Below are 144,179 nucleotides of genomic sequence, written 5' to 3' on the forward strand. Positions count from 1 at the left end.
GCCAGATTGTATAGGAAGGGCGAGAGCACGCTACCCTGGGGGACACCGGAAGTCACTGGCTGAGCCGAGCTAGTGCAGCCCAAGAGTCGCACTCGTACTTGTCGTCCTCTCAGGAAGGCCTCCAGGTAGGCGCGCATAATGCCACTGATGTTATAGCGCCTAATTGCAGCATGAATAGCCTCGTGGGGAGGCAGTCGAAGGCCTTCCTGATGTCGAGGAGGACGACGTAGGCCACTGCCTTGTTTCCCTTCGCCTCCTCCAGAAATGCGCGCGAACCATTCTAGGCGCGCGAGCGCCATGGACTCGAGAGTTTTGGATGCAGCGCTCGTGAGGGAAATGGGGCGGTAGGAGGAGAAGGAGCTTGAGGGTTTGTTTTTCTTTAACACAGGAGAGACAAGTTGTAGGCCAAATTGTGGGGAGAGGGTGCCAGAGGACCAGCACTGGTTATAGAAATCAAGGAGTCGCGAGCGCTGCTCTTCGTTTAGATTTCTTATGGCCTGATAGGTAATGCCGTCCGCTCCAGGTGCGCTCTTTCGCTTGGTGTTTTGAATGGCGCGATCCAGCTCGGCCGCCGTGAATGGGGCCTCGAAGGCCGCGCGTATGTCGGCAGCGTGCTCCGCGGGGAAGGGGAACGCAGGTGCTTCTCTTTCGGGAGTGCGCGTGACGTCAGTCGCGTGTTTCCGTTTGGCGCGTCGTGTGCTGCCGCCTGCTGTGAGGGAGGAATGAGAGGGCGCCGGTGCGCTTGCTACGTCATCGGGTCCGCTTGCGCTTGCTGACGCTTGCGGGTTGACGGGCGGCGCGAGGAAGGAGGCGAAATCTTCTGCCAGCTCTTCGGCGCTTCGCTTTCTGGCGATGGAGAGGGCGAGGAGGGGGGTCTTGTTTACGGGCGTCTGGGAGAGCGCGCGTAGCAGGCGCCATGCCTTGGCCTGCCCCGCCGATCCCTTCAGCGCGCTGCAAACACCCTCCCAGCTGCTCCATCTGAGTTGCTTGAGTAGCGGCGAAGTACCGTGTCGAGACGGTTGTAGACGGTCCAATCGGCGACGGAGTCGCTGCGCGTGGCGCGGCGTTGCGCTTGTTGACGTGCGGCGCGCAGATTCAGCAACTATGTGTCTGGGACCGGCTGGCCTTCGTTGACTAGTTGTTTAGTTGTTGATGCCGCGATGGCGTCAGTGATGTTGGCCAGGATGTTGCCCTCGCTGTTGTCGAGTGTTTCGCGGAAGGCCGACCAGCGAACGATGCTGTAGATCTTATTTTTGGGCTTGCCTCGGGATCGGGCAGTGAGTTTCACTGGTAGGTGATCCGATCCCAAGGTGCTCGGCTCAGTTTCCCAGTCGTATAGGCACCGTTCGCTGGCCAGCGAGACGTCTATGCAGGTTTTAATTCCCCCCTTTCTTATAAAAGTGTGATCGCCCGTGTTGAGGGGCGCGAGGCCAGTGGGTCCGAATTGTTCTACTAGCAGTCGCCCTCGGGTGGTGGATTTGAGGCTGCCCCAGCTCGTATGGTGAGCATTGAAGTCTCCGCAGATGGTGTCTCGGCCGCAAAGTTTGCGCAGCTCCCGGAGCTCCGCGGCGTCCCACTTGCATTCAGGGGGGATATAAACGGACACCACAGAGGTATCAGTGGTGCCGAAACGAATGTTTATCCCCGCGCACTGTAGGTGTTTGCTTTGGAAGGGTGAGAGGTCTAATTGAGAGTGCGCGCAGTCGCTCCGCACGTATACTGCTACACGGGGCGGGCGACTGGACCTGTGCGAGGGGTCTCAGCAGTTGGGTGTGGTGCATGTTACATCCTCGCAGGTCTTCTCGCCGTGGTACGCCACGAAGCCCGGGAGCCTGCATTCACTGGGCAAGCAGTGGGTTTCCTGCAGGCAGAGAATGTCGAACTGCCGGTTTGCCTGTAGGAAACGATGGAATTCGGCATGGCGTTGCTTGAGGGACCGGCAGTTCCATTGGAGGATGTTGGGGCGGGGCAGCCTCCCGGGGGTCGAAGTGGGGGGGAATTAGAGGCCATTGTGGAGGAGAGCTACGGCCTCTTGTAGGGTCTGGGCTGCCTGCTGTAGTACAGTAGTGACGGCTAGGATGTGGGGAGGGGGGGCGGTAGCAGAAGGGGCTTGAATTCGGGGCTCGGGGGGTGATCTCCGGGGCGCAGGGATGGGTCGCTGGGCCTCAGGTCCGCGCAGCACGTCGCTGTAGAGGCGTCGCTCTGGCTGAACTTGGCGGCGGGGCTGGCTGAAATACTGCTGGCGCGCGACTCGCAGAGGTACCTCATGTGAAGCGGCCTGGGCGGCTATCTGCTTTTCGCGGCGCCACAGCCGGCAGCGCGGCGAGTAGTAGTAGTGGTGTGAGCCTCCGCAGTTTACGTAGCGCTGAGTGTGCTCAGTGCAGGAGGTCGTCACATGCTCCCCGCCGCAGTTTTTGCATCTAGGGGCGTTGCGGCACGCGGAGGTGTAACAGTTGAATCGCCCGCAGTGCTCGCACTGGAGGGGGCACGTGGGTAGGGTTTGGACCCTACATCGCACACCCGCGATGTGTAGCGCAGCTGGCGCTTCCGGGCCGTCGAAAACGAGGAAAACGGATGTGCCCTTGCGGGTGGCGTGTGCGATGGGTACCGGGGACTCTGTCATGTTTGAGACGATATCTCTGATGTCGTTTGGCAGGTCTATGTCCCGCAGTACCCCCCTGGCGTTTCGCTTGCCCCTTGCCGGCTGTGCGCTGACTCTGACTCCGCAGAGTGTGTTCACTTTGAGCAGAGCGTCGCGAGATCGCTCGCTGTATGTATCTACCACCACAGTGCTGAGGCGGTGATTAACTCGGCATGCGGTGAACCCAGGGATATGCGCCAGCTCTGTCTGTGTCTGAATGCACGTCACCGTAGCTAAGTTTCCCTTGCGCCCAAAGAGGCGAAACAACACTGTTAGAACGGCTGCTCCGGGCGCGTTCGTGCTGCGTGGCGAGGTCGGCGGCAGTGCGGTGTTTTGGTTTCGCTTTTGGTTGTTGTTTCCCTGCCCTCTTCCTCTCCGCTGCTCGCGGAAGCCGTCGTCTTCGTCGGCGGACGGGGTGCGCTCTTGCGGTGGAGGGGGGGGGCGTTCCTCGCGGGGGCATCGCGTTCCTCTCTCGGCAGGGCTGGCTCCTCGGCGGCGGCTCGGCGGGGCGAGGGAAGTGCGCACGTGGGGGCGAGGGGGAGGGCTGTCGTCGTCGGGGCGCGGGGTGTCTGCCTGCCGCAGCAGAGGAGCGGCAGCAATGAGGTCTTGGGAGGGCGCGCTTTCGCATGGAGGAAGAAAAAGTTAGGAGACGGTGCTACCGGAGAAACGTGAAGCCTATAGATAAAAAGTAAAATCGAAGTCGGGTCAGCCGTCACTGCACCACGTGACTACATGGCGCCGCCGCCGCGAGCTCTTCAATTTCGTGTGCTCGAAACTACTCTGCTGCCCGTTGTCGCGAAGCCTGATTTTTTCCCCAGGCTTTTGTCTCTCACACATACGCGGCACTCCTGCCCGCACGCGGGCATGAGATCACCGAGCAGACAAATGCAGGAAGGACGGGGAAAAGCTACCGCCAACCAAACACGAGAGAAGCGCCGGAGTCAGAGACCACCGCCGCCGGCCCACCCGACCATAGAGGTCACGTGCTGGGCCGACTTCGGCGGCTTGAGAAAGAGAAACGGCGGAGGGAGCGGCTTCAACGGAGCTGGGCTTGCGAAGGCTAGATGCGTGACGTCATGCCGTCTCCTAACCTTTTTCTTCCTCCATGCGCTTTCGTCTCCAGCGCGTCGCGTTCTCTGCCGCTGATCTCCTGCAGCCGCCAGGTCTGCGGCGGTCGCTGCCTCACTCTCGTCGGCGGGGTTCTCAGAACGGAGGGACGCGAGCAGGGTATCGCTTGTAGTGTCCTGGGGCGCGCTCTCTGGAGGGTCGCTGGTTTGCGTCTCCTGCGTGCGCACATTTGCAGATGGTGCGCTCGCCCCAGGGCTTTCTGGTTGGGCGGGGGGAGGAGCAGGGTCTTGGGAGCGGGCCTTCGCGGGCGCCATTTTGCAGCCCTGCTTTTTCGCTGTTCTCCCCTTTGCCGTTGGGCTTGGCGTGTTGTTGTTCCTGGATCTCGGCTTTAATTTGGGCGCTGGCTTTTTCCGCCCGCGCAGTGTTTGCGGGGGGCGGCTGCCTGCGCGGATGCCTCGTCGCAGCCTGGCGAGTGGTGTTGCCAGGGGGGAGGTAGCGGTGGGTGCGACGCTTGCAGGTGCGCGTGCTGCTCGTGCCTCCTTTTCCTTTTCAGCTTGGTAGGCCCGCCAGGCTGCGCGGCCGAAGTGGATCTTCCTGATTACGCTTTCAAGGCTGTGTCCACGCCTTCGTGCCTTGTCAGGGTCGTACGAGGTGCGGCCTGGCCTCTGTGCGCGCGTGGGGGGGAAGGGGGGGGGGTAGTGGACTCACCCGAGCTGCTTGATGTTTCAGAGCTGCTGGATGAATCACTCGACGCATCCGAGGGGGCCTCCCTACCTGCATCGTCGCTGTCGCTGGCCTGCTCTCCATCCTCTGGCTGGATGAGGGGCAGGTGCTGAAAGCCGTGCGACAGCGCGACGAGGATGGCTGGTGATGCCATGCGCAGCGGGCTTGCACCCACATGAGGGAAGAGAGGCATGGCGCCGAGAGATGTTAGGAGGGAGAGATTAAAGAGAAATTAAAGCCCTAAAAAGGGCTTGCCGCAAGCGGCAGCGAAAAGAAAGGGGTAACGGGCTTAGGGCCCAGGAAAACTGTAGAACCACGGAGCTAGCTAACGACACGTCCGTCCCGCACGGTGTCCAAGGCGAACCCGTTCCCCGGTGTTGGGGCATCACTTGGCTGCGCCTGGTGTTCTCTCTCTGGCGTGTGCAGGCTGCTGGCAGGCTCGTTTGCCTCTTGGGTGCCCGCGGGTTAGGGGAGGAGTGGGGCTGTCCGAGCGGTCTTCCTACTATCGGGGGGGGGCACAGCGGTGCGGCAGCTCGCTGGTGAGCTGGGCTTCTGCTTCTTCTTTTTGGGCGTCGCTGCTTTCTTGCGCCCCCGCGGCGCCGGAGAGGCGCGGCCCGCTCAGATGTTCCTCCGCAGCCTGGCAATCAGGGGCGTTGACCGAGGGGAAGGAGCGGGGGGTGCAACGTGTGCAGGTGCGCGTGTTGCACGCGCCCGTTGCACTTGCTTCTCTTGATATGCCTGCCAGGCCTTGAAGTTGAAAGGAATCCACCTGATCATGCTCTCCAGGCTGTGGCCTCGCTTCGCATTCCGCAGAGGGTCATTGTCATGCGAAGAATTCGCAAGGACAAAAACAAACGCCGGTTAAAGACGACGAAAAGAAACTATGAAGCAGATGGCACGCGCAAGATGCTCCGCTAAGTTTATTGACACCAGATACGGCGCCGAGTGCTCGCGACCATGGCACGAGCTCGCGCCGGCCACCAGCCAATCGGGAGCGGCCAGCGACAGCGACCGGCGGGCAGAGGCGATCCCGAGAGGGAGACGAGGGAGAAGAGAGACTGAAGTGTGGAGCGTGACCGGGCTGCGCGGCGGTCGGGCGACCGGACCCGTGCCGTGCCCCAGGAGGTCCTCCACCAGGGCAACCTTCAAGACATCTTCTCCACAAGCAAGTCGTCGCGCCGGGCATCGGTGACGAGAGCGGCGCTTCCAGAGAGCGGCGTTCCCCACGACGGTGAAGGGATCTCGGAGCGCGCTGTACTACCGCGGCCACGACACACTACCTGGACATTCCAAGGTTACTTCGACCGGTGTCGGTAATCACTACGTGCCGTGTCCCATTCCTTAGACCCCGGACTGTGACTCTTACGCTATTTGGACTTACTGCCGTTTTCTATACCGCATACTCGCAGCCCCGCATTGCATTTTCGTTTGTACCTGTTCATTGTGTGCATTTTGTTGTGATTTAGGGGTATACAAATATAGTCTCGTCTAAAGAGTTTCTTCTAATTTATTGTTGTCACTCGAACCTGACAATAATTGGCGTCCACGGCAGGACGAGGCTAATTCGTTTGGCATACCCCTAAAAAACAAACTCATAATGGACACGGCAGAGTTATATGAACTAGGGAAGAGGTTAGGCTTGAGCGGCGACGAGCTTAAACAGTGGGTGCTCGAGGAGCAAAATAGCTGGCTCGAGGAAACAGTTCTAGAGCTCGAGGCGGCCAAACAGCTAGCCGAAATAAGAAAAGAGATTGCCGCAAAACATAAAGAAACTTTTAAGCTGCGGCTACGGCTCGCGGAGCTTGAGGCGACGCGAAAGGCGACCTGTAAATCTAAGGGTGGCGAGAAAAACTTTGAGCAAGTACGACATTTCTCACCACCGATTTCTAATGCAGAGGAGATTCTGCTGCCTTTAAATGGAGCATTAGAGGTCAACCAGGCATGCGAACCTGAAGTAATTACAAAATGTGAGACGGTGCCTCATGCTAAGCCAGACATCACAACCTCTGTAAAAGTGCGGGAAGCGACATCAAATTTTCCGGTTAGCGCGTCTACTGGGCTCGAAGTTGATGATGTCGTTAGAGCTAGTATGGAGGACATTCTGCCTCCGAAGCACCGCTCTGTAGTAAAAAAGACACCGACTAAAGACACAGATGTCAAAGGCCCCCCTACTTTAGTCCGACCAGACCGCGTAGTGTCCCAAATGAAGCCACAGCCACGTGAGCTAAGGAGGTGCTACTCCAGTCGGACTAAGGAGTGGAAATCGAAATCCAAGAGAAGCTACAGGGCCGCACAGAGGGCTACATGTAAAGGCACCGGTAGCTTGCCAAGGTCTAAAACCACTAAAGGAAATGTTGCTCGGCATGTGCCATGCTCACAGCCTGGCCGAGAGTTAGTGTGTGCGTGCGTAGTTTGTGATGTAACGGGAAAACCTTATGACTATGCTGCACGACGTGTATACGTTAGAGGCAGAGAGTGGCATCGGAGCCACTGTCGGAAAAGGAAAGAAATATCTGCCCGATTGCCTGTTTGGACGATTCTGGACTGGCTGTTCCACTTGGACCTGGCGTATATAGTATATATGAACTTGGTGTGTCGGTTTCTGATATACTTTGATCGGTTTTTTGTGCAGTTGTGCTTTTTCGCGGGGAGGTTTCAGGTGCAGTGCTGAGGACTAAATAGTGCGTGACAATTCATCTCAAGCACTATGTGTTCTGTGGCAAGGTAGGACTGCCAAAAGACATTTTTCGTGGAAAAATGCTTGAGTGGGGGGACATGTCATGTGAAGAATTCGCAAGGACAAAAACAAACGCCGGTTAAAGACGACGAAAAGAAACTATGAAGCAGATGGCACGCGCAAGATGCTCCGCTAAGTTTATTGACACCAGATATGGCGCCGAGTGCTCGCGACCATGGCACGAGCTCGCGCCGGCCACCAGCCAATCGGGAGCGGCCAGCGACAGCGACCGGCGGGCAGAGGCGATCCCGAGAGGGAGACGAGGGAGAAGAGAGACTGAAGTGTGGAGCGTGACCGGGGTGCGCGGCGGTCGGGCGACCGGACCCGTGCCGTGCCCCAGGAGGTCCTCCACCAGGGCAACCTTCAAGACATCTTCTCCACAAGCAAGTCGTCGCGCCGGGCATCGGTGACGAGAGCGGCGCTTCCAGAGAGCGGCGTTCCCCACGACGGTGAAGGGATCTCGGAGCGCGCTGTACTACCGCGGCCACGACACACTACCTGGACATTCCAAGGTTACTTCGACCGGTGTCGGTAATCACTACGTGCCGTGTCCCATTCCTTAGACCCCGGACTGTGACTCTTACGCTATTTGGACTTACTGCCGTTTTCTATACCGCATACTCGCAGCCCCGCATTGCATTTTCGTTTGTACCTGTTCATTGTGTGCATTTTGTTGTGATTTAGGGGTATACAAATATAGTCTCGTCTAAAGAGTTTCTTCTAATTTATTGTTGTCACTCGAACCTGACAGTCATACATGGTGCGGCCTGGCCTCTGTGCCAGCCCTCACCATGTAAAGTTTCACATGAACATTCATATCTTAAACTCCAGATCTGATATGAATGTTCCTATTAATGACAAAGCATTGACTTATTCAATCTAAACAACCTCCCAAGAATGTGCATGCCTCGGCACAAAGTAGTCGCAAGCCCCCCTGTTAATAGCAAATCGTCCAGAAACCAGCGTCTTAAACTCCAACTCTAACAAAGCGTTACCCACGTTTCTTTCCCACTAAAGATTGGAGTGTAATCGCTAAGCAACCCACTTAAGCATTTACGAATTTGATAGAGTTAACAGTCCATTTTTAAGCCACTAGCAAATCCACTTGACAACCCTCTGCATGGCTAGGTAATGCAACGTACAGCACCCACAATTTCGCCTTCGGTTTCCCAATGGGGCAGAAAGAAGTACGAGTTAACCGCTCTTACAGCACCCCCAAGAAGTGCACAAGATGAAAAACAGTGCAGAGCTGGTCCTCCACAGTGGCACAGCTGTGCTGCATTATTGTGAACTGGTTCAGGGAGCATAGACCAAGCTGAACAGATGATGATGATGATCGTTGGATGTTTATGGCGCAAGGCCAACTGGGGCAAAGAGCGCCAAAACAATAGTCGATGATAGGGGTGAAACCTTAAACACTAAGTAAAATCAGCAAAAACAAAAGTAAAATCACAACACGACAATGAGCATGGCTGGTGTATAGGGCCAGATTTCATGATGCGTGATAGGAAATGAGGTTTAAAAACTTGACGTTGGACAAATACTCAAACAAACGTTTCACGGAAACAATGGCATCATCACCTAGGAAAAACGATGGATGTAGGGGAATATGTTGTCTGTAGAGTTCTCTGAAGTGTTTGTGTCGTGTTGTGTGAAGTGCCTTGCATGTGATTAGTATGTGCACTACGGATAGGGCCTCTCCACACCTGCTGCACTGGGGTCTAGAAGATCCCGTCAGCAGATACGAGTGCGTTGCATGGGTGTGCCCTATCCGCAGCCTACCCAAGGCGACTTCTGTGTGTCTGTTGCGTGTCAGTGGTGTATGGTCCCAAGTGTGGTTTTATAGCGTGTAACTTGTTGTCTGTCTGTTCACTCCAGTGTGTTTGCCATGTTCTACGCAAGTGTTGTCTTATGTGTGGCTTGAGGTCTGTATATGGTACGGTTGTTATGTCTACAGTGTTCCTGAGTGCAGCAGCAGCTGCCCTCTCGTCTGCCAACTCGTTTCCAGCGATCCCAGCGTGTCCTGGGACCCAGCAGAGGAGCAGCTGATGCTTCTGCGCATACACAGACATGATAGTGTTAAATACAAGATTAACTATGTGGTTTTTGGGGGGTGTATGCGATGATAGTGCGCAAACAACACTCAAGGAATCTGTGTAGATGATAGACTTTGGAATATGATTTTCAAGTATGTGTCATACAATCAGTAAAATTCCATATGCTTCTGCCGAAAAAATTGTTGTGTGGACGCTCATGGTTCTGGCTGCACTGAAATCGGGACCATGAGCAGCGCAGGAGACCATGGTGGAGGTTTTAGACGCGTGACTGTAAAATTCTGCAAGTGGGTATTTAAACTGCAGAGAAAGAAAGTGCTGCAGTATTGCAGCTCGCGGTACCCGATTTTTGTCAAGTTTCATAAAACAAAGGTCGCACGACACAGGACGAACTTGCCAAGGCGGTAAACTGTTTGAAAAGGATGACCTGTACACATCTAAAAACGAAGCACTGAGATCCGAGGCTCGCTTTTTCACTATAAGTGAAAAGGGCAGAGGAACGGATGGGCGATTTACAAAGAGCAGAGATGTGGATGTGTCGTTAAAGACAGGATAAAAAGGATGATTATTCAGCGATGAAATTTTAAAAGCATAAAAAAAAGTCTATGTATGTTCGTTGATTCTCAAGGCTCCACTTATTACACTCAACATAAAGACTCTCAGCAGGGCTAGTGCGGAAAGCACCCGACGAAAGACGAAGGCCCAGGTGTAGAACTGGGTCAAGAATTCGCAAGGCTGTCTTAGTCGCCGACCCATACACCACACTGCCATAGTCCAAACGAGACCCAACCAAAGCAGTATACAAGCGAAGCAAGAGTTCTTTGTCGGAACCATAGGATTGGTGGGAAAGAACTTTAAGTATATTCATTGTTTTGAGACATTTATTTTTCAGTTCCTTGATGTGGGGAATGAATGTGAGTTTGTGATCAAACACCACACCTAAGAACTTGTGCTCCTTATTCACAGGAAGCGACACGCCATTAAGAGTAATGTCTGGGTCCGGATGGACCCCGCGCTTCCTGGAGAACACAACGCAGGAGCTTTTTGCAGGATTCAATTTACACCCATTCTTGTCTGCCCAGCCGGCAAGCTTCTTGACACCAAGCTGGACTTGACGTTCGCATATTGACATATTACATGATTTGAAAGATATTTGCACGTCGTCTACATACATAGAATAAGAGATTGTTGGTGGCAGTGCCTTTCGAAGAGAGTTCGACTTTACTATGAAGAGAGTGCAACTCAACACGCCACCTTGCGGCACGCCATTTTCTTGGACGTGAACCTTTGAAAGTGCACAACCAACTCTTACTCTGAACGTTCTCTCTGACAAATAACTAACAAGGGTTTTCAACATATTACCCGAAACTCCGAATGACCTGAAGTCACTAAGGATCCCATAACGCCAAGCGGTGTCGTAGGCCTTCTCGAGGTCGAAAAAGACAGTTAAACAGTACTGCTTATGTACGAAGGCATCCTTGATGTATGAGTCAAGTGCAACCAGTTGATCGTTCGCGGATCGCCCCACCCTGAAGCCTGCCTGGCAGCTCTCGAGAAGACCGTTGTACTCGAGGACGTACACGATCCTGCGATTTATCATCTTCTCGAAGAGCTTGCACAGGCAGCTCGTTAGGGCTATTGGACGGTAACTTGAGGGGGACGACGGGTCCTTTCCCTCCTTCAAGAAAGCCACTACAATGGCCTCCCTCCAAGAGTGTGGAATGTGCCTCGAAAGCCATATTTTATTGTATAAATGTAGAAGTGCTTCAAGTGTGTCTGCGTGTAGATGTTGTATCATTGTATATGTGATGTTGTCTGGGCCTGGAGCTGAGGGTTTACACGTGCTCAGAGCAGCCCTCAGCTCATGTAGTGAAAACAGGGAGTTGTAAGAAGTCTGTGATTTGTTGTTGTCGTGTAGGGACTTCTTTTCACAAGAGGCTTTATGTTTCAGGAAAGTGTTCGTGTAGTGCGCTGAACTGGACACGTGTTGGAAGTGTTGTGCGAGTGTGTCAGCCTGGTCTTCCAGTGTGTCCCCTGTTGTAGTGACCAGGGGCAGGCTGTGTGTCCGTTGTCCTTTGAGTTTGCGTATACGTGTCCATACCTTGCGTGTGTCTGTGAACGAGTTTATAGATGTTATGAATGAGCGCCAGCTATCTCTTTTTGCCTCATGGCACACGCGTTTTCGGATTGACTTGGCCCGTTTGAACAAGAGGAGGTTTCCCGACGTGGGGTACCGACGGAGGATACCCCACGCCTTGTTCTGGGCCTCTCGCGCCCGCCTAAAGTCCTCATTCCACCACGGCCTCCGCTGGTTGTGCGGGGCACCAGAGGCGTGGGGAATAGACCTTTCGGCGGCGTCGAGGATGTGCGCCGTGAGGAGTTGTGCGGCTTCATCTACGTGTAGGTGTCTTATAGTTGTGTAGTGTAGATTCGATGTCTCTGTAACTGTGTTCCAGTTAGCTCGTGCTTCATTGAACCTATTATGGGACGATGAACTGCTTGGGCCTTTACCTATGTATGTAAGTGAGGTGGGGAAGTGGTCACTGCCATATGGGTCAGTTCCCACACCCCACTCCAGAAGAGGAAAGAGAACTGCGGAGCCAATAGCCAAGTCAAGACATGAGTATGTGTTGTGACCTATGTTATGATATGTAGGCTGTTTATTGTTGAAAAGGCATGCTCCAGAGGATGTAAGAAACCTCTCTATCAGGCGACCCCGGGCATCCGTACGAGAAGAGCCCCACAGAGAATTGTGAGCATTAAGGTCGCCTGTTAGAATGTAGGGTTCGGGCAGCTGGTCAACCAGCGCCTCGAAGTCAGAGCTCGAAAGTGTAACATCAGGAGGAATGTATATGGAGCATACCGTTATCAACCTATTAAATATTATCAAGCGTATTGCTACAGCCTCAAGGATAGTGTTTAAAGTGACAGGGTGGCATGCTAAGGATTTCCGGACGATTATGGCCACACCGCCAGAAGAGTGTGTGCAGCCATCCCTGTCTTTCCTGTATACCAGGTAACTATTCAAGAAATTTGTGTGTTTAGAATTCAAATGTATTTCCTGAACACACATTACACTTGGCTGATTGGTATGCAGAATCTCATACACGTTGTCAAGGTTATTCATAAGGCCTCTGCAGTTCCATTGAACAATATTTTCTCTTCCCATTATTTAGTGTGAGAGCTACTGGAGTGTCGTCTTTATGTGTCGTCTTTTGGGGCTGTGACTCTTGGATTGGGCTTTTTGGGCGGCCTATCTGTAGGCTTGGACGACGAAGGCCCCTCCTTGCGCTGCGTTGCAGGCAAGAACGGCATGACGTCCATCTCGTCGTCCGATGTCTTGGGTGTGCCCGTGGAACCGGGCCCCCCGGACTTGGCCCCCCTTCGGGGGCCCTTCATTTGAGCCGCCACCGCCGCTGGTGTCGGGGGCACCAGAAGTGGCACGGGCGGTGCGGTGGCGGTGGGAGCCCGTCCGGGGCCCGTGGTGTCCATGGCACCCTCTAACGCACTGGACGATGGGGAGGCAGGGACGGGAGCGGCACCGGTCCCGACGGAAGAGGTTGCCACCACAACTGCTGCTGGCTCAGCGAGCGGTGCGGAGGCGGGATGGGCTGCCAGAGGCAACCCTGAGGGGGGCGGGGGCGGGACCAAGTCCGACTCGCGGTACTGGGTCCCCGCCGAAACCAGACGCCGCTCCGCCCCCTGGCGAGCCGAGTCGGCGTACTTCCCCAGGGGGAAAGAGGCGAACCTCTTCCGCGCCTCTGGGAAGGTGATGTTCTCTGTTACTTTGACACTGATTATTTTCTTTTCTTGTTGGAATTTCTCGCAAGTGCGGGACCACGCTGCGTGGGGCCCCTGGCAGTTGGCACAGGTGAAACTCTGGGTGTTACAGTTTTCGGATGGGTGGTCATGTTGGCCGCATTTTGCACAGGTAAGGCGGCCGCGGCAGGAGTTTGTGCCATGCCCGAACCGTTGGCACTTGAAGCAGCGCCGTGGCTTCGGGATGTATGGGCGGACAGAACAATGTATGTAGCCGGCATTTATGAATTCTGGGAGGGTGGATCGATCGAAGGTCAAGATAATTTGTCTAGTTGCTACCTGTTTGTCATCGCGGCGTATTGATATGCGCTTTACAACCGTGACGCCCTGATCCCTTAAGCCTTCCAAAAGGTCGGCCTCGGTCTCGGACATGAGATCTGCCTCAGAGATCACACCTTGACAACTGTTGAGGCTGCGGTGGGGTGTGACCTTATCTCCAGATCTGCCATGCGGGTTTGTTTCAGGAGGATTGTGGATTGCTGCTGGGTTTAAACTTCAACTAGCACTTCACCAGTTCTGAGCTTTTTGGCGTCATATGTTTTGCCGATGATACCTTCAAGGTATTTAGAAACAAGAAATACAGATTGAGAGGAAACCGGCTTCGATTTGTCCACAGATTCAATGATCAAAAAACGAGGGTAGTTATCTGGCTTTGGGAGCGAGATAGAAGGCAAAGAAGGAAAGGATACTTCGGTGCAGCCCCTTTTAGGGGGCCGATCATGTCTGGGGGGGGGTTTTGATTTATCCATATGGCATAGGAAAAAGCAGGGAGACGGGGGTACTTTCTTCTTTGACCTTACCCTGGTAGTCAAAGAGGTCCCGGAGCTCCCTGCCTGGTGAACAGACAGGGAGCCCATCCGCCGGAGCTTGACCAGGGCTCCGACGGCCACCGTTCGTGGTTTCTAACCCTCCACCTATAAACACATCGCCATGGTTGGATCCAGCTTATGTTTGGGGGCTCGGGGTCCGCGGTATCGCCAGTACCGTCACCAAGATTGCTCAAGGTGCCCCGTGCGGGGCAAGCTGAACAGACCTCACACTGCTTGTTTTCGGTGAAAATCAGTACACAGAGCACGTACAAAATCAGTCGGGTAGCTCACTAGCACCTTAATAAAATGTATGCCATATTCTTGGGATACGCAGTGTTTAAATGCAGATCACAGTGCTAACTGCAGTCTTCTCGGTGACAATGCACACCTGCCGTTCGTGTATCAGGAAGTTTTTGATTTTGATTTGATTGTAGGGTTTAACGTGCTGACGCAACGCAGGCGATGAGGCGCGCCGTAGTGGAGGGCTCCGGATTAATTTTGACCACCTGGGGATCTTTAACGTGCGCCGAAATCTCGAACACACGGGCGTTTTTGCTTTTCGCCTCCATCAGAAAAGCGGCCGCCGCGGCCGGGAATTGAACCCGCGACCTCGTGCTCAGCAGCGCAACGCCTTAGCCACTGAGCCACCGCGGCGGGTGTGTATCAGGAAGTGATCACATCAAGAGCAAACATGTGGTGGCACGCGCTATACTCTAAGGTTATTTTATAGCCCACCGCTGGTGTGAAGAGTGTCTGGCACTTTCTCGACACGTCGCCCTCTCCCTCACACTCTCCTGCTCTTTCTCTTTTCAGGGACCTCTTTGTTCGTTCAGTTACAACAAAGCTGACAGAGCCATGAAACCACACGAGCGGGCGCTTACGAGGCTTTAAAAAAACTTCTCTTCAGAGGCTCTTTTCATATTTTGGCATGCCAAAAAAGATTATTAGGCGCAGAAACCTATGAAACAGGAACCTCCGAAGGCTATTATGTGCAAAGTAAGAATTATGCATCCCGCATATGCGCCAAACAAAAGCTCATCTGCATGTGCAACCTAGTGGTCACAGGTTTCCGAACGTTATGCTGTTGTCGAGTGACAAATGTCAACAAACTTATACCTGCTATAAAAACCAAGTCACCATGTGTTACCTAACAGAACAAAAATGCTCATTAAGCAAGTAAACCAGAGCTTAAACCCTCAAATTTTGCTAGCTGCGAAAGAATAAATTAGGGAGAAAAAAGTTGCGAATTTAGAAAAGCACTGACAAATAAAATGGTTTTCAAAACTCCGAAATACCTTTCCATCATTTTTCGAGCTGCCAATGACGACGCTGGGCTGTTGAACCTGGGAGGCCGGAGCTTCCAGTCCCATGTCTTCAGCAGCCCACTCGTCATCCATGCTCTCCCCTGGAAGGCAATGTTGAAATATCCATGCAAAAGCATTCGTTTACTTTTCAAGTCGAAAATGTGACACTTTTGTCACACAAATGGCGCACAAAATGGCCAACAAATAATATAAACTTCATAATTGACTTAGACGATCACAGCTCGACAAACCTAGCTGACAAAAAGTGGACCTAAAAATGTTAATTGTGACCTTCAAACCAAGTTCGAGATGTGTACCAAGACCTGCCTGCATGAGTAATTTGACCATTCTGACTTCAGAAGTAGCAATTAGGCAAGCAGCAAAGTATGTTCCAACAAAATGTTTTTTTTCTTGGCGGTGGCAACGTGGGAAAGTGCAGCCCGAGTAACCAGGACGAAAACAGCCCACAATGTAAGAAAATCATTCGCAGTAATGAGGAGAGGACACATTCGGCAGTGGGCTGCCCAGAGGTGCTTAGGTGTCCTCGTAATTTCCTCTAACCATGAGAAGTCTCACTAGCATGGATCATCCATTGGTAGATGCAGCCTATGCACAGTTCAACACCTGACACTGTTAGGGTCCTTCCTTTTAGTTTTTTGCACATCCAATACACTACAGAGTGCAAATTTACTTTGCAGTGAACAGGATGAGTCTAAAAGTTGTTAAACTTTGTTAATTAATCAGACACTGCTGTGTTGAGTGCAAATTTACTCAAGACAGCAATGTCTGATTAATGGGCAAGTACTAATGCCTAAGTATTGTGCTTCTGGGAAATAGGGGCTTTCTTCTGTGCCCAATCTTATTCTAATAGTTACGGCTACCCTATATTCAGAGGTTGTAAATTTGCATTACAAGAAGCTATCAATACACCTTTTCTTTTCCTCCAGCCGAAACTTAACTGTCCAAACTACATGCGAGGTGTACATACACTCCCACAAGTTTTAATACACATTGCCCACACATAAAGCTAAGCTGCTAAGCCTGCTGCCAAGTGCAATAGCAATACCTCTAGAGAATAGTTTGTCACATGAAAAAATTGCTCACAGTACAGGTCTGCTTCTATTGGCACTGCTGCTGTGTAGTCCCGGAAATGATGGCCGCATTGCTGCAGGAAGGCACAGCTGTGTCTCCTGTGAAGTCAAACAATCACAAATGGCTTACAACCCTCTTTTATCAGTGTTTTTTTTAAACAAACAGTTAAAATAACATAGCACAACACTTTCTATCAGACACGCTTCAACTGGCAATAGACACTCCTCAAGGTAGCCTTCACAGGCGGCGACATCAATAGCCTCTATGCAAAGCAAAATGTTACCTTGAAATAAATATACCGAAGGAGTGTCCACTAACTGCTTTCAAGCCAGATAGGTAAAGATTCGAGAGGTCTTGAAGCCTTTTGCCGATTTGCACTGAAGTCCCAAAACAGTTAGGTGATATATTTTATTGCAAAAGTAACATTGGCTTAGTCTAGCAAGTTTCATAGTGTGTACAAATTTTAGTTTAAGCGATACCCCATGACTCACTGCACCTGCGGCGCGGAGACTAGCGGCACCTGTCGGCAAGTTGGAGGTGTAGGAGGAGCGACTGACATGCCACGTGACGAATGTTTGACGCATGACGTTGCGCTCACAGAGGGTTGATCATGCAATTTTCTACCATTATTGATAAATCCAGTTGTCTGCTGCTGCACCGACAGCCGCCTGCTTCGCGGGATAATCCTGCAGATGCCGCTTGGCTTGCTAATGAGCAAAAGTGGAAACATGAAAACGAGCACACCAAGTGGCCGGCTGAAACTACAGTGAAGAACGGGAACTTTGTCGAGCTCAAAATTGGGGAGTACCATGCAGAAAATCAATGCTGACGAGCTTTAGAGGTGGCAATGAACACCTCGCCTTCTACTACGATGGCCGCCTCAGAAACTGATGAAACGAAAGTAGTCACAGAGTGCTCACAGTACAAAACATTCAACTAGCCATATTGTTCAGTTGGGAAACTGTGCTTTGGCTGCTTTTGTTTGCATAACCGGGCCTAACTGAGCTAAACCCCAGCCATTTTTTTCATCTCCAGGGGAAAAGCAGCAGCTACAACTCAACTATGTAGCCCACGATGTCATGCTTGAAATTCCTGTCATTGAGCCTCAGTGCACAAATGTGGTAGCCATGGCCAAGGCCTATAAAGGGGCAAATTTGTGATCTGACTTACTGAATCCGTCCTGACAACGGGACTTCAGAGCACTGCTTACAGATAGCCCTCAGACCAAACTAACATTTTTAGGCACAATATAATGCCTGCACAAACTAAATTCGTACAAACTAAAAAAAATTTGGCTTGAGCCTTGTTGCACTGTTGGGATGGAAGATGGTGCAGGTGCAGCTCCTGCACAATTAAACTTTCACGTTGAGCAATCTCAAATTAATGGTGTAAACAACATGCTGCAAGAAAATTCAGCTGCATGCACCACACTAAAAGAAATCTAACCATTCTGACCAGGGTTCTCGTGCACTGCCGAGTTCTGTGACAGCGCACGTGCAGTTCCTGCACAAAGAGGCACAAAGTGGTTTCCCTCAAAACCGATGCCGACGCGGTCACTACAGGGGGAGTTGACCGACGATGCTACAGTCACAGATTTTACAGAACTGAACAATGCAAGCGACGACGAAGGCGCCGTGGTGTTCCATGCACACATGTTCGATGTGCCAACGTTGCGCAGGCACTTGATGCGGTTGACCTTTTAAGTTGTTTCTTCGGCGGCACCCATGGTGACGACAAAAACGGCAATTAACGCGGTGGCCACCGCTGAAAAAGAAGTCTTTTGCTTGCAATGTCCGAAACAAAGGAGCATCACGGACTTTTTTCCAGCAATGTCTAGTGGACAAAAAATAGACGTTGCCCGCTTTGAACAAGCAAAATATTTGTCTTCTATTCAATTTCTGGCGCATGCACGGTCGGGTAGCTGTACAGTGGGCCATGAAGCAGTTTCCTTCTTGGCATGCTTGTGGTTTTGCACCCAAGAGAGCATACATTGCCGTAAACTGTTATAATTGATGTAATGAAATAATATATAACAAAAAAATTATGGCTCCCCTTCAACTTCGTTATAATGAGGTTAGAGTGCACACCGCAAGCACACTTGACTGACAAAGAAAGCTACTGTAGTACATAAGCCTAGACTTTCTGCCTCTTAAAGCCCCTCTAATAAAGCCAACTGAAGCTAACCCCACGTCTACTGGTCAACAAGCAAGAAATCCCCGTGGCTCATTTTTTGTAAGCGTTCAGCATCACGTGGACATAGCAGAGAAAAAAGAAACTCCACCAGCACAGAAGCATGCTCATGATGTACCTCACACATCATGGCAATAAAAAGGGAACTCATACATTTTTTTCTAAAAGCAGGTGCTATTAACTGTGGGCCACCAGCACGCAAAAGTTTTCTTACCAGTGTTAGTGGCGAGTTGCACTGGAGCTGCTGCGTGGCCAGAAGGCATGGCTGAAGCGCCTGCAAGATTAGAGCAACCTTCATTTTGTACAGATCTTGTTTAGGCCTAACATTTATGTCTTTGAAGAGTGAATGTTATAAGAAAAAAGCTCCAATTACCAAACTTTGCTGGCCGCAGGACAGATGTGGAAGGCACAACCCTGGTAACTAAAAATTTTAGAAGTCATTTACACTTTTATAACTTTTTGTATGAGTGGCTCAGGCCCACTGATCCTGAATGAGAGCAGGCAATCGAACTACCGTATAAAGCGGAATATAGGTCAAGATTTTTTACCAAAAAATTTGCCAAAAAGTGACCGTTCAACCTATATGGCGGTCACTGCCATTATTATAGTAGTCATCTGGCAATTGGGCAACCCATCGAGCTCATCCAAACCCCAAAGGCACCGTCGCCACCACCCTCAATCGGACACGACGCCATCTTTGTTTTGTTGCTTCTCTCGCTGTCAGCGAATGTGAGCGTGCTATTTTCTTCTTGCTCAAAATGAGTTTAGGCACCTTGTGCCACTTCACAGCAGGATTTAAAATAAAAGTTGGGGATTTTCCAAGGCCAATGACGTGTCCGCCTTGGGCTGGTTCTTTATCACCAAAAGAATGCGCACTAATGCCGTTAGCTGAAGGGGCAGCTCTCGGTATGCAACGCTCGGAAGATCTCGTCTTGTGGGCACTGCTCTGTGCACCTGCGCACCTGTGCTGCTGTACAAAGTGAACTTTTGTCTGCAAGCATCGTGCGATGTCTCTACGGCCAGCAAACCCCAAGGTGTTTGCTGGCTGCCTGCAAAGACTAGCACTCGCTACGGTCTCCACACGAGTGCCCCATGATTTGCGCTCGCTCCACGATGACCTGATCGTGTGAGTAAAGTGCTGCATAAGCAATGCCGTGGACTGCACTGAGTACGGTTTGCTGTGTGGGCGAAAGCCAGCGAAGCACAGTCGTCCGACGACATTTCAGACAACCGTAACGAGTAGTCTGAGACGAAACAAGTTATAGTCCCAATAAAAAGAAGTTACATGTGTACCGAATTATTATTTTTTCTGCATTTTTCAGCTACAAGGTAAGGGGGTCGACTGTTATTCCGTCTCTACCTATATTCCGCATTATATGGTATTTGTTTACCCGCCTCTTGGTGGCTAGCAATTTTTCGACCACTATTGACAAACATCAAGCTAGTATCAAGCTACAGAGCAAGCATCACCTTAGTATGCAAGCACAAACCATAATTTCAGTCCATCTAAGTACTCTTGGGTTAAAGAGATGTTGGGGCATGTAAGCAAACTGAACTATGTGTTGCAGCTTTTTTCAAGCCTTAAAGTATAAACTACAGCACAGAAACTAATTTTTGCCTGCATTTTGCTGAGAATAGTGCTGGTCATATACCAATAAGGAGATGACTCTGAACAGGAGCTCATACAAAGAAAACAACAAACCAAAACTTGCCTTTTTCCCTTTGTACTGTCGGATCTGCAGCCGCGTTTACGCTCACATCGAGGGAAGTTGCGTAAATCACCCGGCTTTCTAAAAAGTACAAAAGCTTTTTCAGGACAGAACCAATCCAGTATGAGCAGCAAACCATAATGAAGTAAATTCAAATTTGCTGGAAAATGCTTGGCAAGAGCTTAAATAATGAGAACCTTATGCACCTAACCATTTTTTTTTCCTGTATTGACTTCACCACCAAAAATAATGTAGCAAAAAAGCAAGACCCACACACTTTTGTGAATCTGAAGAACCCTGTTAACCAAAACACCATCTCTAAAAAAAAGGGAAACGGCCAAAAGGGCTTGCTCATTAGAAAAAGTGGAAAAGATTGAAGAAAATTTCATGACATGCCAAGATGAATCCTTTAGGACAAGCACACTGCAACACTGGCATTGATTTCTAAGCGACCTTGACTTTGACTACGTGCTAATTTTTTTTTGTTTCTCCAGCCTTTAGATTTACTTGAACTGGAAACTTTTCAAGAATTTGAACTAGTAGCATTCCTTGAGGTACCTAGTATGTTACACAGAATGCCACAACCGTAAATTCTGTAAAACAAACCACCAATTTTTAAAACATGCAAATGCATAGGGCACTTACCAGTTGCAAACGCCTTGCAGAGCAGACTTCTCTGGAGGTCCTTGTTGAGCCGGCGCAGCTCTTTAACTTCTGCCCGAAGGGCAACATAGTCCTCCTCCTTGCAGCAACAGCTGCTTGTGGGCAGCACATTTTGGACAGACTGCCCTTGCAAATGTCCTTTGACGGCTTCAAGTTCGTCTTGTGCAGCCTTCAACTTTCTCTTTACGGCCTCATGCATGTGCTTTGGAATGAGGTCCCCCTCTTCAAGGACCTATTGCAAGAGTTCCTCCTCTTGTGCTCTGCGCACGTCTAATCTCAACTTTTTTGTTGATGTCCCCTGCATTTTGGAACCAAATTATTCTTTTAAAATGTAATTATATAACCACATGCTTAATTACCAATGCCCATGCAGCTGCATTAGGGAGCTCCTCTGTAATGATTTGATTGATTATGGGGTTTAACGCGCCGACGCAATGCAAGCGATGAGGCGCACCGTAGTGGAGGGCTCCGGATTAATTTCGACCACCTGGAGATCTTTAACGTGTGCCGAAATCTCGTACACACGGGCGTCTTTGCTTTTCGCCTCCATCCGAAAAGCGGCCGCCGCGGCCGATATTAGAACCCGCGACCTCGGGCTCAGCAGCGCAACGCCTTAGCCACTGAGCCACCGCGGCGGGTTCCTCTATAATATCGGCCACAGCTAGGTTGCAGGCCACAAATATATTAATTGGGCAACAGGATCAAAAGGGCTACTTGTGCAATAAATTGAGCAATAAACTTGTGCAAGAAAATTTAGCAGAAAGCTTGATGTCGACAGGGCCACTACAAGGACTACACCTGATCCATTCGTTAATTTCACGTACTATTACTCTGTGCCATATCAATCATGCAAAAAAACCTGCATTACCTTTTTTGGGGCTTTTCTTTTTGTTTGCGAAGGAATGACAGGAACTCTTGTTCTCTTCTCTGCAAACACATCCATCTGCTCCTTTGTTTCTGCAGACCAAAGTAACAAAAATCGCATGACAATTACTCTACTCCCTACTGTGAAATTTGTGCGTGGGCCTTGAAATGGAAACATCAGTGTGAAGGAGGGTTCTGAGAGAGAGCGGCAGCACGTGCCAGGAAAGGGTAAAGAAAATTATAAGCTGCACAAAAGAATGGTAGGCCGCTGCTGCACGCGTAATGTACAAGCTACTTTGAACAGTGAAGGTACAAACAAAAGCAATGGCAAGCAGGCAGACCATGCTTCAGAGGGCGTTGTACAGAGGGCTGGCGGACACAGACAAACAAAGTTCAACAGGCGATCAACAGATTGCCGAACTAGGTTATAGCTAGGGTTGTTCGTTTTCGGGTTTTATATTTTTTCAGTATTGGGGCAGAGGAGGGGGGGGTGTAAAAATCGGGTACTATTTTCCTAACTTATAATCAAATATTAATCGGGTGTTTTTGTAAAACCAGTCCAAAATTTAGGTTTTTATGAGTTAAATCTAGTGATGTACTAAGTAATACACTGTTTATTTTATCAGAAGGCATAACGAGCCTAACTTCAAGACGCTAAAATTGTTTGTTTCAAGTTTGTCATCGGGGGACATCAAGGTTTTCTAGCAAATACTCTCCAAAAGTTGGAGTTCGTTCGGAAATGAATCAGTCATGATGACAGTAAAGAGCATAGATAACCTACAAAAAATTAAACATTTTGTTCACGAAAAGGTGGCCATCGATCTTTTACGCATCATTGTTTTTGTACATTGTCATCGTCATGTGCAACATTCATTGATTGTGGGGTTTGACGCGCCGACGCAATGCAGGCGATCAGGCACGCTGTAGTGGGCTCTGGAATAATTTTGACCACCTAGGAATCTTTAACGTGCGTCGAAATCTCTTCATGTGCAACATGCCGGTATCCATTCGACACCTGTCCGGTCGTTGAATGTATCTCACCCAGGCAAAAGTTCTCTCGACATCACAGCTTCTATTAGCTAGGGGCAGCAATGTCAGTGCTGCGTTTGCCAGCCTGCAGTAGTGGGCGGCAGAGTCATGCCAATACTCAATGAGTTCAAAAGCTGTGTTTGTGGGGCTTGCTTCCAGCAAGTACTAGTGGTTGAGAACAGCAGAACGTCAGCGCCCAATTATGCAGATCGCTACTTTGAAAAGGTCTATTCGTGGAGAACTCGAATTTAACCGAATTATCCTGAAACGTGTCCGGGGTGCAAAAATTGGGTAAAATCGAGTTTTACCCAGAAACGAGCAACCCTAGTTGTAGCTTTCACACAATTAGAAAGTTTTAATCATCCCCCTTAACATTTCAGTTCTTCCGTTTTTTCAGTAAAAAAACTTTGTTTTCTGGCTGCAAATTAAGGCCGGAAAGTTGAGCTAGTTGGTTAGATGATACTGGATACATTTTACTAGCACAAAAGGCAGACCACAAGAGAAAAGAAAATCACAGGACGAATGCTATACATCAACTGAATTTATCAGCACCCCTTCTGTGGCATCGTCCACTAAAGAAGTGAGGTTCCTGGAGAAAAGATGAGCCCGCACAAGTGTTGAATAAGTGTCCCTGTTCTCTTTCCCCTTTTTTGTGCGTGTGCTGTTGGCATGGTGTGTTTTTTGTAATAAATGCAGTTGATGTATAGCGTTCGTCCTGTGATTTTCTTTCTCTTGTGGTCTGTCTTTTGCGCTAGTAAAGATGAGTGTTACCAAACCTAGCTTTTTTTTTTATGCTGAAGGAAGTTGCATTTCATCTTCAAGACCCATTTATGTAAGCACAATGTACTATACATCACAACATCAATCAATTTGCACATGCAGCTGGTCTTCTGCACATATTCAGTCTGCCTATTTCGCTGACTTTCATGCTCATGAATGTCATATTGTCAAAAGAATTAGCTCTTGCAGGCTCCCAAACACTTTTTGATGCCATTTGTGTACGTGGCTTTTTTTGCATAGCCGACGTCTTGCGTTTTGCATAGCCGACGTTAGGAGATGCGCTACGAGGAAAAAAATAATAAACACAGGTGCCATACAGGAAAGCCACATTTCTGCATTAACTCGATCAGCTCAGCCTTTAAAATATGAAAGCAATCGGACACGACACCGAATTCGCCATGGAACTAGCGATGAATTGCAGCGCCCAATGAGTGAACTGGACACTGCGGGGTTAACTCAATTCTATTAACAGGAGGCTCAGAGAACGAAAGTCAGATACTATGGTGGTGACAGCTAGTCGTAACAGCGACTAACTCGCCGCTGTTTATTCAGGACAAGACGGGCCAATACCCAAAAACGGCATCTCGATAGAGGCCAAAATTCAGGCGTTTTCCCTGTGATTTCTGCAGGCAATATGCGTCGCGCCTCAGCTGAGCGTGCATACGTGTTTAGAAATCCTACTCCCTCGTCCCTCCCTCCCACCTACACACACACACAAAATTTCGAGCCCTCACTGTTTGAGCACATGGCTCAACTTTGCTGTAGCACTTACCGGTAAGGCGCAGGATGTTCGCGGAGTAGTAGCCGCCCTCTGTTGTGTTGTCGCCTTTCCAGTAAACGTTGTATGGTTTTGTCGGGTCAAAATCCGCAACATTTGCCGGCTCAAAATTTTGTATTAAGACGTCCTAGACTACCGCAGTTTTCGAGTCAAATTTGTAGCGAATAAGCGCATACATCACGAAGCTAACTGCAGGGTGAGCACCACAGAGGACCAAGGGAGGAGCAGAGGAGAGTCGGATGGCGCCAAAAGAAACTCATTAGTGACGGGGCGCCGGCACATCGGCACGCTAATGAGCTTGGCGGCGCTGTTAGGTTTCTAAATAAGTGAAAACAAACTCCAGACGTCGCAATTCCACACATTTATTACCTTTTCCAAGGATGAAAAGGTTTTGCAAGGTGTAAATGCATGTAATTATTGGTTTCAAAACATTACAACTTGGTTTGCTTGTCAACAAACCGAAACTGGCCTTTCTTTATTTCAATTGAAATAAAGAAAGGGAAGTTAATGCAAGTATTCTTGCTAAGTCAGCTAAATGAGACCAGTTGTGTTTTTATTCTGCTACAGACTTGTAATAATTCATTTTAAGAAGCCTTAGTGGTAGGAACCCAGCATGCGCATGCAGTGAGAGGAGAGTCAGGAGAGTGGTTTATTCTCACTTACCCCGCGCTTTCTTCAGCTTTGTGTCTTCAGGCCTAGATCTGTTATCATCGCTGCTGTTTGTGTTTTATTTGTCGATATATAAGACGGCCACATTCTTTCTTTTTTCCCTCCTATATTGTTGCTCCTGTAAAGCTACCTTCACCGCCGTATCTCATTTTATTTTTCCGTGTTGGGCATTGAGCTTTAGAATCAGCCCGGACGAAATGTGTGAGAAGGCGCGTGGACGATATAGACGTTACTTCGAGCCTGACTCGACGGAAAAAGTTCCCAAGCAGACTCTTTGGAGCCAGCGCAAGAAAGCCAAAACAAATCCAGCTGTTGAGCAGGTGAGTGCAGTACGTGTGTATATAGCCGAATCGCAATACAGAAAAAAAATGTGTATAGCCGAATTGGTGGGACAATTGACATGTGATCCAAAGGCGTAGGTTCGATCCCCACCTTGAACGTATATGTTTTTTCCATTTTCTGTCCTACATAAAATTTCCAAAATGAAATTGGTGACTTCTCTGTTCCTAATTAACATAGAAGACGGAACTGGAACCCTGTGCCTTCCTTACTGCTTATAAGCACAAAGGAAGACACAGGGGAATATATTTTTTATATATTACACAGCACTTGTCCTGTAAGCGAAAAGCCGTGTCTAGAGTTACATATCCAAGCAAATTTTCAAAACCTAAGTTGTTTTCCCCACTTTTTAAGATACTTAAAACTACAATTTTCTTTCATTTCATTTTCAGAGTAACACACCTCCCAGTCAAGTAGCTTCACTTGCTGGTACAAGTGGCTCCTTCGACTTTGCGGATGATTCCATCCAAACCTCAAACGAGGCTCAAGCACTGCAGCCAACTGCAGACTTTGTCAGCACGGCCACAAGCTTTGATGCAGTTGACCCAAGCCAAGTGGAGGGACCGTCGGATCCATGGCCAGACTCAACAATGCTAGACGATGATGAAGGTGGCGATTCGGATGAGTCTGAACCAGATGAAGGCGAAGCTGAAGAATGTGACAGCTTTCAGCAGTTCTTTGACAAGTTGTTGGAAGAAACCCATCCACATCAAACAACAACAAAAGCAGAGGCCTTTCTTCACCTCCTATCGTACGTTGTGACTGCAGGATTGACGTGGGCACAAGTACGAAGCCTGCTCATACTGATCAACACGCTGTTTGGCATGAATGTTGTTCCCGGCACGACATATTTTTTTAGGAAACTGTGGAAGGACAAGAAGGAAGCCCTTAAGCTTCACTTCTTCTGCCAATCCTGTCATGGCTACATTGGACAGATTGCCCGAGCCACCGGAACCCAGTCCATAACTTGCGGGTTTTGCGAAAAAAAGTCTACCTTCCAGAGCTTGATGCGGGCTGCGAGTTTTTTTATTATGTTTGATTTAAAGAAGCAGATCGAGGCCCTGTTGACACATGTAAGCGGCACGCTTCTGGACAGTCTTCAGCGCCTAGGAGCTAAGTGCCACGTTTCTGGTGTGTACAGTGATATCACGGATGGTGATCTCTACAGAAGTGTACGCAACCAGCTAAGCATGGCTTGGAGTGACCTGACACTGACGTTCAACACGGATGGAGCGCCAGTGTTTGAGTCAAGCAAATTTTCAATATGGCCAGTGCAATTCTTTGTTAATGAACTGCCAGTCCCAGCTCGGTGGAATCATGTGACTATTTCAGCGTTATGGTCTTCCAAGCTTCACCCTCCAATGAACGTTTTGATAACACAATTTGTGGATGAAGTTAAAAACATTGGAGTACTGCCATGGTCCCATGCTGGAACTGCTGTTGCATCCACGGTACATGCTGTCCTTGCCTGTGTTGACTCTCCCGCACGGGCGAGCGTACTCAACAGCAAGCAGTACAACGGGTACTTCGGCTGCAGCTGGTACTTACAGGAAGGCACACCCGTAGGCCGTGAGTAACATTTTGCAGTATTCTTCAGGGGCTGAAAGTCTTCATCAGTGCTTGATAGGGAATGCACGTGTTACTGCCCAAGGCATTTTTTTTTAGTTTGCACCTGCGTATACTTCAAAGCTCGTGACTGACATCAAAACAAGGGACCAAAAATTGGGGCATAAGAAAATCAGAAAACATGGATTGTTTAAAGAAAAAGGAAGCCGGTTATTGACTGAACTGCTCACATGTGCCCACAAAAAAATCCTTGAAACTTATTAGATGCCCAATCCCTCATAATAACTAGTGGCAATTCAGGAGTAAAGTTGCAAAAGCCCCTTGCACAAGTTAGAAGATGAGGTGAGGCTTCCTTGTTACTCCACATTTAGTGCTTTAAGTGGTATAGTAATATTGCTGATAACAGGGAAAAGCTGTTGTAGTTACAAACTTTATTAGAAATACCATTTTGTTCTGTATATGATCAATGGCCAAAATTATTAGGGTGATTTGTCCTCCAATAAAAAGGATTTCAGTCAGGGATGCCAGGATGCAGGAAGGGGGGGGGCATAGAAAGTGGTAGTGGGGCAAAAAATACGGACTCGAAATGACATCCAAGTTGTGCTTCAAGTGACATCTGATTTGCGCTCCGACCGTCATTCGATTTGAGCCATGAGTTGCACCTTGATTGGTATCCCCTAAATGAAACTGCAACTCACGGCTCAAATCGAATTTCGCCTGATTTTTGCTTGATGGTGGTGTGCTCATGGATGGATGCGGACGGACATTCGGAGGTCCTAAGGTACTCCATACTGTTACACGCAAGAGAGTAAGCCGTTTGACTCTCGGGTTGTAACTCACGGTTGTAGCCCAATGGGTAAGACAGCTGACACTAACTCTGTCTGGTCTAGCAGACACAGGCTCGAATCCTGCCGGTTCCTGGGTGATTTTTTGTGATTGCAAGTGCTATGCGCACGGACGCGGACGGACATTGTGCGGTCCTAAGGTACTCCGCACCTAAAAAACAGTATTCTTTCAGGTGGGCACTGGAAAAAGAGAGGGGGAATAAAAGCATGTAAGGTCCACTTGGAGGGTAGACAGGTGGACTTGGAATTGCACCCCCCCCCCCACACACACAGTGACCACAGTGAAAAATGTTCTTTCTTTCCTTTTAGTTTAAAAGGAAAAAGTTAGTTTAAAAGGCACTCTAGGACAGGCAAGCTCATCTCTTAGCTGTTTGTAGTGTTTTATAGTGGTCCTCAGATCACACAGTTTATCATTTATTGTTGAGTTGATCCAGGGTATTACCTGAGTCCGGTAAGGAAAATGCTTGTGGTCTGATTGCACTAGTTCACTACTGACCTCGTCCAAATGCACAAGGCTCAGCTTTATAGAGTAATAGTTGCAGGATTAGAAGTTCCTCAACTGTTCATCCTGAAGTCCAAGGATATCAGGCAGTTTGACATTGAGCAGATTGCAAGTTAATGTACATAATGTAGTTGTTTACAAAAGTTTCCGGGCACGTTTAGGTGTTGTGCTCTCAGTGAGGGTTCAATCCGTAAGTTTGGGCCATTCTGAAAGGTTCACATGCTTAGGCGCTTTCATTATTGACCACATTGTTGCCCCAGTTGTCTTTGCAAGTATCTTTATTCTGGGCTCCTTCAACCTGTAGATTAGAGGTGCCTACCGCAATGGAGTTGCCTCAGAGCATGTAAACAATTTTGTAAAACTCTATGCATATGTGTCTGTGTACAATGGTATATTTTGGTGTGGTTTTGTTTGTGTAGGCACGATGAAGTACCCTTGGAATGGCGAGCCAGCTCCAGAGAGGTCCCATGCACGTGTATTCAATGCAATGCTGCGAGCAAGACAATTTAAAAACGGAATCGATGGGATCAAAGGGCCATCTGCTTTGATGAAGCTCAGGGGCTTAAACTTGGTCTGGGGGCTGCCTCCAGACTACATGCACTGTGTGCTGGAAGGTGTGACGAAGCAGCTGACCGAGCTTTGGCTTGCAGATAGTGGGAGAACCTTTTACATTGGCAAAGAGGCCAAGCTTCTGGAATCTCGGCTTGGAGCCATAAAGCCTCCTATAACGTTCTCCAGAACGCCTCGACCTCTGTCAGAGCGCACTTTCTGGAAAGCAACAGAATGGCGGCATTGGCTCCTTTTCTATAGTTTTCTATGTTTGGCCGGTGTACTAGGGGACAGCTATCTCTCGCACTTCGCGCTTTTCGCAAAGGCAGTTTTTCTTTTACTGACAGATGTAGTTAGAGAAAGTGCTATTCGGGAAGCCGAGAAGTTGTTTTGCACATTTGTTTCACAGATGAGCACTCTTTATTACGATGAGTCGCTCACATTCAATGTACACCAACTGTTGCACTTTTCCAAAGCGACGCGAATGTTTGGGCCACTTTGGGGTACCTCAACGTCCCCATTCGAGGATGGTATTGGCCAGGCTTTGCGTCTTGTATCAGCAGCCAAGTTTGTTCCTGTGCAAGTTGCTGAAAGATGTATAATGCGGGAATCTTATCACACATTGGAAAGGCAGATCACACTTCCGGCCCGCCTTGCATCTGCAAAAAATGATCTAGACCCAGGGTGCAAGAAGTGGTTCCAAACTTGTGTACTTGGAGTGCCGCACAATGCTGTAGGTATGCCAGAGTGCCTCGTGAACTTGTTTGTGAACAGGTATACAGCAGTACCTGAGCTGTCAAGGTATTCGCGTGCCCAGGTTGGAAGGGCTGTCATTCACGCAGCTGATTATTTGGCCCCAAAGAAGACCTCCTCCTGCTATGTAAAAATGCAGGATGGCAGATATTGTTATGTGCTGGGGATATATGCTGGCTCGGGTCTCATATATTTTCATTGCCAGAGTATGGTGATTTCCCCTTGCACATTTGATCTGCCTCAGACAGTGTGCTGCAAGCATCCTCCAGCACAAGAAAATCATTGCTTATATTCTAGCGATGACGTACTTGCACAGTGTTTTTATTTCTGTTGGAAATGTGTCTTACTTGTCTGAGCTGCCAAACAGCCAAGAAAAAGAGTAGTCCTCTTCATAATAATAAGGCAAAAATCCGAACACCTAAGCACTCGCGACGGGTGATTAGGAAATCATTAGTTCAATTTGCCTACATGTCCTCTCGGTACTATCACCATTTCTGTACTTTTTTGCGTTTTTTTTTCTCTGCTACTGAGCTAGCACGTACCCAACGTTTAATCACCAAGCGAAGAAAACATTTACCTGCAACATAATTGTCGTTCAGTTCATTACTACTTTTGTAATCACCATGCTGTAATTGCATACATATGCTTCAGTACAATCCTCTCAGGCGTTTCGAAGTTCAAGGACGCAGCACAATCACTAGGTCCCTCTTTAGTCAGGTAGATTTAACGAGATGTGTTGGAAATGCATTTCGGCCTTGTATTGTGGAGTTCTCTGGTTCAAATTCTACCCAAACTCAAGTTTACCAAATATTTTAAATAGCCTGTTTTTTTCTTTTTTAAAGGTAGTTGCCCATTTAGTGTGCAATCCAGTGGCCATTTTTCATGCCAGGACTCCGGCTTTCAGCCTACAGAGTTTAATAACGTTGTCATATCAGTATAAGTTTAGCCGTGGCTGCAGTAGAAAAGCAGCTTAGTTAAACGTCCAAGCCAGTACTTTCATTTCCGTGACAAGCATTGGAAATCAAACAGACAATGCAGAACAAAAAATTTCTTTGTTTTACTTCACTCTTCATTTGGCTTTGTTAGAAATGAGCAGAATTTCCGTAAGCTTTGAGGTGCAACGAAGCTAGTATGATGAGTGCACGTGAAGCAGGGGGATGTCATATTCGTGCTTTATACTACCCCGGCATCGTTTAAAATGCAAAGAATATGTTGGTGTTTGTGTGTTCAGGTGCCTACAATTTATAGCCAATGCATTATGCAGATCAAGTTGTACAACATAATTTGCAAGACCCTTTGTTCAGCTGGGGTAATTGTAGCTTCAAGTGAAATTGCCTTCGTCCATCGTACTTCTGTAATCATTGTGTTAGTTTGTGTAATGTTGTGCTTCTCTGCGTTCAGTGTGCCATTTGTTGTATCGCTATTTTTGTGTTCATGTGAATATGCTTTGTGCAAACAGGTATGCAAATGTAATTGCACACGCCCATTTGTGAGACCTTTAATTGCAGAAGTTCGGAAATTGCAGCCTTAAGTTACAATTTTCTAACCGTTCCATTATTTGATCCTGTTGGTTATGTGTGTCACTTTGCGCACGCAAAATATGCCGAGGGACGCCCCTCTGCGTATTTATTAGTATGAAAAAACAACTGCATACTATTAGTTTTCTGTGTGAGTTTGCATCTTGCATTTGTTGGTAGGCTGGATGGCACACTGCGTAAGGATTTTCACTTTTTATGTAAGTGTGAGAACACTCCGCAATCTGGCTGAAAACCAAAAGAGTAGAGAGGCGTCAAGTGCTCGAATGCAGCTTCCAGTGAGTGCATGGCACTTTGCCAGTAGGCCCTCAGAAGATGATGGTTGCTCACAGCAAGTCTGGACGGAATAGCATGTTCGACACTGGGCGGAATGGCTGTCACCAGATGCACGTCGCTCAAGTTCAACTACATCTTCTCGACTTTGTGTTAGTGGCTGCGTTTGTGCTCTCTAGGCTATGTAGTTAAATGTTATCCCTTCAAGTTGTGTGAGGCATCCTGCATGAAAATTAGTATAAAGAATCTGTGACAAAGACGTGCAGCTACAATGGATGAGCAAACGCCACGCTGTGTGTCAATGCCTGTGTGCAAACTTGTTTAATTAAAGCCTCCAGTCAGTGTTGATCTCATCACTTCATGCAAAACAAACGAAAGCAGGAAAAGATGGGAGAAAATAATGCTGAAGCATTACTGCAGCATGAATCTCACTGATTGCCCTTCGTGTTTTTATTCAGCATACCACCACATGCTCTGTATTTGTATAAATGCAATACATCTGACTCCTGTGCACTGCCCGTCCTGCAGTAAATTTCTTATTAAACTGACAGTTGTAGGCTTCTGTCATGTATGGTTGCAGTGGTGTTGCAACCATACATGGACGATGCAAGGACGATGCAGTGGTGTTGAATGAGAAACACGTTTATTGGAGCGAACTTGTGCTCCCCTAACAACTCAAAAGAATACAGAGGCGGCGAAGCAGCGGTCAACAAAGTGACTTGCACAGGCGAGTGTCGTTGAATCGAATGCCCCGGCGTCCGCACTGCAGGCTTTTTATCTTTCGGCGCGCGTGGTTCTCGAAACGTCGATTCGCATCGAGAACATAGTAGATCCAAGAAGATTATTCTGGGCTGTTCACGTTAGATCGGAATGCTCTCCCTATCACAACAGATAACACATGCGGCACAGAAAGAAAGAATGGAACACGCGCTTCCCTTGGCGCAGAGATAACACAGACCGGCGCAGCCGGGCGGTAAAAGCAAAACACAAATAAACAAACCCAATGTATGGTTCGCGGCAATATTATAACATCACACCTCGTGGTCACGAAAGATTTTGAATTGAATTGTTTTCCATCTTTGATAAGATCGATATTTAAAAAAATAAACAGAGAAAAAATAATGAAACACAATGAAGAGAGAAGTGACAGACACAGCGTTGTGTCTGTCCATTCTCTCTTTGTTGTGTTTCATTGTTTTTTGTCAGTTTAATCTTGTAAAATGCTACAACTTTCCTACTCTTCTATTTTAGCAAGTAGTGAATTAAACTGACTGGCAATGCCAACAAGAATCTGTGCCTCTTGTCTTTCTTTTGGGAACTCGTGACGGTACAACTTTGTGTGAGCAGCCATTGCTTTATATAGGTATTTTTTCATGGTAAAACTGTATTTGAAATTTACTGAGATTAGTTTAGAGCATATATGCTCTTTACGTAATCCACTTAATGTACCCTTATTGGTGACTGAAGTGTTGAAATGAACAAAATAACCCAGAAGGATCACTGAAAATGTATTTTCTTTTCAATTACACATGACTGCATGCAAGTACAGCAAAACAAATTGTCAGGCTTGAAAAGCTACTGTTGTTTTGTCAGTAACCTCGAATCTAATCAAAATACATTTGCACTGCTCTATAAATGATCATTTGAAGAGTTCATTTATTTCTAACAATGTTTAGAGAAATGTCCTAAAGTCCTTAAGAGGGGCACCTTGTAGGTGATATGTGGAGACTAAAGAAACTGTGTTCAGCCAACATTGGCCATGAATACTCTTATATGGCCTTGAACATCAAGGACTGTGAGAGAGGAAAAAAAATTTTGGCGGACATAAAAGTCAAAACGGTGCTGGAGATAGCAGAGAGGTGGACATTTCGTGTTCTTGACATCTTGGAGCTCATCTTAGTGGGTCCCTTGCGAAGGCGGGATAAGTTATGTGTTAGGTCAAGGGAACATTCACTGCTGTGTCCTGCTGCTGCTACACTGTTTCAATAAAGTATGCGAAAATACACTCATGGAGGGTGGGGGGGCGGGGTATACTGTATGGTGGTCGGTGTATGACGAGGCACTGGGAGGTGGAAAGTGCCTTCTTTAGGGAGAGTCGCTCAGTGCCAGATTAAGTGCTGAAGGTCAGCAAGTGTGGAGCACGAGCAATAGGGATATCAAGGAGCCACTGATGGGGTGCACCATTCATAGAAGATCTTGGGAGGAGGGTTGCACATCTGGCGTCGACAAAGAACTGATAATGATTGTCTGGACTTGGCAATAGGGTGAGAGTGGACAGGATGCAAGTTAGAGGGAGGTCTGATGATGATGATAGTTGGGTTTTATTAGCGCAAGGCCGACTATGGGCAAAGAGCGCCAAAGAAGATGTTACTGAATTGTGATGAGACCATACATACTAAAACATGTGATTAAAAGTAAAAGTGATGCAAAACAAAAGACAATGGAGATGGCTGGTGTATAGGGCCAGGATGATTACACGTGATATGACAAGAGCTGCCGAAAGTTCACCTCAGCTAAAAACTTAAAAACACGCCGACTAGAAAACATGGGCTCGTCGGCTAAAAAATATGATGGGTGCAAAGGAATGTGTCGTCTGTATAATTCAGGGAAATGTTTCTGTCGTGTTGTGTCAAGTGCTCTGCATGTGATTAGTATGTGGACTACGGATAGGCCCTTTCCACCCCTGCTGCACGTGGGTCCCGAAGTTCCAGTGAGCAGGTGGGAGTGCGTCGCATGTGTGTGGCCTATCCGCAGCCTAGCCAGGGCGACTTCAGTGTATCTGTTGCGTGAGTCAGTTATGTAGCGTCCCAGTTGTGGTTTTATTACGTGTAGTTTGTTGTCTGTTTGTTGACTCCAGTGTAGTTGCCATGTGTTACGAAGCTGTCGTCTAATGTGTCTTTAGGTCGGTGTAAGGTACTGCTGTTATGTCAACTGTGGTCATGAGAGCAGCACCATTTGATCTGCGGTCTCATTGCCAGGGATCCCACAGTGACCTGGTACCCAGCATATAGTTATTTCTAAATCTGAAGCATATGCAGTCATTATGACCTTTCAAAGAACATTGATTACATAGTTTTTTGACGACCTTCCTGATGACAATGCCTGCACAACGCTTAGAGAATCTGTGTAGACGATGGACTTTGGAATCCTATGTTCAAGGATGTGATTTGACACGAGTAAAATGCCATACGCTTCTGCCGTGTAAATACTGCTGTGAAAATTCATTGTTTTGATAACTCTAAAATTTGGTCCGTGCGCTGCACAAGAGACAGTAGAATTAGTTTTGGACGCGTCGCTATAGAATTCTGCGCACCTGTACTTGTCCTGCAGGAAAAGGAAGTGCTGCAGAATTGCATTCCTGGATACCCTATTTTTTTCTACACGAATGAATGACAGGTCGCATGTTACAGGACGAAGATGCCATGGTGCGATGAAATTATGAATGGGTGTCTTGTGCGTGTCTGAAAGGGGGACATGGAGTGCAGAAGCCTCTTCCCTAACTCTGAGAGAGAACGGTAAGGGAATAGATGGCCTGTTTAAAAAGAGTTGTAAATTTGATGTATCGTTCATGATGGGATTAAAAGGATGGTTGGTCAGAGACACGATCTTGGATGCATACAACAGGTCAACATACTCCCGCTGATGCCCTAGGCACCATTTGTCGCACTCGACATAAAGACTTTCAACAGGGCTAGTGCGGAATGCGCCACATGAGAGGCGAAGGCCAAGATGCAGCACTGGGTCGAGCATTTTCACTGCTGTTTTTGTAGCCGAACCATACACGACGCTGCCGTAGTTGAGCCGAGACCCCACCAACGCTGTGTACAGGCACAGCAGGAGTTGTTTGTCGGCCCCATAAGATTGATGTGAGAGGACCTTAAGAATATTGTTTTTAAGCATTTGCATTTGAGCTGTCTGATATGTGGGATGAATGTAAGTTTTTCGTCGAATAAAATACCTAAAAACTTGTGCTCCTTGTTCACAGGAATTGGCACATTCGTAAGAGTGATGTCTGGGTCCGGGTGGACGCCACGCCTCCTGGAGAACAGAACACAAGAGCTCTTCACGGGATTAAGATTAAAGCCATTCTTGTCAGCCCAGCCGGCAAGTTTGTTGACGCCGAGCTGGACTTGACGTTCGCAGATGGACAGGTTACACGATTTAAAGGATATCTGCACGTCATCTACATACATAGAATAAGAGATTGTAGGTGGCAGTGCCTTTCCAAGAGAGTTCATTTTTACTATGAAGAAAGTGCAGCTCAACACTCCACCTTGCGGCACGCCATTTTCTTGAACATGAACATTTGACAGTGCACAACCAACTCTGACGCGAAAGGTTCTCTCCGACATATAACTACAAAGGATGTTCAACATGTTGCCCGCAACACCGATTGACTCTAGGTCACTAAGGATACCGTACCGCCAAGCGGTGTCATAGGCTTTCTGTATGTCGAAAAACACCGTACGACAAAATTGCTTATGCACAAAGGCATCCTTTACATATGTTTCAAGAGCTACGAGTTGATCGTTCGTTGATCGCCCCGCCCTGAAGCCTGCCTGGCAGCTCTCGAGAAGACCGTTGTACTCAAGGAAGTACACGAGCCTGCGATTTATCATCTTCTCAAGAAGCTTGCACAGGCAGCTGGTCAGGGCAATGGGTCGATAGCTAGCAGGAGAGGAAGAGTCCTTCCCTTCTTTCAAGAATGCTACAACTATGGCCTCCCTCCAAGACTTTGGAATGTGCCCCGAAAGAAATATCTTGTTGTAAAGGTGAAGGAGTGTTACAAGAGTGTCTGCGTGTAAGTGCTGTATCATTGTATATGTAATGTTGTCTGGGCCTGGAGCTGAGGGTTTACACGTGCTTAGAGCAGCCCTCAGCTCATGTAGTGAAAACAGGGAGTTGTAAGAAGTCTGTGATTGGTTGTGGTCACGGAGGGACTTCTTTTCACAAGAGGCTTTATGTTTCAGGAAAGTGTTTGTGTAGTGTGCAGAGCTTGACACGTGTTGAAAGTGTTGTGCAAGTGTGTTAGCCTGATCTTCTAATGTGTCCCCAGTCGTGCTGACCAAGGGCAGGCTATGTGTATGTTGTCCTTTAAGTTTACGTATTCGTGTCCATACCTTGCGTGTGTCTGTGTATGAATTTACGGATGTTATGAAGGAGCGCCAACTATCCCGTTTTGCCTCACGGCGCACGCGCTTTCACAAGGCCTTTGCTCTTTTAAAAGAGATTAAGTTAGCCGACATGGGGTACCTGCGAAGGACACCCCACGCCTTGTTCTGGGCCTGTCGTGCCCGCCTGCAGTCCTCATTCCACCATGGCCTCCTCTGATTGCGCGGGGCACCAGAGGCGTGGGGAATGGACTTCTCGGTGGCGTCGAGGATGTGCGCCATGAGGAGTTGGGTAGCTTCTTCAACGTGTAGGATCCCTAAGGATGTGTGGTGTAGTTTGGATGTTTCTGTAAATGTACTCCAGTTCACTCTAGCTTCATTGAACCTGTTATGGGAAGGTGAACTGTTCGGGCCTTTACCTATGTATGTTAATGTGGTTGGGAAGTGGTCACTACCATATGGGTTAGTGCCAACATCCCACTCAAGAGATGGAAAGAACTGCAGAACCAATAGCCAAGTCAAGGTGCGAGTACGTGTTGTGTCCTATATTTTGGTATGTAGGCTTGTTTTTATTGAATAGGCATGCTCCCGAAGATGTTAGATATTTTTCGATAAGGCGACCTCGGGCATCTGTGCGAGCAGAGCCCCAAAGAGAGTTATATGCATTGAGGTCGCCTAAAAGAATGAAAGGTTCGGGTAACTGATCTACCAGACCCTCGAAATCCGAGCTCGAGAGCTGGAAATCGGGAGGGCTGTAAAGAGAGCATATTGTTATAAGCCTATTAAATATGATGGTTTGAATGGTTACGGCCTCTAGGACAGTCTGTAGTTTGACAGTGTGGCATACCAAGGATTTTCTGGCAATGATGGCGACACCACCGGAGAATGTGCCACCACCATCCCTGTCCTTTCTAACTAGCATGTAACTATTCAAGAAATTTGTTTGCCTGGTGTTAAGATGCGTTTCTTGAAGACACGTGAGAGTTGGCTGATTGGCATGCAGCATCTCGTACACATGTACAAGATTTTTAAGGAGACCTTTACAGTTTCATTGTATTATGTTTTCTCTTCACATTATTTAGTGTGAGAGCTACTGGAGTGTGTATGTTTATGTGGCATCTTTCGGGGCTGTGACTCTTGGATTGGGCTTTTTGGGCTTTCTGTAGGCTTGGACGTCGGAAGCCGCTCCTTGCGCTGCTTTGCAGGCAAGAGCGGCACGACGTCCATCTCGTCGTCCGATGTCCTTGGTGTGCCCGTCGAACCGGGCCCCCCGGACTTGGCCCCCCTTCGGGGGACCTTCGTTTCAGCCGCCACCGCCGCTGGTGTCGGGGGCACCAGAAGTGGCACGGGCGGTGCGGTAGCGGTGGGAGCCGGTGCGGGGCTTGTGGTGTCCATCCCCTTGGCACCCTCCAACACACTGGAGGATGGGGAGGCAGGGACGGGAGCGGCACCGGTCCCGACAGAAGAGGTTGGCACCACAATCGCTGCTGGCTCAGCAACCGGTGTGGTGCCAGGCTGGGCGAGCCCGCAGGCTTATGGAGCTGTTGCCTACCTGCGAAGCCAAAGGGGTGGTGAAACGACTGTGACGCTTGTCATGGCGAAGTCACGTGTTGCTCCTTTGAAGGCGCTGTCGCTGCCGCGACTGGAGCTTCTGGGTGTGCTGCTGGGCGCCCGAATTTGCGACTACCTGAAGCGGGTGCTGGCTTTGTCCCTGAGCCGATTGAATTTGTGGACAGACTCCATGATCGCATTCCATTGGATAACAGGGTCGGCTAGTCGCTGGAAGCCCTTTGTGGCAAACCGCGTCATGGAGATTCAAGAGAAAACAGCACCCAGTGACTGGAGACATTGCCCGGGCAATGAAAACCCAGCTGACACGCTAGCTCGAGGAGTTGCTCCGGACAAGCTAAAAGATTGCGAAAGTTGGTGGACGGGACCGACGTGGCTGGCACAGCCTTCCTCCTCTTGCCCCAGACACCCACGGGTTCGCCCACTCAGGTTCCCGAAGAGGAGAGGAGATCAGCGGCGTTGACAGTGAGCCATGCCAAGACAGTTGCGACTCACCAGCTGGTACCAATAGACAGGTATAGCAGTTTGAGTCGCCTGCTGCGGGTCACAGCTTGGCTGCGGCGTTTCGTCAACAACTGCAACCCAAATGCTGAAAAGAGGAGGGGCCCGCTTAACGCAAAAGAACTGAGAGAGTCCCGGCTCCTACTACTCTGCCAAGTTCAAGAAGAGGCGTTTGGAAGCATGATTGGCCGGCTCGAGCACGAGGAAACTTCCGATCAAGCCTCCGCCCTGCGAAATGTGGAGGTGTTCAGGGATGATGACGGGGTGCTGCAACTCAAGGGACGTCTGCAGCACTCCGAACTTCCATACTAGACAGCGCATCCGGTCGTACTGCCTGCGGCACACCACTTCGTGGAATTGCTGATAGGCAGCACACATCAAACCGCTCCACGCGGGATGCCAGGACGTCTTGACACAGTTGCGAGAGGCATACTGGATCATTCGGGCCCGCCAAGCCGTAAAGAAGGTCCTGGGCCACTGCATTGCCTGCCGAAGAATGCACAGCAGACGGGCGACCGAGCCGACTGCCCCACTGCCATGAGACCGTGTGTCGGAGGCGGCTCCATTCGAGGTCACGGGGCTCTACTTCGCCGGGTCTGTCCTGACTAAAGGCGACGGCAAGGCGCAGAAGTCCTACATCGTACTGCTGACCTGTGCTGTAACAAGGGCTGTGCATTTGGAGGTGGTGAGTGACATGACGACGGGAAGCTTCCTTCTGGCCTTTCGTCGCTTTGTGGCACGGCGGGGGCTTTGCCGCACCGTCTATTCTGACAACGCTAAGCCGTTTCGGCGAGCTTCTGGGGAGCTAACCAGACTGTGGAAAGCCGCGCAAAAAGAGGAAACAGTAAACTACATGACACACCAAGGCATTGAGTGGAAATACATCGTAGAGAGGGCAGCCTGGTGGGGTGGGTTTTGGGAGCGGATGGTCCGTACTGTAAAAACGGCATGGAAGAAAGTGCTGGGGTGCAGCTATATCACTTTTGAAGAATTAAGCACCATCCTGGCGGATATAGAAGCAGTGATAAATTCAAGACCGCTCACTAGTGTTTCCTCGGAGGCGAGCGAGCCGGAACCGCTCACGCCGGCACATTTCCTTGTTGGACGACGCCTCACTTCTCTCCCAACACGCGGCGAGGATCCATCGACAGCCTCAGGCAGCGAGCTCACCCGCAGGTGGAGACACCGCGAGTGGCTGTCGACGCTTTTGTGGAAAAGGTGGCGCCGGGAATACGTTTGCGCGCTAAAATCGTATCACCATTCCTCTCCGACCGCTTCAAGCAGCCTACGCATGGACGAACTGGTGTTGCTACACGACGATTTTCAGCCCCGGCAGACCTGGAAGACGGGTCGGATTGTTCAATTTTTCCCCGGTCGGGACGGTCACACGCGTTCCTGACTTGTTCGACTTCCTGGAGGAACCACCATCAGGCGTCCGATCCAGCTATTGTATCAGCTGGAGTCATAAAGAAATGAGCTGCGCCCATTTGGGCGGGGAGAATGTTAAAGATTCCTCGAGAGCAGTTTGGCTTCCCCCCAAAGCAGACACCAGACGACCGACGCAAACCGCACCGGAACGGCAAAATAACAGCAGAACAGCTGCCCCAACAGGACATGCCGGCAGCATTCCAGATGAAGAGGGAAAGGAAGATGCCCGGGCCGGAGCGCGACTGCGGCGTGTAACTGCGGGAAGGCGTCTGGTATGCAGACGTAGAGGAGGGGGGCGGTGGCGTGTCTGGACGGGAGCGGGGTGCGGACGCGGCAGTGAAGCATGGACCCTCGCTGAGTGCAGACCGTGTGTAGCCGAAGATAATAAATCTCGTTTTGTTTTAAGTCGCCAACGTTATCGAAAGATCCCTTTATTCTTTAAGGCCAAAGAGATCTGGGAGCAGTTTTTCATGCAAAATTTCGATTTTGGAGCAGAAGAACCTCTGTTTCGAGCAGTTCACAAGATTTACACATCATCTTAGGAACTTAAAAATCAAAGCCGTAGCAATCTGTGGGAGAAGAAACTTTTTGAATCCGTTTCAAATACTCATAACAGTGGAGGAGGAGGAAGTGGTTGTTGGGGGTGGGGGGAAGAGGAGACAGGGGCCAATAACTGTCTGGCGTTACGCCGACACCTCAACCGGCCGAACGGAAGCGAGGAAGGGGACAGTAAAAAAAGTGGAGAAGGAGGAATGGAGGAAGAGAAGGAGTGTATATATGGTGAATTGTAGAAGAGCAGGATTGAAGATTGTAAATGGAGGGGGAGCTGGAGCGTGTGACATCCCCCCCCCCCACCTGCGTAGAACTGGCACACCCAACGAGCGCCGAGCCCGGCAGCCAGGGGGAAACATGCAGCACACCACACCCAGCCCGAGGCACACCGCCACGACCCCAGAAGGGCGCCAGGCAGAAATACAAAACCAGGTAACCAGGGCAAACGGAGCGCAAAATGTGTAGAACACTATGAAGGCGAGCGGGCGGTCCCTGTGGCTGCTATGAATGCGAGCAGAGCATAGAGTTGGTATAGCTAATAAACAGAATTCAGAATACACGGTCAATTAAGCTAGGGTACACTAGGTTCTACGGTCAAGGTGGTGAATAAGCTAAGGCTCTACGGCTTGCAGACATCGGGTAGAAGATTGATTATACTAGGAGTACACTGGGTTATTAGACATGGGGTTGACGGAAGAGAGCTAGAAAGCAAAAATCACCCAATAAAAAAACACTTAACGAACAGACATACATGGAGACAACAGATATGGAGGCAATAAAACTGGGAGCACACCGAATTACAAATCATGGTGGTGGCAGGCAGGGTAATAATTAAATTGGGGGATATATGATTATTATAATATGAGGAGTAACAGTGCACAGTGTAGGAAAATAAAAGTGGAAACAGTAGCGAGAATGGTGCTTGAGTTGCATGAGATTACTTTGGAGGGATAATGGGATAATGTTACTGTGGTACAAGTAGATAAGGGGAGTGGTACAAGTAAAAGCGTAAATGGGGGTACAGAGGGCTGCTACATTGGTTACGTTGGTTAAGTAGCATGGAGGGTATGCCAGTGGGCAGAGATAAAAAAATAGTACTGTGTGTGACAAGTAGTGTGTACACTGGTTACTTGAGTTCATTTGAGTGTTGGGGGCTGGGTGCACAAGCGTTCAGCTGAGAGAAGAGTTTGTGCCAGCTGGTTTACGACCGAGGCGGGATGGAGGTGCTGGATGGGGCGGTGGTGGAGGACCCCAAGAGAGGGGTGCAGCCAGAAATAATTTTTAGAGGGGGGGGGGTATGGCACCGGTAAAAGAAAACTAAGAGAGCCTGTCCCAAACATTGTCTCAGCATTTTTATTTTCATCCTTGTCATTTTTATTTCTGTTTTTACGTAACAATATATCAATTAGGCATGTAAATATGGACGAAAACGATTGAAAGGAGGAGATGCGGTGATTAGAAATTTGGGTAGGGGGTGTTCTGAACAGATGCTCCCCCTCCCTTCGACAATTCCCCTGCCCCACGGTAAAAGTGTTGATCGTGTCATAGTGTAATCACGGTGATCATGTTGATTGATCATCCTATAATGTCACACATCCTGCCCTTGCAGCTACAGTCGCCAACATACTCATTCAATGCCCTCCTTTTATGTCCCACTTTTATGCTTATGCACGTAATATTCCAAAACAATTTGCTCTTGCAGCCAGGAGTCACCCAGCGTTTTGCGAGTCTGGCTTTTTCGCATAGCTTGTGTGTCATGCAGAAAGCGAACATTAAAAATGGCCTTCACGAGGAAATTTAACGTACAAGTCATGCAGCGAAGCCACCGTTTCGCATTTCCAGCAAGGTTTTGTCAAAAGTATGAATGGGGAGGGAAGGTTCTCGGAGAGCACCGAGGAGAGCTTCGCGGACCCCTGAAATGCCCTGGCAGACCACGGACCCCCATTTTAGAACCACTGCACTTCAGAAAGGACTTTTAACAGACTACCACAACATACGAAGGTCCGTTCTTGCAAATTGCATAGGTGGTATTGAGTCTGTATGCATAGACAGCACAAAATGTCGAAAAAGCTTTTATACTGGAAAACACTACAATCACTTATTTGAATGCTGCCATTATTATTTGTGTAATACCTGATCGAGACACGGCAAACGTACAAAGCGACGTGGCAGTCGTTGCCCCATTTCAAACCCCGAAGCACAAGCTCACCTTGATCATAATTTAAGTATCGTTGCTCTCTTTAGCCACGTCAATTTTGGTATTCCATTTCACTTCATGAACAAGACTCATGCAACCAGCCCTACCATCAGGTGAAAATGACCCAACGCACCTCGCAAAGATGCAGTGTGCGCTGCAACCTGATGGACCTTTTTCCAGTACCAGTGCCCTTTGCGGCCGCCACAGCGAAGCTAAACTGGCAGCAAGGCATGACCCCAAAAATGTTTGGTGTAACCGAGTTGACACTGCCGCGATAACGAGCGCAAGCTGTCGCTCCTGCGTGAGCGTGACGTCACTCGCCCAGCCTACATAAACCCTTCGTTATCGGCAATAAAACGTTGTTCGACCCATGCCGTCAGCCCATTCACATGGTGGCAGCGGAAAACAGCCAGCATGACGACACCGCTTGCGTTGCCGACACCGCCTGCACTGCCGACAACGCTCCTGCCGCCTCCGAAGCCCCTCGACACATCGCGAGACGCTTGGCTTGGGTGGAAGACCTGGAAAAGTGAGTTTCAACTGTTTTCCACGGCTACTCAGCTGAACAAGCAACCGAAAGAAGTGCAGGCGGCGACGCTTTTAGTGACCATTGGAGAAGAGGCTAGAAAAGCGTACGCTTCGTTCATGTTTGAGCCAGGAGAGGACACAAGTGATGTAAACCTTATAATTCAAAAATTTGAAGACTTCACAAGCCCGCGAAGAACCTCACTTACCATGAGTTTTGCTTCGGCTCCCGAGACCAAAAAGAGGACGAAAGTTTCAATGACTGGCTTGTCGAATTGCGAACGCTAGCCAAACACTGCGACTTTGGAGACTTAGAAGAGCGCATGCTTCGTAGCCGCATCATACTCGGCATTATGGACAAGAGCCTGCAAAAGAAGTTAATTTCGGAAAACCCATCTTACCAAAGAGTAGTCGAAATGTGTCGCATCCAAGAGCAAGGCGAGGAGCAGTTTCGGCAGATACGTGGCACCATTAAAGGCGCTGAAACTGCAGCCGTAAATGCGTTGAACAGAGTTTCAAAGCCATGTAGCAAATGCGGCTACAAAATTCATCGTAGCGGTCGCTGTCCAGCGATAGGAAAAGCATGCAAGAAATGCGGAGGATTGAATCATTTCGCCCAAGCGTGCGCGCAGTCATCCTTCTTGCGCAGCGAAGATTCAAGGCGCAAGGAAATAAGAGAGCTGCATGTTGACGAAAGGTCAGATTTTTTTCTGGACGCTTTAACCGTGAGCGCACTCGCCAGCGACCAGTGGACCGCGACAGTTTGCGTTGAAGGCCGTCCGATGGTCTGCAAACTTGATACAGGGGCAAACTGTTGTGTGATTTCAAAGCAAGATGTGTTGTCGCTTCCGAGAAAGACGCATCAAGCCTGCCGAGCTACGTTAACGAGTTTTTTCGGGCACAAAACGACTGCGCAGTTTAAAGTGAAGTTGTCGCTATCCGTGAACGATAAACAGCATGATGAAACCTTCTTCGTCATTGAGCAAAACGTGCCGGTGACACTCAGCGGAGCAGCAGCAGAAAGCCTTGGCTTAATTTATCGCATCGATAGCGTCGAGACACAACAACTGTACCCAGCGGCGCAGCCCTTCGCCGATGTTTTCACAGGATTGGGACAGCTAAAAAATTTTTAGTACGACATGAAGCTCAAGCCGGGCGCCGCCGGTGTCGTTGTGCCAGCCAGAAGGGTTCCGGTCGCCATTGAAGAAAAAGTAAAGGCCGAACTTCAACGCATGGAGGAGCAAAACGTCATAACCAAGGTAACCGAACCAACTGAATGGTCCAGCTATATGGTCGCCGTAGTTAAAGGTGATAACGTACGAATTTGTCTCGACCCAACAGAGCTTAACAAGGTTATGCTGCGTGAACACTACCCTATGCCTGTTCTAGAAGAGGTCGCGCAACGACTATCTGGAGCCAAATATTTTTCTGCCTTGGACGCAGCATCCGGGTTCTGGCAAATAAAACTTTCTGACAGCAGCTCTAAATTGTGCACAATGAGCACGCCTTACGGGCGCTATCGGTTTCTCCGCATGCCTTTTGGAATTGCTTCTGCCCCGGAAATATTTCAAGGAGACCATACTGGGCGTATCGAGAAGAGATGCATGCACAAGATGGCCTCGTCTTTCGCAGCAACAAGGTAACCGTACCAAGCGCTAAGAGAGCAGAAATCCTTCGTCTTCTTCATTTGGCCCACTCAGGGGCGGAAAAGATGAAAATTCGGGCAAGGAGTGTCCTGTTTTGGCCATCAATGTCCAGCGACATTGACCAGGTTGCAGCATCATGCAAAGTTTGCCAGGCTCACCAAAAGCAAAACACGAAGATGCCTCTACTGCCTCATGATGTCCCCACTCTGCCATGGGAGATAGTTGGCATGGACTTATTCCATCACGGTGGTAAAGAGTTTGCCATAATTGTAGACTTCTACTCCTTTTATTTTGAAATACAGGAGTTTCACTACACAACAGCCCGGCACTTGAAGGAGTGGTGCGCGAAAGTTTTCTCTGTCCATGGCTTACCAGTGAAGCTGTGTAGTGACAACGGGCCCCCCTTTTGTAGCTACGAGTTCCGTCAATTTCTGCATGAACTAGGAGTCACCCACGTGACGTCAAGCCCTTATCATCCTCGTGCAAATGGCATGGCCGAAAGGGCAGTTCAAGAAGCGAAAACGCTACTAAAGAAGTGTTCCTATAATAGCCCCGACTTCTATTTAGCTGTGCTTGAGTTGCGCAATACTCCACGTGATGCTATTTTGAAGTCACCTGTGCAGAGGCTGATGGGTCGACAAACGAGAACGCTGCTACCAGTTCCCTCCTGCCACCTGAAGCCGTCACCATTGCCAAGCCGGGAGGTGCACACCCGTCTCCAGGATATTCGCCACAAACAGAGGGTCTACTACAATCGAGGAGCTAGGGACCTGCGCACCCTCTCACCCGGTCAGAGGGCCTCGGTGTACGACACGCATACACGGACGTGGTCCCCGGTCGTTGTGCTGGGATCAGCAGGAGCTCCCCGCTCTGTGCTAGTGAAAACAGAAGACGGCCGAGAAATGCGACGCACACGGGAACATCTCCGGGAGGTTCCAGAACTACCGTGTCCCGACACTACCCCAACACCTTCCTCAGGCTTGCCAGACTCCGGTCCCGTTCCAGAGCCGCCACTACCACGGAGAAGCTCTCGGGAACGTCGCGAGCCTCGTCGGTACCCCCTGCCGGAGCGATCTTGATTTCACCAAGGAAAGGAAGATGTAACCGAGTTGACACTGCCGCGATAACGAGCGCAAGCTGTCGCTCCTGCGTGAGCGTGACGTCACTCGCCCAGCCTACATAAACCCTTCGTTATCGGCAATAAAACGTTGTTCGACCCATGCCGTCAGCCCATTTGGCTTTCGGGGAACCCGCAACCACCCGTCACCTGTGCCTTTCACATTAATGTCACAGTAGCAGGTACACGCTCGTGTGACTTACATGTAGTGGCCGAAGAACCCCTTTTTCTTGACTTCTTTTCTACATTTTCGCTGCTCCCTCACTGGTAGCCAAGTGCTCACAGCGTGGTCAGCCTGAAACATTTTTGCTCCTTTCCTTTGAAATACTTTTTTGTGTGCACGTATGAACGCCTCGCAAACTGCCTGAAAAGAGGAAATAAAAATGCGCAGCCCTTGCAGGCATACCCGCCCCCCGAAGCAGCAAGCTGAGAGGGTGCCATTCATTATGTTTATTTAGCCCGACACTACTGCCAAGGATGGCGGACTGGCAGCCCGCACGTGCGCAGATCCCTAATGGAAAATGGTGCATTTTGAAGTGTGGATCAGTGGATTCTCGAAGCTTGCGAGCATGCTGCTGAACATGGCAATAACTGAACGTCTTATAACACCGCCGGGCCCAAGGGTTCACTTCACCAACTCTGATTGCAGACACATGCACCGCATTTCACACTCAAATACAAGGCATGGCGAAGTCGGCTCCACGTTGTTTTTAATGGACTCCTTTCGAGCCGTGCAACTTCCCGTAATCTGGCAAATGTTCTCAATGTTATCCCTGCTTTAGCGTCGCTGTTGAGGATATTCAGCTCAACGGATAACCTGAACCAGCGAAAAAACCGGCAAGGCAAACTGAATGCTCCAAGTACTCAGCCGCAGCTTCACCAACCAGCCACACTTTTTGTTGCAATAGCAATGCCCAATCAGGAAGGCCATTCCCGCGAACGCAGCCGCAGAGCAAATCACGCTGTAGAAGCTAAGTCTGCTTCGTTTCAGTTTTTTTTTGTTTGTGCATTCGTTAGCGAGCGACAATAATAGCGGTGACTGGAAGGCACAAGACGGGTGTTCAGCTGACATAACAATAGCAAGATGATCACCTCATCCCTGCAAAAATCAGTACCACTTGGGCTGGTTGGAAAGCCATGTTGTCAACACCACCTTTTTTCCCACCGAACCTGACAAAAATGTTGAAATCCTTGCCTCTCAAGCCGTTTTGGCACAGTTTAACACAATTTTCATGCTTTTGCAGCAGCCTGGCGCCACAAAACTTAGTTGTATCAAAACAGCCCGATATGCGCCGCTGTCTCACCCGTCTTGTGTATATATCTTGAACTGGGGAACATTTCTTGAGGTTTCCGAAAAGGTGAACTCTTTTGCGTGATCCTCCTAAAAAGAAGGTTGTGCTGATTGAACGAAATACACCTCCAGCAGTTTTATTTAGTATAAAGGTGCTCGTATTAGAATTAATGCATGAATGAAAGCTTCTTTCTATATATCTTTTGCCGGGATAGGTCGACTCTGTTCAGGGAACCTCTGGGTTGCCTGTCATGGCTTCCTAGGTGGCGGCATGTGGACTAGGTTGAGTCTTTGTCGGGGGCTTGTTGATGTCATTTGCGGTGGCATTCAAGGTTTTGCTTGACAAAAGTGGGGAGGGCAGTTTGGTCTTCATGTGATGAGAGTCCCACAATGGTTTCTTGCCCCGGTGGCTTGTTGCACTTGCCGAATATGTGACGCTAGTCCAGCACTCCCAGGAATTTCGAGCACTGTGGGAGTGGTCTTCCTTGGTAAAGGGCCATTCATGCCGGGGTTAGGAGGGTACCCATTTGCACCCTAAGACCTGTTCTTCTTTGGTTAAGCGAGTGCGTGGTTTGGGGGTAAGCTTTCGGGTTGTGTCGTAGATCTTTCAGTGTGATGGGCTCTGGTGGGATGCGATCTCTCTGGGGCTGGATGTGGTTGCAGGGAGCCCGAAATGCGGTTTCGCGGGCAAGTCGGTTAACTCTTCGTTACCCTGCATCCCAACATGACCAGGTACCCACTATACTCGGTTAACACTTAAGAACAGCACCGGAAGTTGCTCTTGCGCCTCATCACCGCAACCGGCTGTTCCTCCGCTCGGCACAAAGAGTGCGTTACTGCGAATATTTTTGGAAGCACAAAATAAAAGAACCCACCAAAACAAAACAAGTAAACTTAATGTTCTCTGGATTTTAAAATTTCAATGTGAGATACATTACCACAACTAGAGTGCCTGGAATATTTCTCCTCGTGTCATGAGCAGGCGCCTTCCCCATTGGCGACTGGGAAATTGATTTGGATTCAGTGTTAGGGGGCGCTACTTGCAACTGGCGCGTCAGTTTGCGTGCCGGCCGGGCCTTGTGTCGGGTGGCGACTTGTCTGTGTGGAGAAGCATTTTCTCACTACGTTTCGAATATGTGCCGTGAATTCTCGTGCAGCGATTGTGTGTGACTATGCCTGAAAAAAAAGGAAGAACGTGCTTTGTGCCTTTGTGCAAAGGCGGGTACAAGTCTTTCAAGGAGAAGGTGTCTCTGTTCAGGGCTCCGGCAGACCCTGTTCGTCTTCAAAAATGGGCGCGAAGCATCAAAAGAGGTGACAAAGTTCTAGACGAAACTTGTGTAGTGTGTTCACGTCATTTTGATGATCGCTACATCCAAAGAACTTTCAAGCATGTCATCAACGGCGAGGACGTCGAATTCGACCGTGAACGACCATCGCTGACGCCGGACGCCGTTCCTACCATTTTCCCGGATGGCCCCGCTTACCTGACTAAACCAGTGCCTCGAAAAAGAAAAGAGAGGAATATTGCTGACTGCACAGCTCCGCCTGCTAAGCGTAAAGTGCCGAATGAACCCACGATTTCCCAGGCCTGTGACGACGCTGCCGCTGGCGAGGAAACAACACAGGCGCCGCACCCATTTCACAGCATAACGCCACCGTCAGCATTTTGCAGCAAAATTTGCTTGCCCAGTAACCCAGAAGCATTGTGCTTCGCATGGCACTACAATACAGTGCCGGGTGACGTGTGCGTATTGAAACACGTAGTGTTTTCGTCAAGCAAGGAAGTAGGTGCTGCAGATGGGTACCTTTGCAGTACCTACTGCCGTGGCATAAATGTGGAAGAGCACTATGTCAGCACCGAAACTGACGCACTCTCTTCACGGAAAAGGGCCGACAATCTGCTTCTTTGTTGCGGCTGCGAAATTCAGCCTACCACTGGCACTAAGTGCGTCCGTTTCGGAAGCAAATGTTTTTCACCCAAGTGCTTGGTTACTACTCAGGATGGGAAAGCTTGCTTGAGGTGCAAGTACCTGAGGAGACTGATTCAACATCAGCGGAACAGACTGAAGAAGAAAAGCAGAGGCACATTCAAGCAGCGCATTTCTAGGAAGTATGTGCAGTTGTTCCGGGCCAAGAAGAAGCTGGCTAAGGCGCAAAGGACCATTGAAGAGCTACGGGCAGTCAATGATGGAATTGCCAGGGCTGCTTTAGACAAAAAGTTGAGTGGTCTGCCAGTGAAGCAACGTACTGCTGTCAAAACCTGCTTTCAGGCAGCCACTCGGAAGTCGACCAGAGGCATGTCGTATGACAAACTGTGGATATTGGAGTGCATTCTTATGCAAATGAAGAGTCCACAGCTTTACGAGCATGTTCGCAGGCACGAAATAATGGCTCTGCCAAGCAAGTCTTGCTTAGACAAGCATATGAAAGGCTTTAAGAGCGCATTTGGATTTAACTCCAAAGTCCTTTCAGCACTACAGGAGAAGACCAAGGAAATGGACGAGTTTAGCCATCATGGTGGACTTGTATTTGACGAACTCAAACTTTCAGAGAACATTAACGTCAAGGCACCTGGGGAGCTGACGGGATTTGTGGACTTAGGACCATTTACGGATGACAGAAATAAGACGGAGGCCAGTGACCACGGGTTTGTGGTTATGTTTCAGCCATTCCAAGGTATGTGCATTTGAAACACAGCCGTATTGTGGATGAGTGTTTACATGTACTTAAATTTATCAGCAGCATTTGGTACTATTACTCGATTGCCTCTTTGACCTGATTTCATCTGGGGGGCTACTCATGCATTGTGGGATTCAATATCTTTGCAGGAAAATGGACTCAGACCCTTGGCGTCTTTGCCTCAAAAGGCAATGTAAAAGCCTCGGTCCTGTCTAAAATTCTTCTGGAAGCCACAATCATCGCAGAAAACGCTGGACTATTTGTTGATTATTGGACAAGCGATGGTGCCCCCTGGAACCGGGCTCTCTGGAAGCTGTTTGGAATCAAAGGTGTGATATTTGTACTTTTAATTTTTGAAATAATTATATGAGCTGTTAGGCAACCAGGTGTTTTTTTTCTATTTTTGCAGCTACCTCCAAGGGAATCACCTGCAAAGTTCCACATCTGGTCGAGTCAGGGAGGAACGTGCACTTCATATCAGACTTTCCTCATCTGATAAAGTGCATCCGAAATGCATTTGTGTCGACAGGCCTGCATATCCCAGATGGTCACGTCCATTTTGATGTTGTCAGAGGCATGGAAAAAGGACAGCGAGTCACTGACACTAAAAGTGATGCCGCACATCACGCAGTCACACGTGCAGCCAACAGCATTTGAGAAAATGAGGGTAAACCTCGCATTTCAGCTTTTTAGTGAGGAAGTTTTGAAAGGGATTTTTCTTTTCAAGGACCACCTAGTTAAGACAATTAAGATAACACCGTCTACGGAGAAGTTTATTCAAAAGATGGAAAGACTGATTTTTATAAAACGGCGCAAATCCCTTCGAAAGGCCTTAAATGTGATTCAGCAGGTGCAAAGTTTCTGGAAGACTTTCTCCCCTTTCTGCGAGAGTGGGAAGAGCATGCTGCCAAGCACGGTGGGGGGTTTTTAAGCGAGAGTACTGCTCTAGGGCTCCGGGTGACTATTCAGAGCACACTGTCACTCCTCAGCTACGTTACTAGCACACTGAAGTACACATATGATATGTGCTAACTGCAAACCTAAGCCAGGACAAGATGAAAAATGTGTTTGGTGTCGTCCGGCAGGCCTTTGGTAGCAATGATCACCCCTCCCCTGAGCAATTTTTGGTCGTCATCAATAACATGGCATTTTACAGCCTCGCCAGACCCCCTAAAGGAGGTAACTCTCCTCCTGAAGTGGTGACTGCTCTTTTAGAGCCTTGTGATGGCCCGAACAAAAGGGAGCTCGTGTAACAGCCCTTGTTGATAGCCTTCTGGATGAAGGAAACCTGCCGCATGCTGAAGAGGTGCTGGAAAGGCATGCCTACCTGCTTGAATATGATGGCATGGTAGAAAAAAAGAGCGATAGCCGGCTAATTTTCTATACAGCTGGCTATGTTGTGTGCAAATCTCTGAAAAAATTTCCATGCCCTGATTGTGCATCTTGTCTCTGCATTATGCCTCTGCAAGCAGAATCGAACTGCAATTCCACGCTGACGAATCAGTTCAACCATGGGGGCCTGCTCTCCCCATCAGACACTCTTGAAAAGCTCATCACAAAGGTTTAAAATGCTTTCACTGTGTTTTTCAGCCGGAACAAGCTTCATGCCGAAAGCTTGGTTAGCTTCTTACTTTTTCTTCAGGGTCATGAACTTGAAAAAGTTGGCTGCATTGAGCACAGACGTAAGCTCACTACAGCGATTATCAAGTTTTACACACTCACCAGACTGCACTTCTTCACGAAAGCAACAAATAAGAGCCTGTCCTCTAAGCGGGAGAAGCAAAAGCTCTTAAAGATGCGGCGGTGTCAGTAAGGTGTTCAGTTCTGTTCATGTAAAAAATGTAAATAAGTTCCTGGTACAGTGGCTTTTGTAATAAAGAAATCTAACATTGTGAATATGACATCTGTTAGGAGTTCGGAGCTGCCAAAGTGAAAAATGTAACTAAATTCTTGACACTGACTTCTGCAATAAATGTTGATATTGTAAATTGACATTTTGTCATGGTTTGTTTTTCCTTAGTGCTGGTAACTCATTTGCAGGGGGTCCTGTTCGCCAGTGGTTTCGTCTGGTGCACTGTCATTGCTTTGGCATTACCTATTTTTATGATTACTTCGAGGAGTGCAGGGCCAATCGGAGAGATAATGACCCTTGCACATGGGTGCCTGCAGGCCTGCCACCGAGTGCAGGGAAAGCAAGTGTCCATAATACCTGTGTATATAAAAATTGCCAGAAGAGGGTTTGTACTGCAGTGCCTGCGATTCTGCACATGACAACGAAGTCGCGACAGCAGCTTAAGGGAGGGAATGGTGGTCGCGGATGAGGAGAGAAATACGTGATTTTTTTGTGTTGAACAGTCTGGGAGCCCCCCGTGGCCACCCCTTAATTACCGCAATTTCAAAAGTAACATTGGTAGCGCGCGAGCGGCCAATCTATGAAGAGGCGGCACAGCAGGCGGACACAAAAGCTTATCAAGGCAGAGAGCTCGCATACATTTCGTTCAAATTCACATGCTTAATTTACAGTCTGCATGGAAAACGCAGGATAACAAGGCAATCGCGTGCTAAGCCCTGAAACCACCGCTGCAATTTCACCGCAAAGCGTCTGCTCCGGCTTGCTGCCTCCCCAGCTTGCCGAAAAAGCAGCGCGCCAGAGAGCGGTACTGCCACCTGGCGGCTGTATCGCATACCATTTCCCCTCAGCCGGCCCGTTCACGACACTAGGAGAAATATTCTAGGCACTCTACCACAACTAACATGCATCAAAACGTAAAAATATCATAAAAAATTGCCATTTCCAGTCAAAACCCAGTGCAAAAATGACAAAACAGAACCTTATTAAGAAAAAAATAACAAAGTTCAGTTTACTTTTTATGGCTTATGTGTTCTATTTTACCCACGTATGCATTATTCACCAGCTTAGAAATTACGAAGTATTAGTGTATAGTGGCCTTTTTGCTCCGCGCATTGTATTTTTGTCCCCACATTTTACACCATCTCATTTTCCAACATGGACGTCTCGTACGATGTCGATTTTTTGGTGGAGCATGACTACACACTGCCACCTGCAGCCACATTTGTTACTGTTTCTTCAACTCCAGATTCTTCGTCGCGTTTGCGGTCTGGGGCGAGTTCACCTCCCCCAAAGAGCTTATCAACACCGAAGCATCTGTACAGGAAGAACTGCAGTGGCATTGTTTTTGTCTCCACGTTCAGCAGACAGTTTTGAACATCTACATGAAGCTCCGAGAGGAGCACCCGCACGTTGGCGTAAAAGAAACTTGCTGCACGACAAGTGACTACACCGGTGTCAGTTTCCAGAAGATTTTGGACATCAAATCGAAAGCGAAGGCGACGGGCGGGAAGCTGACAACACCTTCACGGAAAAGGCACCGAAGCGAGAACCACAGACGCCGCACTGCGATGTACGATGGCTTCACTTTGTGCGCGCTGAGAAACGTGCACGATCTCTTCCGGCACAATGAGCCTCCTACTGCACAGAAGATTGCGGAAGAATTTCGGAGGAGTGAGCATCTCCCCAGCCTTCGACCGTGGACCATCCGCCGCCTCCTGAGTGACATCGGCTTTGTCTTCGAGAAACGCGAATGAAACTCGATGATCGAGCGTCAGGACGTGCTGATTTGGTGGCAGAGGTACCTTTGTCAGATCGCTGAGTACAGGCAGCAGCACCGCAAGGTGTTCTACAGAGACGAAACTTGGGTAAACGCTGGCCACACTGTGACGAAGGCTTCGACAGACGAGACAGTGGAAACGCCTGAGGACGCTTTCCAGCGTGGTTTGACAACTGGGCTCAAACAGACATCCAGAAGGGGAGCGCAGCTGATAGTCACCCACATCGGCAACGAGGACGGCTTTGTTGACAGCTGTCTGTCCGTCTTCCAAGGAACGAAGTCGGGATACTATCAGGACGAAATGGACGGCGACCATTTTGAGGCTTGGTTTGATTCTGTTCTCAATAAGCTGCCCCAGGGTAGTGTTGTCGTCACGGACAATGCGTCCTACCACTCCAGGCACATGGAGACTGTCCCGACCATGTCCTCACGCAAGCCTGACATAATAGCCTGGCTGACATCAAAAGGTATCCCGTGTGGTGCAACGATGACAAAGAAGCAGCTTCTTGAACTGGTGGCTCCGGTGAAAGGCCAGTTTGTGAAGTTCAGAGTTGATGTCGCTGCAGAAAAGGCTGGGTGCGTCGTTCTGAAGTTGCCACCATACCACTGCGAGTTTAACCACATCGAGCTGATCTGGGCGCAGATGAAAGGTGAAGTTCCTAGGCTGAACACTGACTTCAAGATTGACAGTGTGCAGAAGCTCCTCATCACAGCAGCTGAGAATGTTACTCCAAACAACTGGGCCAAGGCTGTCGAGCACGTCATTGGCATTGAGGACAAATGCTGAGAGGCACGTGGCTTCAGCGACCATGTGGAGCCAATCATCATCAGCCTCGGGGAGGAAGACAGCGACAGCTGTGGGAGTGCAAATGATGACCTCTCCGGCATCGAGCAAATGGAGTGAGGCTTACCATGCTGCAGTATTCAGCTCCGAAACTCCAAACGGCTCTTTTAAGAGCCCACCAAATGTTGAATAGCGGTCTGACCTACAGCGAGGTTGCAACCTGTGTATCCTCCCACTGTTTGCTTTATGCAGACAGAATTCAACTTTTTTTCTGGAATACCAAGGTTGTTTACATGGCTGGTCAACAATGTAGGGCTGAGCAACATGAAACATAAAACTAATGGGGATGGTTACACAATCTTGCATTATTGGAAAGACAATCTTGTATTATTGAGGCGACGCTCTGTAACTTTATGCTCGGCTGCCTCCCGCCTACCTATCTTTGTGGCCTCACTCTCAATTCTTGCCTTAAAATATTTTAATGTGGCCACGTCAGCAGTGTTGGTTTCAAGGTTTCCAATGGTTTTGTTTACCTTTGTGAACAGCATCAGGTTTCGTTGTTTGTGAACAGCATCAGGATTCGTTATCCGGCGATTGCTGGTTTTTCTTTCCACACGAGCCAAGCTGATTAATATGGAGAAAGACACTAGTCCATGGTCAGAAAAGACGTGCGACACCGTATCTAACCACCCACTGCAAGAAGTCCCTGGTAACGCAGAAGTGGTTCAGGTGAGCTTGAGACGTGCCATGCCGCCATGTGTTGCGGGGTGGCACCCCACTGACGGCCCGGGTCCACATGGATTCTATCACTGTCCCACAAAACGAACATTAATGTACAAGTTGAGAGTGTCTGGCTCTGCTCTCCCTTGTCACTGACACGTTACGCAGTTAATATCCCCTCATAAAGAAGAAATACATTTCCCGGTACATTACGCGGTACTGTTTGTGGGGAAGCAAACAGGTCAGTACGAGCTTGCGCCTTGTCGGGGGAATGCCAGCAAAGGAAACAGAAAAACTTCCCGCTCATTTTTGCATCGACCAGGGAGAAACCACCATCTGCCCAAGCTCGCAGTCAACAATTTTAAGGAAGACTCTTTTTCTAGTAAGAATGGCTGTTCTGCCCGCACGACTACATTTAGCAGGCTAACTTACTGTCCAACCAACAAATTTTTTGACGTTGCTACCATGTATACCTCCCTTTCCAGAATAGACTCTTCTACCCTTGGAACGAATGCCAATATGTTGCACAAATGCACAAGGTACGCTGAATGCCACCAGGGCAAGGCTGTCTCATTATGTTATCGGACTGCCTGAAGCTTTCAGCGACAAGCTTCAACGAGGGGACTGTGCCTCGCCGCAAAACAGAAAAATTTTTTAAATGGCTGCTATGATAACTAGCTGCTGTACAAAATGTGCTCATGTCGTTTTGTTCTCTTTGCGTCTACTTTCCGGCGTTGTGCCTGATGAGTAGGAACCTTCTGCGCATAAGCTTGAAATTGTCTTGCAGCATTACGTGACCTGCAACCATATTTCTCGTTGTTTGGTGATTTTATTTCATTTGAAACTGCTGGCAATGAAGAGTTGCCGAGGTGCTGAGGCAAAAAACGACTTCTATAACTATCTCACTAAGCCCCTTTGAACCGGCAGCATTTAGAAGTAAGGTATAAGAGAAATCACTGCAGTGTTCTAAGTGGCATCATATGCTACTTATGTGCTTGAATGGACTTCTCATGGCAGTGCCACGTATGGGATGTCTTGTTCTTTCACTGAGGATGTGTACATTTCCCTCTCACTACTGGTGTGCTTGCATGTGATTTCAAGTCAAAGCTCGCAGTGTAATTCAATGTATGTATTATGTAATTAAAAAAATTGCAATTGACGATGCAGTTGCAATTTTGCAACACATCCCTGGCTTGGTGTCGTGTTGAATGGTATAAAAAAAGCAGCCGTTGCGAGTTTTGTGCATTTAGAGTACACTGCTTATAATGAATGCATATATAATAATGATGATGATGATGGTTGGATGTTTATGGAACAAGGCCAACTAGAGTGCACGTATAATAATCTCAGGCTCATTGCAAGACACGATAAAATGTGACTGTTATATTACGGGCATGGGAAGGTAATTGAATGCAACTGTGTTTTCATTAAATGCATCTTTGTTTTGATGTGATAAAGACTGAGTGTCAAGTTTGTCGAAAGTGCCTCACGTATATAAATCAGCAGCTGAACAGAAGTGTAAGCAGCTGTTTCAACATCCGGGCTGTAAAGCATACTTCAGAGAGAAATGTGAGATATGGACGTTCTTAGCAGTGCGTTATTGTGATGTGGAGGAAACATTGATCAAAACTGCTTACGGGCACTCTGAATGTCTTCATACACCTGTGGTAGTGCCCTAGTGGTAAATGCAGATGGAAGGCCAGCAGGGAATCACCTATCGCACTCTGCATTCTGGTGTTCAGTGAAGCTCTGTCAAAACCCCACAACACGTTTGTCAAAACCCCACAACACGTTTTAGCCCAATTTATTTTGGTTGGGGGGGGGAGGAGCCTGCTAATGTTTTTAGGTTCTAATAACCTTTTCAAATTTGTAAATTGGTACCTCCAACTCGTATCTATGAGTATGTCTGCCAGTGAGACTGTCTGAATCATGCCCTTGTTTTGGCACTTGAATTTGCATGGAAGACACTACAACTTTCCGTTCATAAATACATTTCAGCGCAAACGGGAATAAAAACAAATGCTGTTTAAATGTGGTGGTTCTCTAGCCAATTATAAGTGTGAATATTTCACTCCCACATATAATTAACTCTTTCCTTACCGTGCCTATTCAATTTCGATCAATTTGATCGATGGATTCAAGTTGAAAATCCTGCGCCCCAACGCGCTCCATGGACGTGAGGTGCCATCTAAAATGAAGCTCAGGAAGCACACAACCCGTGTCAGTTTCGGTTTTGGTTTCCGGAGACCAGGTGATTTTTTACCTTGCTGGGAAGATAAGTGAGCGCCTAGCGATAGCGGCAGCCATGGCGTCGTCGTCGGGCGCCGGGTCTGAAAGGAGTCGTCAAGTTTGTCGCGATTCTAGCGTTGCTACAGTCAATTTTTCTGATGAAAGTGGTAGCAGGGGCCCTGAAGAAGATTCCCTATCATCAGAGTTTAGCACCGACAGCAATGAAGCCCTCAATCAACCTGGAACATCTTCTTCAGCTCTACGGTGAGTTTTTTTTCGGGATTTATCGCGTTTTGGAGCGCCTGCGAGGGGACCGAGCGTGTTGTCACTGTTATTATCTCTATCCGCAGGGTCTCTACGTCCTATGGGCGTATCCGAATGGACATGGTCAGTCCTGTCCTGAACCTCATCAAGGTTCTCGACAGGTATGTGGCCGTCTTGCGCGTGTCAGGTGCGTCTTGCTTAGGACAGGGTGTTTAGCTCATGTCTGGTAGCGAGCCGTCATGGCTAGCTACAACGTGCGGCTGCGGCCGTATACTCTCTACGCGCGGCTCCCTCGAGGAGTCACAAACGTGGAGCTAGTGAAGGTGCTCGTTCAGCGCTTCAGCAAGAATGAGCTCAGTGGCGTCCAGGATTTTTCGAGCAGCCGGTTCGAGTGGTGTTTAAGACGAAGCAGGCAGTCGAGCGGTTTTTAACTGATCCCGTCGTGGAAGTTCGTCAGGAGAAGTTCAGGTTTGAGTATCGAGGTCGAAGGTGGTGCGCGTCTTCCAGTATCCACTGGAAGAGCCAGATGAGGAACTGAGGAAAATCCTGAGCGAGAACGGCCAGGTACACGGGACGCAGCGCGAGACCATCCCGGGTTCCGCCGACTTCGTCTCGGGGACTCGGCGAATCCGAATGGACATGGTCAGTCCTGTCCCGAACCTCATCAAGGTTCTCGACAGGTATGTGGCCGTCTTGCGCGTGTCAGGCGCGTCTTGCTTAGGACAGGGTGTTTAGCTCATGTCTGGTAGCGAGCCGTCATGGCTAGCTACAACGTGCGGCTGCAGCCGTATACTCTCTACACGCGGCTCCCTCGAAGAGTCACAAACGTGGAGCTACTGAAGGTGCTCGTTGAGCGCTTCAGCAAGAATGAGCTCAGTGGCGTCCAGGATTTTTCGGGCAGCCGGTTCGAGGTGGTGTTTAAGACGAAGCAGGCGGTCGAGCGGTTTTTAACTGATTCCGTCGTGGAAGTTCGTCAGGAGAAGTTGAGGTTTGAGTATCGAGGTCGAAGGTGGTGCGCGTCTTCCAGTATCCACTGGAAGAGCCAGACGAGGAACTGAGGAAGATCCTGAGCGAGAACGGCCAGTTACACGGGACGCAGCGCGAGACCATCCCGGGTTCCGCGGACTTTGTCTCGGGGACTCGGCGAATCCGAGTGGACATGGTCAGTCCTGTCCCGAACCTCATCAACGTTCTCGACAGGTATATGGCCGTCTTGCACGTGTCAGGCGCGTCTTCCTTAGGACAGGGTGTTTAGCTCATGTCTGGTAGCGAGCCGTCATGGCTAGCTACAACGTGCGGCTGCGGCCTTATACTCTCTACGCGTGGCTCCCTCGAGGAGTCACAAACGTGGAGCTAGTGAAGGTGCTCGTTCAGCGCTTCAGCATGAATGAGCTCAGTGGCGCCCATGATTTTTAGGGCAGCCGGTTCGAGGTGGTGTTTAAGACGAAGCAGGCAGTCGAGCGGTTTTTAACTGATCCCGTCGTGGAAGTTCGTCAGGAGAAGTTCAGGTTTGAGTATCGAGGTCGAAGGTGGTGCGCGTCTTCCAGTATCCACTGGAAGAGCCAGACCAGGAACTGACGAAAATCCTGAGCGAGAACGGCCAGGTAGATGGGACGCAGCGCGAGACCATCCCGGGTTCCGCGGACTTCGTCTCGGGGACTCGGCGAATCCGAATGGACATGGTCAGTCCTGTCCCGAACCTAATCAAGGTTCTCGACAGGTATATGGCCATCTTGCGCATGTCAGGCGCGTCTTGTTTAGGACAGGGTGTTTAGCTCATGTCTGGTAGCGAGCCGTCATGGCTAGCTACAACGTGCGGCTGCGGCCGTATACTCTCTACGCGCGGCTCCCTCGAGGAGTAACAAACGTGGAGCTAGTGAAGGTGCTCGTTCAGCGCTTCAGCAAGAATGAGCTCAGTAGCGTCCAGGATTTTTCGGGCAGCCGGTTCGAGGTGGTGTTTAAGACTAAGCAGGCAGTCGAGCGGTTTCTAACTGATCCCGTCGTGGAAGTTCGTCAGGAGAAGTTCAGGTTTGAGTATCGAGGTCGAAGGTGGGGCGCGTCTTCCAGTATCCACTGGAAGAGCCAGACGAGGAACTGAGGAAAATCCTGAGCGAGAACGGCCAGGTACGCGGGACGCAGCGCGAGACCATCCCGGGTTCCGCTGACTTCGTCTCGGGGACTCGGCGAATCCGAATGGACATGGTCAGTCCTGTCCCGAACCTCATCAAGGTTCTCGACAGGTATGCGACCGTCTTGCGCGTGTCAGGCGCGTCTTGCTTAGGACAGGGTGTTTAGCTCATGTTTGGTAGCGAGCCGTCATGGCTAGCTACAATGTGCGGCTGCGGCCGTATACGTTCTACGCGCGGCTCCCTCCAGGAGTCACAAACGTGGAGCTAGTAAAGGTGCTCGTTCAGCGCTTCAGCAAGAATGAGCTCAGTGGTGTCCAGGATTTTTCGGGCGGCCGGTTCGAGCTGGTGTTTAAGACGAAGCAGGCGGTCGAGCGGTTTTTAACTGATCCTGTCGTGGAAGTTCGTGAGGAGAAGTTCAGGTTTGAGTATCGAGGTCGAAGGTGGTGCGCGTCTTCCAGTATCGACTGGAAGAGCCAGACGAGGAACTGAGGAAAATCCTGAGCGAAAACGGCCAGGTACACGGGACGCAGCGCGCGACCATCCAGGGTTTCGCTGACTTCGTTTCAGAGACTCAGCGAATAAGAATGGACATGGTCAGGCCTGTCCCGAACCTCATCAAGGTTCTCGACAGGTACGTGGCCCGCTTTGAGTACGGCCGGGTCGTGCATCAATGCGTCCGCTGCGGTGGCACTGGCCACTATGTAGCCTTATGCACCACCCCCAAGTGCTCGAGGTGCGACCAGTATGGGCACGAAACGTGCGAGGCACCATGCGCACTGTGCCAGGGCGATCACGCGCGATCGCAGTATTGCGTGAAGTCCTTAGCGGCCGCGGTTGCAGGGAGGAAACCCGCCAGCGCCGACGCGACTGAGAACGAGGGCCAGGAAAGCACAGCGCGCGCCGCCAGCGGTCCCGTCGCCACGAGCGACGCGGTAAACAGCAGCGCAGACGGCGCAGAGAAAGAGGAGACTAGCAGCGTAGAGGGCGCTAGTATTGAGGCGCAAAAGAGCGAAGAACGCGCCGCGCCAGCCGCCGATGCTCTCGAGCAGACGCTGCGGCCCAAGCAGGTGCTGGCGGAGACTCCCGCGGTCGCCGCCCCAGCGGCAGCGCCATCTCTTGCCGCCGCGCATCCCCCTGCGGTAGAAGGCGAGGCGGTGGTGCCGCACGCCAGCAGCCCCAAACAAAAAAGGGAGTGTCTAACGTTCCGTCTCATTAAAGTTCCGTCGAGACGGTAAAATAGTGGCCAAGATGATCGCTTTACTAAATCGACGTCAAAAAGTCGCAGGCGGGCCATGCATAGTCCGCACATGTTCGGCCCTTTCGTCACCGCGCGTGATGGAGGTCGGCTCCAAGTTCGCGACTTTTGACGAGTTGGAAGATGCCGTGAAGGAGTACAGCAAGCAAAGTTACATGCAGTACTACAAGCGGGAGTGTTGCATGGTGACGGCGGCAAAACAGAAAGGCATCAGGTGGCACGTCAATGAAAACATCTCGGTCTACCAAGTACACTATCACTGTATTAAAGGTGGCCGCACGTTTAAAAGTCGCAGCAAGGGTGACAGGACCGCAAGGCAAGTGTCATGATTATCCTCTTTGACTTTAATTGAGTCTTCTGAAGATTATATTGAAAGTTGTTATTTTTTTTTCAGCACCTTCGTTGATGGTTGCCCAGCGCATTTCAAATGTTGCGTATCTTCTGACGGCGAGCATCTAGAGGTCATGTCCAGCATCACAGAACACAATCACGCGGTGTCACAGGTCTGTTTCATGAACTGACCGCTTATAGTGTGCTTGATGTCTGTCTCAAATAGCAAGTTGTGTATCTCGACCTCCTACAGACCCCTCAAACGCTTGTATTTTCAGGCTACCTACGAACATCTGCTCCACCAGCGTGCACTGCCCGACGAACTAAAGGCCGGTGTTCGAGGCCTGTTAAAATTGCAGGCGAACAAAAAGCTGATCCAGAAAAAAATACAAGAAGAAACTGGCAAAGTCGTTCTGCTAAAAGATTTAAGCAATGTTGCAAGCTCCATGAAGCAGGGCACAAAAAATGATCTTCAACGAACGATGGAGGCTCTTCAAAAAGATTACGGTATGGTTCATATATACTTAACAGCATGAAATATTCATGGCTTGCACTAACATGGCTAGGACTCCTTGTTTATGTATTTTTTACCTGAGCCATAACATGCAGATACGTACTTGGTCATCAATGCTTTGTTTATTCATGTGCTTGCTTTGTGATTGCATGCAGGTTCTGACTGCCATATGCTTGTCAACAGTGACAACTTTGAAGGCATGGTGTTATCTATAACGTCAATGAGGGAGTAGATGGATGCATATCCAGAATTCATTAGTATTGACGCCACCTATAAGCTCCTTGACCTCCGAACACCAGTGTACGTAATCCACAACGAGGATTCGAACGGAGCAACAGATGTAGTCTGTGTTGCAATTCTCGTAACAGAGGATGAGGCAAGCCTGAAATGGCTCCTGGAAAAGTTCAAGCAGCTTAATCCAATGTGGATAAAAACAAAGTGCCTAATGGCAGACAAGGACCTCTTGGAGAGAGATGTACTGTAGAAGTGCTTCCCTCAAGCAATGTTTTGATCTGCGTTTTTCACACGCTCAAGACATTCAGACGTGAAATAACGTGCACAAAAATGGAGATCACATCCTTGCAACATGACCATGCACTTCAACTACTTCAGAAAATGGTGCATGCAAGGTCAGACCAAGAATTTCTGAAAATTGAAGAGGAATTTGAGGTTACAGCACCAGCTGCTGTGCTAAGCTACTACGACAAGAACTGGCGCAACATTAGGGACGAATGGCATAAAGGGCCTCTGTTTTTTGTTGGAAACTTTAACAACACAACAAACAACCGCCTGGAAAGCCTGAATATCCACACAACAATCTCCGGCATTCGCAGCAAGCGCTCCTCCCCAGCCTGCGCACTCCAGCAAGAGGTCGCCTGCCTGCTGCACGAGAGCTTTGCAGGCGCGGTCAAACTTTTCACAGACGGTTCTGTGCTGCCTGGCCCCCCAGGATCCGCCGCCGCCGCCTGCGCGGTCCCAGAGCTGGACCTAACGGTGCAGCGCCGACTGAACTTCGCCTCTAGCTCAACAACAGCCGAGCTGGTAGGCCTGCGCCTGGCGGCGGACGCCCTGGCGGGACGCCCCGACATCAAACAAGCCGTGCTGCTTTGTGACAGCCGGGCGGCACTACAGCGCCTGCAGAAGCCCAGCAAACATGCGCCGCTCGTGCAGTGACTTGCAAAAAAGCTGCGCGACTTACAGCAAGGAGACAGGCGAATTTCCCTTCATTGGGTGCCGGCTCATGTGGGGCTCGAGGGAAACGAGTGTGCGGACTCGCTGGCCAAGGCGGCCCACTCAGCGGACACACCACTCTTTGAGGGGGCCGCCAGGGGCGACGAGGCGAGACACTGGATCGCCAAGCACGCCCAACAGCAGCACCAGACCCCGAGCCACGCCGATGGGGGGAAACGAGGGCGCATTCCAAGCCGTACCTTCTGCCGCGCCGACTGCAGTCTCCTCCTCCGGCTCCGCACGCGCTGCGCCTCTTCCACAGCTTGCCGCTTCTTCTTTGGTCAGGCCGACTCCCCCGACTGCGGCGAGCTGGGCAACATGGAGCACGCCCTACTGCGCTGCAGCCAGTACAGCAAAGAGCGAGCGAAGATGCTAAGACGCTACGCGGCACTGGGAATTGCGTGCAGCACGCGGGAGGAGCTCCTCTTTCCCTCGGCTGCCCGCGCACAGGGCGCGGCACTCACCGCGCTGCTGCACTTCCTACACGCAACCGACCTTGCCTTGCTGCTCTGAATGGGCCGCCGGCCCTCGCCCACAACGCTTCCCTCCTCTCTTACGCACTGCTCCTTCATTCATTCCTCCCCTCCTCTCCCCTCCCCCTCTCCTCGTCGCCGATCCCCTCAACCCGGAAGCATCCCAGCGAGCGGCTCACCCCGCCGCCGGCGCGCAAAGAGAACTGCTCCTGGCGTGTCGGCGGCACCCCTCCGCGCCCATTCAGGAAACTTTCAGTGGCGTGTCGCGAGTGTGTGCGCGAGTGTTTGTGGCTGCAAGCATGTGTCACAACCACACCCTGTGCCACCATCCCGCCACGGATACGTGTCTGTGAGCCCTAGCCTGCTACTGCACCTCCGTCCCGCCTAACCTCAACCTGTGTCCCCATCCGGCAACGCCTATGAACCAGCGGTGTGTGTGTGTGTGTGTGACTGCGTGCCTCAGCCAGCAACCCCACCCTGCCTCGGTCATAAACTGGATCGCAAAAAAACTCCCCCAAAACAGAACACCTGTGCACCCAGTCACCTGTGCAAACGACAAAACTCTTTGCCCCTCGGCCCACGGGTCCACCCACCTGTAAACTAACGTAACCAGTATAACCAATGTGTACTCCCATTTATTCCCTCGTAACCTTTACCATATAATCCTCCTGATTCTATCTAGTAGGCTCATGTACTCCCAGTTATCCTTATACCTGCATCATTATCTCACTGTCTATCCCCATGTATCCGCGCTTGTCTAATTCTTGTTGCCATCTGGTTTTTTTTTCTTTGTAATATTTACCTGTTCAACTCTCATCTACTTTGTTTAGCTCAACCCTTATATATATTGTTCAGCTGTTTAACATTTATCCACTACCTTTTATCACCTTAACTTTTTCGTTATTGTTATTAGAATTTAGCTCTACTTAGCATCTGGTGTACTCCTTTTTTTTCCCGTTTCCTTTTTTTCTCATTATCTTTTTTTTTATCCAACACCGGACTGTTGTTCCTATTCCGGTCCTGTTTTGCGGCTCAGCTGCTTAACCTCTTTTGTTATTATTTTTTGATGTACTGTTTTTTTTTTCTTTTTTTTTCCTTATTTAATTTTTTTTATTATTATTTTTTTTTCGCCTCCCACCTCTCCCCGCGACAGCCCCAACCTTGTGATCCACTCCTGCATAACCCGCTAACCAATGTATAATGCATACCTAGCACAACCGCCAACCAGCGTGTAACCCCTTCTCCAGTAGTTACAGTTCAGACCTAGCGACTGTTGCGGCGGCGGCGGCGGCACAGGCGTAGTTACCCCCTCGGCTACCATCTGGTCTTGCGCTCGCGCCACTCGAGGCCCTCACAAACCGTCTGCTCACCTTCACAGTGACCTAATCTCGTGACCCACTTACCGGGGTTCTGATCTCTTCCTGGCGCACCCCTGGGTTCGTGGTGTTGTTCCCTGGGCGGGTTGCTGTGTGCCGCGCGTTTCCCCTGTCTGCAGGGACGGGTGCGAGCTACAAAAAAGTCGCGTGCCGAATTATTATTCTCCCTCTCTTCCTCCATCCCTCCTTCTCTACTTTTTTTACTGTCCCCCCTCTCGCTTCCGTTCGGCCAGTTGAGGTGTCGGCGAAACGCCAGACAGTTACCGGCCTCTATCTCCCCTTCCCCCACCCCCAACAACCACTTCCTCCTCCTCCTCCGAAGCTGAAGAGTGTTGTGTCTTTGTACTGTTCATTGAACAGTTTGTTCCAGCATTATTCTGCATTCTAACGTCACTGCAACAAGAAAGAGACCACCTGGAAGCAGACTCTGTCTACAAGCGACGAGCCACCCTGGAAGTTGGAAAGCACCTTCAGCAGTACCAGAGGAGCCTGACCAGTTACGCCTTTTCATTTGTAAAGAAGCAGGAGGAACTATCCAGCTCCATCACTGGTGGAGAGGACAGCCAAGGCCAGTGGAAATGCCATGCAAGCTCTGGTGAAACAATCACAACGGAATCCAGCTGTACGTGCTCTTTCAGAATGTCCATGATGCTTCCATGCAGACATATTCTAGCCTTTAGGAGGTCAAAGGGCCTGTGCCTCTACGAACAAGGACTCTACAGTGAGCGGTGGAGCAGAAAATACTACCACTGCAAGCAACGGCTGTTCACACATGATGAGTCTGATGCAGGTGCTGCAGAAGTGTCTGTCACGCCGGTCACTAAAAAAGCAAGGCCACCTACACAACAACAGAAATACAAAGCTGTATTTCCATTGTGCAAATATTGCGCGGTGTTGGTATCTGAAGAGACCAAGGACAGGTATCTCAACCGTGTGGATACATTGAAGAAGTTGATAAGTGATTGGGAAGGTGAGCGTGCAGATAGCGCTGAGAAATACTGTCACGAGCGGTGCAGCACTGATGAAATGAGTCCGTTGCCACCAGATTTTCATCTCTCTTCTGGTAGTGATTGTCAGGCGCGTCTTGTTTAGAACAGAGTGTTTATCTCGCGTCCGGTAGCAAGCCGCCATGGCTAGCTACAACGTGCGGCCCCGGCCGTATACGTTCTACGCACGGCTCCCTCGAGGAGTCACAAACGTGGAGCTAGTGAAGGTGCTCGCTCAGCGCTTCAGCAAGAATGAGCTCAGTGGCGTCCAGGATTTTTCGGACAGCCGGTTCGAGGTGGTGTTTAAGACGAAGCAGGCGGTCGAGCGGTTTTTAACTGATCCCGTCGTGGTAGTTCGTGAGGAGAAGTTCAGGTTTGAGTATCGAGGTCGAAGGTGGTGCACGTCTTCCAGTATCCACTGGAAGAGCCAGACAAGGAACTGAGGAAAATCCTGAGCGAGTACGGCCAGGTGCACGGGATGCAGCGCGAGACCATCCCGGGTTTCGCCGACTTCGTCTCGGGGACTCGGCGCATCCGAATGGACATGGTCAGGCCTGTCCCAAAACCTCATCCAGGTTCTCGACAGGTACGTGAACGTCTTGCGCGTGTCAGGCACCTCTTGCTTAGGACAGGGTGTTTAGCTCATGTCTGGTAGCGAGCCGTCATGGCTAGCTACAACGTGCGGCTGCGGCCGTATACTCTCTACGCGCGGCTCCCTCGAGGAGTCACAAACGTGGAGCTAGTGAAGGTGCTCATTCAGCGCTTCAGCAAGAATGAGCTCAGTGGCGTCCAGGATTTTTCGGGCAGCCGGTTCGAGGTGGTGTTTGAGACGAAGCAGGCGGTCGAGCGGTTTTTAACTGATCCCATCGTGGAAGTTCGTGAGGAGAAGTTCAGGTTTGAGTATCGAGGTCGAAGGTGGTGTGCGTCTTCCGGTATCCACTGGAAGAGCCAGACGAGGAACTGAGGAAAATCCTGAGCGAGAACGGCCAGGAACACGAGACGCAGCGCGAGACCATCCCGGGTTTCGCTGACTTCGTCTCGGGGACTCGGCGAATCCGAATGGACATGGTCATGCCTGTACCAAACCTCATCAAGGTTCTCGACAGGTACGTGGCCCGCTTTGAGTACGACAAGGTCGTGCATCAATGCGTCCGCTGCGGTGGCACTGGCCACTATGCAGCCTTATGGACCACCCCCAAGTGCTCAAGGTGCGACCAGTATGCGCACGAAACGTGCAAGGCACCATGCGCGCTGTGCCAGGGCGATCACGCGCGATCGCAGTGTCGTGTGAAGTCCTTCGCGGCCGTGGTTGCAGGGAGGAAACCCGCCAGCGCCGACGCGACCGAGAACGAGAACCAGGAAGGCACAGGGCACGCCACCAGCGATCCTGTCGCCGCGAGCGGCGAGGCAAACAGCAGTGCAGACGGCGCGGAGAAAGAGGAGGCTAGAAGCGTAGAGGGCGCTAGTATCGAGGCGCAAAAGAGCGAAGAAAACGCCGCGCCAGCCACCGATGCTCTCGAACAGACGACGCGGCCCGAGCAGGTGCCCGCGAAGACTCACGCGGTCGCCGCGCCGGAGGTAGCGCCATCTCTCGCCACCCCGGATCCCCCTGCGGTAAAATGCAAACCGGTGGTGCCACGCGCCAGCACCGCAAAATAAAAAAAGAAGAGGCGCAGACCAAAGTGAAAGCTCTTTGAAGAGAAAGCGCAGGGCTCAAGGAAGGGGTTGCGCAAGGCCTCCGGTAGAGTCCAAGACTGAGAGCCCAGTCCGCCGCAAGCGCGTAGCGAGCTCGGGCGCAGAGCAAAACGAAAACGAGGACGCGGAATTTAGTAGCTTTAGCAGCTCAGACGAGGAAAGTGAAATTGAGGCTGAAGAGAAAGCTAAGTAAACAAACACGCGTGCATCTCCTGCTGAACCATGTTTTTAAACCGTCAGTCCGCATTTTTCCTCACCGCAGTTTTTTGGGGACTATTTGACTGTAAACAGGCTCCCCCAAACACACTGAACATGGGCTATTCCCTCACAATAGCAACCTTTAATTGCCGCGGACTAACGAGGCCTACTAAGCAGGCCGAACAAATTGAGTTAGCCCGCTCAAAGATTATTGACGTGTTGGTTCTGCAGGAGACCTACCTCCACCAAGCTAAAGCCCCTCCATCGTGGTCAGGGCCGCTTTTTGAAGTAGCGCCATCCTGTGAAGAATGCCGCCGCCCTGTTCTGCTTCCGCATCCACCTACTTCCACTTCCGCAACTGCGCATTCCGGTTCCGCGGGATTCGGAATATCTGCTTCCTTCCGACAAGAACTCACACATACATGGCGGCCCTCGTGCTTACTGGCGCTGTTACATCGCTTTGTAACGCCCAAGTAGGCTGTTTTTTACCCAAGGTGAGAAACAAACAGTTGTCGCGGTTCCTCCGTGACTGAGCCCGACCCGTGGGAGTCCTTCGCTTGATGACTTCGGTGCGTCGCGAAGAATGCCGTCGTTCTGCTGCGCCCCCGGCTGCTTGACACGGTCAAACAGGGGGAAGTCTCTTTTCTCGTTACCTTTTGCGAAGCACGACACCAAGAGACTGGACGTCTGGTTGCAACGTATTGGACGCGCAAGTTTCCAGCCTAAGAAGCATTCCAAGCTCTGCGAGGTACGTGCGTGCGTGAAAAGCCTCACCTCGTTGGGTATTTACGTTACCAGGGTGTGTATATCAACTGGCGTAAGAGCAAAACCAATATCTGTGAACTTGGGGGGATAAAGTGTGCAGTAGTTATATTTCAGCTGGCTGCCAGCGTCATCCTTCAATGCACATTATTACATCAGTATTGCTGTGTAAGTGTCGCTGATGAGTACATTCGTACTGCACACACAATACCGGCTTTCATTACTTTCAGGTACTTTAGCGGTTACTTAAACTGCGAAAACGAAGCTGTGATGTCGCGTTTGTTCAGTAAAACATTCGAAAATCTTCTCTGATCTATGATGCACAACTCAGTAGAAGTAAATTTCTCTTTAAAAAAGTGGCCGTGAATGCCAATAGAGGGGATTCGCTACAAGCGCATCATTTTGTGATTTGCAGCTATTGTATTTCAACTACACCTTCATCAATCGTGTAGCACAAATTTTCGTAACAGGAATGACAAGGAAACAAGTTCTGAATTTAGTCATAACTCACCTAAATGCGTTTACTCACTGGGCGGAACTATATACATTGCAATCTGTTCCTGATCAAAATAACTCTCAGTAAGCCCCCGTGCCTTAGCTGCTGTGCTACAAAGGACGCCATTTATTGTTGCCGGTTTATTTTTTCAAAGTACAGAACACAAGCTAGCTGAACATGTTTGAGAACTAATAATTGTCTTTACCTGCATAGGACCACTTTGCGGACGACCAGTTCGAGCCTGCAGTGCTTAAAAAATATGGTGTGAAGAAGCTGAAATGCATGGCTGTGCCTTCACTGTTTCGCCTCGTACCGCAGAAACCAGGTAGGCACAAACGACACATTGCAATGCCGCAGTCTCAAAATGAACCATTTTAATATTCTTTCATGGCATGCAGTTCAGCCAATTTTATTTCACTGCTGTGTAAGTACAGTAAACGACCATGGATGCTTGTCCAGACAACCCGGAAAAGAAAACGAACAAGGCACATTGAAAAAGATTTCCACTGACAGTTGGAAAAAATTTCTGCTATACAATATTTTTGCGGATTGTCATTCCTATGAATTGTAGTAATCATGCTGAAGTTTAGTGCACACAAACTAGCCTAACAGGTTAAATGTCTGGTTGTTCATCATATTTTGCTACACTGAGCAATTTACTCCATGCACTAAACTTCCAGGAGGACCGTCAAGCCACTTGTTTTCACAGGTGGCTGTGCCGTCGCCTCACTCCGAACAGTTGGTCCCTCGACAGCCACTTAGTCCATTGACCACATTTACGCAAGATACATAGGTCTGCCTTGGAGAGGTTCAAGTAAACTAGAATGCATCATGAAATGTCTCGTGGATTGGTTAGAATAACAGTGACAAATACCGGCAAATGATTTCCTTACGCTAACCTTAAGTTTCACAACTTCATTCGCCTCAATATGCTAGCTTTAAGTCTACTCTATACTGGTCTCATGCACTGCCATAAGCACCAGCCACTTTTACCACTGCACTCAGTTTCTGTGAAATTCTTCATTTACCGTGCTTAAGGTGTGATACGTGTGCGACTTGTGTGCTTCCGTAAAGTCGGCAGGTCATTCACTGAGCTTTTTGCATTCACATTTTTCCCAGACTCCGGCTGTGCCGCTCTTGGCAGGTTGCCGCTAACGCCCCGGCAGGCATTGCCGGCCATGTCCAGCCCAGGGCCAGATCGCAGAGGTCCTGCCAGTGCAACTGACGCAGCTGGTACGTGCACACAGCACATGGTGTCATACCACTGCAAGTGCCTTTGTTCCTGTAATGTGCTATTGACTTTTCATGCGTGCAGACTTTTCAGTGTTCACCGTTGTGAGCTCACCTGCTGACTGGTCACTGCTAATAACGCCGACAAGGTTGTCCCCTACACCCCGTCAGCAACGTGGTACCGTATAAACTGGATTATAGGTCGACCCTTACCTTGAGTGGGAAAAGTTGACAAAAAAAATAATTCGCCACAGAAGCGCACTCACAATGTCTATATTTATTTTCAACGCCCGTCCGTCACTGCCACTCACTATGCCTGCCGAAGTCACTCGTCCGAGCTCTCAGAGTCGTCCGAGGATGACTGCTTCGCACTGTCATCTTCCATGCCATCAGGCGCGTTGCTGATGGAGCACTTCCTGAACGCTCGTGTAACCATGTCGTCGGGCAGCGACTGCCCAGAGAAGGACACCCAGCTTGACACGGTCGCAACCGGCCCGTATAAGTCTTTTTGTTGTCGCCGGCTATCCACTCATTGTACAGTTCGCGGAGCCGGTCCACGCATGGCCTCCGGAGCGATTGTGAGTGAAGCTCCCGGATAAAGTTCCCGGACGAAGTCCGCCACTTTGTTCTCCAACTCGGGGTGCACCGCTTGACGTCCACAGAACGATCGGTTTCGGGGGTTGCACGCGCACAGCTTAGCTTTCTGGCTCCGCCAGTACCGCACACTTTTCTCTGAAACGCCCTGGCGTTACGCCGCCATATTCTTATTCTGCTCGGTGACTCAATCGCCGTCAGCTTAAACGCTGTGGTAAACTGGCGTCGACTGCCACCACTTACCTCGGAACAGAGACGTACAGAAATGTACGCACGCACGCGTAATAGACGAGTAAAAGACGAAAAACTAGAGAAAAGCGAAATCAAATAAAGGCCTGATAGAGCGAGAGAGCAGTCCGACACGAATGGCGATGGCGATTGGCGATGGATTATGCTTGCACATTGTTGCCAGACAACGATTTACATTCTGCCAATGACCGCTATATAAGACGGGGGGTGACTTTTGTGCGGATTCTTTTGGAAAAAAACTCGACCTATATTCCGGTTTATACAGTAGGCACAAATTTGTACAACTGCAACATAGTGTGCAGCTCATGTGCTGCATAACATTGGCAGGTCATTCATTGGGCTTTTTGCATTCACATTTTTCCCAGACTCGGGCTGTGCGAGTGCAGCTGTGGACAGGTCGCTGGTAACGCCCCGGCAAGCATTGCCAGCTGCGTCCAGCACAGGGCCAGATCGCAGAGGTCCTGCCAGTGCAACTGACTTGCTTAGGCTGCCGCAATCAGCCACCGTTCCTTTACACAGCCTAAGTGGTAACATTCTTGGAATAGTAAATGACACGTGGTTGAAGGGCATGCATGTTTTCACTATAAAAGCATTCTGATTAGAGTTAGACGGGCAACAGTACTGCATCGCATTGTTTATTTTCAGGACCAAACAGTGACGATTCCTTTCAAACGGAAATCTCCGAGCTGAAAAGAAAGCTTGCATCGGCACAGCGAAAAGTCAGCACCCTCATGGTGGAAAATGAAAATCTTCGAACCGGTACGCAGTGCAATTTCCTCAAATTCATTACGAGATCTATGCTTTCATATAAAGGGCTGTTTCCAGATTTTTTGCATTACCCATGCAGGCGTTGCTGGTTACCTGAACCCCGACAAGGCCACTTGCCTGCAGAAGAACACCATGCGGGGTTCAACATAGAGCGACGAGACAGTCATGAAGGCTTTGAAACAAACTCTCCTGCAGATCCAAAGGCTACAGCGTAGCTAGGGAATTAAGAATGCCTCTGCCATCAGAAAGGACGCTGCAGCAGAAAAAAGAGAATTTCAAGTTTTCCCCTGGACTCCTAACAGAAGTTATGGACCTTTTTAAGATCAAGGTTTGTATCTACAGTCTTGTTTTCTAACAATCCATGATGCTGTAGGTAATTTGTCTATTTTTTTCTGTTCAGGTAGCTTTCTGAACAGGAGCGTCATGCAGTGCTGATGCTGGACGAGATGCAGATAGCAAAGGGCTTGGATCTTGATCCTTCAACGGGGACACTTCTTGGGCGACCGACTGTTACATTGTGCAACAACTTGCCGGAATCTTGCCATGCAATGCATGCACCCGTTTTCATGCTGGGAGGCATTTCGACCCGGTGGAAGCAGGCGGTGGCCTATGAATTGACTGGCCATTCGTTTCATGCCGAAACCATTAAAATAAGATTAATGCCATAATGTGTGCGTGTGAAGAAATTGAAATTAAGGTACAAGGCATCGTAACCGACATGCGCTCTTGTAATCAAGGGCTGTGAGGTTCTTATGGCATTAAGATTAACAGGAAGAGCCGACAGTGTCATGTACCGCACCCTACTGACTCCAGCAGGCGTATCTACTTTTTCGCTGATGTGCCACATCTTTGGAAGAATCTGAGAGGGCAGTTGACACTAGGGGACAAAATAGAGTTGCCGGACGATATTGTCGAGAAATACACACTCCCCGATAGAGTGGTTTCTCTTGAGCATGTTGAAGAGCTGCTTGAACTTGACGAAGGTAAGGAATTTCAACTTGCTCCCAAGTTAAAAAACTCCTGCCTAAATTCCTCGCTTTATGACAAGATGAAAGTTAGCCCTGCATACTCGCTGCTAAGCCATGACACGGCAGCTGCATTGCACTACAATGTGCAAAAAGGGGAACTAGACGAAGAGGCAACTGCGTGGTTTATAGACAAAATAAACACCTGGTTCACGTACCTATTTAAGAAATTTGTTTGTTTAGAATTGAGGCGGGATTCCTGGAGACACGATACTTGGCTGATTGGCATGCAGAATCTCATACGCATCGTCAAGATTTTTAAGGAGGCCTCTGCGGTTCCATTGGATGATGTTTTCTGTTCCCATTATGTAAATTTAAGAATAACTGGAGCGTGTGTGTTCATGTGTCGTCTTTCGGGGCTGTTACTCTGGGATTAGGCTTTTTAGGCCTTTCTGTAGGCTTGGAAGTCGGTGGCCGCTCCTTGCGCTGCGTTGCAGGCAGGAACGGCCAGACATCCATGTCGTCATCAGATGTCCGAAGGGTGCCTGACGGACCGGGCCCCCCGGACTTGGCCCCCTTTCGGGAGCCCTTCGTTTGAGCGTCCACCACCGAGGGCGTCCGGGGCACCAGAGGTGGCACGGGCGGTGCGGTGGCGGTGGGAGCCGGTGCGGGGCCCGCGATGTCCATCCCCTCGGCACCCTCCAACGCACTGGAGGACGGGGAGGCAGAGGCGGGAGCGGCCCCGGTCCCGACAGAAGTGATCTGCACCACAACCGCTGCTGCCTCAGCAAGGGGCGTGGTGCCGGGTTGGGCTGCGTGAGGCAACCCAGCGGGGGGCGGGGGCGGGACCAGGTCAGACTCGCTGAACTGGGTCTCTGTGGACACCAGACGCCGCTCCGCCCCTCGGCGAGCCGCGTCAGCGTACCTCCCCAGGGGGAAAGAGGCAAACCTCTTCCGCTCCTCTGGGAAGGTGATGTTTTCTGTCACTTTTAGATTGATTATTTTCTTTTCCATTTGGAATTTCTCGCACTTCCTGGAGTAGGCCGCATGTGGGCCCCTGCAGTTTGTACATGTGAGGTTTTCAGAATCACAGTTGTCGGTGGGGTGATCCTGCGCGGCGCATTTCGCACAGGTTGTTTTGCCGCGGCAAGAGGTTGTGCTGTGCCCGAACCGCTGGCAGTCGAAGCAGTGGCGCGGGTTCGGAATATAAGGACGAATGGAGCATCGAATGAAGCCTGCGTTGATATGTTCAGGAAGTGAGGAACGGTTAAAGGTCAGGATGATATGTTTCGTGGGGATTATCTTATCATCCCTGTGCATCATGATACGGCGCACGGCTGTGACACCCTGATCCTCTAAACCTTCAAGAAGGTCTGCATCTGTCTCGGTAAGGAGATCTGTATCAGAAATCACACCCTGGGAGCTATTGAGGCTCCGATGGGGTGTGACCCTGATGTCCAGATCGTGGATGCGGGTTTGTGCAAGAAGAATGCGGGCTTGTGGTTCGGCATTGAGTTCTACTAAGATTTCTCTGGTCCTGAGCTTTTTAGCTTGATACTTTCCACCTGTTGTATTTTGCAGGAATTTCGAAACCAGGAATACAGACAGGGAAGTGATAGGCCTTGCTGAGTCAGTTGACTCGATCACAAGAAAACGAGAGTAGTCATTCACATTTGTTGAAAAGACAGTCATTGAAAGAGGTGGGAATGAAACTTCAGTGCGGCCCCTTTTCGGAGGCCGATCACGTTTGGGTTGGGGTTTAGAGAATACCATATAGCATAGTATAGAAGCAGGGGACGGGGGTACTTCCTTCACTCGGGTTACCCTGATACCGAGAGAGGTCCCGAAGCTTTCTGCCTTGTAACACATTGCAATGCCGTAACAGATGCAATGCCGTTTCTGCCTTGTAACAGATGCTGCCCATCCGCCGGAGCTTGACCTGGGCTCCGACGGCCACCGTTAATGGTTTCTGCCCTTCACCTTAAAACTCGTAGCCACGGTAGATTACAGCAAGAGTATGGGGGCTCGGGGTCCGAGGTATCACCAGTACCGTCACCAAGATTGCTCAAGGTGCCCCGTGCGGGGGTGTCTTTTAGTTCAGCAAGACTTGCCGCTTGGTCCCTACAAAGCTTTAAAATGTCTTCCAGGGTCTTAAGTCTGTCGCTAAGGCCACTTAGGTTGGCCTGAATTGCCTTTTGGCCATCACACAACCCTTGTACAAGTACTTTTGTATTGGGTCCAGGGTTCGTCTCAACGTCACCCCACAACAGCAAACACAGTGATGCAAAAGCAGAAAACACCACCCGTGGGCATGCCAACACTACGAGGAGGCGATTGTCGCTACTAACCTGTTGAAACAGAAGGAAGTTGTTTGAGCACATCACCCATGCATTGCCGCCATGCCCAGTGGATGTTGCTGACGAGGGTGCTTGCTTTATACGGTCTTGCCACGGTGTTGTTCCACCTTAGTTCCTGATGTCGAGGTTGTCGATGATAAACGGATGAAGTTCCGTTCCAATTTGCAGAATCAACCACAGCAGCCGGGTTGCCCAGGCGCATGCTCCATGCGTTCTCATGGAAGGAAGCGCAGATGAGAATCACCTGTTGAAACAGAAGGAAGTTGTTTGAGCACATCGCCCATGCGTTGCCGCCATACCCTCATCAAAAAGGATTAATTAAGAACATTGAGCGGGTACAAAGAAGGGCGGCTAGATTTATTCTTTCAAAATATTCTCGTAATGATTCTGTAACACAGATGCTGCAAGAACTAAATTTACAACACCTCCTAGACCGCCGTCACATAGCAAGACTTAAATTCTTGTTTTTGCTCTCCTAAAATACGTTTAACTTTGATGCAGAGCAGTACCTAATTCCCCGTCAAGTGCGGAGCCTACGAAGTGACCACCCCAGAAAATATCTAATTCCTCAATGTCGTGTGAACACATATGCATACTCTTTTTTCCCTAGAACAATAAAAGAGTGGAATGTATTACCAGATGCTATACGGGATTCACCAACTGCAGAACATTTTGAAAACAATGTTACAAAATATTTTCAAGCGAATCTTCGTGAACGGTGATTGCTTTTTTTTTTGGGTATGTGTGCCTGTGTTCTATTGTAAATTTCAATGTATTTGCTGTAACTTGTCTCATGCACGTTGTAGGATGCAGTATTGTGAAGTGTATTTTGTGATGTATGTGATGTAGCATGTAAGTTGTAGAATGTAGTATAATGATGTATTCTTTTTGTATCGGCTATGCATTTCTTATTTACGCTTGACATGGCGGTTGTTATGGCAGTTTTTTACCCCACCCCTGTAACGGCCCTATCGGCCAACAGTACCTGGAAATAAAAAAATGTTGCGGGTGCCAGGAAAAGCAGCAGGAAGGGCGCATTGTACAAACACCATGGTTTCCGTCTTGATTCAGCTCCCTGCTCATTGCCAGCGACCGGCAACACAGGGGGGCCATTTCTCTCTCTCTTCTTTTTTGCGTTCCCGGCTAATGCGAAGTTCTGAAGGCAACGACATTCAGAAGACCAAGTTTACTAGAACAGCAGCAGAAGGCAGAACGTCATTTTACTCACTGTTCTGAATATCTCGGATTCCTGAATTTTTCAGTTCAAGCAACCAGCTCTCAGTTGAGAACTCCACAGGAACCCCTTCCATAGCTCTGCAAGCGCATGCAAGATCCTCTTAAAACAAGTGAAAATAGTGCCAGTGCAGTGATACCTGGGCAAGGTAGATACCGGAGGCTTACCACATACAAAAGAACGGATGCGATTGTGCCAGTGACATGTCAACGGGCCTTCATAACAATGAGAGGAAGTATTCCCCGCGAGATCGACATGTAGGTAGCAGCAGCATCGCGCTGCTACTGTGGATGCTCCGCTGAGGGGCATAGGAGAATGCACACTGCGGGCGTGCTTCGAGCCTTTTTCACGCCGTAGGTGCGCACGAAAGGCGCAGACAAGAGTGGTATGCTGTATTCGGTTCTTCAACGTTGATGATGATGGTTAGTGTTTAATGGCGCAAGGCCAACGAGGGCAAGGAGCGCCAGAGAAGAGGTTATTTAATGGAGAAGTGATTACCACACAAGGGTAGGCATATAAACGTGTAAACCGAACACAGTAAGATCAATTAAAGAAAATGGTGATGGCTGGTGTATAGGGCCAGATTTGATTAAGCGTGATAAGAAATGAGGTTTAAAAAATTGACGTCTGACAAATACTCAAACACACGTTTCACGGAAACCATGGCATCGTCACCTAGAAACAACGATGGATGTAGGGGAATATGTCGTCTGTAGAGTTCTCTGAAGTGTTTGTGTCGTGTTGTGTGAAGTGCCTTGCATGTGATTAGTATGTGCACTACGGATAGCGGCTCTCCGAACCTGCTGCACTGGGGTCTAGAAGATCCCGTCAGCAGATATGAGTGCGTCGCATGGGTGTGCCCTATCCGCAGCCTACCCAAGGCGACTTCCGTGTGTCTGTTGTGTGAGTCAGCTGTGTACCGTCCCAAGTTTGGCTTTATTACATGTAGTTTGTTGTCTGTCTGTTCGTCCCAGTGTGTTAGCCATGTTCTGCACAGGTGTTGTCTTATGTGAGGCTTGAGGTCTGTGTAGGGTACTGTAATGTCTACAGTGTTCCTGAGTGCAGCAGCAGCAGCCCTCTTGTTTGCCAACTCGTTCCCAGCGATCCCTGCGTGTCCTGGGACACAGCAGAGGACCAGCTCATGCTTTTGTGCATACACGGACATGATAGTGTTGAATACAAGATTAACTATGTGGTTTTTGGGGGGCTTGTGCGATGACAGTGCACGAACACTCAAAGAATCTGTATAGATGATGGAATTGGGAATTTGAGTTTCAAGAATGTGTCATACAATCAGTAAAATTCCATACGCTTCTACTGAAAAAATTGTTGTGTGCACGCTCATGGTTCTGGCTGCATTGAAATTTGGACCATGAGCAGCGCACGACACCATAGTGGAGGTTTTAGAAGCGTCACTATAAAATTCTGCACATGCATCTTTAAACTGCAAAGACAGAAAGTGCTGCAGTATTGCAGCTCGTGGTACCCGATTTTTGTCAAGTGTAATAAAAGAAAGGTCGCACGACACAGGGCGAACTTGCCAAGGCGGTAAACTGTTTGAAAAGCATGACCTGTACACATCTAAAAACGAAGCACTGAGATCCGAGGCTCTCTCTTTCACTCTAAGTGAAAAGGGCAGAGGAACGGATGGGCGATTCACAAAGAGCAGAGATGTTGATGTATCGTTAAAGACAGGATGAAAAGGATGATTATTCAGCGATGAAATTTTAAAAGCATAAAGCAAGTCCATGTACGTTGGTTGGTTCTCAAGGCTCCACTTATTACACTCGACATAAAGACTCAGCAGGGCTAGTGCGAAAAGTACCCGACGCAAGACGAAGGCCCAAGTGTAGCACTGGGTCAAGAATTCGCAAGGCTGTCTTAAGTCGCCGCCCCATACACCACACTGCCATAGACCAAACGAGACCCAACCAAAGCAGTATACAAGCGAAGCAAGAGTTCTTTGTCAGAACCATAGGATTGGTGAGAGAGAACCTTAAGTATATTCATTGTTTTCAGACATTTATTTTTAAGTTCCTTGATGTGGGGAATGAATGTGAGTTTGTGGTGAAACACCACACCTAAGAACTTGTGCTCCTTGTTCACAGGAAGCGACACGCCATTAAAATGAATGTCTGGGTCCGGATGGACCCCACGCTTCCTGGAGAACACAACGCAGGAACTTTTTACAGGATTCAATTTAAAACCATTCTTGTCTGCCCAGCCGGCAAGTTTCTTGACACCAAGCTGGACTTGACGTTCGCAGATTGACATATTATATGATTTATAGGATATCTGGACGTCATCTACATACATAGAATAGGAGATTGTAGGTGGCAATGCCTTCCCAAGGGAGTTCATCTTAACTATGAATAGAGTGCAGCTTAACACACCACCTTGTGGCACGCCTTTTTCTTGCACATGAACCCTTGAGAGTGCCCCACCGACTCTCACTCGAAACGTTCTTTCTGACAAGTACCTGACAAGAATGTTTAACATGTTACCCGAGACACCGAATGACTTGAGGTCACTGAGGATCCCGTACCGCCAAGCGGTGATGTAGGCATTCTCGAGGTCGAAAAACACAGTTACACAATACTGTTTATGAACGAAGGCATCCTTTATATACGATTCAAGAGCCACCAGTTGATCGTTCGTCAATCGCCCCACCCTGAAACCTGCCTGGCTGCTCACGAGAAGACCGTTCTACTCAAGGAAGTACACGAGCCTGCGATTTATCATCTTCTCGAGAAGCTTGCACAGGCAGCTCGTCAGGGCTATTGGACGGTAGCTTGAGGGGGACAACGGGTCCTTTCCCTCCTTCAAGAAAGCCACTACAATGGCTTCCCTCCAAGAGCTTGGAATGTGCCCCGAAAGCCAAATCTTGTTATATAGGTGGAGGAGTGTTAGAAGAGTGTCTGAGTGTAGGTGCTGTATCATTTTATATGTGATGTTGTCTGGGCCTGGAGCTGAGGGTTTACAAGTGCTCAGAGCGGCCCTCAGCTCATGAAGTGAAAACTCCGAGTTATAAGAGGAGGTTGACATATAATTATCAAGTAAAGACTTCTTTTCGGCCAATTCTTTGTGTTTCATGAACGTGCTAGTGTAGTGTGCTGAACTGGACACGTGTTGGAAGTGTGCGAGTGTTAGCCTGGTCTTCCAGTGCGTCCCCTGTTGTACTGACCAGGGGCACGCTGTGTGTCTGTTGTCCTTTGAGTTTGTGTATACGTGTCCATACCTTGCGTGTGTCTGTGTATGAGTTTAAAGATGTTATGAAGGAACGCCAACTATCTCTTTTTGCCTCACAGCGCACACGTTTTCCTAACGCCTTGGCCCGTTTGAACAAGAGGAGGTTTGCCGACGTGGGGTACCGACGGAGCATAACCCACGCCTTGTTCTGGGCCTCTCGCGCCCGCCTACAGTCCTCATTCCACCACGGCCTCCGCTGGTTGCGCGGGGCACCAGAGGCGTGGGGAATGAACTTTTCGGCGGCATCGAGGATGTGCGCCGTGAGGAGTTGGGTAGCTTCTTCAACGTGTAGGTGTCCTATGGATGTGTGGTGTAGTTTCGATGTCTCTGTAAATGTGTTCCAGTTAGCTCGTGCCTCATTAAACCTATTATGGGAAGATGAACTGCTTGGGCCTTTACCTATATATGTCAGTGAAGTGGGGAAGTGGTCACTGCCATATGGGTCAGTGCCCACACCCCACTCAAGACATAGAAAGAGAATTGCCAAACCAATAGCCAAGTCAAGATTTGAGTATGTGTTGTGTCCTATGTTATGGTATGTAGGCTGTTTCTTGTTCAAAAGGCATGCTTCAGAGGATGTTAAAAACTTCTCTATCAGGCGACCTCGGGCATCCGTGCGAGAAGAGCCCCAAAGAGAATTGTGTGCAATAAGTCGCCTGTTAGGATGTATGGTTCGGGCAGCTGGTCGACCAGCGCCTCAAAGTCAGAGCTAAGAAGTGCAAAATCAGGAGAGATGTAGATGGAGCATACCGTTATCAACCTATTAAATATTATTGTGCGGACGGCTACAGCCTCAAGGACGGTGTTCAAGGTGACAGGGTGGCATGCTAAGGATTTGCGGGCGATTATGGCCACACCACCAGAAGAGTGTGTGCAGCCAACCCTGTCCTTTCTGTATACCAGGTAACTATTCAAGAAATTTGTGCTTGGAATTCAGATGTGTTTCCTGGACACACATTAAACTTGGCTGATTGGTATGCAGAATCTCATGCACGTCATCAAGATTATTCAGAAGGCCTCTGCAGTTCCATTGAACTATGTTTTCTCTTCCGATTATTTATTGTTAGAGCTACTGGAGTGTGTATGTTTAGGTGTTGTCTTTCGGGGCTGTGACTCTTGGATTGGGCTTCTTGGGCCTTTCTGTAGGCTTTGGACGTCGGTGGCCGCTCCTTGCGCTGCGTTGCAGGCAGGAACGGCACGACGTCCATCTCGTCGTCCAATGTCCTGGGTGTGCCCGTCAAACCGGGCCCCCCGGACTTGGCCCCCTTTTGGGCGCCCTTCGTTTGAGCTGCCAACACCGCAGGGGTCGGGGGCACCAGAAGTGGCACGGAGGTGCGGTGGCGGTGGGAGCCGGTGCGGGGCCCGTGGTGTCCATCCCTTCAGCACCCTTCAAAGTACTGGAGGGCGGGGAGGGAGGGACGGGAGCAGCACCGGTCCCGACAGAGGAGGTTGCCACCACAACCGCTGCTGGCTCAGCGAGCGGTGCGGAGGCGGGTTGGGCTGCCAGAGGCAACCCAGGGGGGGGCGGGGGTGGGACCAAGTCCGACTCGCAATACTGAGTCCCTGCCGAAACCATACGCCGCTCCGCCCCCCGGAGAGCTGCGTCGGCGTACCTCCACAGAGGGAAACAGGCGAACCTCTTCCGCGCCTCTGGGTAGGTGATGTTCTCTGTCACTTTTATGTTGATTACTTTCTTTTCCAGTTGAAATTTCTCGCACTTCCTGGAGTAAGCCGCGTGTGGGCCTCCGCAGTTAGCACAAGTGAAGGTAGCAGAGTTGCAATTATCAGCAGGGTGGTCCTGTGCAGCACATTTGGCACAGGTTGTTTTGCCGCGGCATGAGTTTGTGCCATGCCCGAACCGCTGGCACTTAAAGCAGCGGCGCGGGTTTGGAATGTAGGGACGAACTGCACATCGGATAAAGCCTGCATTGATGTGTTCAGGAAGTTTGGATCAATTGATTGTCAAGATTATGTGCTTGGTTGGTATTCCCTTATCGTCTCTGCGGATATTGATGCGGCGCACGGCCGTGACGCCCTCATCCTTCAATCCCTCAAGGAGGTCTGCATCTGTTTCATTCAGCAGATCTGGCAGATTCAGCCCGGCGCTCGTTTTCTGTGTGTTCGTGTTGACGGACATGCGTAAGTGCCTCTTGCAAGGTGAGCTTCGGACTTCGGCACAGTTTATCCGAGAGGTTACGGACGAGCAAACCGACAACGAAGCGGTCGCGGACGAGCCTTTCCTCGACTTCCGGTGACGCGTAGTTGCAGCGCTTTACCATCGAGCAGAGAGCCGTGTAGAAGGCATCGGCAGTTTCGCCCAGTTCTTGAGCACGGCGGTGAAAGCGGGTCGTCTCGTACAGCTCGTTGGGCGGATGAATGAAATGGTCGGTAAACGCTTTTTTGACGGCGGCAACGTCTTTGAGCTCGCAGTCACCCAGCGGCGTGGTTGCGAGTACGACGCGGGCTTGCGGACCCATACAGTAGAGCATAGAACGCACCTGAACCTCCGGCGGTGCTGTGTAGTGGCCCGCGGCGAAAGTGTAATCCTCATATTGGAGCAGCCACGTAGTCCAAGAGCCGAGGTTGTCGAAGTCGAAAGGCCGTGGTGGGCGTAGCTGAGCCAGCTGCGGCGCAGCGGCGGCGGCGATGGCAGGGGTAGTCATGGCGGGGGCGGCGGCAGTTGTCTCATGACGGGCGTACGGGGTTGAACTGGTTGAACCGTTGAACTACAGACGAGCGTTGAACCGAAGAACTAAAGCCACTTCTGACACCATGTTGAGGGTGGCTGAGCGGGTACGCCGAGGGACTGTCCCGGCAGAGCACGCAACCCTGAGAGACACACACACATACGATGCACCAGCAGGAACATAACCCGCCTCGGCGGGGAGCTTGCTTTATTAGAGCACCTAGAGTCCACTGATGATGATGGTCGCCGTGGCGCCATCTAGTCGCGACCCGACACACTACAGAACCCACCAGTAACTACCATAGTTACCCGATTCTAATGAGCACTTTTTTTTCTGGAAAAATAGGCCAAAAAATCGCATGCGCATTCGAACCGGATACGAAACCGAAACTGCCGAAACAGCGTAAATTTCGTCCCACCCATCGCCATCTCAAGATGGCGCGAAAGCTTATAGCTTTCCTCCATGACGTTTAGCAATGATTTTTCGGACGCACGAAGCCAAGGTGTTTCTATCGGCGTTCACACAAATAACAGCAATTTGCAGCAGTGACAACGACGGTGCGCGGCTTCCACGAGTGGCTTACGAGCGGCTCTCACGCGTTCAAAACGGGCGGGCGGCTGAAGCATGCACCTCTGGAGAAGCTCGCGGGATGGCCGTGTGAGGCATGAGCCAGGATCTCATCGACCATGGTTGAACATGCACTGCGAACGTACTTGACGGCACCGAGAAAGAGATGTAGTCAGTGGAAAGCGACAAGGAGCTTTCGGAGAGCGACGAGCTGTAAGATGAGTGAGATTACTTCGGGAAATAAATCGCCCGTTTTTCTCGCATTTGTTTTTCTGGGTCACAAAGTTCCGTGCAGGTTACAATCGGAGGTGCAAGTTTTTTTGTTTTTTTTGCCAGGAAAATGGGGTTGCGTTAGAATCGGGTAAGTACGGTATGAACAGCAAGTATTGCCTAAAGCCTATTAAAATGCCAGTCAATTTCCTCAACTTGAAGATGCAGAAAGCCCACAAACCTTGCGAGATTGACTGCAGTGACGCACAGCTTTCACTCACTCTTGCCCACAGCGGTTGTGGCAGGACAGTAGTAGGGAGCCCATGCCAGGCACTGTTAAAAAAAACAAACACCACAGATTATACTACATGATATCTTGTGAATGAAAAATAAAAAAGCATCTCAAACGAGCAGAAAACCGGGGAAGCATTTCGAATGCTTGAGCGGGGTCACAAGCTGTTAGAAAATTGTAAAAAGAATTTTTTCGTTAAGGGGGACACTGCTCTTGAGGACATTTTTGTTATTTTTTAACATATGTGCTTGAAATGTACACGTTGAGTGTATTTCAACATCCTGAGCACAAATATGCAGTCAGTTTTCATCTATTGGGTGTAAGTTTAGAGTTGTGCAACATGCTATGTCACTTCGTTTCGGGCAATTTTTTCATTATGTACCTATAAAATATTCAAATACATTTATCCCTTTGTGCTCTAAAAGGACCAGGGAGTGAAACTATACCACTGCAGTAATTTTAGCATGGTTTCTGCAAACGCTGTAAAATTCGTAAATGTCAGGTCATCAATTTACAATGTTTTTGTAAAACTAACTGCAAAAAATCTTGTGCCAGCAAAACGAAATTCGGTAATTTTGTGGTTTTATTGCACTGTTCAGTTCATGAGCTTTCGAATGCAGCAAAAATGATGCAAATCGAACCAGTATATCCCAAGATATTGTACCCGACAGCTCACCATGTGGAAAAAAATTGGTTCTGAGAAAGCAGGGCACAAAGTTTGCAAACATAGGCAAAAAATGGTCATTTAGGCGACTTGAAAGAGTGACAGCTTTGTGAATACTTACAGGGGTGAGACAGCCCAAACAGATTTGGGAGCAGTTTTCGGAGCAGCAAAATTTCGATTTTGGAGCAGAAGAATCTTGATTTGGAGCAGTTAGGGACATTTAATACATCGTCTTGTGAGCTTAAAAAATCATTATTTCAGCAATTTGCAGGGTCAAGTGCACATTTCAATCAGTTTTGAATACACAGAACACTGAAACAGCCTTACCTGAAAGAGTTTTTAAGAGTATCACAAAGTACTAACTGCACTACCTTTTTCCTAAATGGTGATATTGTGTTGCGGCTGCACGCAACACTAACAACAAAACTGCCATTAACATTAGAAAGTTTTAGCAGTCCGTCTGTTCTGTTGGTTACTTTGTTACCGGGTTGCCGGGTCCAGTCTGCGCCTGCGCGCGCGGAAGGGCGAGGAGGCGCGGACAAGGCGAAGGAAAGCCCGCGGAAGTAATCCCCCTACCGCTACGAATGCCCAAATGCCCAGTCGAGTCCCGGTCAGCACGGTAACTATGTACACGACGGAACAGACGGACTGCTAAAACTCTTATCAAATTTAAGGGCTCCGTAATTGTGGCGTTTTTTTTTGCCGTTTTAATGCTAAAATTATAATTTCTTGTAATCCCAAGCTGCGTTGTACGAACGAGTGTAGTTGCGGCAACAGTTGAGCAACTTCGAGCTAACGGTCGCATAGCCCAACCAGCCTCAGTCCCCGGGGCGCAGGTTCACCCTATGGTCATTTGAGTAGCGTTACTGTTTAGCCACCTAGATTTTGGCATTCAATTTCACTTTGCATACATCAAGTGTTATGTTCTATGGCAACCGTGTAGTCCTGCAGCTGTTGGACGCTGCCTAAACAGGCCGCGGCGCCGCAGCACAGCCCGCAACTTTCGTGTCGACCGTTCCATCCCCGAGGCTCGCAATCGCGCTTCGAAGCACAGCAACACCTCAGCATTTTATAACACCACAACGCGCCAAAAAAATCACTTCACGAACCCGATTATAGACGCGCGCACCGCGTTTCGCAACTCAAGGACAAACCACGCCGAAGTCGTAGGCCCCACATTTCAATGAACTTTTTTTCGAGCCGCGCAACTTCCCGTAATCTGGCACCAATCTCAAACCATATCCCCGCGTTAACGTCACTGTTCAGAGCCACAACAGATAGAATGAATAGACTGGAACCCAGCTGATAGCGTAACATAAAACAGGGAAAATATCGGCGATGCGCACTGAGCGCGTTGGTAGCAGCCAGATCAGGCGGCGGCCATGTTTGTTGCCACAGCGATGCCTAATCGAGAAGGCCGTTTCAACGAACCCGGACTTCCGGGAAAGCGAATCGAGTTTTAGAAGCTATCGCTTGCTTCGTTTCAGTCTTTATATTTGTGCCATTTCTGTGTTTGCGATTGACCGACGATAAAAGCGGTGACCGGGATGCGGCCGGGAGGCTTTCGTTCCCTCCGAAACTGACATGAGCATCAAAATCCGTGCCGTTGAGGCTCTTCTGGAGCAGTTTGGCGCAATTTTCGCCATTTTCGTGCTTTTGGAGCAGCTTGGCGCAGGAAAATGGAATTGTATCAAAAATGCGCAATATGCGCACCTGTCTCACCACTGTACTTATGATACAGCTATAATATTTTGCAGGTACATTCTTTGGGACCTGTAGACTGCAAATAAAATTAATACAGAAAATTGATTTTTTGACAAATTTTCGGTCCTCAAGACCCCCTCAAAATCTTTGAAGCTGTCATAAAAATTTTGGAATTTGTTAGCACCAGGAAACTAGTCTGTAAACAGGTCCTTTGACACAGCGGTTCCTTCTCACAAGGGCTTCAACGTAACAAGAGCATGTTTGTCCCACAAAAACCTGCCTCGACTTGTGACAGTGATGGGTGATGTTTATGGAAATAATCTGGGTGTTTGCAACAAGTGAGGGCATCATGAGCTGACAACCTGAGGTTGCCCAGTGCTTCATGTTCAGATGATATACGAAAATGGTATAAATCAGTGGCTGGCGACCTGCAGCCCATGGGGCGGTATTGATTGATTGATTGATTGTGGGGTTTAACGCGCCGACGCAACGCAGGCGATGAGGCGCGCCATAGTGGAGGGCTCCGGATTAATTTTGACCACCTGGGGATCTTTATGTGCGCCGAAATCTCGTACACACGGGCGTTTTTGCTTTTCGCCTCCATCAGAAAAGCGGCCGCCGCGGCCGGGAATCGAACCCGCGACCTCGTGCTCAGCAGCGCAACGCCTTAGCCACTGAGCCACCGCGGCGGGTATGGGGCGGTATTATGCGGCTCCAGGCACAATGGTGGCCCCCTCCTCCTCCCCTTGTCGCTTACTGCCTCAACGCAGACATGACAGTTTCGACCTCAAATGGCATGAAAGCTCGTTACATTCGTGATTAAAATAAACATGCTCATGATTCTTAGTCTAGGTCTGTATACTATTTTCAATTTTCCAAAACTTTTAATTTGCCTGCAATTTTTTATTTGCCCCCCCCCCCCCAACCAATGCGCCCTCCGGCTCACTCCTAGTCGGCTTCATGTAACGACTCTCCGCCTGAAAAAGTTGCCAACCCCTGCTATAAACTATCATTCAGCAAAAGTTGCAAATAATTTTTAACCTGTCCCTACTTGTTCAATTCGAAGTTAATGGAAATAAGTAAGGTCTCTCCTTTGCATGCATCACGCAAGCGTACAAACCCATTAAACCCTTCATAATTTACGGCCCATGAAGGCTTGCTAGGGTTGAGGCTGGGGCAACAACATTCTAAGTTGAAAAAGAGGAGAATGCAAAACGGGCGAGATACATAAGACAAAGAAAAAATAAAAAACACAAGTGCTATAGTTACTCCTCATTTCTTTGCCTTATGTATTGCTTGTCTTGTGCATTTACCTTCCTTTTCACTCGTGACTACAACACATTTTTTTTTTTCATTTCAAAGACTGGGCAGCAGCTCATGGCTCTCAACAATTGTCAATGAAAACACTGGCGCCATCATTGAAGGATCAGTGTTTAAAGCAGTACTGACATGAAATGCTTGCGCTAAGTATTTTTGTGCGGATTCTAGACACGAGCATATGTACATCACACTGGCCATGGTTGCACGCACTTGTGCAGAACGACGTCAGTCCCAAAAACTGACGTGGTGCCCAAGGCAGAACAGCGCGGCCCAACAGCAGCAAGCCAACTTGGCTACATCACAGGAGCCCTGACTTCGGCAGTTTGGGGAGAGGCACACATGGCATCACACCGATGTCGATGTCGAAAGGGAATCCGTTCTGAACTTTTTTTGAGCAAGCAAAGATTGACACTGACTTAAATACTATACAGGTACAGGTTGAACTTCCTCAGGGGTATCTCATACACAAGGAAAGCTTTTTTAATCTCCGGTTTGAATTTTGTGCCAGTACTCCTTTAAGGGGCTGACTGAGTTTTTTTTTTCTTCCCCACACTATAATGTGGCAAAACCCTGTAACACACTGGAAGGGAGCAGCAAAAATACGGGCAGTCAGCACACTAGATTCAACCGCGTTGTAATGAAACCAAATCTGTGGAATCGCTGATCAAACCTTCTGGAGCTTATTACTGTTTTAAGTGCAAAACGGCATAGCCATGGGCTGTGTTCTTTCTTTAGGTGCTGGCACTAAGTAGAAGCGGACAACTGAAGCTCACGTGAGCTCTCAGGGAGTTCCGAGGGAATGCCAGGCATGATTTGTCGATAATCTTTCAACTTTAAAAGCTGCCATGCAGTTCAAGAGCCATTCCAAGAATGGTGGAACATCCCCACCATCTGCAAAACAGCCTGCCTTCATTTTATGCTGCCCTTCCCTAAGCAACTGCATTCCTGTGGGTTGTCCTTTATGTTAGCATTAGAAAATATTGCTAATTTTGACATGGAGCATTGCAATTTCTGGCTAGAATTCAACAAAACTGTCTTAATATTCAGTTATTTTGGTTGTCACCCCACCATCACTTGAATGAGATCAAGCGTCGCAAGTCCACTGTGGAAAACTAGCTGGCGAGTTTTACTCATTACATACCTGACTGAAGTTTGCATTAAAATAGGCATGAGTACTATTCCAATCTCTCAGTTGGAAAAACAAAGCCTATGAAATGTGTATTTTGAAAATATTTATTGATGCAGTTCTCTCACTATTGAGTATCATACATTTTCCCACCTCTAACTATATCAACTAAGCAGTGCACCTCAGCTACGCTGCAGTACATTAGCATTTACTTGAACGTTCAATTCAAGATCAAAAAGCCTCATAGCAGCACACAGGCTATGTAAGGCAAGCTCTGCTTTGCCACTGAGTAAAAAGGCTAGAATGAATGATATGAAAGGAATGCTTCTAGAACCTGGACCACCTACTAATATTATTGTATTTTTTAGAGCCTACATACCATTGGCCTTATTTTAGTTGTTTAAATTACAGCATAGTACTGCATTTTCAATTTAGTGTTGTGTAATAAAGTATGGGTATGGCAAGAAGCATACGCTTTAAAATTCTGCACATAGGAGTCCCCAGTGTTGAACCTGAAAAAAAGCACATGTTATAAGAAACAACAGGCCCATTTTTTTCACAATGAATATGAATGGTCAATTACCTGGATTTAATACTCTGCTGCCACAATATTGTAGAGGCCACAGACATGGCAGGGAACAAACAGTACGCTTGCACGAGCTTTGCAGGCACAGATATTGCAGTGTGCAGAGTTGTTGATAAAGAAAGATACCAAAAAAGGTGTGTATTTGTGTGTGTGTGGGGGGGGGGGGGGGGAGGGGGGTTCCTGCAGTAGTTTCTGACAAAGTTTCTGACAAAGCGTGAATAAATGCTGCTTAAAGGCCAACTGCACTCGAAATTTCGACCTCTTCAAAACCCTATTTCCGCATAGTCTGCTTAAAAAGAAAGCAACATGCAAAATACACCAGCTTAAATACGCACGTGGACGCCACAAGCGGTCAGCAAAAATTAGCAATTTTGAACCCGAAACCAACAAGAGCGCGGCCATTGCAGGGACGTTGTGGCCGTCCAGAAAGTCTGCGCGCAATCTTTATACGCGCACGGGGCAGCAAATGGTTGAAGCGTGTGCAGCAGAGCTCCACCGGTTCTCCAGCAGCGTGGCTGGCCAGAGAAAGAAGCCCCCGTCGGCTGGAGTGTCACAGACGCGTCATGACTTTTTACGCGATCCGCTGGCAGGTGCAGCGTGGTCTGTGGCAGAGCTTTTTTAAACGCTTCTGACTGATTAACGAGGCGTTTCACGGGGCTACCACTCGTGTCCCAGCTGATTCGGGGGTACTTACTAAGTATTAAGAATAAATTTGGTCAAAGTGAAATTTGAGTACAGCTGGCCTTAAAAGACATTAAAGGTTAATCTCTGTTGAACTTATGTCGCCTATATGTAGTTCTTTGCATGATTATAATTCATGTTTTATCCAGCTGCCCTCAGTGAGAAATTTTTTAAGTGCAGTCGCGAATTTCAGATCACACATCGTGAACTTGTGTGAGAAGCCGCATCTTCCAAAGTGCATCTACAATGCTATGAACTTCCTCAGAAAAAGCACCGATGAGGTTAGACACTACCATTATCATCAAACAATGCATACTCAATTGCATTTCAGACTTTTTCTCGGCACCAAGGTTTTGGCAAGTACAATTTCAATCAACGAGTCAGCACCCTACAGCTTTACAGTGCACTGGAGAGTGCATTCATGGTGAGTGACAATTGCATGCTGGGTTTGCCCATGCTGTGCACATGCCGCAAATGCACCGTGTCACACGTTGTCTTTTCCGATTCATGGCCTCTTGGTGTTATATTTTGTCATGCCAGTCCTCCTGAAAATGAATGCTATACCTACAATTTCCAGACGCGAAATTTTTTTCTACAGCATGCAGGTTGGTGTGCATTTCGTGAAGTTAACAATGTGCGAAGGCTACTTGTTCAAGCGTCACTGCACAGTTGTTGAGTACACAAACAGCCATTGTAATTACAAGATCGTCATGCAATAAACACCACAACAAAAATTGGGCCCATCTCCCCGCGAGGGGGACTCGAGTAAATGCGTCGCATAGGGGGTGGGTGTATTGCGTTAACGTTTAGTGTTTGGGAAGTTGGTGGTAGTGAATGCGTTGTATCAGCAGCTTCTTGACGTAGTTTGAATGAGTCAAGGATATAAGGCGCGTTCGTAGCCTCCCTTTCTGTGTCGGCTTTGTGGCGCAGTGGGCAGAGCATCATGTGCATTGCGTTCCGCCCGCAGGGTCGAGGGATCGAAACCAGGCGCCGGATAGTATTTTTTTTTTATATAGTGTAGGGGGAGGGGTGCGGACTACGACTACGGGCGTCAAAGAGGGTGACATCGTGAGTTACTGAAATGCTCTGCATTTAAAATATTTTGGAGACCCTGAGTGCTGCTGCCAATAGATCATCATGCCCAACTGAAGATACTTTGAATCTAGCAGCTTGCTTTGCAAGAATAAGTGCAGTCGTACACTGTTTTCAGAGCCCAGTTATTGATCCCCATACCAAGTTAGCTCTGTTCCTTTTACAGACACAAAACCAACAAAAATCGACCCTTCCCTAGTGCTACAGCTCAGCTCTGCGGGGAAAGTGAGCGCACAGCTACCAGAGTACCGTATAGGAGTCGGGTACAGCAGTCGACTGCAAAAAGCCTGGCAAGTAAAATATAGGCCCACAAACCGCGATTGAGAACACACAGCATGGTCCATTTGCGGAATGTGTACAGCAAACGCGATTTTCGCACGCAACTAGTTTTCACTCGCCTTTAACCTACTTTCTACTGCACTGTTAAACTGTGGGTTGCAAACTGTTGAACAATGAACTTACCAATTTTCAAATCAGATTAGGTGTCCGAATCAGCCACACGATACGCAGTCCAACGCAGCTGGTGGCATGTGGCTGGGGCCGTGGCTGCTCCCGCTGTCCCCCAGGAAACGCCTGCACGGCGGCACACCAATCTTTGAAAAATGGCGTCGTTCTGAGAGGGTTGGACAATTGTAGTGTATAGTCAGGCTGTCTACCAAACTGATACGTCAAAATTTCCCTAGTTTTTCAAAATTTCAATCAGTGCTTTAGCAAATTTCCATGAGCGAGATACGTTCATTCATCTGTAGGCAATCTGAAAACGTCACCTGATGCTGTCATGTTTTAGTATGCTGAACAATAAAAACAATAGTGGAAGTGAACAAATATCATACATTTATTACACTGAACTTAAATAGTTCAATACAAATACTAAGGTTGTCAGATTTACTCAATTGTAACACATATTCTTTTTTTTTTTGCAACCTGAAGTCAACCCTCGCGTTGCAATCGAATACCGAAACTAAAGTTGCCTAAAAAGTGCAATGATGCACCCAACTGTCATCAATCACTACAGTTTTGACCATTTCGCGATCATGTCAGCAAGATGTGCCAGAGGCGTTCGGATCCACCGCAAGCCAAGAACGGCTTTTTCTATTTCTTCGCTTTTTTTCTGCAGTAGTTGATGGCGTGCGCAGCATTTTCCCTTTGTTTTTGCACCCTACTGTATAGAGGCATAGGTGGCTTTCGTTGCCCTCAAGTGTTTAAGCTCCCCTTATTACGGCAACGTGTTGCACTCAGTATGACCCCCTTTTCAAGACGCGCTATTTTAATGGCTCAAGAATTGGCACTTCAGCAGCTCCCCGAAGAATCAACGTATCGACCATCTGTGGATCACAGCTCCTGCAGGAGCGCCTTTTCAGATGGGAACCCGGCCCAAAAGGTTTCCGCAGGCCTTGCTACAGCCGCCATGTCCAATTACAAAAGCTTGTTGCTGATTTCGTCACAAAACAGCGCAACGGCCTAATGGTGGTCAGTGTTGAACTGATACAGCTCAAAACAAGCTATTTCGCTTGACAGATGGGCTTCCTGTGAAGTTAAAAGAGTCACAGGTGGGCGTCTAGTCCCAGTGTTTGAAAAAAAAAATGTACTTTCCCATGCTTTCACTAGACTCACATCAGCACTTTGGCGGCTCTTGTTTCTTTTCTTTCTTGGTGCAACAAAAAGATACCCCTCGCGTTACAATCGTGGTCGCATTACAATCGAGTAAACATGGTACATGGTTGTCTTTGGGATTATTTTTGGAAGGGCACCCTTTAAAATAAGCATACACTATGTTCTGTGTGCTTTCTTTCGACTGATCTTGATCATAAGAGCAAGACTATAAGCGACAACAAAACTAAATTCTATTTGTGCCTCACTGTCGATGAGAGAGAAGCCTTGGAAGTAAAAAAAATGATTAAAAACCGTTCCGGGAACCCATGCTGGCAACAAAAAAAAGTGGACACTAAACACTGCACAATGTAAACACACCAAGTAATTGGCCAGAAGGGGGGTTGCGGCCAAAGCATCAGGGAGCAACGCCTTGCTGCCCCAACGTCTACCTAAAGTAGACAATGCATGAGAGCAAGCCAGCATGGTCTAGGCAAACATACCCATCCGTACCTTTGATGCATTTATTTTGCCAGGGCTACGGGTAACGTTCGCCCTTTCATCCCACCACAAGGCTCTCATAAAAGTCACATTACACCGTCAGATTGATTGATTGTGGGGTTTGATGCGCTGAAACTGCACATGGGCGATGCGGCATGCCGTAATGGAAGGCTCAAGATTAATTTTGACCCCCTGGAAACTTTTAACTTATGCTGAAATCCCCACACAAAGGGTGCTTTTGCTTTTCGCCTCCATCAGAAAAGCAGCCTCCGGGGACATGATCAAACCTCTAAATTTGGGCTAAGCAGCACAACACCTTAGCCACTTAGCCTTGCTGTGGGTGCGTTACAGTGTCAATGTGTCAAGCTTGTGAATACAGTAAATACTGCTTAGGTACTAACATTACCCTATAGGGCAAAGAACCAAACTTTTGACTGCTTCTGGTTTACATTGTTTTGGTACAATGTGTTTTTTTTTTACATCCTTCGCACATCTAGCCAAATATAAGTTCAATATGACGGTATTACTTGCCCATCAACATGTGCGGTCACTTCACTGGCCCAAATGAATGAAATTGTCAATTTTTATTATTCCAGAAAGCAAACTCGTGATTGTGAGTACTATGTGACTATGCTTCATTTAAAAACAGAACTCAAACTGTAAACTTTTGTCTGCACTCATTTAGGGGCACTAAAGACATTTTAAATACATGAAAAACAATATTTTTCAGTAATAAACATTAATAAACAAAAGATGGCAAAGAAAGCTTAATGGTTCAGTTTCCTTCTAGAACAACATATTTGGTTACAATCAATTTCAAATCGCTCATATGTTCATGCCACAACAACCCAGCCTGTGCGCAAAATTTAAGCACTGTGCTTAGGCATTTTGAGCAGTCACAGTATACAGTTGACATATAGAACTGCAGAATAAAGATGCCTCACTGCAGGTCCCACGAACAGTGCAGCTCAGTGGAATATGCAGAGTCTGATTTCAGAAAAAGGGCTGGGTGTGCTCAAATGCAAAAAAAAGAAGCAAGGCAAAAAAGTCAATCGAGAGCTCAATTCACAATTAAACTTCGAAAATACCTTGGGGATCCTGCATGGATACTCACCATAACCTTACCATTATTTTTGTTTTGCTTGAGTCATGGCAAAACGGCTGATTAACTGACCACTAGCAAGGAGCCCATGTAAACTCAGCGCATAGATTGCGACAAAAAGATGTCAGGACTCTGTATTCAAAGAAAAGAGCAGTTAGTGTACTCATTCTGCCTTCCTGTGTGCACAAGAGGTTCAGCTTAACTAGATAACATTCACTGGAAGCATGTAGGATGTGCTGCCAGAAGTGTCTGCTAAGAGCGCCATCACCCCACTGGCGCAGCATCCAACATGCAATGAATAATGCTCAATGCAACACTAATACAGAAGGGTTGATAGGTATAGAGAGGTGATCACTGTCGATATACATGCGGATGTGATATGCTCCTGTCAGTTACCCCTGGTGCAGCTACATAGCCCTGATGCAGTTTGGTTGCAGCTTCAGCGTCAAAATTACTTCTTGCAGCACAGGTACTGCACCTGCAAGACCTTGTGCTTGCTCACATTACAAGCATAACGACATAACAGCTACCCAGCCTCAAGCAGATGTTGAAGGACTCTCAACGCACAAAACCTGGTTTGCATGCCCCAAAAAATATAAAACAAGAATTCACTTACAGCACAAAGAAAGGGCAACAGTCAACATAATTGAAATGTCTTAAACATGCAAAGGATCCTACCACTGAAAGGGCTACATACTACTATTATTCCTGTGGTAACGCAAGAACGCACTTCCACAAGTTAGGTGGGCATAAATTCGTGCTGTAAAGGACCTACAGCACTCAAACACAAACTCAGATGTCCAGTTCTATTTCTGGGTTCATATATGGGTCACATAAATGCAGTAAGTACCTGTATTGCTTTTCATCTTGCCACACAGCCCACCTCCTGAAGCTACAGCCACTTTTAAATGAAAACATGGCAAAGAAAAGTTGCATAAGCATAAACATCCTTACCAGCCAAAGTTAAAAGCTCACCGTACACTACACATTCGGAGAAGTAAGCACACTCATTCAATGACTGCTTTGTTGTCAAGACAGCTATGTTGACCAACCTAACAACAGAATTGATGAAGGGTGCTTAAAACCAATGCTGAAATAAATGGCTTGAAGGGATTAAGAGTTGCGATGAAAGCGTAGATAGCGTTTACCGCAATGTGTAATATACTCAGCCGAGGTGCTCCTGAACTACGAATTGCTTAAAGAAAACAAATAGTTTCCGAAGAAACAGAACCGGGAAAGCCATTAGGAAAGGTTTTCAGCCAGTAACCAGGCGAAAAGAAAATGGGAAAACACTTCTATTGCCAAGCTCACATTTTCAAACTATTCTCGTGTTCCCTTTTTTCTCAAGGCAAGCTTCACCTCCGATAAGTTGAGCAGTCGCACATTGTATTTTGCCTTGTTCGAAGTGGCACAGCTATCGAAATAAAAGGAAAATGCGATGAAACCGTACAGCCGCATCTATACACACAGCTCGCGGAATAAAAACCCGCATACGGTACAAAACACCTCGATTCATCACGATGTCATCAAGAGCACCGGCGATTATTTCAAACTTCCCACCACCTGTTAGTCAGCAACGCTAGACATATTCAGCAGCGCCAGTAAATTGCATTTACTTTGCACGAACCACGCCGTGAGACTGAAGCGGAAGCGGGATATCAAGCCATAACACGCTTCTGGCACCGACCTTTAGTCGCGCAAGAAACGGCCCAGCAAAAATGAACTTACCGAACTTCTTTGTCCCGGCACAGGAAAACGCCGCCGTTCGTCGATCGTTTGCAGCAGCATTTCAGCTTATCCTTAACCCCTCACGTGTTTCCAAAGTTGCAAGCAGGCTTTATCCACAAGCGCGCACACATGTTACGACGGTATTTCGCACAGAAAACACGAATTACAACACGGACAACGCACATGGGCCGCCAACCACGCCGTCAACAGTCGGCCATGGCTTGTGTATTCGCACGTCACGTGCGAACAATAGTTATGTTTAGCTCGCACGCCGCGTGGGAACAAATTTTATTTTTAGTTAGCACGCCGCGTGCCAACAATCAATAAAAATTGCAGAACATCATGAACTTCTCAACATTTTGAAGCCACAGTTAGGTAGGATTAAATAGAACAACAAACTTTGGAATGTGAAAGATGGACCAAAATTTTGTTGTTTTGGTGTCAGCTTGCTGAATCTGTATTGTGCTGTGTTAGTGGAAAGAATTTGGCAGGTGTTTTCGCCAATGGCGCCCCGCGGTCGTCTTATTTATGTACTTTATGCACAGGACCATTAAATTTGTGGATAGAGGGATAGGGGAACTTGTAAACCAGCAAGAAAGGGGGACCGCTCCTGCACCACACTTTAGTGGAACCAGTTATAACGACAGGGACAATAGATGTTACGTGAGGAACTAAAGGCCCAACCACATGCACGCGTAAAACCGACGTACTCGCGCAACGACGTAGGAACCGGCGTACTCTGGCGTACGCCATAGGGGCGCTCTGTCCGGCCAACCATAGAGTTTCTCACTAGCTTACTTAGAGTGGAATCTGTCGCTAGCAGAGGCATTTTTTTTAACCTGCAGCGGTGCAGGTCAGTGCAGTGCAGTGCGGACCAGTGCAGTAAGGTCATGACGTCATGCTTCACTCGGCGTTTATCCAATCAAACGAGACGAACCGTCGTCTGCTGGAACAGCAGACGACGACAATAAAACTGCGCCACCGCAGACATTTTTCAATGCAATAAAAAAAATGCAATCATTTTAAAATTGCTTTTTGGTTGTAGTTAACGAAATACATCCACAAAACACACATTTACAGACCTCACCCTCATCGTGCGTTATAAAAAACCGAATGTGTCATCTCAGAGAGCAAACATGGATGCTGTGAGAGCCCTCGCCGCAGAACTTCTCGACGACAGTTCTTCGTCTGACGAAGAGTCGGGCTCCGAAACAACCATGCTAATGCATGAGATGTCCTTGTTGCTGTACAGGGTGCAACGCAACCGAGTGCCCCTGTACGTGGAAACGGTGGTACCGCGCTACATGGACTTCGAGTTCCAGCGACTTTTCCGGCTACCGCGCGACGCGGCCAGGCACCTCATCGAACGTTTCGAGGCGTCTCCTTTTTACCCCAAGGCAGTGCATGGAAGACCGCGAATGTCGGCCGAGAAAACATTTTTGATTGGGCTGACGTATTTGGCCACGCAGATGACGATGAACCATATCGCCGACAAGTTTGATGTGGCCGAGTCGTCGGTACAAAACAGCCTCAACCGCCTGCTGGACTTCCTCTTCAGCATTTCAGAGGAAGTTATCCGCTGGCCGACAGAGACCGAGCGCGAGCGCAGCTTCCAGGCTTTCCGCACCATGGCAAAGACGAAAAGCGGCAAGCAGGGGTTGCCGAACGTCATCGGCTGCATCGATGGCTGTCACATCGAAATACCGAAGCCAGCGGTGTCCGAACACTCGTACTACAACCGCAAGAAATACCACTCGGTCCTTCTGCAAGGAATCTGCAACGAACGGAAAGAGTTCGTCGACGTGTTCGCCGGCTACCCCGGATCTGCGCATGATGCCCGGGTCCTCAAGAAAAGTTTCTTTTATGAGGACGCTGCTGCCAAGTGTGAAGGTGAGCGCTAGATATTGCTCTGTTGAACTGAAGAAAAGGGTAGAAAGCAAGACCATTAAGTTGCGTAGGAACGTGCGTGCGTGCGTACGTTTGCGTACATATATGTGACGAGGGTTCGACAGTCCTCTGTGCCGGATGGCGAAAAAATGGGGAACAGCTCAAGGGGGGAAACTAGATGTATATATATAGCAACCGAGAAGAAACTCATATTTTTTTATTATTGAACCAGAAATAGGCAAAATTTAATTCTATAGCTAGAAATTAAGTTTTTAGCTCATTTTTGCCTGGATTGAGATTTCGTTCCGGCTTGCCGCTATTACTTCCAGGGAGCATTTGTCAGTCCAGCTCTAAGCAAAAAACTCTGCAAGCTGGAAATAATCGTCTCTAGCTAGACTAAGAATATTTCTAGTTTCAAGCTGTAGATTCCAGCTAGAATCTGCAAATGTAGACAGAAATGAAGCTGGAAAGTATGTTTTGTTGCTAGGAATGCGCTTCACAAGTTTCACGGGGGAAACATGGGAAAATTTAACGGGAGCATGAGCTGCTGTAAACACACGCCCCCTATGTAAATTGACGTTTTTTTTTTTCGCAAGATTGATGTCACTTGTGTCCAACTTATTTTGGTTCTCTTGCATGGTCAACAAGCATGCATGCGTGTCGCTCAAAGCTCCATTATCTTTGGTTTAGGCACTCCCACACGCTCTAGCCTCCGTAAGCCTTCCTTATAAGGAGGGGCTAAGGAGGCTAGAGTGTACCTAACCGTTTGATAAACAGTTTGTAAAAATCATAACTGTTATGTCAACTTTTTTATTTGAGTAGAAAAAAAATAAAATAAACATATATTCAAGTATGCGGCAAACGTAGGTCTTGTTAAAACTCGACTATTGTACTGGTTAGTGTTTGTGTGTAATCCTCCTCAGCACTGTGTCAGTGCTTTGGCACGCTAAATTACTTTTGCTGAAGACATGACGTGGAAAAGTTGATGCTAGCTTTAATGTTTTGTTTCCAGCTGCTTGCTCACTGTCTTTCTAGCTTCATCGATCCCTGAATAATAATTCGAACGCAGCACTTGCCAATGTTCAACAGTGTGCTGCACGTACAGTGTAAGGTTCGATGTAAAAAATAGCACAACAGCATTTTTTTCTTTTTGAACATGGGTACAGGAGCCATATATGCAGAACAATAACTCAGTGGGGTGTTTCGAAGGTTTTTCTTGCGCGCAGCATTGATGAGGGTCATTACACAGCTTCGTTCTTTTTTGTCATTCGGCTTCCAGAAATGCTTATACATATACTGCAGTTTCATGCGTGATGTGCTTGCACATGTGTAACGCAGGTGGCTACCTCCTTGGCGATTCAGCGTACCCTCTGCTGCCCTGGCTCCTTCCCCCGTACAAAAGTACAACAAGAAGGCTCGCAAAGCACGAAGAGGATTTCAACAGGCTGCACAGCCAGCAAAGGGTCACCATTGAGGGTGCCTTTGGTCTCCTGAAGAATCGCTTCCGGAGGCTGTTCTACGTCAACGCACTGTCGATCAAGCAAGCCGTTCTTATCATCATTGGGAGCTGCGTGCTGCACAACCTCTGCATACGCACCAGTGACGACGACAACACCAATCTGCCCAGAGCAGGGCTGGATGTTCCTCTTCCCGACGACGACAGCGACCTTCAGCCCTGTGCGGGAGACCTCAGGGACGAAATAGCCCTCAGTTTGTAAGGTCCACTCAAACCACCGTGCTTTACGCACGCAGTGTCATACACAGCATCGTGCGTACGCATAGCAAACCACTGCGTTGTACGTACCTTTTGTACACGCATGGTGCTAGGAGAGATTGTCGTGTTTAGTGTCTTACATAAGAAAAGTCTGGTTGCCATCAGTTCTAGTCGTTTCGGACAAGACAAACCACTGCGCTGTACGTACCTTTTGTACACGCATGGTGCTAGGAGAGACTGTTGTGTTTAGTGTCTTAGATAAGAAAAGTCTGGTTGCCATCAGTTCTAGTCGTTTCGGACAAGACAAACCACTGCGCTGTACGTACTGTTTGCACACGCATGGCGCTAGGAGAGATTGTTGTGTTTAGTGTCTTAGATAAGAAAAGTCTGGTTGCCATCAGTTCTAGTCGTTTCGGACAAGACAAACCACTGCGCTGTACGTACCTTTTGTACACGCATGGTGCTAGGAGAGATTGTCGTGTTTAGTGTCTTACATAAGAAAAGTCTGGTTGCCATCAGTTCTAGTCGTTTCGGACAAGGCAAACCACTGCGCTGTACGTACCTTTTGTACACGCATGGTGCTAGGAGAGACTGTTGTGTTTAGTGTCTTAGATAAGAAAAGTCTGGTTGCCATCAGTTCTAGTCGTTTCGGACAAGACAAACCACTGCGCTGTACGTACTGTTTGCACACGCATGGCGCTAGGAGAGATTGTTGTGTTTAGTGTCTTAGATAAGAAAAGTCTGGTTGCCATCAGTTCTAGTCGTTTCGGGCAAGACAAACCACTGCGCTGTACGTACCTTTTGTACACGCATGGTGCTAGGAGAGATTGTCGTGTTTAGTGTCTTACATAAGAAAAGTCTGGTTGCCATCAGTTCTAGTCGTTTCGGACAAGACAAACCACTGCGCTGTACGTACCTTTTGTACACGCATGGTGCTAGGAGAGATTGTTGTGTTTAGTGTCTTAGATAAGAAAAGTCTGGTTGCCATCAGTTCTAGTCGTTTCGGACAAGACAAACCACTGCGCTGTACGTACCTTTTGTACATGCATGGTGCTAGGAGAGATTGTCGTGTTTAGTGTCTTACATAAGAAAAGTCTGGTTGCCATCAGTTCTAGTCGTTTCGGACAAGACAAACCACTGCGCTGTACGTACCTTTTGTACACGCATGGTGCTAGGAGAGATTGTCGTGTTTAGTGTCTTACATAAGAAAAGTCTGGTTGCCATCAGTTCTAGTCGTTTCGGACAAGACAAACCACTGCGCTGTACGTACCTTTTGTACACGCATGGTGCTAGGAGAGATTGTCGTGTTTAGTGTCTTAGATAAGAAAAGTCTGGTTGCCATCAGTTCTAGTCGTTTCGGACAAGACAAACCACTGCGCTGTACGTACTGTTTGCACACGCATGGTGCTAGGAGAGATTGTTGTGTTTAGTGTCTTAGATAAGAAAAGTCTGGTTGCCATCAGTTCTAGTCGTTTCGGACAAGACAAACCACTGCGCTGTACGTACTGTTTGCACACGCATGGTGCTAGGAGAGATTGTCGTGTTTAGTGTCTTAGATAAGAAAAGTCTGGTTGCCATCAGTTCTAGTCGTTTCGGACAAGACAAACCACTGCGCTGTACGTACCTTTTGTACACGCATGGTGCTAGGAGAGATTGTCGTGTTTAGTGTCTTACATAAGAAAAGTCTGGTTGCCATCAGTTCTAGTCGTTTCGGACAAGACAAACCACTGCGCTGTACGTACCTTTTGTACACGCATGGTGCTAGGAGAGATTGTCGTGTTTAGTGTCTTACATAAGAAAAGTCTGGTTGCCATCAGTTCTAGTCGTTTCGGACAAGACAAACCACTGCGCTGTACGTACCTTTTGTACACGCATGGTGCTAGGAGAGATTGTCGTGTTTAGTGTCTTAGATAAGAAAAGTCTGGTTGCCATCAGTTCTAGTCGTTTCGGACAAGACAAACCACTGCGCTGTACGTACTGTTTGCACACGCATGGTGCTAGGAGAGATTGTTGTGTTTAGTGTCTTAGATAAGAAAAGTCTGGTTGCCATCAGTTCTAGTCGTTTCGGACAAGACAAACCACTGCGCTGTACGTACTGTTTGCACACGCATGGTGCTAGGAGAGATTGTCGTGTTTAGTGTCTTAGATAAGAAAAGTCTGGTTGCCATCAGTTCTAGTCGTTTCGGACAAGACAAACCACTGCGCTGTACGTACCTTTTGTACACGCATGGTGCTAGGAGAGATTGTCGTGTTTAGTGTCTTACATAAGAAAAGTCTGGTTGCCATCAGTTCTAGTCGTTTCGGACAAGACAAACCACTGCGCTGTACGTACCTTTTGTACACGCATGGTGCTAGGAGAGATTGTTGTGTTTAGTGTCTTAGATAAGAAAAGTCTGGTTGCCATCAGTTCTAGTCGTTTCGGACAAGACAAACCACTGCGCTGTACGTACCTTTTGTACACGCATGGTGCTAGGAGAGATTGTTGTGTTTAGTGTCTTAGATAAGAAAAGTCTGGTTGCCATCAGTTCTAGTCGTTTCGGACAAGACAAACCACTGCGCTGTACGTACCTTTTGTACACGCATGGTGCTAGGAGAGATTGTCGTGTTTAGTGTCTTACATAAGAAAAGTCTGGTTGCCATCAGTCCTAGTCGTTTCGGACAAGACAAACCACTGCGCTGTACGTACTGTTTGCACACGCATGGTGCTAGGAGAGACTGTCGTGTTTAGTGTCTTACATAAGAAAAGTCTGGTTGCCATCAGTTCTAGTCGTTTCGGACAAGACAAACCACTGCACTGTACGTACCTTTTGTACATGCATGGTGCTAGGAGAGATTGTCGTGTTTAGTGTCTTAGATAAGAAAAGTCCGGTTGCCATCAGTTCTAGTCGTTTCGGACAAGACAAACCACTGCGCTGTACGTACCTTTTGTACACGCATGGTGCTAGGAGAGATTGTCGTGTTTAGTGTCTTACATAAGAAAAGTCTGGTTGCCATCAGTTCTAGTCGTTTCGGACAAGACAAACCACTGCGCTGTACGTACCTTTTGTACACGCATGGTGCTAGGAGAGATTGTCGTGTTTAGTGTCTTACATAAGAAAAGTCTGGTTGCCATCAGTTCTAGTCGTTTCGGACAAGACAAACCACTGCGCTGTACGTACTGTTTGCACACGCATGGTGCTAGGAGAGATTGTCGTGTTTAGTGTCTTAGATAAGAAAAGTCCGGTTGCCATCAGTTCTAGTCGTTTCGGACAAGACAAACCACTGCGCTGTACGTACCTTTTGTACACGCATGGTGCTAGGAGAGATTGTCGTGTTTAGTGTCTTACATAAGAAAAGTCTGGTTGCCATCAGTTCTAGTCGTTTCGGACAAGACAAACCACTGCGCTGTACGTACTGTTTGCACACGCATGGTGCTAGGAGAGACTGTCGTGTTTAGTGTCTTAGATAAGAAAAGTCTGGTTGCCATCAGTTCTAGTCGTTTCGGACAAGACAAACCACTGCGCTGTACGTACTGTTTGCACACGCATGGTGCTAGGAGAGATTGTTGTGTTTAGTGTCTTAGATAAGAAAAGTCTGGTTGCCATCAGTTCTAGTCGTTTCGGACAAGACAAACCACTGCGCTGTACGTACCTTTTGTACACGCATGGTGCTAGGAGAGATTGTCGTGTTTAGTGTCTTACATAAGAAAAGTCTGGTTGCCATCAGTTCTAGTCGTTTCGGACAAGACAAACCACTGCGCTGTACGTACCTTTTGTACACGCATGGTGCTAGGAGAGATTGTCGTGTTTAGTGTCTTACATAAGAAAAGTCTGGTTGCCATCAGTTCTAGTCGTTTCGGACAAGACAAACCACTGCGCTGTACGTACTGTTTGCACACGGATGGTGCTAGGAGAGACTGTCGTGTTTAGTGTCTTAGATAAGAAAAGTCCGGTTGCCATCAGTTCTAGTCGTTTCGGACAAGACAAACCACTGCGCTGTACGTACCTTTTGTACACGCATGGTGCTAGGAGAGATTGTCGTGTTTAGTGTCTTACATAAGAAAAGTCTGGTTGCCATCAGTTCTAGTCGTTTCGGACAAGACAAACCACTGCGCTGTACGTACTGTTTGCACACGCATGGTGCTAGGAGAGACTGTCGTGTTTAGTGTCTTACATAAGAAAAGTCTGGTTGCCATCAGTTCTAGTCGTTTCGGACAAGACAAACCACTGCACTGTACGTACCTTTTGTACATGCATGGTGCTAGGAGAGATTGTCGTGTTTAGTGTCTTACATAAGAAAAGTCTGGTTGCCATCAGTTCTAGTCGTTTCGGACAAGACAAACCACTGCGCTGTACGTACCTTTTGTACACGCATGGTGCTAGGAGAGACTGTTGTGTTTAGTGTCTTACATAAGAAAAGTCTGGTTGCCATCAGTTCTAGTCGTTTCGGACAAGACAAACCACTGCGCTGTACGTACCTTTTGTACACGCATGGTGCTAGGAGAGATTGTCGCATTGATGTTAATACACAAGAATAGTCTGTGGTATCACTTTCCGGGGGGTTCTGTTTTCTTTGTCACGCTTTTATATACTGACATGCACTGTTTGGTTTGTGTGTTTTTGTGTACACTGCAAACTGCCACTTAGCCAAATGGTAGACCTGACTTCGCTTTTGTGGAGCGCTTGTGAAAGTGCATAGCTTAAAAATGAAAAATCCAAGTTTAATGCTTTTACATGCTGAATCTACAACTAGGCTACAAAGTGTGCCGTTGTGGAGGGCTTCGGATCGCTTTTAATACTTGGGGATTTCCAGTTTGCTGAAACCTCGATACACAAGTGTGTTTGCGCTTCGCCTTCACCAGAGCTTCATAGTTTTCCAGTCGCTTTTTTTCCCTTGATGTGCAAGCGCGTCCTGCATTTATACTTGTGTTGTGTACTTGGATAGTTGCGTGGGTGCCCTTCTAAAACCTCAGTACACAAGGCACTGTTGCAATAGATGCTCAGTTATAATAAACATCACAAAACATTTTGGTTGATTTCCCTATTTTAGTGGTTAGCTACACTGCATACAAGAGACATGGTTACAAAAGACGCCTCTGCTACTTAGGGCAACTTTTTTACCTTCCCAGATCAAATTCTTTGCTATTTAGCAGAGGCATGATGCAAAAAGGGCTTATATGTGGAAGGTCTTGTGGATTATTGCCTTGAAGATGAAGGTTAGCTTTGCAATCAAAAGGCTGCTGTTTTGAACCTCTTGAGGAATTTATGTGTGCAGATGTTTGCCTTTGTGCACTCGAATACTTCAGAGATCATGTGATCCTCACGCAAGTAAATGTTGCCCCGGATGATAAGAACCAGGGGAGGCCGATGAAGACATTTGCAGTGCAGGAAGTGCGGGAAGTTGAGGCCTATAACCATCGCTGAACACTTTAACAGTATTGTGAGCAGCAGCCAGGCTAGCACAGGGCAGTGCTTTACCTCCACGAGTTAAGGAGTGCAATGAAGTCACTAAAATTACTTTGAATGACGTTTTTTTTTCTCTGGCATGACCAATTCTCTTGTGCTATGTTTAAGGAAACTGCAAGTCATTCATAATAACTGATGCAGGGCGACTCCTCAGTGTGTTTACAGTTTATGGTTACAAGATACCATGGCCGTCAAGACACATTTTCTGGGTCCCTCTAATGTGCCCTGTAACGCCGCCTAGTTGTCCCCTTAACTGTACGCATATGCACAATTTTCAAGATTTTGTTCTTGCCTGAGTAGTGGGAACACGCTAACTGAATCTTAAGCATTACACTGTGCTAATTTTTTTAGAACTTCTCCATCTTTTTTTAATTATATACAACTCATGCTTTATTGCTCAGTCCATGTACCCACTGTTCACAAATATCATTATGCGACAGCTGTGCATTCCTTTCTATGTGTCTTGCCAATAAGCTTGCGGACATTTTCACTACCAGCACAGTTCCAGCTTCACCATAGCCAACCCGAGCCACATTTCTGTTCCTGTGGATGCCTTCCTACCGAAGCACGGCACATTCCATGAAATGCAAAAGGGGCTATTGGAAATCTAGGTCATCTACACAAGCGATTTCAGTTTCTTAGAGATGTATCAACCAAGAAGCGATTTATGCAAGTCTTCTAGCTGTGCTACCGCAACGCAGTTTGGTGCATGCAAGAGCTGCTACACTCACTTCGACTGACCGCTGTTGTGTGAACAAATATGCTTGCTCAAACTGGCAGACAGTGTTAAACATACTTAATAAAAGCGCATTAATGAATGCTCACATGTCCTCCGTCAACTTTGTGAGCCCGCTAAGTCCTTCCGAATGCACCGTATAAACAAACGTACCAAGACAGTAGTACCATCTGCGAAAGGGTAAAAATTTAAAAATGGGCTGAGTCGAATTGATCGATCGATCACGGTTGGCTCATGGTCAAAGGTGCCTTACAGACGACTCTCTATTCCAGAAAAATACAAACAATTTACACGTAATATTTACAGCAAATAGCTCAGAACACCACGGGATGGGCACAGTCCGGGCCCACATCCACGATGGCTCCCCTCTCCCCTCAAAACACCAAACACCACGGTTTGCAAACTGATTACTACCTACCAAAGGGACATCACAACAGAGCTTGAGCTGGTACTATCAAGTAACGCACATTTGTTCTCGATTGGCAACAACTGAATGAACGTGTATGTACAAACAGTCATGAGACCAAACACTGTCTCCCTCATGACGGTATACAGAGATTGCCTTAAATCCAATGCGAACACCACCACCAACACAACAACAACCAAACACCTGCAAACTTCCAGCTACGACCATGACACCTCCGGCCGTGAAACCCGTGAAGAAGTGTACATACAATTCATGCGTGAAATTGCACTCCTAGCAAATGATGTCATCTATTGTAGCCCACCCCTGTTGCCCACGTACTCTCATCGCACCCTTTTGACAAAAGAACCATGACTTCCTCATCAGCGCAAATCGTAGCCACAGCTGTGGACCCAACCACCCCGTAACTTTGGGCAGTTCAACATTTCCAGCCACCGTGTTGCGGCTCCCCATTCATACTTCCTGACCCCTTTGAGGAACTTCAGAGTTCTCTTAACTCTAGCTAACATAACACGCCCATTCCTGCATGCTCTAATGCGATGAGGAGCCTCATTAAATTGACAAGAAACACACTCCTGTGGCTTCCCAAAACAAATGGGAAAAAAATATCTGTCAATAACAGTCACTCCTCTCCTCTCAGTCTCCTAGAAACATACTCGCCGCGAAAGACACTCAGACAAGAAAGACTCCAGTGGCTGCTATTCACACAACTCAGCTTGCATGAAAACCACGAAACACACTGATAAAATGATCTGCTAACAGTCCTCGACCTTACAAAAAGAGTGCCGAGAAAAACTGGTGCACAGCAAATGGCCCTGCAGGCACTACATGATGGGGACTGATGTCTTAAAGCAATTCTTTTTACTCGCACTTCATTGAGCGCCACTGTTTGGTCAAAACAAAAGGGACAGCCTACCGGGCAAGTAACCTTTAGGGATATGCCCGCACTACTACTTTCGCACTTATTACAAAATACATGTACAAACTGGCAGGTAAGCTGTAGGCATATGGGTATTTGCCTGTTGAAGAAATGATATATGAACACATCCATTCGCTAAAAATAAAAAGTTCCCTTTTGCTCAATACAATGTTTCATCTCCTGTGCATGCCTCGAGAGAGTTAGGCTTCATATACATGCACATGTGCTATGTGCGGAGGTACGGCTTCAGTGTGCAAAAAAAATGCACTTTTGTGCATAGTCACATGCAACACGTACAGAAAGCTGTAGCTCGTGGTGCAAAACTAAACAGGCGTATACACTGGCCCTAAAAATATTTCCAGCTGGTAAGCATTGGTCACAGTACACCCCCAAAGATACATAAATATATATCTAGTCACAGATTAAATAAAACAGAAAAATGGAAACGGAAACAGAAATTGATACTACAGAAGCTGTGGAGAGAGGAGAAAATGGGACACGTCAAAAAACCTCACATCCTCTGCCAGCAGAAAAGAAAAAAAACTAATGACTAGTCTTCTTTTCCACTGCCTCCACTAGCCTTCTCAACAAAGCCTCTCTCACTTTCCTGGACTCCATTTTTTCCCTGTGCCTCCTCTCTGTGTTTTCCTCATTTAGGCGCATGGCATCAGCAAAAGTCTGTGCCAGTTGCTGCACATCGCGGCGTCGTCCCTTGGGGTTCTTTTGGTCCCTGGGTGCAGCAGCGCCCTGGCTTGTGGCATCAGCCTCAGGAGCCTCTCGTGGTGGTGGTTCTTCAGGAGGGCTGATAGGGTAAAAGAAAAAAGCTATGAGTGCATCACAGGCATCATGACTGGTTACTTATAACGGCACACTGGTCCATAGACTGAACTAAAATATTGAAGAACAAGCTTTTGAAAAACTACACCTACTTACGTTGCGCAATACCTGCCTTGCAAACAGAGAAAAATCAAGCCTGTCTTTTTTGGGGAGCATGCTGTTCTACATTTCTCATGCATTGGTGGTGCTACCTACAAGTTGTATGAAGAGCAGGAGTGGTGCTGTTTTTTGTTGGCTGCCAATAACCTTAGCAAGGTGGGTGCCCGAATAAGAAGTGACGTGCCTCGCTGTAGTGGAGTAAAAACCAGCGCAACACTTCATTCAACTAATTAATAAGACGCACTTGTTCATTAGGTAACCTTATACAGGATCAGTTCGTTAAAAGTGCGGCGAAAGTACATCGTTGCGGCGGCCACCGCCTCTGAACGCATTCCCCGGTAAACAGCGCTAGACACGTGTACCTCCCGTCCAAAGTCTAGCCAAAACTCAGAAATGGTTTGTTGATGCACAGATGACATGTACTTACAGCCGGCGTTTAGGCAAAACCATCGAAGCCTTCTTCCTCTGACTGGCTAACACATAATTCAGCAACTTCAATTGGGAGTTCCGCAGGCGAATCGTTGTCGTCCTCCGACTAACTGATGCCTTCTTCGCCGACATCGTCACCACTCGCGGACGGGACGAGTCCCAGCTACAGCTTTATGATCCCAGCTACAACTATTGCGCCACATAAAGGGAAAACACCACGACGAACCGCCTGTAAAGCCAACAGCCTCTGTTGCAAGCGTCTTCGCCTTGAGACCGAGCTGCACTGTAGACGGCCCCCTGCCTTTGGTTCGTTGCTCAAGCACCCACATGCGCAGACGATCCTCGAGCTCCAGCCAGCGTGCGTTCTTGCCGCGGTTGGCCTCCTTTGTAGATTTCATAGTCTGGAGCACGCTGGTGACTTTGAGCCAGTCCCGTATAATTTTCTCACTAACCCTCGAACTGCCTTCCCGCTGCCCGGTTTCTATGTTGTTGTGCAAATGCAAGTGCACGTAGCTTGAACTTCGCATCATAACTTTTTCACCTCGTAGGTGGCGTATGGTTAGCGAGAACTAGGACACGACGCAAGGTAAATGCACGACGGATGCTAGGCTTCACCTACGGGGGAAGCTCGACGCAAGCTGACACAAGGTGTCACGGCATTCGGAAGCGGCCCGAAAATTGAAACTTGTTAGCAGGAAGGCGTCATTTTAAAAAGTGCAGCACATTTACCTCCTTCAGAGTAAAACTGGCTGCAATAATTTATAAGCTTCATTTCGGTTTTGCAACCCCATTTGATGTTACTGTGAATTTATTCCTAACTGTAGTTACTCTGCGTGGTGGACGGTGGCGCGCGGTTGCAGCAGGCCGTTATCCTTCCTGTTCTCTGCCGTTATCGTTGTTTTTGACCAGAAAAAGCTGCCAATTGTTCGGTTTGACGTCCAGAGGCGACGTATCGGCTATGAGAAACGCCGTAGCACTGGCCTTCGGCTTCATTTAGACCATAGAAATGTGTCTCCTAAAGTGCGCTGACATCACGCGGCACACAGGCACCTTTTCGAGCGCGGACCACGCGTAGGCGCCACTGAGCGAATTTACTCCATACATAAGCCGCACCGGTGGATAAGACGCATCAACAAAAATTTCAGAGAAAACCGCAGCCTATACACAGGAAAATACGGTAATTCATCAAAAGGCGGATATATATGTATCTGCGAGTTATTCATACCTGGTGTTGGACAGTGTACGGCCAGGTCCAGCAACAAATTGGGGCCTGAAATGATGCTGCTTCTCCAGGATTCTTGACAGCTGCCTGCATTTTACAAATGATCAGGGCCGCAGCTAGAGAAACAGTGGCAAATAAAATCTAAACTTAACAATTACTCACCCCTGGAACGGCATACGCCTCCTTCCTCGATCTCCGTGCTGTGGGTCTGAAGCCCTCTTGTACGCTCTTTCGAGCGATTTCCACTTGTTATCAGCTTGAATCGGGGTGATTATGTCATCCGGGAATTTCACGTTCATGTACTTCGCCACGTCCTCCCACATTGCCTTTTTGGTGCGAAAAATTTTTGTACTGTTGCAGAGCCTGGCCTGCATGGTACGAAATAGAACGCACAAAATGTAAGCAAACTTTGTTTCACGAATACAGACAAATTGTGTTTTCACTGTTTCCTTGCCCTTCAGCACTTTCCTTTGTTTCATGCTACATATACACTTGTCTCAGATATAAAATGAGACCTGATCAGGTGAAAAAGGTTTCCATTTCCAGCTGGATTATGGAACTGGAAATATCTTCAAGCTGGGAAATATCCCAGCTAGAAATTTGCTTTCCAGCTGGAATGTTTCCCAGCTGGAAGAAATTTCTGGTTCCATAATCCAGCTGAAAACTCCGGCTGGAAATTTGGCATTCCCAGCTGGAATGTTTCCCAGCTGGAAGAGATTTCCGGTTCCATAATCCAGCTGGAAATTTCGCATTTCCAGCTGGAAATATACGATTTCCTGCAGCATTTTCTGCTAGTATTTTTCAGGGCTCAGGTTACGTACCCAGATGGGACGCACAGTACAGTGCAAAAAAAAAGAACATTGTACTAAGGCAAAGTGCTTCCGAGTGAAGATAATGAACATGCAAGTACATCCGCATTTAAAAAATTAGGCAGAACAAACAGTCTTACCTAAATTACTGCGAAAGAATTTCTACACAACAACGGTCACGCAGGCAGCAAGAAAGCCAACACGAGTGGAAAGTACAGGAAAACATTTCATTATGCATTAGGCAACTTAAAACAGGCAAATGTGGTGTTGGGCTAGTTCGTGAATGGCAACTTACAGAAGATAGAGCTGTAGGTGGACACAAACAAAAGCACAGTTGCTTGTCTACGTGTGTGTGTGTGTGTGCGCGCGCGCACTTTTAGTGCTTCATTTTGTATACAGGCCCTGATCTGTTCTTACAAGCAATAAAAAGACAGGTAATAAAGAAGTCCTACCTTCGCGGTAACGGGAGCAGTAACGGTTACGTCGAAACTCGATGCGAGATAAACGCACAATGAAACGGTTGCGATGACTGCACTTCAATCGTCTTAGAACAAAGCCGGTGCGGAGCACAAATCGACCTCTTCATTGTCCACCACGGCTGTGGCAAGTAAGGCCTGCACCCCTTCCCGGTAATTAGGAGCCCTGTAGACCTCCATCCACATTACTGGGTTACACAATGTGCGCACTCCGCCAAGTAAAAAGCCGCCTAGCACACTTTCTAATGATGTAATTGACTCGTTTCTTAGCGCGCGTGCTGCTTACAGCTAGCTAACTTGACCGCCATTTTACACAAACTTTGATTGGCTTGACGTGTCTTGACTTGGTTTTAAAAAAAGTCTTCTGATGAGCCATGTTGCCAACATCTTTTCTGTAAAAATGATTTTTTTTTTCGTGTCGGGGGTCCTTACCGGTCGCGATTTTGAGGTATGCATAAAAGAGAAGAAATTTGTTCTAACGAGTCTCACTAACTTGTTTAACCCCCCGCTAATAAATAAATAATGTGGTCGACGCTTTGAGGACTTTGTATGAAACAGGAACTGCTTCACATGACATGTTCCGAATCGTATATCTTTCACTGAAATCACACACAAAAAAAAATAATTAAATGATTGGCCGTTTAAAAGACCAAAAGTGGAATTACCTTTACCAACTGACACATTGGCAACTTCCTCCCAAGATAAGTATAGTTGGAGCTGAAATTTTTCTCAGCTGGAGTACATATGGAAATGAGTTCCCCGCTGGAATGCAACATTCCCAGCTAGACTGGAAGTTCTTTCCAGCTGGGAACTACCATTTCCTGCTGGGACCACGTATTCCAGCGGGACATAACACTGGAAAGAACCGTTTCCAGCTGGAAATACTGTGTCCATGTGGCCAGCCACGTATATGTATACGTAATTAAGCGCATAGAATTATGCAATTTCAAAAGATGTCTCGAACGCTACGCGAACGATACAGTGTGTGAAAACATGAGCGAAATACGTAATCCAAGAATTTCATCGTGCTTTCCGACATAAGACGCCGGAGTGCGAGAATAAAACACACAGACGTACGCACCTCACACAGCTCAATGAAATGAGCTGTCTTTTTGAAGCTCCAGCCAGGCTCGTCGTCGTCGCCTCCGGTCGCGCCGCAAACGTCCGCCGGGTGATGGTTCGTGTCGCCGGGACGGCCCGGCGCCACGGCAGCTGCCACTTCGTCGGAAAAATCGGCCGCCTGCACATTTGCACTCGCCAGGCCCAGCTGCTCCGGCGGTACAAGAATGGGCACTCCGTCTGCGTGTATAATATATGTGTTGTCATATAAAAGTACCGCAAGCTTTTGTCAGTATACATGCATTGCCGGACAAGAGGCAACCACATTAAGCACCATTGCCAGCAGGTGTACAGCCGGAACATTATGCAGCAAGCCAAAAGCGATTTGTTGAGTCTCAAACCGCGCGAACTCGCACATACCAAACGTAATTTAACGCACCTTCTCTGATACACACGACTTCCCTTCCTTGTCAGATGAGCTCACCAGTCTCACTGATAAGCGGATGCAGCTCCTGTGTGCGGCCGTCTTCGCTCACCACAGTAAACTTTGCCATTTTTGAACAAGCTTTTTTGCGACCGCCTTCGTGTCGTCTGCTCGCGTCCCACAGCGCAAAACAAGATGGCGGCCTATGTTTGAAGTGCCCGCGGTTTTTATCGGCTTGTCACGTGAACTCACAAAAATGAGCATGCAACGTTGTGCAGTTCCGTGCAGCCATTTCGGTTAAAAAAATGGAAACGTGCAAGTGGGCGGAGCCACGGTTCTCCTGCACTGGTAAAAAAAAATGAATATTATGCTGCACTGCTTGCACCAGGTTGCACCAGTGCAGCCAGTTCAGGTAAAAAAAATGCCTCTAGCGTCAACGTGATTCGGCGGAAGTGAACTAGAGTACAGAGTGAACTAGAATTACAGGCGCCGTGCAGTGAACAGAGGGCGACACTGAGCCGCGACACCCAGCGCCGCCATCGGGGAATAAGAAAAACACTGGGTCGGCCACCGCTCGCCAGCGTGCTCGGGTTTCGGTTGCGTTCCTGCTTGGCGGCACCGGATCAAATGTAGTATGCGCAATTTTTAAGTTTTATATAAATTAAAACATACTACGGTAATTATACCGCACCGGGGTAGGAATAGACCGAAGGACGGAACTGTTGACTACGCGTACGGAGGAGGAAAGCAAGCGATATACACCATTTTCCTTGCTAGAGGTGGGCGCCGCCATTTGCTTTTTCTGACCGGACGCTAGCGCCGTCTATGAAGCGACCGCCGAAACCTCCGCGCTGGGCTGTTAAGTGCTCCGTTCTTTCCGTGCGTCTGCTCGCTACCCGTGCATGACTTGTGTGTGTGTGTTCTGTTTTGTTTTCATCATCTGCGGACGGATTTTAGGTCTTAATTTGCTGCCAGAGAGGAAAATGCCGCCCCCGGCTGTTGCGAGCAGCAGTAGCAGTGTGGTGGTGGTGCCGGTGGTGCTCCGCAGTTCCGCGATGCAAACGTACCAGTATGGCACCGACTGACATAGACATCGATATCGGGGAGTAAATACATGTTTTCAATGCCACCGTGCTTGTTATTTTCACCGATTAGTCATGTTTACGGAAGCGCGGATGTCGAATGCGAAGCGCGCACAGCATATGTGGGTCACGGTGATCCGTGCTTTCATTGGACTTTCGACGAAGCGATTGCTACGCTGTTGACATTGCAGTGTAGTATAATCTTTCTTAAAACTAGACTTATGACGGTTACTGACGAAACGAAATTACCTGGGCGGAAAAATAACACGACCGCACAACCAGTCAAATTACTATTCGAAGGTTGAGCAAAAGGGTTGACGTTCGGGCGAGTTCATATTGGTTGATCATGATCGTGATCATGATTGACCTAACTCTGCGCAGCGCATGTGGCCTATCGCTCGGAGTCCACCTTTGTGAAACCGCTGCTTGCACCACAAATGCTTTACGCAACAGCAGTGACTGTTTTGTAATTCTAATTAGATTCCGTGGCAACGCAAAAGGATTAGAAGCTTTTCCTTTGACCGCGTTGTGAACAGGTTGAGCTATTTTTCAAATGCAGCGTTCACGCGTATCTCGAGCTGCGTTTCCACATTGGGCTGCCTGCTTATCCTGTTATCGACCAGCAGTGCGCGACGGAGAAAGTTATCCTTTCATATCGTTTGGCAGTGGAATGCGTTGGCCTGTAAAAAAGTAAACAAAACGCCGTGATTTTAAAGGTTAGATTAGATGAAAAGGGGATTGTTTAATGCCAATCGGCTGTAATGATTAAACAATATATGGTATTTTAAATTGACTACAAGGAACCAGAAGGAATTGTAATGTTGTATTGTATCGGCGCTCGTGAAAGATCCCCAGGTGGTCAAAATTAACCCGGAGCCCTCCACTACGGCGCGGCTCATCACCCATGAAGCGTCGGGGCGTCAAACACCATAATGAATCAATTAATCAATCAACCAATCAATCAATGCTGTATTGTAAAGGATAAAGTTGCTTCTAACATTTCAGGGGGTTCCGTTCCCTGTCGCAGCTTTGCGTGTGATAAATGGATTTTGATCCGTCTGCTTGAGTGCACCCAACAAACCCTGGAGTTGGTCGTCGGTACAAAGTCGTTGCGATTTATCAAAAGCATCCACCAATATCTCAACTCGGTGTGTGTTGGGAAGCGATGCAGCAAAAACACGCCGCAACCGCACTGCATTTTCTCCAGGCAGTGTCGTGCACATGCGTGCTGTCAGCGACTGTTCCTCGCTTTCTCTGGTTGTTCAATAACCCACCACCGCGCAGTGCTGACCGAGCGACGTTTGCGCCTTGAACGGCATCGCAGCATTGGCTAAAACAGTTGAAAGTTCCGCAAAAACTAAGCAGGCGGTGCGAAATGCCCCTGAACTACGCAGCGGAGCACACCGCGCCGAGCGATGTTAGCAGCCCAGCGCGCACAGGCAACACTGGTCGGCCGCCGAGAGAACTGGTTTGAGAGTATTTTCCTCCTTTCCCGACTGCTTATGGAAAATGGTGTATTGACTTTGCCATGCATAGCCAGAACGCAGGTGGAACCGTTCGTGCGCACGTTTTCACGTTTCCACATAGTTTTTTCAGTGAATTTGTGTTTCCACTAGAAAGCACAAATTAATTAGCTGCTCACAGCATTGGAAAGAAGCCGTTTTGTTCGCATACTTGAAATCGGACCGCCGTGGTTTCGCGAGTACGGTGCCCGTCTCACAGGATCGATTGTTTGGGTGTAGTGCGGTGTGTACGCTGCGCTACGTGCTAGTAGCATTGACTTCAAAGCAAGTAAAATTACCTTAAATACGCGGGCTCCAGTGTGGATCATGCGGGTGGGAAGCATCGGGAACTGCGCACCAACTGGGGGAGATTTTTGATTGATTGTGCGGTTCAACTCCGCGACGCCAGACAGGCGATGAGGCGCTCCATAGTAGAGGGATCGGGATTAATTTTGACCACCTGGGGATCTTTCACGTGGCCAGAATCTCGAACACGAGGGCGTTCTCGCTTTTCGCCTCTATCGGAAAAGCGGCCGCTTCGGCCGGGAAACGAACCTGACGACGATTTTCAATTTCACGGGTTGAATTATTGCCAAACATTCCCAGAATGCGCCTTGCTCCTCGCCCCTGACAGTTCGTTCCGGCTGGTGGCACTTAGTCCCACCCCGTGAACACGGAGCGAGCATGCTTTCTTGCTCCGTGCACAGAGTCAATTATCACCTCAGGAGCGAAAGACTACACCCAGCCAAAAAAAACCATTGGCCGACCAATTGGCCCAATTGGAAACCCAATGGGTCCAAATGGTCACCTAATGGGTCCATTTGGAAGGCCAATGGGTCCAACTTGACCTATTGGAGTGATTCCAAATGGGCCCATGCTCCAATAGGTTGGCCAATTGGCAAACCTATTGGCAAACCAATTGGGTGGCTGCTTCCTGTTGGCCCAATTGGACCCATTGGCTTGACCTATTGGAGTGATTCCCATTGGGCCCATGCTCCAATAGGTTGGCCATTTGGCAAACCAATTGGATGGCTGCTTCCTGTTGGCCTAATTGGACCCATTGGCTGCAAAAAGATGACCCAATGGGAAAGTTCAGTCAGGTTGTATCTAATTAATTTAACTCATTTTATCTGATATGTATATGTTAGTTTACCGGCCCAGAGAAGTTCTGCGGTGGTAGCAGTCTGTAACTGCTTTCACTACATAAATTGTATGGGCAAATGAAAGAGAGCTGCAATTGGGCAATACCAATTAAAAGACCAAAGAAATGCACTGTGACCTCATCTGGAAAATCAATATCGGTGACTGCACTGCACACATGTGCTCCCTGATCAAAACCCATTAAATATCAGTTCTAGTATTGCGATCCCATTGGAACCATATCTTGTATTGAGCCATTCAGTGGTGAGCTTCTTGAATTGAAGACACTCAACTATCAAAACTAAAGCTTATTTCCTAGGATATTTTGTGATAACCTCTCGGTTACTGTCAGGGATGTGTGCAAGAAATTTATAAAAGCAAAAAAGCTTATTAATAATCAGTTTATTCATTTTTACATCAATTATTTACATATGATTACAATACAGAACTATTTACAAATGCATGATTATTTACAAATGTTCCCAATGAACCACACACAACATTGCAATTAGTGCACAAATATGTTTGAACTACTCCTGCAACAAAATTCAGAAAGAAGGAAAAGCTCTAGGGCACTGTACATACACTTTAAATGATACAACCTCATGTAAACCATATCACTATAGACCCAGGGTACACTTTCTACATAGCCAATGCAAAACAAACAGGATAAGTTGGTGTAAGAATTGCACATACCCACAATGGAACAGAGTATATAAACCATCTATAAATTCCTTGATTAAAACACAATTTAAAATTACATATGAAAAAAGAAACCATTTCACAAGCTCTCTACAATGACCACAGCAAATATAAGTGGTGGAAGAGAACCACAACATTTTGTAGTGAACTAATGACCTGTGTAATGCAATGTGCATTGTATGAAATTACAGCAACATAGTGAAAAAAACAAATGTTTTCTACATAGTATGAAATTACAGCAACACACTGTGGGGGTTCACTAAATGACTAGAAAGGAAACATATCAGTCCAACGGACTATGGAAAGAAGAATGCTAGGAGTCACGCTGAGGGACAAGGAAACTGCTGTGTGGATAAAAGGGACATTAAAGGGTAAACGCAAGTTTGCCTGCTTCGATAAATTACCGTGCAGAGAATCTAAAAATACCATTCTCACAACCGGCAGATGTTAAATACGGCTGAAAATGCCAAAAACGTGAAAACAGGCGACGAAGCCCCGCACACTTTTGGGTACTACGGTTCGTGACGTCACAAAAGTTGAGAACGGCGAGAGCTTGCTGGAGGAGCATCTATAAAAGCGTTTTTCTTCGAATAAACTGTTGTGAAGTTTTTGAGCACGTGAAATAAACGCACCTTAAATGAGCTCAACGTATCTAAAAAATGCATATTACAGCTTTTATATGCTGCTCTTTGCAACGCAACAGATACGTCACGAAAACATGAAAGGAAAGCGGGGGAGGGAAAATGCCAGATTTGTTGGCTTATTTCTCAGCAAGTAACACATCGTTGCTCATCGAACAAAAGCCAAGAGAGCTACGTAACGTATGATCTTTCAGTAAAAACAAAACTTCATTTAGCCTTTAGTGTCCCTTCAAACACACTTATGTGGAAGACGTTCTAGCTGAAATTAAGTAAGGAAAATGGACATGGGCAGGTCATGTCATGCGCATGGACAACCCGTTTGACAGAGTAGTGGCTCCCAATAGATTGTAAATGCAAGAGAGGCCTGCCAAGGATTCAATGGAGGGATGCACTACGGAAATTTCACAAAAAATGGATTCGGCCAGCACTTCAGAGATGTGGCTGAAGACTTTTGGGAGAGGGTTTCATCCTGAAGTGGACACAACCACACGCATGATAACAGCAGAAGACCCCTCGATTGCCTACTGCTTTAGTTCAATGACACCTTAGCACACTAATTTTATAGAAGGATGGCAGCATGTAAATCAAAATTATGAGTCGCACCACTACCCACTGCGGTGGCTCAGTGGCTATGGCGTTGCGCTGCTGAGCACAAGGTCACAAGATCGATTCCCGGCCGCGGCGGCCACTTTTCTGATGAAGGCGAAGAGCAAAAACACTCTCCTGCACAACAGAGCTGTTGTTTCTCTTGCCCTGGGCATAGACTCTCTTGGTGATTATGCTACCATTAAAGCAGATACGGTTGAATTCAGTACAACTTCCCGACACAAGCTCCACATTTCTGACAGTACAGTCAGGAGCCATGAACGGGCTGCCCCTGCCCAAGAAATGCACCCCCTCAGAAGTGGAAATGGCCTTTTTGGTTAACGTCTTAGTTAGTGATGCACAGTACTCGAGGGCATTTTGGTTCGTGCTAAGCTCACCACACTGTTCCACAACAGTGTCTATTTGCAGCATCCGGCCTATCTAACTAGCAATGCCATTGGAAGCTTTCACGGCTGCCTTCAGGGTGCCATTACCCGCCTCCAAAGGAAATGCTGAGTGCGCCCACAGTGGACCCCAATGGCGCACGCTTTTGCCGAGATGGAGCAGCTGGTGCATATTGTACGTCATGCACTCAGGTCCATACAGCACTTCAGCATTGCCATGGAAGTCCAAAAGGAGGCCCTCTGCAACAGCAAGGTCAGTGAATGACACCCTGGGCTCCAGCATAATATGCAGAGCCTCCACCAGACAGGCCCAGTGCTGCAAATACTGCCGATCCAAAATGCCATCCAGTACTGGCAAGCTGTAAAAAAGCAGCCAATTTTCACACTCTTTTGCTTTCCAAAAGCGCTTCTCCTTGGTGGGCCTTGGGGCTCTCCTTACATCTTTTGGTGGTGAAACAGCCATTAACCTGCTATCAATGGCCTGCTGGCTACGCCCGACATAGAACGTCTTTCCGGCTGATTCAAGCCACAACTCTAAAAACTGGCGCACCACTCCCAACAGCACACAATGCATATAGTCCGGAACAAAGCTCCACACTATATGAAATTGTGGCATGTTGATCAGTGGAGAGACGGTAATTACACCATTAAACGGCTTAGGCTTATCTTGCATGGCTGCCTTCTCCATGTCTTCTACCATCTGCTTCTCGCTCCTCTCAACAGCATTTTGTTCAACGGGGTACTTTACCACCTTACCCCCTAGTGTGTCACCTGGGTGCAAGCACCAGTTACACCCATAATACGCGTTAAACTGTTTCATGCCCTGCATGGGTGCTCTTGCAACTGAGTCTACGGCACAGCAAATGCAAAATCCCCTGAAGAGTTTCTCTTTCCCCTTGTGGTGAAGCAGAAATCCCTCGTCTGCCAGAGAATGCATCGTCTCGACAAGTGGTGCTTGGAAGATGCCCATATGGGGCTTTTCCTTCCCGAACCAGAGACCAGCCAAAACAAGCTTCCTCATTCTTTCGGGTACGGGAAGTTCATTCACGACAAGCTGGATTGGCCAAATAGATGTGCGACTCGATCTGAAAACGGGGGTGCCATCTGTGTTCCACGAAAAGCTTATCCTGTGGCCGGCTTTTCTTGTTGCAGTCACGAAGTCTCGGTACATGCTCCCATCCTTCATGTCGCTCAAAGTGCCATTGAACTCGAGGGGCTCTGTCAAATCCAGAAACTCACAGCCCTTGAGGAGCTTCTGAAGTTGTGAGGGAATATCAAAAAGCACAAAAAAAGGTGCATCGCAAAGTGGAGACGATCCACACACCCTCTTACATTCAGGACACTGCAGTGATACTCCTGGTCCACCCTCACCAACGTAAATCATGCACTCAGGGCAAAAGAAATGAAATGTCATCTGGGTCCCTTGGCAACCTAACAACTTATTAACAAAATATTTAGAACGGGGAAGAACAGGACTATCGAAAAATGAGTTGATCATGTCCACAAGGCTTGCTAGGCCTGTGAATGACAAATTCATCCGCAGAGCGTACTTCAGAACCATGAGTAGGATGTCTCCTTTCAAAACCACCAGCTTCCGAGACAGGACCTCTTTAAAAAGACCAGCAATCTCAGAGTGATGTGTTGTACCACTGCCCGGCTGGTTGGGATCAGGCTCCTGCACAAAGACAACAGTGATGAGGCATTATTTTCAAGGCTATGATGACAAACAACAAACTGTACGACCATGTAAGAAAAAAAATCCCAAGTGTAAATACCAGTTTATTGGTGTACAGACAGGTGGAAATAGTTGAACGGGGCATACAAAAAGATGGCAGAACTGCTGCTGCCAGAAATGTGGCTATTTATGACGCTATATTGACTGCACCAGCTCCTAGCATTATAAATTAATACTTCCACCCTTCAACTAAGCTTGTACACCGGAGAGTGATACTCCAGCCAGTGTGCAACTGTAGCTAATTAAGATTTAATATTCACAGCATGGAAGGTTGATTGATTGTGGGGTTTAACGCGCCGACTCAACGAAGGTGATGAGGCATGCCGTAGTGGAGGGATCATCACCTGGGGATCTTTAACGTGCAACGAAATGTCGCACACACGAGCATTTTTGCTTTTCGCCTCCATCATAAAAGTGGCTACCGCAGCTGGGTTTCGATCCCATGAACTTGTGCTTAGCAGAGCAATGCCATAGCCACTGAGCCACCACGACGGGTTCACAGCATAGAAGGGCTTACCGAGGTGTCACTTCTCTCATCATCACTGGAGCTGCTGCAGGCACTGCATGAGAAGCTGTAGTCCGAGTACTCGTAATCCCCTTCAAAGTCCTGTGACAAATATAACAACGCACGTGTGTGAAGCCCAAAAACCCTTCAGATATGGCGCAAAAAAAGGGCATAAAAATTCTCCTACGGCAATACACATTCTACATTGTTTTTATACAGAACTGATTTTACAAACGAATCTTCTAAAAATAGGTTTATTTTAAGGGCTATTCATGAAGAAGGCTTTTCGAACTTTAAAGCATTATTTATACTACTTGAGGTAGCCGCTATAATTTATGCACAGCTGCCTCTCATACGTACACGTCGACCTCAGTACCCCGCTTGCAGAATAGAAAAAAAATTAAAAATCACCCAAACTGAGTACGTACATTCGGTTCTGCATCCGACGTACCACCGGCCACGGTCGGCAAGTCCGCTGATGTAGGCGGCTCGCAGTTGGGTTCGCATGAACTCTCGGCGTCCTACGAACGGCAAGAACCATGACACACCATACCATTTTGCTGCACTTTTTAGTTCAGGTAGTTAAATCATTAAATGCATATAAAGCTTACGCTTGTCTCAATCTCCGCCGCAAGATTGTCTGCCAGGGCACCGTCCGAGCCCACGTTTCGTTGGTCCGAGTCGTCCGAGTCGCATTCGTATTGTTCCTGCACATGTATACAAGCGAATTAAGTCATGCAGCAAAAACTACACGGCCATTCACGAATGAAACTGTGAAAGGAAATGAACACGACTAACCACGTCGCTCGCATCCTCACGGTGTTCGCGGCCCGCCACGGCACCATCCGAGCCCACGTTTAGTTGGTCCGTGTCGACCGAGTCGCATTCGTATTGTTCCTGCACATGTATACGTGCGAATTAAGTCAATGTAGCTGAAACTACACGGCCATTCACGAATGAAACTGTGCAAGAAAATGAACAGGACTTACCACGTCGCTCGCATCCTCACGGTGTTCGCGGCCTGCCAGGGCACCGTCCGAGCCCACGTTTAGTTGGTCCGTGTCATCCGAGTCGCATTCGTACTGTTCCTGCACATGTATACGTGCGAATTAAGTCAATGCAGCTGAAACTACACGGCCATTCACGAACGAAACTGTGCAAGAAAATGAACAGGACTTACCACGTCGCTCGCATCCTCACGGTGTTCGCGGCCTGCCAGGGCACCGTCCGAGCCCACGTTTAGTTGGTCCGTGTCGTCCGAGTCGCATTCGTATTGTTCCTGCACATGTATACGTGCGAATTAAGTCAATGTAGCTGAAACTACACGGCCATTCACGAATGAAACTGTGCAAGAAAATGAACAGGACTTACCACGTCGCTCGCATCCTCACGGCGTTCGCGGCGGGCCTGTGAATCAAGAGTCGACCTCGGAATTTTGAATTCCGCGCCCGGGTTGAGGTAATTTTTGTACGTGCCTCGCTTTCTGCGCTTTTTTGGGCTACCCATTTCTGAGCACGAACAGCTTCGCCAACCGAAGGTTTTAATGCCACGCTTGACTCAACTCATAAGCCGAACTTTTTCTTTCCACGTCCGGCTGGGCACAGGGCTGGGCTAGCCTAGCGGTAGCGGCGTGATCCCATGCGTGATCCTGGCGTTGCTTGCGTTGCCTTTCCTTGGAGGCGCTGCTAGTAAGTAGACGCAGTAGACGTGTATTCACTTCAACCCACGAAAAAAGGACGCATATTTAATAAAAGCTACTTATTAAAGGAGCCATGAAGAGAAAACAAAAGTTTGTTTTATTCGAAAGATTAGGTGTTTCATAGTACCCCAAGCGCTTTCCCGGAAGCAAATGATGCTTTATTCACTGAAAAATAAGGCAATTTACGCCAAAATTTTAAATCTCCCGCTAAAATTGAACATTCCGTGACGTGTACAATGGCGTCATAGAGCCGGTCCATGAAACAGATACTTAGTATGTCGACTCCATATAGCACCCACACGCGGGAGTCGATCGAGACGGCGGCCATTTTAGAAATACTAGTAAAACCTAGTGCACCCGCAGCCCTAGTCATGGAATCGCCTGATCCGGAGAACAAAACTCTCGCCGAGGAGCTCGGGCTTGCATTTAACAACCTCACACCACAAAAACGCTCAATGCTTCTAAGTGCACGAGCGGCAAGAGTTGTGGGATACGCGGTCGACGGGAAAGCGACCATTCCGCGATAGCCACAACAGACGAACGCCCAGCCGTCGGCACCGCTGCCTCGTCAGCCCCGTCGCGACGGACGAATATAGACTGGTACGTATGTGCCGTATTTTGATTACGGTTAATAATAGTTCAATTTCAGTAGCAGTATCACTTATGCCAGTTGGCCGGTGTCGTGTATGGAAAGCCGTTCGCGCGAGCTCTCTGCTTCGACCAGAAAGATACGAACGTCAATGCGCGGTGTTTACGGCATTTTTTTCCCCAAGGTCAGAGCGATTTGACGAAGTCGGCGACGAGCGCCAGCATGTCCCAGGAGTGAGCTAACGTAAGGGTCCCTGCCGTAACTGAACAAACTGAAGTTTTCAGTGGTTGTAAACTGGAAACGAGCTCGTAACGACAGCAGCAAGCCAACACCATTCGAAACTTACGCGACGACTGGCACTATCTCGTCGCTTCTTGCTGTTCCTTACTCCCCTCGTTTCTATTTTTACCTTTGCTGGTTGGCGATATGACGGCCAACCTCCTGTGAAGGGATTACGATACGAAGCAATGTCGCGGCTGTGCGTGCTGGAACGGTTCGTTGGCCCCGAAGAGCCTCGAACCCGAAAATTCGTCTGCGCGACGGCGAGATGTCGAGCTCGGCCGCGGCGCTAGTTTCGTACGCATTGGCGCACACGCTTGCGAGTTCGTTCGGACCTTCAACCGTTTACTCCACCGTTCTTTGTCATAAAAAGAATGTGCAGTATGTTTCACGGGCATTTAGCTCGCTATGCAAGCTGTAAGCCCTGCCTAACATGTGTTTGCTTTTGCCGGCCTCCGCCAATCGCAGAGCTTAGCCCATGTGACGGCATAGGTTCTGTTGCGGAAAATGAGCTGGTGGGTCGCATGGTCATTTCCTTTTTTCCTAATTATGTAGCTTATTTGAGCGAAGTTTGCGTTATAAGTGGTGTCGCTATGGTTCTAACGAGGCAATGTATCGAATGAACCAAACTTGTGTTTTCTCTTCATGGCTCCTTTAAATACTTCTATATATAAATATATAAAGCATTTTTGTTTTGCTTTACACACGTTTAAAACAAATATGTGCTGTACTACCGTCACGCCGTTGATGCCTTGTCGGCCTTAACTCATGGTCGGATGCTTGATTGTGAGGCTGTGAGGCCGCCTTTGTCGTTGTGTGCAGCTTCACGTGCAGAAATGATAACCCACGCGTACGTCCGATATGTGGACGATCGGACGTGTGCCGTAGTCAGTATTACTGACATAAAAGATTTTGCCCGCAAAGATACAGAAGATTTTCCAGTGACTCCGCTCCTGGTGAGCTGGACAGATGAAAACGGCGCGACAGACTTCTACCGTGCAAGAGTGCTGCTTTTAGCAGGTAAGTCTTGCACATAGACCTTCCTGCTGAAGTATAATGACATTATTTCGATGGAACAAGCTGGTGACGTATAAGTTCATGATTCCGTGCCTGCATGCATGCTCGGCTGGCACCCAGTTACGCGCGCAAGTAGCCGACTAGCAGCACGTGCACGTCGCTGTGCGTGTTTTACATTATTTATCACGCGAAAAATTCTGCCCCGCCAGCTGTACAGCATATCTTGGCCCCTGCCCATGCTTATGAAAAAAAAAAAATTGCACCGCATCACGGATCAACACTAGGCTGTCGCGCGAACGCTGTGCAGTCGATCGCGCGCTTGTTTAATAGAAATTAAGTCTCTAGGAATTATGCATAAGAATAAATTTTTTTTTGCGATGTGTTTGTGTTTTTCCCAGATGACCGCCGCGAACGCTAACGTGCAAAATTTACTGGTACCCTCACTTGTAAAACAAATTTATGGGTGTGGCTATTTCGCTTGTTGTCCATCTGCATCGAGTGGAATGGTTCATGATTTGTGTTAATGCTTGTCAATGTATACCGAAACATTTCGGCACCTGCCCCGTTCCAACATCTCTTATCAGAGCACTTGCTGAAACCTATAATGGTTTGTGTGTATGCACAATTTTCTTTGCTGTAGATTGACCTTATGTGCATGCATTCACTAATACATGCACCTGCATCTGCCACTTTTAGAGTCGGAGGAACACCTAAAAAAAAACTGCAAGGAGAGAAGCGCCACCGCGTAAAAAGAAGTTATGCATATGATGAGGACACAGATGACGAGGATGTTGTGGAGGAGGTAAGTAGCTTTAAAATAGCAATATCATAACTGTTTGACTAACACCTGTGCATTTGCTTTGTAGCCGCCAAAAGGCAAGCGGGAGACCCGGAAGGCGGAAATCCTGAACATCATTAAAAGGAAAAAAAGCGCCCTGGCCAACGATGCGGACGAGCCTGTACGGAAGAAACTACGGGCCGCAGAAGACACTATTGCAGAGCTAGAAAGAAAGCTGGAAAAAAAAGAAGAAGAGATTGCCGAACTTGCAGCACTGAACAAGGGCCTGCAACGGGCTGTGATTGCCAGGTTTGGTAGCCGCAGGAGTGCAGGTATCACCTTTTTTTTTTACTTCAGAAGAAAACGCTGGCCAAGTTTACATGTGGAAGTTGGAATATGTGCTAGTATGATTGCTCATATGGAAAGCCTCTATATGGATAGTTTATATGAGAAATTTCCCCTGAAATTATGTTGTGGCTGACATGGAAATTCATTTTTCTGCATTGGCTAACAGGAAAATTTATTTGTAGCAACTCCTGCATACAGAAAAAATAATTTTTGGTTCTTGCGGGCTTCATTTTCTTTTTATTTCTATTTTATACTCCTGTTACACGGGCACTTTCAATCGCGATTGAAGTGAATTGCGATCTAATTTTCCAGCGCGCTTGACGCATCGGCGCTGCTACTTGGCACGTCTCAATCCTGAGTGAGAAGTTGCTTCAGTTGCTCTCGCGTACGCCAAAGGCCGCCAAAAATGTATTTCGTGGCTGCCGCCTGGTAACTTTACGCAGTCGTAGGTTTGCGTAACTATATAAATCTGATCGCGCATTTACTTGGGTAAAGTTATTTGATACAATTTGTGGCGTTAAAGTTGTCACCTTCTGTGCCATTGCTCAGTGGGGACGAGAGTATCACCAGTTTCCTCTGATCGCGCTCGAGAATCTCAATCGTGCTTCGGGAACAGGGATTGAGTTCGAGCTGGATCGAAATCTATTGTCATTGAAACTGCCGTGTAGCAGCACCCGATCCGGATTGAGCCCGGTCGGATCGACTCAATCGCGATTCAAAGTGCCCGTGTGACAGGGGTATCATTTTTTTTTTCAGATGGAAGGCTAGAAGAAAAAGAGCGCCCCCCTCGGTCCCCCACTGAGCCCTGCCAGCCTGCCAGCGCAGCTACAGGGCCATTTCCACCTGCCCTTGTCCGTCCCTCTACCTCCACCTGCCCTGTCCTCAACCTGCCCTGTCCTCCGCCTGCCCGTCCCTGTACCTCGGCTTGCACTTCCCTCGACATGCCTTCCCCTCCCCCTGCCCACCCATCCACCTCAGCCTGCCCTCCATTCAACCCTCCTTCCACCTCCAGCTGCCCTTCCCTCCCTCGGCCTTTGCCTCCCTCTGCCCTTCCGTCACAAGCTCCTCCACAGCCTGCTGTTCTATCAAGGAGCAGTGGGAATGTGCAACATGACCCTGGTGTGCCCATGGAAGACCTGGTGAGTTGGAGATTGAGGGATTAGGATTTCAGAGTTGGTATTGGTTATCGCTAAACTTTTTAATTGCGTGTTGTCATCACAATTTGAGTGGTTTGATTGATTGACGAATTTGGTTTGTGACAGGACTATAGGTTGCTGGTGTGGGAAGAGGCGGATAGGGGAGGGGATGGGGAACCGGTTACTAAATCACACATGCCAGACTGATGGCAACACTGAACTGGGCTAGTGTGACTGGGTGCTGAGGGTGCACAAGTGTGCCCCTACGCACAGCTTCAATATCAGAATGTGGAAAAACACTATTTTATAGCTTAGCAGATCAAGAGTTTGGCAGTGCAGAAAGGGATACTGCATGTTGGCTTTGCAAACTGGAGTGTCAAAATTCGCATAGCTTATACGGGGAGGTGCAGTGGTGTTTCCCTAGGCTCCTATGTGCACTGGCATTCAGGTCACCCTAATATCATCCTTCTGTTTTAGGGCCCTCAATGCTTTGCAGGGTTTAAACTGAGGCTGTACATATGTCCGAAGGCCTGGTGTTTAAATGACCTCCCCACTCCACATAAGTGCTTTTTTTAATTTTTAAAATTTTTTTTGCAGCACTGCAATATGCAGCATTCTACCAAAGTTTTTCAATTGGTGTGAAAAAAAATTATTAAATTTCACATCTCCCGACCCCCCTTCCCCTTGTTCTAAAAATGTCCACGCTTCGAAAATTTCTCGGGAGCCATGTAAGCCACACAACTAACAAGTTTAGTTCCAGGAAACAAGGTGGAGGGATGGGGAACGAAATGTATGGGGCTCAACTTGCAAAGGGTTGGAGCTGGCAAAAGCATCTTAAGAGGATTTTATGTAATGCTGTAGGTATAGAACAGGTGAAATAAAGATGAGCTTATATTAGTAAAAATTTGGGAAGCACAGTCACCTTTGTGGATCGCGGTTGTCTTGTGTAGTGTCAACCACCATAAATTTTTTCATGATCAGTGTAGCTTGCGAGGCCTTCATTTGAACGCATGCTGTGCACGTGTTGTGTGTGTTCAGCGGCAAGTTTTTTGCATTTGTTTGTGAATTTAACTTGTCTTGATTTTCGTGCAGACTGACATGTTCTTGTGGTTTGTTATACTCCTTTTAGGTTGACATAGGGCAGGGTGTCAAAATTCGGCGGGAAGTGTGGACCCGTATCGAAAGGCAGCCGAAAGACTCCCTCTACGTGAAGGAGCTTCTGGAATGCGATCTGGGAGCCATCAACTTTGTTAAACCGGTCTTTTTTTGGTAAGGGGCTGTTTGTGGTGTTCATTTTGTCACCTTGATCTGAACATTATCACTTCACTTTTTTAGGCAAACACAGCCCTCGCTTCCCAAGTCGCCCCAGGAAAGACGCACTCACTCCAAAAAAGGTGGAAGTGTTGCGCGGTAAGTGCACTGACAAGAATTATAACTTCTCTGACAGCTTGTGAAATGCTACACTGCTTGCTCCCGATAGTATAGTCATCCCGCATGGTACAAGCTTCATTTGTAGCCAGGCCTTCATCCAGCAGTAAACCTAAATAGGCAGATTATGGTGATTTTCACAGGGCCTAAGTTTCTCAGAAAAAGCCGGTTTCCTCTTTCTTGCACAGGTTACCAAATGTTTGAGGTTTAACTTTGTAGGACCATTGAACTTAAATTTGCTATAATTTTCAATGCTTGCAGCTATTACACTTCATAAAGCTTTTGTTAAAGGTCAGCTAAACGAACATTTTGCCTTTTTTACGTGCAGTAGATACCACTACGTCAACTGGCATATGAGTGGTAGGCCTGTGAGATGACTTAATTGGTGCGAATTAAAATAGTTTAAAATAGCTCCAAAGTTTTTAAAAATAAAAGTATGAAAATTAAATAACCTCAAGGACCGGACCAACCTCGGTATTCTGCAGGAAAGATAACCCTCTTAGTGACTTCTCCTAAACTAAAGTGTGCCAGAAATGTGAAAGTCAGAGAGTGTATGGGAAAAAAGAAAGTCCTAAAGAGAGGAAAGCGTAAACTGCTGTCAGCCTTTAACGAGCGTTGCTGTTGGATCGGTTTTTATAAAAAAAGAACGTCACTTAACGGTATTTCGTGTTACAGTGATCGTGTAAAAACGTGACAGTGTTACAGTTGCAAGTTGCAGAAAAGAGTAACTAGTGACCGATAACGCATTACTATTAACTGGTTGCCACCGCAGTGGCTCAGTGGCTATGGCATTGCAGTACTGAGCAGCCGCGGCGGCCGCTTTTCTGATGGAGGCAGAAAGCAAAAACGCCTGTGTGTTCGAGTTTTAGGTGCGCGTTAAAGATCCCCAGGCGATCGAAATTAATCAGGAGCCCTCCACTACGGCGCGCCTCATCGCCAGCATTGCTGCAGCGCGTTCAACCCCACAAAGGATGAAGTGCCCAAGACTGCTTCTAAGTCGCTTCAGTCTTGCCATTATGGCCACTGTTCTCAGTTTCAGCTTCAAAATTGATGATATTTGTGGGCGGCTTGTGGTATGCGTGCACATAATTCAGCTTTCACATTTTGTATCTGAGTTTTTTTAGGCACAGTATAGATGAAAATAGTTTCAGAGGTCAAAGTTTTTCTGCAGTTGACTGTCAATTCTAATTTACAGCCAAACAAGAGACTTGTGTCTGTTTGGGTGAAGTTTTGTGCGTAAATGAATATGCATTGCAAGTTGCAACAAAAGGTATATGCTATACTCAAATTTTACAACCATACTAGCAGTGTGCACTGTGAAATGCTGCATTACTGCAGTCACATTTTGCGAAGAATATGTTTAAAAGGAAACATCCTTGTTTGCTATCTAATTGTGACTTACTTTATCTCTGTAAAATGCAGACTGCTATATCGAGCGCCTCAAGAGAAAGGGAACTCTCCCGGGGAGTGAGTTGTTCGACCTGGCGGTGAAAAACGTCAACAAATACATCATTGAGAAGCTTGCCGACAACGAGAAGATGGCAAAAAGGTATGCTGAATGGGCTATCGAGATTAATTTTGTGGAAAAATTCATGATGAGCACAAAAGAGAGACCACAATGAAAAGTGGGACATTGCTAGTTTTTATGGAACCTTCACAAGCTTTGTGGACTGCCATTTCTCTTGAGCTCTATTTTTAAAGAGACACTAAAGGGTAAAAACAAGTTGACTTGCATCAATAGATTACAGTGCTGAGAATCTAAACACGCCATTCTCGCAACCGGCAGGTGTTGAATAAGGCAGAAAATGCCAGAAACAGGAAAACAGGCGACAATGCCCCAACATTTTCGGGTACTATGGCTTGTGATGTCACATAAGTTGAGAACGGCAAGAGCTCATTGGAGAAGCATCTGTAAATGTGCTTTTCTTCGAATAAACTGTTCTGAAGTTGTTGAGCTCGTGAAATAAGCGCCACTCAAAACCTTAAATGAGCTCAACGTATCTAAAAAATGCATACTACAGCTTTTATATGCTGCTCTTTGTTACGCAACAACTACATCACAAAAAAATGAAAGGGAAGCGGGGGAGGGAAAATGCCAGATTTGTTTGCTTATTTCTCAGTGACTAATGCATTGTTGCTCGTCAAACAAAAGCCAAGAGAGCTGCGAAACGTCTGAGCTTTCAGTAAAAACAAAGATTTATTCATCCTTTACTGTCTCTTTAGGAAAATTTTTGTCAAAGTAGGAAAGTCGCGCCACATCTGTAGAAAACATCGCGATTGACTGCAATACAATTTTTATGTATGGCAAGTGCCAACAGTCAAGAAATGAGAAATGGTTTGGCACAGTGAGCATTTAAATGCACTTTGGGTAGCCTGTTTACCCCTTGCTTAGCATACCTAGCAATAATCTCTAAAGCAGCAGGAAACGGTTTTTGCTGGTTGTTTGACAACTTCTAACAAACTTTTTTTTACTATTCTTACATCGCACAGGGAAGCTGGCCGCAGGGGAGAACTGCCACGTGACCATGAAGATGGTGACGGGACAGGACTGCCGACTCATTGCGAGGATGATTAGGCCGGGCAATTGGCTTATTCATCGGAGGAGTACTAGTCTAGAAAATAAAATGTTCATTGTGCAGTAAGTTTGCTGTCATTTTTCAGGGTTCAACGAAAAAGGCACTGCACACGCACAGACCTAGCCAAAGGGTTGGAATGCTACATTTGCTTGGCAGCCAAGTGGAGGTAACGAAGGGCTATTTGAAGCCATGAAAAGGAAGGACCCATTGGGGGCCCATTGGGTGACCCATTAGGGGACCCATTGGGTGACCTATTGGGATCCAATAGGTCGGCCAATGGGTCAGCCAATCGGTCGGCCAATGGGTCGGCCATTTGGTCGGCCAATGGGTTGGCCAATTGGTCGGCCAATGGGTGCCTAAAACATCATTGGCCGGCCATTTGGGAGACCAATTGGCTGACCAATTGGTTGGCCAATGGTTTTTTTCGGCTGGGTTAAAATGGGAAATTTGGAGAGGCGAAGCGCTACGGAAGCTAATCCTGGCGTTTTAATAAATTGGGAGCGTACAATCGGTGCCTGATTTATAAGTGCTGCATAATTCATGTACTACCTAAACAAAGAACTCAAATTTCGTCACTGGCCCTGGTAACAAATTCGAAAATGCCCTTATACGTTGAAAAATGGCGAGAAATTAAAAAAAAACTGAATACGGACCTTTCATGGTAAAAAATGAATTTCTCTAAATTTGTTTTTTTCTTAGATTGAATAGAAAGCACCGCCTCTCAGGTGTATATATATATATATATATAGAGAGAGAGAGAGAATGAAAAACGTACGTCACGGGGATGAGCGTTTGGTTAACAGACGTCTATTATTTAACTAGTGGGATAAAAAAAACAGCTTGTCTAGTTTATGACCCCCCCCTTCCCCCCCCCCCAGAGCCATTGAGACACCCCCCTTGATTCGATGCCTGCGGAAACCCCTGCTCGGCGCCGCTTTCTGGGCATGTCCTCCCCACCAGAAAGGTCGGAAGTGAACTGGGCCATTTCCAGTTTTTTCCTTCCTTGCTCATATGAACCTAGTTAATGTAAAATAAAAGTGCTTATCAGTACTTGCGCAGACCACAAGTGCATGCTTTAGACTCACCAAACACTCCCTTCACGGCCGCATTGTAAAGGTGAGAGCCTGGGCCTGGTGGCTGCCCTTTTTTTGCCATCCTGGCAGCTTTGTCAGGTGGTACATTTGGCCACCAACACTTTTCACCATTCAGCCATGCGCACGGAACCATTTCCACAGTTTTTTCCTTGCCGTCATCAAATTCCACGATCGCACACATCTGAAAATATGCAATTTTCCTACAAGTACAGCACAGAGAGATAATGGGCCTTCTCAATTTACGAGGCTTGAATATATAGCCCACAGGCAATCCAACGTGCTGTTCCCACACGAGTACATAAAAATTTGAGCTCTACATGACATCCCTGGCAGTACATGTCATGATAATCAAGGAGGCCCACTACCACATTGTGGATCACTTGTGAAAAAACAAACATACCACTGGTCAACTAAAACTTCTCGAAACTGCTTTTGGGCAAAAAGCATTTTTAAAGATAACATTTAAAAGTCAACTACACAGTTCATACGAAAAAATTGAAATCTGACCCCTGTACTACAAGAAAAAAAATTAAAAGCGATTGCGACACTTGGCGCAAACGGGCTGCGGCAAATGAAAATTCAAGCAACAAAATGCGCAAGCAACTAATTGTAGCGCCTCATCGGGGAGAGAGGAGCCGATACTGTAAAAAGGGACTTTTTTGCCACTTGTTATTCTTTTATCAGTGTATTTCGCGACCTCAGCTTGACCACAAATAAACAAATCAAATCAACCGTCAATAGTGGCTGCCAAGCCGCTACAACAACAAAAAAAAGCGGCATGCATGTTGCGCCAGTATTCAGCTAGCATGGAGTCGCGCGTTCCGAGTCATGGCCGCACACGCGATTGCAAAAGCAATCGAAATCAATCTGTAGCCTCACACATTTGTTACGGCACTGATTGCTTGGCACAACAGCTTTGGCAGAGCGAGGCTCTATCGGGAGGGTAATTTCAACAGATCAGACCTTAGGTATTTCGTGCCAACTACATCTCGATCAGTCAGTTGACTTGACCGTATTTTGTGAAGTTTGAGACACGTGCGCCAGAAACGCATGCTGGCCAACCGACAAACGTAGCCAGCGTGACATTACAAAGCACCCACCGGCAACACGCAAGCCACAATTCAAAAGTACACTTAACTTCCCTACTATGCACTGTAAAAGTAACTCTTACGCAATACCAAACATTTATTTACAATGGACCTTTTTCCAGTACCGGTCCCTCTAGCGGCCGCCACGGCGAACTAAAAATGGCAGTAAGGCGCACCCCCAAGAAAGTTTGGCTTTCCGAGAACTCGTGCACAAAATATCCTGGTCCATAATAACAGCGCTACTGACACAGACAGAAAGAGGGCACAAACACGCCGCTGGTCCTGCAGCCCCTCCCGCACTGACCAGTCACCCCCACCTTTCACATGAATGTCACAGTAGCAGGCGAACGTTCTCGTGACTAATCTGCCGTGTTCGAAGCGGCCCCCCCACTTTTTTTTCATTTTCGTAACCCCCTCACTGGCAGCCATGTGCTGGCAGCGTGGTCAGCCTCAAGCGTTTTCGCCCCTTTTCTTAGAAAGCCATTATTGTATGCACGTACGAACCCACCACGAGGAGTCCAAAGAGAAAAAAAAGAAAACGTGCAGATTATAGCCGCTCCCTAAGCAGGAAACCGAGGGGCGCGCTTTTGTTTATTTTGCCCGAGGCGCCTGCCAAGAATGGCGGACCGGCAGCCCGCGCATGCGCAGATCGCTACTGGAAAAAGGTCCATTGACGAACAAGAGAAAGGAAAAGAGCTCGCTTGAGTAGAACTGCATGCAATGGTCACTTACAATGGGATGTTGAGTCAAAACAATGCTGGTGTCCAACTTGCTGCTATCGCAGAGGTGCGCTCAAATGCTGTCGTTCAAACTCTACTGCTCATCCTGGTTCCTCTATGGTTCAGGCGGTTCAGGTAGGGAGATACGGAGGCACGGATACGGGTACGGATACCTCCTGGGCTGGAGTTTTGGCCAGAGCTCTTCGATGTAGGCAGTTGCGAAACTCCGCATCAAAAAACGGCCCGCGCCTGGGCCGTTTGCCCTGCTTTGGATCGTGCGTACCGTGGCGCCACTGCGGCCGCCGCATGCACTATCCAAAAAACAAAATATTTATTCAAACTGACAATTTAAGGTTAAATTTTGTTTTAAAGTGCATAAATCTTTACTTTTTTGCTTTCTGAAGTTATTCATTGCTATCTTAACTCCGGTTTTTCGGTGGTGATTGCTTCTGCGTCCGCGCATCTGCCTCGACCAATTAGCGCTTCTGCGGGCACTCCGGCACAACATAGGTCCGAACTGAAGTACCAAATTCGGAGTTATCGCTTAGCCTACAGCGCATTGTATGCCAAAAATAATCCAGTAGCCGATCAAGCGGCTCTAAATAATCAGCTTCAGGTGGCATAAAGCCGTCGAAGCGACTTATTTTTTTGTGGCCAGAAGACCGAAGAGGACGCGCAGCAGACGACAGTGCGTAAGCGACGGTTGACCCCATGGTCGCATTTCTGTTTACTACTTTTGCTCCGTATGTATATAAAACACTTGCATAGTTCAACACATTGGGCTCTTTTGGCATAACAAATTTACGTAAGCACTCAAATACCATTTTTCGCCCAGGTCGTCGAGCGGCGAAGCACGTTGTATAGTTTATTTTGTCACCAAAAGACGGCCCCACTGTAAAACAAGATCCAAAGCAGAGGACCAATCTCAGGGCCACTTTTGATACATGGGGCCTAGGGGAGTTTTGCAACTGCTATATTCAGTAACTCTGGTGATGATGATGATGATGATGATTAGTGGCTTTCCCTTTGAATCGGGGCGCCGGTTGTGAGCAACCGACTTGCCTGTTTTATTGCGTTTACTTGCCCTACTCCCAGCTAACCTATAGATTTGCTTCCTCCCTCCCATCTCTCCCTCTTTTCTGTTTTAAACTCATCGCTCCCACCCCCCTTTTTTCTCCCGTCGCTCTTCTAAATTCTCGTCCGCATGATTACTCCGCCTGCGTACCCATCCCTTCCCTACTTTTCCTCCACCACCACCCGTCGCCTCTTCGTCACCTCTATGGCCTTGAAGTTGAGGTTCCCCCTCGCCCCAAATCCCAAAGCCTCCGCCAGCGTCGTTTCCCCCTCACCCCGCGGTGGCCGTATCTCTGTGCAGCTCCTGACAATATGGTCTATAGTTTCCCGATCACTGCCGCAACATGCACACGTTTCATCCTGCTGCCTGTAGCTACCCGTGTATACCTAAGGTCACCTTATGTATACCCGGGTTCTCAGGCACCCTGCCCGTGCCTCGAAGAGCAACGCACTGCCTCTCGTATTGCCATAGAATCCCTCCTTCTTAATTTCCCGTTTCTCTGCCCTATAAGTCTCCAGGGTTTTTTTCGCTTCCATTCTCTGTGCCCACTTCGTCGTCTCTGCTGCCTTTACCTGCTTTTTAACTGTTGTGTAAACCCCGCTTTCCCCTACCGACTTTCCGTACCGCTTGGTCAGCTGTCTGGTCCTCCGTCTCCACCGCGTGTCCACGCTCCTCAAATACAGGTACTTAAACACCCTCGCGGCCCATTTTTCGTCATCCATGTTACGAAGTCGCTCCTCGAACTTTATCTTGCTCTGCGCCTCCCTCGCCTCGAAAGACGACCAGCCCATATCCCCTTGTACCGCTTCATTTGTAGTTTTACTGTGGGCCCCTAGGGCCAATCTGCCTACCGCCCTCTGATTTACTTCCAGGCCCGCTTGGGTCTCTGGCTTCATGCACAGAACCGAATTAGCGAAAGTTAATCCTGGTACCATGACCCCTTTCCAGACTCCCCTTACCACCTCGTATTTGCTGTATCCACAGAGGGCTCTATGCTTCATTATGGCCGCGTTCCGTCTTCCTTTCGTCTTAAGGTGAGCCTCATGCGCCTGCGTGCAATCTTCGCTGTTGTTCAGCCATACTCCTAAATATTTATACTCTTTCACCAATGATATTTCTACTTGCTGCACTGATACCGTTTTGTGCTCCTCGCCATCATTAAAGACTATGATCCCCGATTTTGCTCTGCTAAAGGATAGCCCTAGGTGCGTCGCTTCTTCACCGCATATATCCATCAAGCCCTGCATACTTATCCGGTTGTCCGCCATCAATAATATGTCGTCTGCATACATTAGTCCCGGAACCCGTTGTTCCACCACCTGCCCGTTTTTCATGTAGGATAAGTCGAACCCCATCGTGCTGACTTCTAGCTTCCTTTCTAACCCCGTCATGTAGATCATGAACAGCAGCGGAGAGAGAGGACATCCTTGTTTCAAACCCTTGTAGGTGTATACAGGCCTATTGTATGTTACCCTCTCCCACACTATTTGCACTTGGTTGTCCCGGTATAGCTCCCTGAGTAAGCTAATAAATTCTGCCCCAACTCCCTCGTCCTCCAGGATACTCCAAAGCCGCTCCCTGTCTACATTATCGTACGCCGCTTTAATGTCCAGGAAGGCTACTACAAAGGTCGGTTTTGCGTCTTCGCCACCTCTATGCATTGGCTTACCACGAATAAGTTGTCGTCTAGTCTTCTGTCCTTTCGAAACCCATTTTGAAGCTCCCCTAATATCCTATTTTCTTCCACCCACTACTCTAGTTCGAACTTCACTGCCTGCATTGCTAACCTGTACAGCACTGACGTGACGGTTACTGGCCTATACGAGCTTGGGTTTGCCCTGAGTCCTTTGCCCTTGTACACTAAGTTCATCCTGCTCATTTGCCACGCGGCCGGAATTGCCTTTTCTTCTATCATTGTTCTGATGGCTTGCAGTAGCTTTCCCTTGCCCTTTGGTCCTAACTGGTTAATCAACTCCATCGGTATCCCATCCGTGCCTGCCGCGGTATTCTTGGGGACCTTTTCCTCTGCTCTTTTCCATTTCAGCTTGTCCCCATCTATCTCCAGACATTTCGGCCTACCCGCCGCGACATCTCTGTCGCTGCGGGGCCTCTTCATCCACCTTACCGAACTTCTCCGTGATGATTTTGTGCAGGTATGCTAATGCTTCCTCTCCCTTGAGCGTCTGCCCCTGCTCGTTTTCTATAGTGCCGCCTTCTGTGGGACTCGTACGTTTCCCTAATGCCTGCACATGGTTCCAAAACCTTTTCGGCGCGTCTCTACCCCTTCCTCGTATTTGTGCTACCCATCGCTCACTGTCCCCCTTTACTTTCGCCTGCACTAATTGCTGCACTTGCTGCTTCATTTGCTTATACTGCTCCCATTTTAGGTCCACCTCCTCCTGATGTCTCTCCATCCTCTTGGCCTACCTGTGCTCTCCAGACGCCTGTTTACGCCTCTCTATCGCCGCCTTTATTTCTTTGTTCCACCAGCTTTTGGGTGTTTTTTTCCTCTCCATCGATTGGCCCCCTCTGCCTTGACTATTTTTTCCTGCATAGTCTTGATGAGCCTGTCATATCCCCACTCTTCTCCAGGATTTCTTTCTATGTCAGCCTCTATGCTTTTGTTTATATCCGCAATTTGTTTGCTGTTTAACTTTGTGCGCTGCCCCGGTCGACCCGTTTTTTCACCCCCCAGTTTCCCAAAACTCACGTTTATGCGCTTGTGGTCACTGCCCAGACTGTGGGCCCCTTCCTCATCTATGGTCATTCCATCCAACCACTCATAAAGTCCCTCTGAAATAAGGCAGTAGTCAATACTCGACTGTCTCCTACCACACTCCCACGTTATTTGACCCTCGCATTTTTGTTCCCTATTTACTATGATCAGCTTCTGGTACTCACACATATCTAGCATTAGATTTCCGTTGAAGTCGGTGTACCCGTCTAGATCTTCAATGTGGGCGTTCATGTCCCCTACCAATAGTACCTCCCCGGAACGTTTCAAATCTTCGATGTCCTTTTTTAGACACGCCACCAGTTTTTCGTTTTGTTCTTTGCTATCTTTACCCGTCCACAGGTAAGACACCCCTAAAGCCATCTCCCTACCCTCCACTATCCCTTTCATCCACACATGTTCTTTACAGTCTTCTTTCACTCTTTTCCAATTAGTCCCCTGTCGTACCAGCATACCTACTCCTCCGCCCTTTCTCAATCCAGCCGTCCTGTTACAACGTTCCCATACATACTCTCCGATTACCGGAGGTTCCTCCAAGTCCCGTAGGTGCGTCTCGGTCACAGCGTATACCTGGATATCTTCCTCTTCTAGCTGCTTAGTAATCTCCCTCCACTTCTCTCTTTTCCTGCCACCCTGCATGTTTATGTACGCGATATTCAGTTTTCCCCCTCTCTTCTGTACACGCCGTCGTCGTCCCTTTCGTTTGCCTGCACCGATCTGCACCGACCCCGCTATCTCATTTTGCTCCTTGCATTTGTCTACGCCATCTTCGCAAAGGCCTGTGGGCCCCCTAAAAAAGCCACAGTTCGCGCCGCGTGTCGTCTTCCGATGGCTGCTCCCACCTGCCCGTTGAAATGCACTCCGTCACGCTGGAACGCCCTTTTCCGGCCCATCCATCGGACATCCCTGCTGATGTCTACGACAGCGAAACTCAGCTCCTTGCCCAGCTCCCGTATGTCTCGGTTTACCTCTACAACTTCCCTTTCCACATGTACCCCTCTCCCAATTATCTCTGGTACTGTGCTCACGACGACGTGCACATGTGGGCACACCGCCCGAAGTTCCTCACCCCCTTTTCTAACTGCTTGCGCACTCCCGCGCCCCTTCCCTGCAGAACGTCATTGGTTCCTCCTGCGATAATCACTAGGTTCTGCCCCTGCATATTTTCCCACATTTTATCCTTTGCCTTTTCTAACACTACCCTGATCGTCTGCCCCGGGAACACGCCAACCTGCACTCTCTCGTCCTCTCTCACACGGCCTCCATTCCTGAGTACCGCATGTTGGAGTCCCCCGCCACGATCACCATGCGCCTTTCTTCCTTTTCCTGGCTGCCCCCCGGCGCGGCCACCTACTCCCGCGCCGGCTGAGTCAGCGCCAGTCCGGGATCGTCTTCCGGCGTGGCGTCTTTGTCCTCCTCCTTTCCCTTCTCGGGGTCAAGCACTGCCGACACACCTGCCTCGTGACCTGCTTCATCGTTTGTTGGGATGTCACCCTTCGTCGCCAGTTTGACCTCCATTTGCGCCAACCTCGCTTCGAGTGCCTTCCTCTGCTCTTTTTCATCCTTAAACTCCTCCTGTAGCTCGCCTACCTGAACTCTGAGCTGCTCCTTTTCTTCCTCGAGCCGGTCGAGGCGCGACGCTAGCACACACGCTCTGCACATGAAGTCCTGCCCTTCCGCGTCCTCGACCGACTCGAATCTCGTCTCCTCGAGCGGGTATTCGTGCTCGCACCCCGTGCACATCACACCCGGCTTCTTCCTCTGAGGCATGGTACTGCCCGTCCAAGGCGTGCCCAACTCTAGCTTACTTCCCTGCCGCCTTCTCGCGCGCTCCCCTCCAATCTAAAAGTAAGCCGCAACGTGCGATTCTTTCCTACAGCATCAATTCTTCTTTCACGAATTACCAACGCTTACAAACCGCCACGTGCAACAACCGCGCGACACCTCTGATTCGGTCACTTCCCTACGCTAACAACTACTGCCCCTTTCAACTAACTTACATCTCTCTCTAAAACATGGTCACTCTAAAAAAGGAATAATAAATTTGAAACACTTATCCGTTTTTGTCGTCCATGCCTCCGCCGCGCTCTGTACGTCCGCACACCTCGACAGCTCGTGGCGACATGCAGCGCCCCTAGCGGCGGACGCCTCTGGGTAGTACAAAAGCAGACGACCCTCACCGCCCTCCATGTGTTTTCAATTACAAGCCAGAGTGAAAGTTGGTTGTGGCGCTGTGCTGTTTGTGGCGCTGGTTGTGGCGCTTTGGCGTATTTAAATGACTGCATACTGTATGAAATAGCCCTTAAAGTATCTGCAGAGGCTAAACAAAATAATATCCGCTAAAAGAAGCCGATTTGTCGGCTTTCTTTTGAGCGAGCTGTCGCGGTGGTCGCGGCGTGGGACAGTATCGCTAGGTCGGGTGGTTTAACTGTTTGACGACAGTTACAGTTTTTTTCTTCTTGCGTGTGGTTGACAAAGGAAAGTTCACGAGTAGCATAAACACGGAACGCTGCTCATCTTAGATCCTGAGGTAACTGCAAAAGGTTGCTTCATTGGGAGCAGCCGACTCAGCTGACACTGCTGGCCTGGCACTGCCTTCGAAACGAGTGAAAATTTTGTTTCGTATTTTCGCAAACTAAATGATTGTTGCGTAACGTTTTACACCGCACGATTTACGAACGGCAGGGTACATGTATACTAGCGAGAAGGTGGGGCAATAGCGCCAATTAAATAAACAAATTAAGCGCTATTAATAAAGGACGCAAAACACGCACCAAATCACACGCACAGCATAACAACACAGCCGCATACACGGCGCGGGGCCCCGAATATTTACATACGATAATCACTGACTGTGTTGGTTTTCTAGTGCAGGGGTCGTCGAATCTTAACGCCGACACGTCAGTTTTGACTTCAAATGGAGTTAGACAGCGAGACAAGAACAGAGAATTGGCGTCCTCCAGTTGAATTTGCCCCCCCCCCCCCATGTTCACACTCCGCCAGAATATTGTCATTACTATTAGAAATTCTCTGAATTTTTTCTCTTTGCATTCAAAGCCCCCCCTCCGCCCCCCCCCCCCCCCCTTGATTTGCCGTCTAGCCCGCCGCCGTGTCGGCTGCATGGAACTCGGCCGTTGCTGACCCTCATTCTAGGCTTTTAAGTGCGAACTGGGAATGTATGCTGCAAGAGCATAATTAAGTAAAGTGAGAGCAAACAAGGAAAGCGAGCGGCCTCTTAGTTCGCTCCACCACTTTGTTTTACGGCCACTAATTTCGGAATCGCAAAACAGATTTCACGCTTCTGACGGTCGCGGCAATTTGTCACTGAGACACGCAACAAAACGGCAAGCTAACGCTTCACCATGTATTCGTTACGGCGACGCAAACGAGCACTGTTTAATGAAAGTGCACGCAAAGTGTGCAGGTACGCAAAAGAGCGGCGCACCGCAGCAGGCGAGCCTGCGGTGCGCCGGACTCGCTGGCTTGTTAAAGCGCGATCATCGCCGATTGTGTCACTCTTCTTTTTTGATCGGCTGTTTTTGAGAAGTCTTTGTCACCTAGAGCAGTAGTTTAAATTAGAAATTTTACTTAAAATTTCACTTCGTACGACCATCGATCGGTGAACCTGCGAGTAGCAGACGCCGTCACGGTCCCGGCACTTTCGTCGGCGCTGTAAACGTGTTTAGCGCTGCAAAGCTTTTTCCCCTAATGCCAAGTTGATCAATGAAATAGATCGAACGCGTCGGGGATGAGCTGGTGACCACGTCGCCAAATAATCGGGAGCGTCGAGCTCATTTTGCTTCTGTCAACACGGGATCCTATGGGACCCACGCAGCTTTGTATTACCCGGAAGTACTGCCCGGAAGCCGCTTGCGCAGCGCCCCCTGGGCAGCGCAGGAGGCCTATAGATGTATGAGAAGTAGATGCGTATTATTAAAAAAACACACTTTCTGCGGCTCATGCGTAACGGATGCTCTAAACAAAAGTACTTAAATACTTAAACCACTAAACGCTTTTCGTTTTGCGAGCTCGGCGTTCCGCAGTTTGAGAATTTCAACTATTTGAGACAATGTGTTCGGTATACCAATACCCAAATGTGTAGTACGTTCTTTTTGTTAGAAGTCAGTCTTGTAACAGCAGAAAAAAAACTTCACTTCATTTCGGTAAGAGTTAAAACATAATGCAGACAAAAAAACTCTAATGAAAATATTTTCACATTCTAGCATGTTTTGGCTGGTAACAAAGGGAAATAACTGATAAGAGTGAAAAAAAAAGAAGTAAACTGTTCACAGTGTAACGCGAGAAGCTTTTTATCTTTAATCTAAGATGCAGAGCGTGTTGTATTGTTGTAGTTTTTGTTTTTTACTGTTTGGATTCACCGTGGCGCAAGCTGCGGCCACTGCGGTGGCCTGGTCGCCTGGTGTCGACATCAACATCGCTATCATCGCTGCTATATCAAACATGGATGCTTCCCTACTTGACGGCAAGAACGTTGGCTACGGTGGTTATGTGAACTATGCGCGCACTACGTATTTCAAAGACATCTGGATGCATTTTGTTGAGTTGGTCAAGTAAGTTTTCACAGTGCAGTTTGAGTTAGCTTAGTTGTCATGCCGAAAGCCCTGGACAAAACGCGTTTAACAGCCTGGCGGGAAACGAGAACACTGTTCGAGAGGTACGGTTGACCCATCCGCCAGGAAGCCGCAGCATGTTGTATGACCGATGCAGTACAGCGTAATGACGTTTCGTGCGGTGGCAACAACTGTGGCGCCGGCAGCGCGTGTCCAACTTGTGTTCACGTTCTTGGTGATGAAGCAACACCTGACGTTCACAGTTCTGATTAACCAGCGACGCTGTGTGACGAACTGGCGACACTGCAAGCCAGTGCCGTGGAGATGCCAGCTACGTGTACAGACACGTCAAGTGAAGAAGACGGTGTACCGGACTCGCCACCTCTAGCTTCTGAGCCAGTCTTCGAACTGACCCTACAATGCACCGCTAACGCACAACAAAGGCCTGACTGTAGCGACTTAGCTGCAGGGCTAAGGGCGTGGGCCCTGCGGGAGAACATTACGCAGGCCGCCCTAACCTCGCTGCTGAAGGTGCTGAAATCTTGTCCGTCCCACGTATCTTGTCTGCCCAGCGACGCTCGTACATTGTTGCGGACGCCGAGAGATACGCTGCGTTCTGCAGTGACAATAATGCCCCCGGGGCACTACTGCCATTTAGGGCTGGAGCATCAGCTCAGAAACGCCCTCGCCCTCGCTGACGCTTCTCCAGGGAGATCCATTACTCTCCAGTTCAGCTTTGACGGGCTGCCGATTTCCAAGAGCTCGAGAAAAGAATTGTGGCCCATCCAGTGCAGAATTCTTGAACACCATGATGCAGCGCCTTTCGTCATTGGTGTCTGGGCTGGTGCAGGAAAACCATATTCGGCAGAGGAATATTTAGCCCAATTTCTAACTAAGCTGAAACAACTCATGAGAAACGGAATGAGTTTTAATGGGCGCGTGATCCAAGTCTCTGTGCACAGCTTCATCTGTGACGCACCGGCTCGGGCCTTTGTGTACTGCATCAAGCCTCACACGGCCCACCTTGGGTGTCCCAAGTGCACAGTTGAAGGGGACAACCTAAACCACAGAGCACATTTCCCGCCTGTGATTTCCACACTGCGTACTGATGAATCAGTCAGGCTTCAAACAGATTACGATCACCACCTCGGTGTGTCACCTATGACCACACTTCCCATCGATATCGTCAGTACTGCGCCGCTTGATTATAGGCACTTACTCTGCCTTGGAGTCACAAAGAAGCTGCTCGATCTGTGGTTTCGTGGCCCATATCAAAAGCCTTTTGAAGTACGTTTTGGCCCAGGTGAACGAAAGCAGCTGTCGAAGTTGACCCTCTCTTTGGGGCCACATGTACCTAAAGAGTTCGCGCGGAAGCCTAGGAGTACAAGTGAAGTACAGCGCTGGAAGGCGACAGAGCTCAGATTTTTTTTACTTTACAGTGGGCCTGTTGTTTGGAAATCAGTCCTTCGGTCGGACCGGTACAAAAACTTTCTTGCTTTGCATTTTGCAACATTTTTGGTGTCGAGCCCGACATTGTGCACTCAGTATGTTGATTATGCAGTCTCTTTATAAGCACTTTGTTGAGACATTTGCCATACTCTATGAAACTGACCGTGTGTCATACAATGTTCATTGTGTGTTGCACCTAGCAAATGATGTACGCAACTTTGGTCCTGTGTATGCTTTTAGTGCTTTTCCATTTGAGAATAATATGCAGTTTCTTAAGCGGCTTCTCAGAGGTCAGAACACTCCACTGGCACAGTTGTACAACCGCCTTAAAGAACGAGAAGGAAAACTGGCTGCGCGCACATCCTCTTCTGCACGGAATTCATCATCAGACATCTTTCAGCTTGTACAGGAGCATAAAGGTTGTTTGCTTCCACCTGGCTTGACACCCCCTCAGTACAGATGTGCAGAATTTCGGGATTTCACTCTTGCCGTGAACCCTCCCAACAAATGCTGTGTGGTAGACAATTCTATCATCATTCCAGACAGCTTTGCTCGTACCACTTCAACACAGGCACCACGCATCGTTGGCCGAGAGTTCACAGACAAAAAAGACTTCTACACAAGGGCATTTCCATCTAGCTCCATTGGCATCTGCTGTTTCTCAACTTTCTGGCACAAGATTCTGGCCTATGAGGAATGTGCAGAAACTTGTCAGACTTCCCTCGCACAATCAATCAGTTGTTATTCCATTTCTGCACACAGTTTAGCACTTTACAGATCCGCATATACGCCTCGCTGAATATTCCTGTCATATGAGTACGAGCTCAGGCCAGTGTGCCCAACTGTAGCTGCTTTATTGTCTTCGGAAGAGGGCAGCTGCTTCCGATCTCAGTAAAACGGCGAGGTAGCAAGACTTAGATTCAGTGGCTTAGTTTTTTTTGGCACACTGCCTGTTAGAACTAAACAGTTGACAGTGGCGCTGTGCAGGGTTTTTCATGGCTTCTATGCTTCGGCTATACGTTTCACTGACAGGCAAACTTGCCCTGTGCGGTTTTAAACTGAGTCAATCTGCCAACTGCCATTGCCACCTGTAATAAATTGAAATGCAGCCAACAGTGAAAGTCTGAATATCATCCGGGTGGTTCTTGGAAGAAATTTTCTGATCTGCAAGACAACCTGGCAGCATCTAAGATGTGAGTGGCTCATCTTTTCATAACCACTTACTGTTTTGCTTGGCCTTGCAATGTATTTTCAGGCATATATCTTTTCTTCTAGGTTTGCACTGTGCAGTGGTGTTGCAGTCCCAGCCGGAGCAGACAGTAATGAGAGCCTGAACATCGTGGGTTTTCGT

General features: G+C 48.2%; 3 protein-coding genes across 3 annotated transcripts; 1 reads left to right on the forward strand and 2 right to left on the reverse strand.

The window, feature by feature from the left end:
• The first annotated feature begins 46,251 nt into the window (after positions 1-46,251).
• LOC144164246 (uncharacterized) lies at positions 46,252-50,143 on the forward strand. The gene has a single exon (XM_077694760.1). The coding sequence runs from the start codon at positions 48,401-48,403 to the stop codon at positions 49,916-49,918; it is 1,518 nt and encodes a 505-aa protein (XP_077550886.1). The 5' UTR covers positions 46,252-48,400; the 3' UTR covers positions 49,919-50,143.
• Positions 50,144-65,310: 15,167 nt separating this feature from the next.
• On the reverse strand, positions 65,311-95,682 carry LOC144164247 (uncharacterized). The gene is made up of 4 exons (XM_077694761.1): positions 95,474-95,682; positions 91,015-91,125; positions 83,329-83,420; positions 65,311-75,384 (listed from the first exon to the last, which is right to left on the reverse strand). Exon 4 carries the CDS (start codon positions 74,650-74,652, stop codon positions 73,183-73,185), a length of 1,470 nt encoding a protein of 489 aa, XP_077550887.1. The 5' UTR covers positions 74,653-75,384; positions 83,329-83,420; positions 91,015-91,125; positions 95,474-95,682; the 3' UTR covers positions 65,311-73,182.
• Positions 95,683-104,004: 8,322 nt separating this feature from the next.
• LOC144164449 (uncharacterized) lies at positions 104,005-121,093 on the reverse strand. The gene is made up of 9 exons (XM_077694985.1): positions 121,067-121,093; positions 120,860-120,955; positions 120,677-120,769; positions 120,261-120,350; positions 118,051-119,683; positions 111,551-111,768; positions 109,347-109,552; positions 109,188-109,271; positions 104,005-107,399 (listed from the first exon to the last, which is right to left on the reverse strand). Exons 1-9 carry the CDS (start codon positions 121,091-121,093, stop codon positions 107,141-107,143), a joined length of 2,706 nt encoding a protein of 901 aa, XP_077551111.1. The 3' UTR covers positions 104,005-107,140.
• Between the last annotated feature and the right edge of the window lie 23,086 nt (positions 121,094-144,179).

Source organism: Haemaphysalis longicornis, unplaced genomic scaffold, assembly GCF_048455015.1.
Source record: "Haemaphysalis longicornis isolate Haplotype H1 unplaced genomic scaffold, Haemaphysalis longicornis Haplotype H1 scaffold_13, whole genome shotgun sequence".
In the NCBI taxonomy this organism is placed as follows: Eukaryota; Metazoa; Arthropoda; class Arachnida; order Ixodida; family Ixodidae; genus Haemaphysalis; species Haemaphysalis longicornis.

Bases quoted from the DNA above. Each gene is read 5' to 3' on its own strand.
- LOC144164246 (XM_077694760.1), top strand. From the start codon at position 48,401: ATGCCTGAAAAAAAAGGAAGAACGTGCTTTGTGCCTTTGTGCAAAGGC.
- LOC144164247 (XM_077694761.1), bottom strand. From the start codon at position 74,652: ATGTGTTACAAGGCAGAAAGCTTCGGGACCTCTCTCGGTATCAGGGTA.
- LOC144164449 (XM_077694985.1), bottom strand. From the start codon at position 121,093: ATGGTGCCGTGGCGGGCCGCGAACACC. The intron at 120,770-120,859 runs GTAAGCTTTATA...TGCCGTTCGTAG, and splicing joins CGGCGGAGATTGAGACAAGC to GACGCCGAGAGTTCATGCGA. The intron at 111,769-118,050 runs GTTAGATAGGCC...TTATACACGCAG, and splicing joins AGCTTCCAATGGCATTGCTA to ACGGAGTGCCCATTCTTGTA.